The sequence below is a fragment of the Bubalus kerabau genome, chromosome 4 (genome assembly GCF_029407905.1).
Source record: "Bubalus kerabau isolate K-KA32 ecotype Philippines breed swamp buffalo chromosome 4, PCC_UOA_SB_1v2, whole genome shotgun sequence".
Lineage (NCBI taxonomy): Eukaryota > Metazoa > Chordata > Mammalia > Artiodactyla > Bovidae > Bubalus > Bubalus kerabau.
The window spans coordinates 173,411,303-173,549,809 of NC_073627.1; the positions used below are offsets into that span (position 1 = coordinate 173,411,303).

At 48.5% G+C, this 138,507-nt stretch overlaps 1 protein-coding gene and 1 non-coding gene across 3 annotated transcripts; both read right to left on the reverse strand.

Moving 5' to 3' along the window:
* Window positions 1-932: 932 nt before the first annotated feature.
* On the reverse strand, window positions 933-91,853 carry WHRN (whirlin). Of its 2 annotated transcripts, none has more exons than XM_055579447.1 (13): window positions 91,019-91,853; window positions 64,978-65,196; window positions 57,062-57,187; window positions 24,565-24,767; window positions 23,413-23,449; window positions 22,086-22,298; window positions 20,856-21,065; window positions 17,793-17,825; window positions 6,876-6,947; window positions 4,895-5,432; window positions 2,857-3,038; window positions 2,231-2,353; window positions 933-1,974 (listed from the first exon to the last, which is right to left on the reverse strand). In XM_055579447.1, exons 1-13 carry the CDS (start codon window positions 91,634-91,636, stop codon window positions 1,792-1,794), a joined length of 2,757 nt encoding a protein of 918 aa, XP_055435422.1. In that variant the 5' UTR covers window positions 91,637-91,853; the 3' UTR covers window positions 933-1,791. The 2 variants fall into 2 exon arrangements, with proteins under 2 accessions (XP_055435422.1, XP_055435423.1); XM_055579448.1 differs by lacking the exon at window positions 17,793-17,825 and adding an exon at window positions 23,987-23,990 and having other exon boundaries at window positions 24,557-24,767.
* On the reverse strand, window positions 49,805-49,938 carry LOC129651938 (small nucleolar RNA SNORA43). The gene has a single exon (XR_008714430.1). It is a non-coding gene; the product is annotated as a small nucleolar RNA SNORA43 (small nucleolar RNA).
* Window positions 91,854-138,507: the final 46,654 nt, after the last annotated feature.

Genomic DNA, 138,507 nt, shown 5'->3' on the forward strand with positions numbered 1-138,507 from the left:
GGCTGGTAGTGGGGCCTCTCTCCTCTTTGCCCCCTTCATGTGTTTTTGCTTCTAATACCCACTGCCCTTGGCTCCTGCACCAGCCTCGTGTGCACAGGTAGGAAGCGACTGGGAAGTCACTGCCTCTTCCCTCTCCCCAGACCTTGTCTAAAGACCGACAACTTGAAGGCCCTGCCTGCTTGCCCTGAGCGGAGACAACTCTAAGTGGAACTTACACTCCAGTGTCCCCTGTGGGATCAGGCTGCAGCTGTCCTCCGAGGACTCCACCTGAAATCACATCCTGCTTGCGTTCCTCACCTTTGCTTCTGATTCACCCACTGCTTTACCAGCCTCCCTGCACGCTGCTTCAATGAATCACCTGCACACACATCCTCGTCTCAGAGCCAGTTTCTGGGATCCGCCCTAAGATAGGCCACCTCTGTGTGTGCCCGTGTGTTTATAATTTTATTTATTTATTTAGTTTTGGTTGCACTGGGTCTTCATTGCCGCACAGGCTTTTCTCTAGTTTCGGCCAGCGGTGGCTACTCTTCAGGCCGTGCACAGGCTTCTCACTGTGGTGGTTTCTCTTATTGTGGAGCATGGGCTATAGGCTGCAAGGGCTCAGTAGTTGTGGTTCCTGGGCTCTAGAGCTCAGGCTCAATAGTTGCTCACAGGCTCAGTTGCTCTGAGGCATGTGGCAACTTCCTAGACCAAGGATCGAACCCTTGCTTCTTGCATTGGTGGGCAGATTCTTTACTACTGAGCCACCAGGGGAGCCCCCTCTCTGTGTTTTATAACATTCATGCCCATTGTGCATTCTGTCTCATAACATACCTGTGTATTTTAAATATTCTTATATACGTTTCAGGGGTACAGCATTATTAAAACCTATATATACCTGTGCATTTTGATCTAAAGATGTTATCTATAACCTTCAGGGAAGGTGTTCCAAGATGTGAGTGTGGGTCCAGTGCCCCTGCAACACGCTTGGTGTGACCCAGATTGATCCACGAGAGGCCAGGGAAGATGTGAAGTCTGGGTGCCTCCATCTGTCCTCCCCATCCCTCTCTCCACAGCAAGCCCAGCCACACACGCAGGCCACAGAGCACGCTGGATCCTAACCTTGTTCAGATCTCTTTATTGAAAAATTAAAGTCATAAGCTCTGTATATAAATACACTGACATCGCTGGTCACCTGCAAGGCCTCTGGGATAGGCTGGGGGAGCAGTGGGAAGCTGGGGTCTTGCGATCCCCAGGGGTGTGGGATGGAAATAAATAATAAATACCATGGGGGATGAGGAGCTAGGAGAAACAGGGGTGTGAATGGGGGTGCTCGATGCTTATTTGTGGCACTGAAGGTCCCGCAAGAGGCCCCCCGGGTTGGGGGCTGTGTCCATGAATTCTTCCGTGACTTCATTCCAGACAAAGACTCCTGCATCGGGGGATAGGCCAGGTCCTAGCTGGCCAGGGAGCACTCAACCCAGAGTTACAGGCCCTGGGAGGCTTCAGGTGAAGACACGGGTGCTCTGCCCTTCCCCTTTCTTTCTCCACTTCCTGAGGGTTCATGCTTGTATGGAGCGCCTACTGTATATCAGGCATTGCATCAGACCCTGACTTGACCTTCTGTTTGCCTCACCCAGCTCTCTTCTCCCGGTTCTGGTCCAAAGGGCCAGTACGGAATGGGGGGAGGGATGTCTTCCTGCTACCCTGGCCATGCAGCTCCAGCCCCCGAAGGAGCTCAATAGTGCCAGGAGGGAGGAGGGACCAGGGCCGGGGGCTGGGCAGCGGTGGGAGGCCCTGGGGCCTCGGCCCCTAGAGCAGCACGTTGAACTCAGTGACCAGAAAGTCGATGTAGTCACGCTCCTTGGTCTTGAAGGCCTCCGCGATGACGCGCGCGGCCTCCCGGTGCTCCTTGCCCCGAAGCGTCACCCCGTTCACTTCCAGGATCACGTGCCCCACCTTGAGCTGCCCACAGTTGTGGGCTGAGCCACCTCGCTGCAGGAGTGAGACACAGGGCATGTAACCTGGGACACCCCAGGGCTGGCCTGGACTGCCCCCCACTGCCAACCGGGGAGCCATAGTCTGTGTCCACGGCCCTGATGAGGAAAACTGAGGCTATGAGCCAAGGTGCTATGAGCCGGAGGCTGCCTGTAGTGCCGGGTTCCTCTGGGCATGGCAAACCCCTGGGGATGCTGAGAGAGGGACCCTCAGGGGTAGGGAGAGACGGTCAAGCAGGTCCCTGGGGATGTACCTGAATCGTGACGATCCTAGGCAGGGGCTGGCGGGTGTTGGCACCACCCTCGATGGCAATGCCCAGGGTGGCCGCACTTTTCTTCACGCGGATGAGGGTGGACGTGGGCTCCAAGAGCCCGGGCTGCAGGTATGAGGAAGGAAAGTAGTAGAAGCCTTCTTGGTGGGTGGGCCTGGCCTGGGGGCTGGCCTGGCCACGACAGGCCCTTGGGTCAGCAGAGCGCAGGCTCCAGCCCTTTGCTGGGAGCCTGCCGTGTGCTAGCCCTGAGCACAAAGCTTGGTGCGCCCAGCTGTCTAATTCTGAGGCTCGGGAGGGTAAGCAGCTTCCCCAAGGCTGCTAGAGGTGGCCACAGGCCTTGAATCTGGCCTGACTGCCTCACCTCCACCCTACGCTGGAAGGGAGTGTAATGATCCGTGAGAACAACCTTCAGTGCCTGGCCTGTCTGCATCAGTGGCAGAGCAGTAGCCTTCAGACTCTGAACACAGAGGTCTCTCCGGACACCCACATCCGGACAGCACCTCCCTTGCAGTCACTTGTCAAGCTGTACCCTGGTTGGGACTTCCTGTTGCTCATCCCCAACCAGACTTCCCCCCGCCTGCGCTCTGCACATCTCCCGTCTCACTTACAGGTTTGGTGGTCCCCTCGGCGGGCCTCTCGTTCCGAGGCGTCTCCTTGCTACTCCTGCTCCTGGTGGGCGCTGTCTGTCTGCCTCGGCCGGGGGCGCTGGCCTCGGCCTCGCCGGCGTCCACGCCACTGTCCTCGCTCAGGGTCTGCCCGCTATCTGAGAGCTGGGAGAGTGTGGAGGCGGCTGGGGTGGGAACAGGAGGAGAGGGGTTTGTAGAGCTGGGGTCAGTAAGGGCTTCCCGGAGGAGCTGAGGGGCAGGGGATTCCCTGGGCAGAGACTCCCTGCCACCCTCCACCTGTTGAGACCTGCCCTTCCAATAGGGTCTGGCCCCAAGGCTGCCACTTCCAGGATGTCTGCCTTGACAGCCTCTGGCAAAATGGTGAAAAAAAAAGAAAAAGTCAAGAGGCAAATCCAGCCCACAGATATGGGATTTTTTGTTTGTTTTAACTATTAGTGTTATCAATATTTAATGATGGACCAACACATTCAAATTAGGAGATTTCACATAAAAATGGAATTCTAAGCTTCTTGGGAAAAAAGGCAGGTCTGGGGAAAAAAAAAAAAAAGGAAGGTCTGCCATGTCTGGTCTGTGCCCTTGCTGACCCCACCTGGCCTGAGCTAAGGGGAGGAAACATGCCCTCTGGTGCAATAGTCAAACCCAATCCACTCCACTAGGTATGTAATGGCTTGGCCCCTGAGTTTGAGACACTCTGGGGCCTGGCAGGTGGGGTCTGAATCCCCTCTGACCAGCTGTGCAATCCTGGGTGAGTTACACAGCCTCTCTGAACCCCAGCGTTCTGATTCCAACCCAGGGGCAATGATGCCTATCCCATAAACACTAATAGACAGGACATATGGGGTGAACAGGCTTACGCTAGCCTGCCTGGCTCCACGATTACTGCGTCTCAGTCTCTTTTGCGTGTAAAATGGGGGTGATAACAGTACCAGCCTTACAGAGCTGTTGAGAGAACTGGGTGAGTTACTAACACAGGCACGTTCTCAAGAACAGTGTCCTTGGCTTACGGAGAGTGCTGTACACCTGTCAGCTTTATCATCATGTGTGTCCGGCTCAGTGCCAGGTCCAGAGCCACCTATTGGACAGCTCGGGTTTCCCTCACCACATCCTGCCTTAGCAGCCTTCCCTCAACGAGCTACTGAATGCAGGGACCCCGCCTTCCGCATCCTAGTCCGACCCTTACTTGCATACCACAGGCGCTCAGCAAATGTCCCCTGACCTGGTTGGCCACCCACCCTCCTTGGCCACGGCGGTCCTACGTGTCACCTTAGCCACGAGATGGCAGCAGAATCCAACAAAACGGACCCAACTCACGACCAGGAGGGAGGGGACGCTGGCCTCGCGGTGGGCTCAGGCTTACAGGGTGGAAACCAGCTCTCCCTTCCCGCCACCTCCCTAGTTGGACATCCTCTGAAAACCCCAGGGCTACAGCCCCGGGCCGGCCTCCCAGGTGTCTGGAAGGTGGACCCTGCACTGTGGCCCTGCAGCCCCGAGCCAGGAGACCTCCAGGGGTCCAGAGGTGACAATTTCAATGTCCACCTGTCCCTCGGCACCAGCTCTGTGGGACAGAGATCACAAAAGCCACCCCTGCCCTGAACAGGCTCAGTCTTCTTGGGGAGACTGGTAGGTGGGTGCAGGGTGACCAGGTCTGGGGGTCCTAGAGGAGAAATCCCACCCTCACAGCCAGCTGGCAGAACTGTTGCTGTTACAGCAAGAGTTAGAGAACTGTTCCAGCCCGCATGGGATGGCCCAGCAGCCCGTCCACAGTCAGCCAGCCAGTGACGGCAGATCTGGGACTCACATTCCAGCCTCTGCCTCCAAAGCCCCTCAGGGCAGGCTCGGGGCCCTGTTCCCCGGCTCCCCTGACCCTTAATGGGGGAGGACTGGGTTCAAAGGCTTCCCACTGGGTGAGCACCTGGCCCCACCTGAGCTGTGTCAATGAGCAGATCAATCCCCCAGTAGGGCACCCCTAAGGTGGCGCAGTGGCCTCCCGAGCCCAGCCCACCGGGCCTGCGGTACTCACTGCGTGTCTGGGGCAGCGCCCTCACTTCATTTACGTCCGGCTCACTGTCCGGGCGGTGCACCTCCACCATGACAAAATGCTGGTTCGTGCCCGCCTGGTCTGGGTGGCCGGAGGGGGAGGGCAGGGGAAGGCCACCACCGGCCAACGCAGCCTCTGCAGGGGGGCTTTTCAGGTGTGGGGGTGACTGGACCCGCGGGAAGGGGCCGATGGGGTGCTGGTTGACCAGGGCCAGGTGGGTGTCCAGCGGCCTCCTGGAGCCGAGGTTGCCCGGGGAGATGGAGGCATAGATGGGGGAGGAGGGTGAGTTCTGTGCTGTGGGGGCCTCCGGCACAGGAGCGGTACCCGCGGGCGGGCTGCGGTTCTGCGGAGCCGAGAAGACGATGCCCGAGTGGGAAGACGCGGAGGAAGGCGGCTGGAGGTCCTCTCTGCCCGGCTTCCTCGGCTGGATGAGGAGGTGGTCCTGGCCTTGGATCAGAGGGGGCGGGGGAGGCGGCGGCTTGTAGCTAGGCAGCCCCTTGGAGGTGGACTTGACATCATCCTGCCAAAAGACCCAACAGGAGTAGAAGGAGTCAGAGCCCATTGCAGCCATTAGAGGGGAGACCCGAGTGCCCCAGTGCGCCGGACCCCGGCTGGAATTCCGTCCTCGCTCTATCAGCTCCTGGCCACGCTGCTCTGAATAATGCAACACCTGAGTGGAAAACTTCTCCTAGCATCTGAGCAGCTGATAAGCATCGGGATCTTGTCTCTGGGGATGGCATCGTTACCTTCGGGAACTGAAGTTCTTGGCATCGGCCAGGGCTTGTCACAGGGAATGGGACTTAATTAGAGGTGGGATGCAAAGATGAAAACAGAAAAGGCCTCTCTTTGGCTTTTCTCTTTAGGGGATTATCACGGCTCCTGGAGCCTAGAGATATGACAGGACTGATGGGAGAGGATGGGTAGAAGGTGGACAGAGGTGGGCCAGGCTGCTGTGTGGCCCTGGGCAGGGCACAGCACTTCTCTGAGTGCACCTCGGGGCCATGGAGGAAACGACCTACTCAGCAGAGTCGTGGGGAGGTGAGGAGTAGCGCGTGTGCTGCACTAGCAAGGGGCCTGAGATCCAGCAGGTGCTTGGTGAGTGGCAGATTCTGTCATCACTATGCCCCCTCCCTATGCAACCATCCAACATTGGCATGGCTCTGATGGCCATGCAAGCACTGTTTCCAATGCTTTACTTAGAATAACTGATTTGCCCTTTGTTACAGGCTTATGGGGTGGTACACTATTATTGGACTTCCCTGGTGGCTCAGATGGTAAAGCGTCTGTCTACAATGTGGGAGACTTGGGTTTGATCCCTGGGTCAGGAAGATCCCCTGGAGAAGGAAATGGCAACCCACTCCAGTACTCTTGCCTAGAAAATCCCATGGACAGAGGAGCCTGGTATCCATGGGGTCACAAAGAGTCAGACACGACTGAGCAACTTCACTTTCACACTATTATTACACCCCATTTTACAGATGGGAAAACTGAGGCACAGAGAAGTTGAGAAACTTGCCCAAAGTCACACAGTCAGCGGCACAGGGTGGGATTTGGACCTGGCAGTCTGGCTTCAGAGCCCAGGTCATTCGAAAGCCACGTGAGTCAGATCACAAAGCGAGACTGCCCGGACTGCTGCTGAGTGCGCATGGGCGTGAGGTCACGTTTCACCCCCTTTCCCAGCACAGTCACGGGGCCTCCTTGAGAGGAGCTCTTGTCACACACTTCATGCTTCAGTCCTTGCTATGATAATGTTCAGATAACGTATCAAAAGTAACACCAACTCAGCAAACAGTCAAACAGCCTGACAGCCCTGCCTCAAATCCCTGGAACTCGCTAAGAGCTCTTGTCTGAGGGCCTCAGTCCTCTCCCTGTGGTCTCACCAGGGAGCCAGCCCCCAGGGGCCTCAGGCAGACCCAGGAGGGGGAAAACACAGTGAAAGGGTCTTCCCAGAGCGGGGTCTCACCAGGGAAACATCTGAGAGGGTGTTCGCATTGCCCTGGACGGCCTCCCCGGTCTCCTCCAGGTCCAGAGTGTTCTAGAACAGAGAAGAAAGACCCGTGAGCAAATACACATTGAGAGGGGAAAACCACTTTGCTCTCTAGGACACAGAACTCTGCAGGCCCTAAGACACCTTTGTGGGGCTTCCGTGTTTCCTGACAAGCCCCACTCCAGAGGAACTTATTTCCAATGAGTCAACTCTTCTCATGAGGTACTTTCCTACCTAACTTACCAGATGCCTAATGCTTCCTCAAGTGACCCTGAGCTGCTGTGAGGCCATGGCTAGACACCCCACACCAGGAGGTTGAGCAGAGTTCTTCTTTAAACTCAAGAGGGGGCTCCTGAGGGCTCTGCAATCACTTCTCTCCACCGCACAGGACCCAGGCTGGCAAACAAACTTCCCTGACCATCACCCAGCTCAAGTCTCAACTTCAGGGATTAATACTGGGCAGTCTCAGTGCTCCTGACTGGGGTCCTGGGGACTTAGAGGAAGTGAGACACCTCCCCTGCCTTCAGTAGCTTAGAGACAGTGTGCACACTCAGCTGCTCAGTCATGTACGACTCTTTGTGACCCCAGGGACTGTAACTTGCCAGGCTCCTCTGTCCATGGGATTTTGCAGGCAAGAATACTGGAGTGGGTTGCTGTCTCCTACTCCAGGAGATCTTCCCAATTCAGGGATCAAACTCGAGTCTCTTGTATCTCCTGCATTGGCAGGCAGATTCTTTACCATTGCCCCACCTGGAAAAACCTAGAGACAGCAGGGTCGACACAAATAAGCCAGGAGGAGGCTGCACAGGGTGAGGCAACACAGTTATATAATGCATCTAAGGAAGAGTCATCCAGGATGTCTTCCTGGAGGAAGGAGCACGGGTTAAAGCTGGGAAAAGGAAAGAATGATGGGTGTATCAGAGGGAGGGGTGTGCATAAAGCTAGGAGGATAGAGGATGCTTGAGAATCTTCAGCGGTTCTACAGCAGTCAAGAGCTGCTTAGACCTAAGCCTGAGGACAGTGGGTTGCCATGGAGATGTAGTCAGGTCTCCCTTCTAAGAAGATCCCCTTTGCTCACTTCCCTTTGAGTCACACTAGAGCTGTGCAGGCATGTCAGGGCTTTTATACTGGCCCTTCCGTCTGGAACATTCTTCCCCAGAACTATCCACAAAGCGAGCTCTGTTTGTTCACCTCCTTCAAGACCTTACTCAAATATCACCTCCACAAAAAGATCTACTCTGACAACCCCACCTAAAATCACAACCTTCACCCCTGCCCTGCTTTATTTTTCTCCTTTGCACTGATCACTATTCCTTACCCAGCAGCCAGGATGTAATCTTGAAACACAAGTCAGATGATGTCTCACGCCAGCTCATAACCCTCCAGGCTCCTTCCATCTTAAGTGGAGGAAATTCCAAACTGCATTCACTGGGCACAATGAATTCTGGGCCCTTTCTTGCTACTCTTGCAGCAGGATGGGATGGTTCCTGCCTCAGGGCCTTTGCACTCACTGCTCTGCCTGCATAGCACTCCTGGTTCATTCCTTCATTTTAGACCTGGGTGAGGCTTTCTTTGACCAGCCCTGTTTCAAACAGCACCACCTCCACCCCCACACCTCTGTCTAACCCTTGACCCTGCTTCATTTTTCTGTGTAAGATTTATCACCGCCTGATGGGGTACTATTGATTTGCTCATTGTATGTCTTCCTACTAGGATAACTCCTCAAAGGCAGGACTTGTGACCACCTGGTCCCTACTGTATCCTCAGTATTCAGGATAGTAACTGCTTGATAAATATTTACTGAGCAAATTAATTAACCCATGAATGAATCGATGGGTGAATGAATTAATCAATAACTCTGGCTGTCATGGGGAGGAGGCCTGAGTAGACAGAGAATTGAGCCAGGCTGCTACAGTAGGTCATGGAGAGCAGCGATGATGGTTTGAATGAAAGTGAAGGTATGATGAGAGTGAAGGTGTGGGGGGATGGGAGGAGCCCCCTGACTCCATACCCCCAGAGCAGAGGCTGCCAGGTCACTCCACTGATCCCCGTCTCAAATAAGCCTCCTGAAGCCTTGAGTATTCTGGGCAGGCACCATGGGAACCCACCGGCCAACAAGATCTCTGTCCTCCCAACCATGAGCCTTTCTCACCCAAGACGCCTCATCTGGTCTTGTGACGGCTCTGGGGCAGTGTCAGGCCAGGTCAACTGCCTTTTACCCGCAAAGCTGAGGCTTGTGCAAACATCCTGACATCTCCTGCCCTCCCCACCCTGATCTCTCACATACCGCTTCGCAGGAAGATGCTCCTGACGGCCCCGGTGATACAAAGACAGGGGCACCCTTGAGGAGGGGAGGGCTGCTCCTCCCCACCTTGATCAGAGGCACCAGTTCTGGCTTCTCTGAGATCACTCCCAGCTCTGCCACTCACAGCTGAGTGACAGTGGACAACCCACTGGACTGCTCTGTGCCGCAGTTTCCTCATCTGTAAAACAGGGAAATAGCAGTCCCTCCCTCATGGAGTGGATGCATTAACACTTGAAAAGTGCTCAAACAGAGCCTGGCACAGTATCTGAAGGGAGGTGACTGTCACACTAGAATCCTGGGATCTTATAAATCTGCCCCAGGAACTGAATGGCTGCAGGTGCCCTGGCCCAGGGGAGCACATCGATGGAAAGAAACAGTGGTCCTCCAATAACCCCCTCCCCCAAAACCGTAATGTGTCCAGTGCTCCCAGGAATCAGTCTGCCTGGGCAACACAAGCCATCTAGGGTGAAGGTGAATGGCAAGGCAGGTTACATACATGCAATGACTTCCCAAGACTGGGCAGTCACTGTCTTGGCCTCAGCAGGAGGCCCCCAGGAGGTCAGAGACCTGGGAGCTGTCGATAGCAAGGACGAGAGGGGCCTCCATCACCTGCAATGTAGCTAGCTACTGCCACCTGCCCCCAAAACTCAGCCTGCAGACACCCTGGGGGCTTAGATGACAGTCCATGGTTGGACCAAAGATATGGGATTCTGTCCTGTTCTGGTATCAGGAGCTTTGAACATTCATTTAGTTGATCAACAAGCATTTAACAGGCAGCCTTGACTTATGAGGAAAGCTAATGGGGATAAAAGATGAGCAGGTCCCGGTGTTCCCAAGACCCACCAGAGGGCCATGCACACAGGAGCTGCCCACAAACTCTTGTTCGGAATCACTGATGAAAGGTGGCGTTGTGATAGGGTCAAAGGGAGGGAGCAAGGAAAGGACCCAGAGTCTGATAACGCAAGCATGTCTTTGCCCAGCACTACAGAGCGGCTGTGACTTTCTCTTAGAAAGGGCATGGGAGAACTCCAAACTGTGGCAGGCCTTGCTGCATGCTAGGCCCCTGCTGGGCATTTTATTTATATGGTCTCACTAATTCTCCTTATGACCCTGTAAGGTAGGCACTCTGATTGTCCCGGCTCACAATTTTTACACTTAAGCTCAGAGAGAGCAGTGACTTGTCCAAGGCAACAGGACTGTTCTACAGCAGATTAGGTTTCTAACCCACATCAGGGTGACCCCAAAGCCCATGCAACCTTAGCAGGACCCCAGAATTAGATGCTGTAGGAAGCGAGGGACTCCAGGAGGAGGACCCTCTCTGAAACAAGCGAGAACACGGCCATCGCTGGCCCCTGACCTCAGTCACTCCCTGTTATTAATGGCATCCTGGAGCCAAGAGGGAAGGCAGGGATGGATGGGTGGGAGGGTGAGGGTGGAGTGTGGACAGGCATCCAGCCCTGGGAGGAAGGCCTGAAGTGGAGCAAACGGCAGACGGGTTGGAGCCCAGCCCTGCCAGACTCCATCTGCCGAATCCAGACGCTCAGGAGCCCCGAGTCCCCGAGCCATGTTCCTTGTGCGTCTGAAATAGCTGCAGACAGCAGGCTAAGAACCCGGGGGATGCGTCAGCAGAAACGCTTCCGGGACAGGCTTCGAGAAAAGGATCAAGGTCAGACCGGCCGTAGCATCTTGGCCTCCTTCCCATCCCCCTCTCAGCCCCAGCTGCTCAGTGGATGGGAGTGGGGGGCTCCTCCTGCACCCACGGAGGCCAGAGACTAGCTGAGGGTTTAGATCTGGCAGCTCAATTAAACCTGCCAGGTGGGACCCTTTTTCATCAGTTCTACAGCTGAGGTTACTGAGGTTCAGAGAGGGAAGGCCACTTGCCCAAGGTCACACAGCAAGGACAGAGCAGAAAGCTGAACCCTATTCAAGGTCTGAGTCTGTCATCCAGAGAGAGGACTTCCCACAAGAGCCGGGATGCCCTCAGGACCTGCGGCGGTGGCTCCCTCATCCCCTTCCTCCTCAAATCTGTGGCGGTTCAGGAAATCTCCTCCCTTTCAGAGAGAACTTGTTATTTTATTTTTTTGGCCCAATCAGGGTTCTAGATATTCCAGTCTGGTTCGGGGGCACTGTGGGGCGAAAATGAAGTCACGAGGGGCCATCACCGAGCTGGCCTCTGCCAGATGGACTCACGGTTCTGGAAACGGACGCCCAAAAGGCCTTGGGTGGCCCAGGTACCACCCCCAGCAGAAGGAGGCTCTCTGCTCCCCGCCCCCTCCTCCCTTCTCTCTCCCCTCCCCCCCCAGCCCATTTCCCGGGCTCTGCAACCCCGCCCTCTCATTACAAGGGGAGGGCTCTTACATAAAGGTGCTATTTTCAGCTCTTTGTTCTTCTGGCTTCTTTACTCTTAAGTCTGGACAACAGGCTCCGCATCACCTCTGCCCCCACCCCTGCCAAATGCACCAGAAGCCCGAGACTGGGAGCGCCCTCCTCTCTCTGTCTCTGGAAAACTGAGGCAGGGAGTCACAGGGGCTTCTGGAAGGTCGCATCAGGGGGCTGCTGAGCAGAACAGGGCCACAGGAGAGAGACAAACTAGAGAAGGGGGAGTGAGCATCAGAGGGGACAAGAGAAGGGAGGAGACCAGGGAGAAAAGACCAAGAAGAGGAGGACAAAGGGAGGACGAGGAGGAAAAGCCAGAGGCGGTGGCCCTGCCAGAGCCAGAGAAGAGGAGCTTGTTGGCCCAGCCACGGTGTGGGCAGTGGCAGGGGGCGGGCAGGAGTGACAGCAGCTGGGGGGAGCCGGAGAGTCCTGGCGTTCTTGGCAGGTGGTGGGGCTGCCCAGAATGAAGGGGACAGGTCTGGGGATCCAAAAGAATCAAGGGGCGGACCCCGGGGCACTGGCTGTGCTGGTGGAGGCCCATCGATCAAGCAGCCCCAGCATCTCTGAGCACCGGCTGGTGTGGAAGTCTGGATGCTGGAGGGAAGGGCGGAAGACAGGACAGGGAGAGGAGCAATCCCCGCACTCACAGAGTGCTGGGAGCCCGCGCTCGCAGACCAGGCTGGGGCGGTGGGAAGCAGCACGGGGTCTTTGAGCAGCTGGCCCACTGCTGCTACCATGTTCGGCCACCGAAGCAGAAAGGACCCAGGGAAACCAGCGCACAAAGTCCTCCTGAGACGAGGGTGTCCCTCGTCCCAGCACAGCCCAGGCTTCCTTCTACCCCTTTGCATCTCCCTCCCAACGCTCTTAAGAAAAGGATGTCATTCAGCGGGCAGAGAGCATGAGGCAGAATCTCCAGGTCAGGCCCAGAAAAGTCCTCAGGACAGGCACTGGAAAACAGGGCTTCAGGAAGGAGTCAGAGGCCCGTGAAAAACCCTGCATCCTTTATTTTCATTAACCTCTAACTGAAATGTAGCATCTCCTTCCATTGTGAGTGGAGGCAACACAGCCTTGTGCGATCAGCAGCGCCTGGGACCCTGTCACAGCTCTTTCGTATCACACTGCAGATGCCGCAAAGTCCCATTTATGCTCATCACGGCCTCATAATTGCAGCTGTTACCGACCTGCCATCAGACCTTGTTATAGGGCACGCTAAGAAAAAAGCACACCTTTCAATGTTTCTTCCTATCTTTGAAAACAGCATTTTATGATGTTTCCTTTGTCATTCTACATGTTTTCTTTTTAAACATTTAAAACTGTTACTCTGAGAAAGGTCCCCAGGGCTTTGCCAGTCTGCCAGAGGGGTCCATGGCACAGAAAAGGTGAACCCCCCTCCACCAGTTCTAAATTAGTGTTTAGTCTAGCTCTCCTAGGGGGTAGCTGGAAAAACGCAAGCTCCGAGGGGCACAGGGGCTGGCCATGTTCCAGCAGGCTCTGACCTCCATGGACTTGGTTTTGTTTTCTGGAAGCAGTTCCCACATCCCCAGTCCCCACACAGAGGGGAGGATGCTCCTCAATGAACCGGTTTGGAGGAAGGGTCCTTATTTCAGACACCGGCCCAGGGAAAGCTGCACCCGCCCAGAGGGTTACTAACATCCTCTGGTGAATCTATGGTTCTGGGGAGGTAAAGGGCATTGCTGAGGCCTCTCAGAAGGGAATGGGATGTTCTACTCAAGGGAAAAGACTAATTCCAGCTTCACCGTGTCCCTGTCTGTGCACGGGGGAGCTTCCTTGGAGAGGGGCTATAGACAGCATATCTGTGTGAATGAAAACATTGCTATCGTAGCAGTAAACAAAGGGATGCAGTGGCCATCAAGCCACCACATTAGAGCTGTGGGCCCCGAGGGAACTCAGGATGAGAAAATACGGGATACTGGCCCCAGAGCTGAGGCGCATAGCCAAGGAATGGTTTCAGTGAGCCCAGACTCTTGCATCTTCCCATATACAGAAAAGCATCAAATTCCTTGAGATACCTGGTTTTCTTTAATGAACAGTAATCTCTTGAGGGTCTGACTACCTGATTTTTGTTACAAAAACTCCTATATATCCTGGCTCCTCTGGCCCTTGTCTCTTCGGAGCAGTCTCCTGAGTTTTCTGAGATGTTATATCCTCAGTTCTGTCCACCAAATAAAACACAACTCTCAACTTCTAGGCTGTGAGTATTTTTAAAGTTGCTATCATGTAAATAAGGAGCCACAGAGTGACTGGGCTCCATAGATGGGCTCCTTCCTGCTCCCCCACTAGGGAGGGGCCTGCCCAGCAAAGGAGCTAACCCAACCAGGCTGGACCAGAGGCCGATGCAGTAGGTGGGATGTCAACCTCTCATCACTTGCTCCCTCTTTCTGGGAAGGGGTGCTTTCACAGTCAGGGGTCTCTGCAGCAGGAGGCATCTGAAACAGGCTGGAGCTTCTCCATCCACCTCTGGCCCCGCATGAGCAGGAAGGCATGGAGGCCAAGGGGAAGAGGCTGGCGCTACCAAGGGCTGCCAGCCATGCCCACACCCGCTTCTGGCCTTATTGCAGGGGAGATGGCAGTGGCCTTTAGAAGCAATGACCCCGTCCCAAGCATCCTTTGACAAGACTGGAGAGCCCCATTCTAGACACATGAGGGGCCTGGAGGGCAAATCCAGGAGGAGAAGGGCTCTAGTTAAGGCCCTCAGCAGGGCAAGTTCCACTGCACCCTCAATGACATCTACCCGGTGGGCACAAGCTTGGCCTTGGCCTCTCAACCCCTTTTCCTCTGCAGTCCTCTGCAGTGCCCTTTGCCAGCCTTAATTTCCTTCCTTCCTTCTTTTCTTTCGCTGAGCTGGGTCTTAGTTGAGGCATGTGGAATCTGACTTGCAGCATGCAAACTCTTAGTTGCAGCAATGTGGGATCTAGTTTTCTGACCAGGAGTCAAACCCAGGTCTGCTGCATTGGGAGCTTGGAGTCTTAGCCCCTGGACCACCAGGGAAGTCCCTGCTGGCCTTTCGAGTATCAGCAGAACCAACTTCTGAGTATTCCACACCTGTAAGCCCACCCTGGATCTCACTTGATCTCCATAGCAACACACAGATGGCTGATCTTATCAGCTAATTGTGCAGATGCAGAAGCTGAGGCTTCAGAAGCTTAAGTCACCTGCCCAAGGTGACACAGCTACCAGTTGGGAGAGCCAACCCTAGTGTGTGAGATTCCAGAGCCTATGCATTTAAGCCCCTCTGCCTCAGGCCTGTTTGCACCAGATGAGGAATTCAAGAAATGTCAGGCAGCCCTTTCTTCTTTTGCAAAGCTCTCCTGGCCGACATCTTTATGGGAGGGTGATGATACTGTCTGGAGGCAGCAGAAAACTGCCAGGGCTGACTCTATTAGACAAATGGAAACTAAACACAATTTGTTGAAGCGGGAGGCTGCATCTGATTTCCTCTGATCGATTGTGTCTGGTTTGAGAGAAAACGGCTGCAGAATGAGCCATGTTGAACCTGGGATGGATAACCTGTGCAGCACGACCCAGGAACTCTGGGCTAAATGGGAACTGGCTCCAACTGGCGCATCCGTCTGGGGCATCTGGGTCACGAGAGCCAGCTGCCTGCCACCCTGCCTGTCTGAGCGCCAGAGCAGCGGACAGTTTCCTATGACAGAGGAGGTAACTGTTCAGGAGGCTGGAAAGGGAGATGATGATCCTGAGTGACCAGGGAATGAGGTTTCATTCCAGTTTCTGCTTCACATTTCCTTGGCCTCCACCCTGTCCCAGGCCCTGGGCTGGCACTGGGGACACAGACAGGAAGCTGAGGTCCCTGCCGGTGGACCCCACCAGCTCTCCCTGTGTGCCGAAGAAAACTCAGCAAGAGGCTAAAGCAACGGGGTGGGCATTTTAACGGAGACATGAAAAACATGTGTGCTCCCCGGGCGAAAGAATTTTTGTACATGAGCAAGAAATGTTTTGAGTTGATGTCCATCTAGACTATGGGGCTTGTTTGTTACTCAGCATCTCTGCAGCAAAAGCTCACTGTATGAGCTTTTGTGGGTGGTTTTGTGGGCTAGTGCTGGGCACTTAGCAGGGAATAAGTGAATGTCATTTCGACCCCTTAGGAAAAGGTTCTTTAGGAGGAATGATGCAACCCTTGTTCAAAACCAGGAAAGTAGCGGGAACACAGGGCAGCCATTCCTTGCGGTGCCTCCCCTGGAATATTTTCTAGAATCTCTCGACAGAGAGGACTCTCAGGGTTGGAGGAGCTTTGGGAGCCTACCTGGGTTGTACAGATGGGAAGACAGGCCAGTGGTGGGTGAGGGGCTTTCCCGAGTGCGCCACTGCATGGCGGGGACAGGGCAGAGGAAGGGTGTGGGCTCCTACTTCCAGGATGGGTCTGGTGCCCTGCATTCCCACACAGAGGGGCTTCCAGGAAGAGGTGTCTGTCCTGTGGCTCCGCATGCAGGCAGCATGGGGCATCTAGCCTGAGACCTGCTGTGTGTGTTTGGAGGGAGGGGGTTCCCAAGAGACACTGAGGCCAGGGTTGACCAGGCAACAGGAAGAGCTGGCCCCTGCAAAGCCTGTTATCACATCTCTTAGCAGCTTGGGCTGCACAACCTCCCCAGCACCTGCCTGGGAATGAACCTGTTTTGGGTTCAAACCCACGCTCATCCACTCTCAACCACCAGCGGCATCCAGGTACAACTAAGGCAGACCAGTCAGACCATGTTGGCCCCTGTTCCAACTTTCCAACAGCTCCCATCTCGCTCAGACACAAACTCCAAGGCAGCAGCACTAATCCACCACTGCCCTTCCCCTCACTTACTGCTCCAGTCTCTGGCTTCCTGGACTTTGCTCAGACACTCCGGGTTCCACCTCAAAGCCTTTGCACTTGCTCTTCCCTCTGCTGGAAATGCTCTTCCCCCAGCTGTGGGCAGGACCGTCTTCCTTACCTCTTTCACGTCCTACTGAGGTGTCACTTCCTGACCACGTCCCTTTCCTGTTTCATATTTTCTCCTTAGCACTTTCACCACTTAACACACTGCGTATTTCAGTTCTCTATCCGGTTTAGTCTGTCACTCCTGCTCCGCTCTAAATCGTATAATGGAAAGGATTTCTTTCTTGTTCACCACTGTATTCCCAGCACTGCAACTGTGCATCGCAGGTAGCAATCACCCAATCGAAATTTGCTAATGGAACAAAAGGAAGATAAGGAGGAAGAGAGTAGAAATAGATAGATGGATCGATAGATTGATAGGTAGATGATGCTTAACAAGGATCCAGTTGAGCTTCAGGGAAGAATCACAGCCAGAGTGCAGTGTTAGCACCAGCTCAGAGGTAAGCAGGCCTGGGTTGGAATCCACACTCTACCGTTCGCTAGCTGAGCAATCTTGAGCAAGTCACTTCTCCCTGAGCCTGTTTTCTTCTCTGTAAAATGGAAATCATGGTAGTACTTGCCACAGCTAGTTACTGAGAGGCTCAAAGAAGATATACTTGGAAAGCATTATCACCGTGCCATGGAGACTCTTGACATATGCCAGCTACCATTATTATTAAGAAAGGCCCAAATTATTAATGCGGACCAGGCTCTATGCAGAGCACTAGGGAATCAATGCTGACTCCAGACACAATTGTGCCCTCAAGCAGCCCATGGTTGAGGGAGGTAACTGACCAGGCTGGTAAATATTATCAGAATATAATGACACAGGAGCCATAACGGCAGGAAGCCCAGGGGGCCGAAGGATCCAGAGACTCAAAGTCACCCCCTTTGAGAGGATCAGGGAAGTCTGCTTGGAAGAAGAGGCATGTGAGCTAAGGGCTGAAGCACACACAAGAGATAGCCATGCCATATGAAGTGGGAAGAACATTCCAGACAGACAGACTGTGTGGCACAGGCAAAGGCCAAGAGGTCTCTTGACAGCTCCATAGCACAGAACTGTCATCAACATTTTATAAAACTGAGCTCAGGGAGGTGAAATCATTTCCTGAAGTCACACAGCAAGGAACTGGCAGAACTGGGATTTGAACCACCGCAGAGCCTGAAAACCCTGATGGACTGGCAAATAGGAGAGACAGAGAACACCAAGAAGAACCTGGTCTCCCCGCTGGGCTGGGTGTAGGCACAAAGGAGTGAGGGGAAGGGCCACAGCCCCCTGTCTCCACCCCAGCTAAAGGATCCCCAGAGTCCCACTCGGCAAGAAGGACGGTACCTCCATCAGGTCTATAAGCCACAGCAGCCGCTCCTGGGGAGGAAGGGTGGGCAAAAGGCAAAAAGAAAAATACGTCAAATAAACATAAGGGATGGAGCGGGCACAGCAAACCCCCTTCCCAAACACACATACACACACAAGGCAAAACAAACAAAAATTCCCCAAACTCCTTTTCTCTTCACGTGGACTGCTTTGGGCAGGAATAAAGGAGGGATAAGGAAGACCCCACAGGGACAGTCAGCATGGCTTCATTCTAACTGCTTCCTAGAAGGAAAACAAGAAAGGACAGTGTCCTTGAGAAGGGCCATCAGGAGATGGCCATGCCCCCTGAGGGCAACCCTGGGAGTCTCCAGCAGGTGAAGCTGGGATCATTATTCCCACTTGGCAGATGGGAAAACTGAGGCTAAGCAAAGGGAAGTGGCTTGTCCAAGGTCATATCTGTGGCTGAAAGGCAGAGCCTGAAGGAGTGTCTTGTTTGGAAGCCTCCATCAGAGAAGACCCAGATTCCAGGGAAGCCCAGGCCCCATGTTGGCAGAGAACTTCAGCGCCGTGAACAGGAGCCCAGGGCTGTGCCTGTGGAAGATGCCTGGTGTGGGATGACATTTGGAGGGGGAACGGCAGAACCTCAGCCCCGTGCTTTCCAGAAGGCCTCAAGTGCCTGCAAGTCCCCGGATACAGGATGGTTACCCCAGCCAGGCTGGGAAACGGGAGAACAGATGCTTCCTCTGCCCTCCAGGTGTGGGCAGCATGTCTGGGAGGTTACTCGTCCTCTACTCTCCCAACAAGCTGGGGAAAGGAGCATTGCTGCCCCAGTGCAAGGAGGGAGAGCCAGGCGCTGCGGAGGAGGGTGCCTTTTCACACCGCCTCTCCTGCCTGCACATCGCTCTCTTAGCACCCACCTCCCAGTGCTCGTCCTGACCTTGGTCAGTCCTGATCTGACACACCTGTGCTCTCCAGGGGGTCTCAGACTCATCAGTTCAGTTCAGTGCTCAGTTGTGTCCGACTCTTTGCGACGCCATGGACTGCAGCATGCCAGGCCTCCCTGTCCATCACCAACTCCCGGAGTTTATTCAGAAGCTGGGAGACCCTTTCCATCTGTCCTACAAACTTCCTGCTCAAAATCATCCTGTAGCTTTTAAGAGCTGTGCCTTTCCCAGGGTGTTCCAATCTGGAGGGAAGGTGTCTTTGACAAGGCAGAGTCAGCTGCCACAGCGGGGCCTCAGATGGTCAGGGACAGTGCCTTCCAGGTACAGGAGAGACCCAGGCGCTGAGCTGGGGCTGGAACCCCTACCCTGAGCCCTTCCTGGGGATACACCTCCAAGTCCTGCAGCCTGGCCTGCCCTCAGGGCCTTGGGCTCCTGTGGCCAGAGTCACCAAGGACCTCAGGTCATTCTACCCACAGGGAAACCAAGGCCCAGAGAAGCTGGGCTTAAACCTAAGCCCCTTACCTCCCAGGCTAGAACATACCCCATCCCACCCACTGGATCTCTCATCCTCACTTCTAAAGGGATCACCCCAGAAGTACAGTATGCAACCCCCCAAATTTTAGAGCAGTGATTTGTGGCTCCTGAATCCCCACATGGACATACTTAAGCCAATCTCAGTGGAGCTGGACGCAGACAGAAATGAACCCTCAGGCCAGGGCTCCACAGCCTGAAGCCAGCTCATCACCCATGTGTGCCACATCAGAGCCAAACATGCAGCCCCAGGTGGGGGACAGCCTCCTCCCTGCCCCAGAAGTGGTCTGCAGCCGTGTCCAGAGCCTGGAGGAATGGGCGGCAGCTTCCTAGCCACCCCAGGAAGGATGAGGACTTGGGGGATGAAGGTGACTCCGGATGGTAGGGACAGGAGGTAGAGGAATAGAAGTTTCCCCAGAAGCTCAGATCCCCAGAGCTTTAAGAAAAAAAAAAAAAAGCCACATTGGGAGCTGAAGCCCACAAAGCGGGCATGCTGCGGGGCTCTCCTGGTGACTGTGAGCACACCTGTGCCTGCGCTGACCACCTGTATCTGCAGGTGGACATCATTGCATCCTCTGACCTCCTCCTCCAACAGGACAACCAACACTGTCTAATAGAGATTCCACCCGTAAGAGCTCCCAGTTCAGTGTCTGGGAGTAACAGTGGTTAAAGAACTAGACTTCCTCCTCCCCTTCCACAGGAGAGGTGCTGAATGACCGACAGGCAGGGAAGCAGAGGACGGAGCCGAGCCGGCTCTCCTGACCTCCAGCTCCGACTTTTTCCATGGCATCGGTCTTGGTAACTGGCTGTGTCCTGCAATGGATAAGGCACTTCCCCTGCCCTTTCCTCCCCAAGGCCTCCCAGGGTTCATCTGCCTCTGAGCATCCTGGGGGCACAGCCACACCCTGAGGCGGCCCAGATGCCTTTCTGGGGGCTGGTGAGTCTGGGAGAAAGTCAGGCTGGGTTCCGGGGCTCCAGAGAATCAGGAGTGGGTCTCTCAGGGAAGATCCCGGTCACCACGACCATTACCATGAATGAGACCACCATCGTGATGTCTCATGGGATCCTCCCACTACTGGTTCTGTTTGTCTCATTAAGAAAAATGTTAGTTGCTCAGTCGTGTCTGACTCTTTTTGACCCCATGGACTACAGCCCAGCAGGCTACTCTGTCCATGGAACTCTCCAGGCAAGAATACTGCAGTGGGATGCCATTCCCTTCTCCAGGGGCTTGAACCTGGGTTTCACACATTGAAGGGAGATTCTTTACCGTCTGAGCTACCAAGGAAGCCCATTTGTCTCATTACCTGCATTTTCCGCCTTTCTTCCCCAGCCCACCCGCCTGCATCCCATCCCACAGCCTGTGAGCCCCTAAGGCAGGGTCAATCCGTCTTGTTCCGTTGTGTCTGAGAGCCCATGCCTGGCACAGAGGAGGCACCCAGCAATCAGGAGGTTTTCACAGGCGAAGAAACCGAGGCTCTGAAAAGGAAGGCCCAGAGCTGGCCAGGAGTCACGTCCCAGCAGAGACTCCCAGGGCTGGATTCGAACCCAGATGGGTCTTAACTCCCTTGCTGGCTGTGAGATCAGGCATGGGGCAGGGGCTGCTCACCCTGGCCGAGCTGACAGTGGTGGAGGTGCCGTGGCTGCCTGTGGACGAGCCCGTGTCGCTGTAGGAGACCGTGGAGTAGGTGTCCCCGGCTGCAGGACCCGGGGGCTGCCGCGCCTTCATGGACTCAATCTCCCGTCTCAGCACCAGGTGGTCGAAGCGGTCCAGGTCTTGCGGGGAGATGGTGCCTCTCACCTCGGAGAGGAGTGAGAACTGGAGGCCGGCACAAGCCAAGCACTCAGCAGGGAGCTCCACCGGCAGGCATGACAGCCCTCTGCCACCCCAAATGCAGGCATGCGTGCTAAGTTGCTTTAGTCGCGTCTGACTCAATGGACTGTGGCCTACTAGGCTCTTCTGTCCATGGGATTCTCCAGGCATGAACACTGGAGTGGGTTGCCATGTGCTCCTCCAGGGGATCTTCTCAACCCAGGGATCGAACCCACATCTCTTGGGTCTCCTGCATTGGCAGGTGGGTTCTTTACCACTGGCACCGCCTGGGAAACCCGTTACCCCAAACAACCTTCGTGCAAACTTGGTCACTGCCCTCCCTCCTTAAGTCTCCGTGGCTCACCACTGTCCTAGGACAAATTCCAAACCCCTAGATGCCGGGCCCAGCGTCATCGACCCCTGCTCCCTGCTCACTTCTTCTTCCCTAACATCTCACCTTTCATGTCCGGCTCCAAGTCCCTGAACAGGAAGCCCTTGCCTGTACCTTCCCTTTCCTTCTTTTTAAACTGACTTCCCTCTGTTAAATCTTCCCAAAGGTAACCACTCCCAGTGGATTTAATCACTTCTTCCTTGGTGCAGCTTCTGAACCTCAAACAGGCCTCTCCACTAGAGCAGCGTACTCAAAGAGGGTAGCACGGTTTGGTCACTTGGGGGCTTGTGAAACATGCGGAGTTAGCCAGCCTGGGGTGTGGCCTGAGCATTGCTTTTTAAGAGCAATCCAGACGATTTTAATGTACACCCAGCATAAAAAGCTGCTACATTGGGACCCCAAACACAAGGCACGTGGTCTGTTCCCTTGAGAGTCTGAGGGGTTCAGGGGTGGGGGCTGGGGGTGGGGTCTGTCTCGGTCACCAGTCTCTGCCCAGGCTTCAGGCTGGGTCTGACTCTTTGTGGGTTCTCAGTAAAGGAGTGGGGTTAAGAGGGAGGCAGGGAAGGATGTAGAACCCTGAGGGAGCTGAAATCAGGCCCCTCCAGCCCCGCCTTGCCCAAGGAGGCGCGGGTCACCTTGGCGTGGGTGTTGAGCAGCTCAAACAGGGCCATGACTAGGGCCTCCACCGACACGCTGCCGCCGCGGTACTCCTCCAGGTAGTAGGCCATGGTGGCACGCTCCTGCTCGGTCAGCAGGTGCCGCGCCTGCTCCTCCAGCAGCACCCGCGTCTGGTTGCCCAGGCTGCTCAGGGTCACCTGGGAGCCGGCTGGCCCCTTGTAAAACCCCAGCTGAAAGACAGCGAGACAGAGGCCCCGGGGATGCCAGTCTGCTCTGAAAGCCGAGCCAGCTACCACCCTGCAGACAATGGGGTGGGTCCCTCTGAAGTCTCCACCCAGGGTTAAAGCCACAGGTGTTCCCGGACGTCCTCAGGGCACTGGGTCTTGGTCGCGTGTAGCTGCAAAGTGCTTTTCTGGCTCACGTGGCACTTTTACACGTGTTGTCTCATCAGAGTCCCGTGACCATTCAGGGTCAAGCAGTATTATTACGGTTCCTATTTTACTGTTTAGGTTGCTGTCTCTCTCTGGGTACATTGGGGATAACAGTAATGTTATTTCTGAAACGTGGCTCAGACCTGCACACACGGCACACCTCCCAGCATGGCCTCCACCACCATCAGCCGTGTCTAAGAGGCCACCCGGTCTCCCTGCTTGTCCCCTCTGCCTCTCCCTGTCACCTACACAGAGCTGCTGAGATGACCTCGTGAAAACATAGATCTCATGTTGCCCCCCTGGTGAAGCCTTTCAATGGCACCCCATTTGGCTTAGCAGCCACACCTCTTCCCCGGCTCACTAAGTCCTATGGGATCTGACGATCCCACCAACAAGCCATGTGTGGCGCCTGCCCCAGGGCCCTGGCGCGTGCTGTGCCCTCTGACTGCATCCTCCCCTCCGGCTCCTGCCCAGACTGATTTCACTACCACCACTTCATGTTCAGCTTACAGCCCAGACACTGTGTTGCCACCTTAGAGAGCCTTCGCCCTCTACCTCTGCCCTCCCCGCACCTAAACATCTGCCGTTCTCTCTCCTAAGACCTGGCACCTTTCTTGGAAGGCACTGAACATCTTTGCTGATGAGATACACACGCAGGTTTGCTTTACTTTGATGTGTGTCTCCTTCACTGGGTGTGACCCCCACCCGGGTGGGGACCTGATTTGTGCTGTTCGTGCCGCTAACTCTGGGGTCCAGGGTGGTGCCTAGAACCTGGTGGCCTGGAACCTTCCCACGAGTGTGGGAAGGAGGTTACGCAGGCAGTCGGCGGGCTACCCACCCTGCTGGACCCAGAGCTCCCCACTCGGGCACCAGTGAAGAAGCCAAAGACACCCGCAGACAGAGAGCAGCCTACCTTGTTGGTCCCTTCTGCTGTGAGATCCCCGGGAAACCTACGAAGAAAGACAAGCACGTTCAGCCTGATGTCTGAGCCGTTCAAACAGGCACGGGCCAGGGGATGGCTGCTTTACAGCGAGAGGAATGAAACTTTGGGAGAACCATGGGCCGTGTTCACTGGGCCCTCTCAAGGGAATATCGGGCCCTGGACAGACGGGCACTTTCTGAACTCCTGACCAAGTATGTGGATGGCACTTCTAAAACCAGGCAAGGTGGTCTGCTGAGTTGTTTCACGGCCTGTAGGGCCAAGTCAGGTAACACGCAGAGGAGAGATTAAGTAATAAGTGCCACATGGTCTCGGGGTCAGGCCAGCCCAGGGAGGGTGAGGACCGGGGCAACTGGAGATGCTGAGAAACAGCCTGCAGGTGCAGCTCTCTTCCAGTCTGTTTCCATGAAAAAAAAAAAATGTGGTCTCAAGCTTCCAGAATCCCTGATTTTCAAGAAGCAGCCAGAGGTCCAGGTGTTCCCCCTCTCCCCACCCATGGGAAACCTGATGTCTTTTTAAATGTTGGTAACTAATTTTTAAAAATTACTGTACTGGGAAGGTGAAAGGAAGAGAGGAAGGAGGGGATGAAGAAAGGGAGAGAGAGATGCCCTGGGTGTGTTCGGCTTGGGGGACACCAGTCAGTTTGGGATTTCAAATGGAAATCCAAAGGTGACACTTTACATTATTAGCAGCTATGCAGCCACCTGGAAACTATCTCTCACGTTATGACTCCCAAGACCCTTTCATGCAAGTCACTCGTGGGATCCTTATCCACACACCTGGAATGCGGGCTGCAGTTAGGATTCCCACTTTTCAGACAAAGCAACTAAGGGCCAAAAAGGAAGTTATGAGATTTGCTAAACAGCAAGTAAAGAGCGAGCAAACTGGATGCTGCGGTTCAGCTTTCCAAGGAAAACTGAGGTCAGAAGAGCAAAGGGGATGTGCCCATGGTCAGGCCCCGCAAACGGGAGGGAGCCTGGGGTGGGACTTCAGGCTCAGGGAACCGGGGCAGTCTCCACAGCTCGGGGCACAGAGCATGGTGCAGGGGTGGAAGGGGCTGTTACTGGCTTTCAGGAACGGCCCTGGGATCCTGGGGCTCAGAGTGAGAGCCCAGCACGGCCGCACCCTGCGCAGTTGGCGGCAGCGTCCCCGATCCGGGAACTGGCAAACCACTTGGTCTCGTCCACGGTGGTGCGGGCGTGGGGCAGCCTCCCGACGTCCTTCACGGTCAGGATGAGATGCTGGGATGACTTGAGCAGCCTGACTGCCTCGTCATGCAGGATGTTGAGAAAGCTCCGCCCATTCACCTCCAGAATCTGGTCCCCAACCTGCCAAGCCCACAACACAACACAGTCACCTGGGCTGTCTGCAGGATACTGACTCATGCCAGGGGCTTCAGAGTCCAGATAGCAATTTTCCTCCTGGGTAGCCTAGGAAGGAGGTCACCAAGCCTCAGACAGGCTATGTGGATGCTTGAGGGTCACACAGCAAGAGACTCAAAGAGGTTATGTGAATGCCTGTGGGTCATACAGCAAATCAATGGCAGAACCAACCATCCAATCCAGATCCTCAGCCCATGACCCTGTCACTAGAAAGGGCCACCTCCCTCAACCGAACAAGGGCTTTGAGGAGTGGGTCTGTGAAGTTCCCCAGGGTCTCCTTATCTAGAAAACAGAAGCCATTTCAGAGGCCTGGATGCAGGTGGAATTGGGGGGGAAGATGAGATGTGAAGGCACTGTTCCAATACTTTTCCTTTTACACTTCTACATCATTAAGTTTGCTACCTTAAGCATGCATTCTTACACTGCCTTAGTGTAAACATCATTTAAATTTACTTAAGAGAAATCAGTAAATGAGGAAACTAGCCTACTGATAAAGGAATAATATATTGCTTGGATTTTTAGGACAAGACGGTGGTTTTATTTGGTAATGGAAGAACATATTTTTTAATGAAAGGAAGAAAAAATAGAAGAAGAAAAAACTATAAATATGTGACAAGACCAGAAGGGTTGTCCAGCAAGCTGTTTCAGGGTCAGCTGGGGCACTTTCCAACTCAGAGGGTTTGGTGCTTTTTTTACTTTCATTGATGGGTGACCAGAGGGGGCTACCCAGGGTCACAGCCCACCGTGGTCTTGAAGGGCAGCCCTATAACACCAGTTGTTTCTGGCCCCTCTTCCTTCTTCCCTCCATCCCTGTCTGCTGATGGCACATGCTCACCCCTAGGGGAATTTTCCGGCATTTTTAAAAGTAGAATTTGGAAAGGGTGAGCCAAACACAAATTTGGAAGAAAAAGAGAAGAAAAGAAGACGTGGTGATGAGCCTGAGAACCAAAACCCTGGTCCTCAATTTCCTGTCTTTTCTTTAACCCCTCACCTGCAACCAGGGAGTTTCCAGAATAGAAAGTGGTTATAAATTCAGTCTTTCTGTCTCCCCTCTGCTCCAGTGTTGATGCGTTCAGAGAAGGCCCTTTGCCTCCACAACCCCATCCAACACTTCCCGCATACCTCCTGTGTGCCAGGCTTGCACTGAGACATGGAGCCGAGAAAGACAGACCTCCTCCTGCTCTCAGGCTGCTCAGTGGGCTCCACCTTGTGCTATGAGTGGGTTTTCCCGCCAGCCTCTCCACACCTTGTCTCCAAGGCCCAGAACACAGTGGGAATTCAATAAAAATTAATCCAATGAGTGAAGAGTCAGATACCAGTCCCCCCCAATCCTAGCTCCAGGACCATTTCTGCTGCAGCTCGGGGTGGGGGGGGCAACACATGACACCAGCCTGGAGCCCCAAATTTCGAGCCACTTCTGACCAGATGCTGACTGTATGGCAAGAACCTTGTTTGTCCCTTTACATAGTTTTCCCTATCTAATATCCTCCGCATTCTGCCAAGTAGGGATCATTTGCTCTGCATCTGACCAGAGAAAAGACAGAGACTCAAACAGGTTACGTAAACAGTTTGCGGTTACAGAGGCTAGTGAAGAGGACAGCGGGGTGGAAACCCAAGTCAGGCTCCAAGGTCCTAACGCTGTCTGCTATTGGGCTGCTGTCAGGCTTCTGCTGTTCCTCCCTAGCCCTGCCTGCAGCATCCAGCTCTGAAAACCCACCCTCATCATCAAGTCTGCCTTTGTCCCCCCAATGCCGGAGACCCGGGTTTGATCCCTGGGATGGGAAGATCCCCAGTGGCAACCCACTCCAGTATTCTTGCCTAGAGAATTCCATGGACTGAGAATCTTGGCAAGCTACAGTTCATGGGATTGCAAAGAGACGGACACAACTGAGCAACTCACACACACACACGCGCGCGCACACACACACACACACTCTCTCTCTCTCTCTCTCTTTCTCTCCCCAGGAAGTCTCACCTTCCTCCCCCTACATCCGTTCCCTAACCTGCGGCTCCACCTGCTCACTCCTGGGGTCCTGGGCTGGCATTCTCCTCCGTGCATTAACTTCTAAACTGGCCCCAGACCTGGCACCGGGTTTTACTGTTTCCTGTTTCCTTAGCTTAAAAACCTGAATGACCCCTATAACCCAGCTGGTGGCATAACCCTATGGTCAAAGGTTTCAAAGACCATCAGACTTGGGTAGACACTCTGGCTTTGCTACTTTCATGCCACATGAACTCAAGCAAATCCCCCAATAAACTTCTTTTTTTTTTTTAATCGATTAAAAGAACACATTCATTTTATTAAGGTACTTTTCTGTTACTTTAGGAGAGAAAAAAAACCTTTCAAATAGTGGCCTGGTTTCAAAATTCATTGTTTTGGGTTTTATTTCATGCTATTTCAGTCCTACTTCTTGGGAATAAATCTATAGCAAAACCTCAGAAGATCTATTACTTTGCATGAAGGCAGAAAAAAAAGAAAAACCGTAGGTCAGGTTCAAAAGGAGTTTGGGTTACACCAGCATATTATTGCTGCTGCTGCTGCTGCTGCGTCGCTTCAGTCGTGTCCGACTCTGTGTGACCCATAGACGGCAGCCCACCAGGCTCCCCGTCCCTGGGATTCTCCAGGCAGGAACACCGGAGTGGGTTGCCATTTCCTTCTCCAACGCATAAAGGTGAAAAGTGAAAGTGAAGTCGCTCAGTCATGCCGGACTCTTCCCGACCCCATGGACTGCAGCCCACCAGGCTCTTTTAGAGGCCTATTTAAATTTTTCTCAGGAAATTACTTTCCAAATTACATGTAGGAGCACATCTTCCACTGTTACTAAGAACAGGGGACAAAAATCCATTAAACTTTTGTCGCTTAGTTTTCTTGCACATAGGGAGGGAATCCTAGCCCAGGATTGCCCTCCAAATTTCTACAGTCATCAGCGTCATTGGTCATCAGCATTGGTTTTCAATGCCACCAGCAATATCCACAATTTTCTCTCTCTTTCCATATCTTTGAGCTCCCCAGTCGAAAAATCCCTGAGAACTCATGTGTCCTAAGTCACTTAAGTCATGTGCGACTCTTTACAACTCCATGGAGTGTAGCATGCTGGGCTCCTCTGTCTATGGAACTCTCCAGGCAAGAATACCATGGTGGTTGCCATTTCCTACTCCAGGGGATCTTCCCAACCCAGGGACTGAATCGGTGCCTCTTACACCTCCTGCTGGCGGGTTCTTTACCACTAGCGCCGCCTGGGAAGCTTAGGTAGCCTGAGTTGGTCTCCTTGTAAAGAGCTTAAGGGAAGACACAATGTCTGATTTTAGGCTTGGCACACAATAAGTGCTAAATAAGTGCTTATGCACAGGAGGTGTGGCTTTTGCCTCTTCCCTCTGTGCTTCTCTCCCAGCTGGTGTTTCCTGATGCTGAGAAGCAAAGCTGTGTTAAAGAAGACCTTTGCAGGGCAGGTACTAGGGCCTTACTGAGAGCGGACTGCGATGCCAGCTCCCTCCAGCCCACTGTTCTGGGTCCTCACATTTCCCTGCGTAGCGGCTGCACCTCTCCCCTCTGCCCCCAGCTCCCCCCTTCCCCACAGCTCTGAGCTGGAGCCAGGCTGTACTTTTCATCTGCTGAAGTGCTCTGTTTGCTTAAGTATCCCTCTCAATAGCTCTGGCTTTTGTTAAGCTAAGGGAATCAATTTTAATCTTTCCCACATACTTTATTTCATCTCAGCAGTTTAATTAAAGGAAGTAACATCTGAGAGACCAGATAAGTGCGAGCATCCTTTGTGAGCAAGCCCCTCCCTACAGGTCTAGGCCCTGGGGGCAAACAACTCAATTCCACAAACAGATACCTGGCCCTTTACAGTGAAGAATGTCCCAGATACTGCATGGGACTTAAGTACACTAAATCAAGTATTTGCTGTTTAACTGGAACTCAGATTTACATGGTGGCATCTGTTTTTATTAGCTAAAACTGGCTGCGCTGCGTTGGGGGTATCAGTCTCCTCTGGAGGCAATGCTTCTTGATGTGGGCAGGTGTGAGCCGATTTAGTGCTATGGTTTCCAAACTTCAGTTACCTTCCCTTGTCCTGGGCCGGGCGCGTGTCATCGGTCCTGTGAATCACCAGTGGACAGGTACTGCAGCTTCCTTGTAAGAATTAATATCTGGCAAATAGAAGGTCTGCTGTGCTAATCACATGCCTGTTGAATAAATCCCTACCCAGCCTGTGCATCAGCATGGGGATCATGTGCGATCCACCAGGGAACAGACTTGAAGCAGGAGTCACTCTCTGCTGCTGCTGCTGCTAAGTCGCTTCAGTCGTGTCCGACTCTGTGCGACCCCATAGACCGCAGCCCACCAGGCTCCCCCGTCCCTGGGATTCTCCAGGCAAGGACACTGGAGTGGGTTGCCATCTCCTTCTCCAATGCATGGAAGTGAAAAGTGAAAGTGAAGTCGCTCAGTCGTGTCCGACTCTTCGAGACCCCATGGACTGCAGCCCACCAGGCTCCTCTGCCCATGGGATCTTCCAGACAAGAGTACTGGAGTGAGTTGCCATTGCCTTCTGCAGTCACTCTCTGAAAACCCCGATTTAATGGGGGTACATGAGCCTGTCCTTCCCATCTCTTTCCTCTCTTCTCCTATCTTTCTTCTTTAGTGAGTGAAAGTCGCTCAGTCGTGTCTGACTCTTTGCAACCCCATAGAATAGTCCATGGAATTCTCTAGGCCAGAATACTGGAGTGGGGTGCCTTGCCCTCTTCCAGGGGATCTTCCCAACCCAGGGGTTGAACCCAGGTCTCCAACATTGCAGGCGGATTCTTTACCATCTGAGTCGCCAAACCAAAACTCTAGATGGGGCTGGCTCCAGACAGCCCTTCGCAGCATCTGAGTTGGTCCGAGTGACTCCCATTTCTGTGTCCAGCTCTCTTTCATTCCTTCTACTTGTTGGAAAGCTTCCCGAGGCCTGCGAGCCCTGTCAGAAGAGTCATCTGCATGTTCAATGCCATTTAAAGTCCACCAGCCAGTTTCAAATAAATCCAGCGTCTCCCTGTTGACCCCAGCAGCCCCAGGCCAGCAGGCTCTGCAGTCTTGTCCCCGCGGTGCAGCTGAAAGATAACCGTCGTCCTGAAGCCAGGCAGCCAGGACACAGTGGCCATGTGGCCCTGCCCAGTTCAAGGACACTCCGAGTCTGTCTCCTGCTCTGTACAAGGCACACGAGACTGCTTGCAATCCCCAGGTCACTGAGAAGCAAGTGGGACCACTTGGCACAGGGCCTGACATGAGAGAGGCTTTCGAGAGCTTTTCATTCGCTTTCTTTCCAAACCGCAGGGACAGGTCGACATGTCAGCTGGCTCAAGGTCACCATCACATGTGAATAGGGAGCCAGCATTTGGGCCCAGCCTCTCCTGTATTCTCCCTCAACCCCGAGGCACTTGTATCCCCGCGCAGTGTCTGGCACACGGGAGACGTTTATGGGGAAGGGATGGCAGAGACCCCTCCTCCCTATTCTCTGAGGCTTACTTCCACTCGCTTCCCCTTTTCCTTTGTTTTGTGTGATGTGAAGTACAGGTGGAGTGTTTAAAGGTCTTCACCCAGCGCTTCCCCTAAAGCCCACCCTTCCAGTCAACCCCCCGCCCAACCCCTCACTGCTGCCCCAGGCAACAAAAAACCCAGCTAAGAGTTCTATATGTTCAATCATTGGAATGTTCCTCTCCTTCCCACAAAAGACAGCTGAGTTAGACAGCCAGGGGCCGGGGTTGGGGGGGGGGGTGTGGAAGGGTGGGGTGGTAATCAAGGCAAAAGGTAAAGACAGGCAATGACTGTCAGGCCTTCCAGGGTCCCCTACAGACGGGGAGACTGCCCGGACAGGCAGCATAGGGACCTGTCCAGGGGATGCAGAGCAAGGCAACAGCCAAGCCCAGACCCTGAGGCTGATTAACCAAGGAAACAGCACCCACCCAGAGCTGTCAGGACACGACCCGCTAAAGAAGGGAGAGTGTGATCGAGTGTCTAATATTGCTCAGCTTGCAGACGGGCGCCGATGGGGAGGACGTGGAAGGATAAACGAATAAAGGAAGCTTTATTTTATTTGTCACCACGGGCGTCCTATTCATCACCAGTGACGGAGGAGCGGAGGGCGGACCACGGGAGTGCCCTTCATTTTAAGGCAGAGCAAAGACTCCTCCATCATCCACAGCCCAGCGAGTGACAGGCTCGGGTTCAGGACGCTCCGTGGAGAGCACGAAGGGACTTTAACAAGGACAGGACACTGATTTTCCCTGAACTTCGCCAGCCAACCACCAGGAAGCAGGAATTCATTTCCCCTGGGTCTGAAGCTCTTGGAGCAGCGGAAAGTGCTCAGGCTCGGGAGTGAGCCAGCCTTGGTAAACGGTTCCCTGTAACTCCCTGAGAGACCTGGGGAAAATACTGTTACATCTCCAAGCCTTTCTTCCCTCAAAACAAGAATAAGACCACCACTCACTAGAGTGTTACATCGTCTAAATGAGATGCCATCTGCTGTGTGGTTATTGAACACAGATTCAGGAGTCTTTTCCTCCAGGTCTAATTCCAGCTGCCACTTCCTAGCTGTGTGACCTTGGGTGATTTCCCTACCCTCTCAGTGACTCAGTTACCTTCTCTGGAAAACGGGTTAAGCATCAGTGCCTACCTCATTGTCTGAGGATTAAAAATGAGGTCATGCATTCTCCGCTGTAGCCCCAGCACCTAAGATAGCACTTGGCACATGCAAGGTACCCAGTGAATATTCATGGAATGAACAACTACAAAGCAGGTAACACAGTATCCAGGATACAGTAAGTGCTCAATAAATGTTAGCTGCATTCTTGAAAACCATGCTTACCCTTAAGGGATCCCTTGGTCACTCACCAACCAAATCTTGTGATTCTGCCTCCTCAGAGCCTCTTAAAGCCACACCACCTGCCTTTCCACCTGCCCCCTCTCTGGCCCTGCCCTCCATTTCCACTCACACGGACTGACCACACCCATGAGGCACATACTCATATCCCCATCTTACAGGTGAGGAGACTGAGGTCAGGAAGTGAAGTGAGAAGAGCTGGCATTTGGCCAACGTTCTGCCAGCCTGCCAAGCCTTGCTCTGACCAGTACTGGCTCCTCCTTGAAGAAAAGCCAGCCTACCCTTCCACCTCTGATATGACCCTCAGCCCCGGGGCATCCTGCCATGCACAGTCTGTGCTCTGTTCATGCTTGGTGAAGGGAACAAATGAGCCCAAAGAACGCAGGGCAGGATGGCAGTGGGGCTACGCTCCTGCATCAGAAGGAGTCAGGGGAGACACCTGCCAACAACTTGATCCCTGTGCTGAGCTGGGTGGGCAGGAATCTTCCCTCTCCAGACACGCACAGCAGTGGAACCCTCGCTGTGCCAGGGCCCCAGAGGAAGCTGACTTCAGCCCCTTTTTCCCCACCTTCCCAAGATTTTATTGAAATTTATTGGATTTTGTGGCTTCCAATGAGGACTCTGCTGATTGTACCATCACAGCAGTGAAAATTCAAATTCCACTGGAGAGTTTTATTGCAATTATGAATCTTTAATGGTCTACCATATCAGGTATGAAACTTTAATGGGCTTGTTTTCTTTTTTTTCGGTACAAGTGAGCAATGCAGTTTTAATGAGACACCAGTAGTTTTTCCCAACAGTTCAGAAGTCAGTAAACCTTGTCTGTATTTAATAAAAAAGATCAAGGTAAATGCTCAGAAGATGCCTGCATGAACCAAGCTGGGGGTAAGAGCTGGGTTTGGGTGAGCTCAGCACACACCCTCTCTGGTTCAGGGTTAGGGTTAGGGCTCTCACAAGGCAGAACTCACTCGAGACGCCACGGATGGAATTGGCAGATGGTGCATCCTCACCTCCTTGTGGTTCCTCCTTCTCACCCGGTGCATCCATTGTCAGTCCTTGCTCATTATTTTCAGGACATGAAATGAAATGTAAGATGCGCTGTGCTCAGTCATGTCCAGCTCTCTGTGACCCCATGGTCTGCAGCCTGCCATGGGATTTTCCAACCCTTGCATACCCTGCATTGGCAGCGGATCCCTTACCACTGCGTCACCTGGGCTTCCCCTTTCAGAACACGAGCAGTCCTCAAGGAAGGCCTGCTCTAACCCCAGGTCATCCATCAGTGGAAAAACTGAGGCCCAGAGAGGGGAAAGGACATGCCCAAGGTCACGCTCTGAGTCCATGTTGGAGCAAGGGCAGAGAAGTCACTCCTGAGTCCTTCTCACAGAAGAGTCTGGCTTCCAAATAAACACATCAGAGCAATGACAAAGGTCAAACTCAGGAGAAAGAACAGCTACCAAAACCCCCTGAGCACCTCGCTTAGGCCAGCTACCTCGTACAATTTGACTCAACACTTAGAAAGCACCACTTGAGGCATGCATGGGTATAGCCTGTTCCAAACCAGGGCCATGAAACTCAGAGTAATGAAGTCACTTGTCCAGGGACACCCATCAGGATTTGAGTCCAGAGCAGGATTTGAACCCAGTCCAACTGGTAGGCTGAGCCCCAGACTTGTATTCGCCTATGCAACATTTCAACTCAGACGACGCAAAGGCACCGGAAACCAGCTCCGCCCAAAAGTGCTTTGTGGAATAACAGCTCCACAGCCCTCATCGCGGTTTGAGGCCACGCTGGGCTGTGAGCACTGAGCTCCGGGCCAGAGTACTGCGTTCCCCGTGCACGGCACGCGGGAGGCACCGTTCCAAGGCCTGACAGCATCAGTGAACTTGTGAATAAACAATCAAATAAATGGACAAGCAAATAAACAAACAGGAAAGCTAGTCCCCTTGCCCCTTCTGGCTTCTGCAAATGGGCAGGAGACATTTTCCATTTATGTAAAGGTCTAGTTTGACAAGGCCAGATGATGTAGGGAGGCTGGGTACCTGCAGCTCAGCTCTGTGCACTGCAGCGGGGAACAAATGTCCAATTTTTTCAATCACAAGGAAGGCAAAGAAGTAAAAACACAAGTCGCAATTTACTTTTGGCTGGAGTTTCACTCTGGGAAATAGTGCACGTCTATCCAGCCCTTCATTTTGGAAGAGTGAAAACTGGGATGATGGAAAAAGGAAAGATGTTAGGAGTTGGAGGCTTTCTGGTAAATCAGGGTAAAGCTGGCCTGGGCTAGCTCCCCCATCTGCTTTGGGCTGCTCCACAGACCTGTAAGAATCAGTGAGTTCTCAAGTTCAAGAGCACAGCCTTCGCACACAGAGTGGCCAATCAGGAGATGAAATCCCATTTAAAATGGTGACAGAAGAGAGAAAATATTTAGGAAGAAACTTAACAGGAAATGTGCAACACATATGTGAAGAAAATGACTCAACAAACAGGAAAAAAAAAGATGCCCTGTTGTTGGAAAGGATTCAGCATCATTAAGATGTCAATTCTGTCTCATTTGAAAATTTAACATTATCCCCTTAAAAACACCAACCGGCTTTTGTGAGATAAGCTGACACAAAGGTTCATGTGGAAAAATAAAACCACACATAGAGGAACCCTCAGTGTATATTGCTAAGTGGAGGAAGCCAATCTGAAAAGACTACATATTATATGATTCCAGCTGCATGACATTCGGGAGAAGGTGAAACTATGGAGACAGTAGAAAGATCAGTGGTTGCCATGGGTTTGGCGAAGGAGGGAGGGCTGAGCAGGCAGAATGCAGAGCATGAAAGTATCCCATATGATACTGTAACGGTGGGTACATTTCATTAACATTTGTCCAAACTCATAGAATGTACAAAACCCATGGTGAGACCTAATATAAACTATGGATTTTAGTTAATAATTATGTGGCTCATCAATGCAGTAAATGCAATTTATGAACACTAACGAAAGATGTTAATAATAACAGGAAACTGTGTGGAAAGGGTGAAGGGAGAGGGGATATATGAGAACTCTATATTTTCTGCCTGATTTTTTTATGAACCTAAAATCACTCTAAAATGAATCTATTAACTTTTTAATAATAGTTTTTAATTAAAATCAAATGGCAAGAATAGTTATGAAAACCCTGAGATCGAACTGCTGCAGGGAGAAATATTAGATACTAAATCCTGTTCTAAAGCCTTTATGTGAACAATGGGGGACCGACCCATCAAAAAACAGATGGACATACAGGGGAGCAGGCTAGAAATCAGTCCCAGGACACACAGAAATGCAGCATATGAGAGAGAAGCCACCACAAATCAGTGTGGTAAAGATACACTTTGTGATACACAGCGCTGGGATAACTACGTAGCCATTTGGAAAGACAGAAGATTGAATCCATACCATATACAGCACACAAGAATAAATCAGATCCACACTCGGTTCGGGGCCAACATGTTGATGAGAGATTTAAAAAGAAAAAATGTATTTACAAGTATTCAAAGAAAAAATGGATAAACTAACTGCTCTATATCTAAAAAAGTTTTTCTAAGGAGAACTCAGATTCAATAGAAGGAAGAATTGGTAACCAAACTAAATGATAATCAAAAACTTGGACATAGGGAGAAAAATAGCCTGGTGGGCTGCCGTCTATGGGGTCGCAGAGTCGGGCACGACTGAAACGACTTAGCAGCAGCAGCAGCAGCAAGCAGTGTTGAAAGAAAATGACAATCAAGGAGAAAACATTTGCAATATTTATCACTGATAAAGGGCTAGCAAGTCCTGATATATAAAGAATTGTTAAGTTTAGGGGAAAAATCCAAAATCTTGACAACAGAAGGATAATAAAAGATACAACCACAAAACCATTTTTATGTTACAAAAAGACATAAAATGGCCCATAAACCTACTAAAAGATGTTCCGTTTCACGCATAATAAGAAAACCGCAGATTAAGCTACATCAAGATACACTCTCACCTGTCAGATTGGAAACAATAATCAACTGGACGGCAGCTGTCGGTCGTGCTTGGACACGTCTGCCGGGAACTCGGGAGGGAGCAACAGTTGCGTCCACTTCTACAGTGAATGCGATTTCGCAATATTGAGCAAACTGTGTGTTTATTTACCTGCTGACACAGAAATCTCACTTCTAGAAATTTACCCTGAAGATACACTTCCCAAAGGGATAAAATACATACACAGAGGCACTCATTGAATCATTGTTTGCAACTGTAAGATGCTGAAAGCAGCCTGAGTGCTCAGAGGACAGCGGGTAAATTAAAGTACAGCAGAGCCACAGAAACGGAGTCCTACACAGCTGTCTAAGAAAATGACAAAGACTTCTGTGCACTGACATGTAGTGATTTCCAGGATACTAAAACTTTATAAATTAAGTGAAAAAGAATATCTATTGCACACTACCTTCTCTATAAGAAAGGCAAAAGAATGTATCCATGTGCTTATTCTTACAAAAAGAAACAGAAATAGGTCAGAAACTAGCTCATTAAGTTGTCTTGCAAGGAGTGGCGGGGCGGGGGCGGGCAGAAGGGATACCACGGAGAAGTAATACTTTGAGTATGCTTTTTTGGTAAAGTTTTGATGTTTTTGTTACTCAAAAAGTAAAATTAAATCAGTCAAGATGCCAGTATCTTCGGTCCAAATCCTTCTCATAGAGCCATCTTTCTGGTTCTCTCCTATGATTCTCTCCCCCACTTTTAGGGCCTCTTGTGATTACACTGGGCCCCCCCACCCCAGATAATCTAGAAATCTCCCCATGTCAAAGTCAGCTGATTAGCAACCTTAATTCCATCTGTAATTTTAACTCCCCTTTGTTATGGAACCTAACATATTCACAGGTCCTGGGGATTAGGATGTAGACCTCTTTGGAACTCACCATCCTGCCTACCAGATGTTGTTCAGTCGCTCAGTTGTGTCTGACTCTTTGCGACCCCATGGACTGTAGCCCACCAGGCTTCCCTGTCCTTCACCACCTCCCGGAGCTTGCTCAAACTCATGTCCATTGAGTTGGTCATACCATCCAACCATCTCTTCCTCTGTCACCCGCTTCTCCTCCTGCCTTCAATCTTTCTCAGCATCAGGGTCTTTTCTAATGAGTTGGCTCCTTGCATCAGGTACCCAAAGTATTGGAGCTTCAGCTTCAGCATCAGTCCTTCCAATGAATATTCAGAACTGATTTCCTTTAGGATTGGTTGATTTGATCTCCTTGCAGTCCAAGGGACTCTCAAGAATCTTCTCCAACGCCACAGTTCAAAAGCATCAATTCTTCGGTACTCAGCCTTTTCTATAGTCCAACTCTCACATCCATACATGGCCACTGGAGAAACCATAGCCTTGACTAGACGGACCTTTGCCTACCACACGGGTGGCCCCAAACCTGGCGGCAGTCACGGCTGTCCAGAAAGAACCACAGCATGCTACCTGTGAGCAAAACACTCGGGAGGACAGACACCATAGCTGTCGCTTGAGTTTTCCCCTTAGTGTGGATCTCCCGGCTTTTTCTATGGTGGACATGCTTTACTTTCAAATTCACGTTTTTAAATGATATCTTAAAACTGCCCATCTTACATGTCTTCCAGTGTGTTAAAGAGACTGGGAAGGAATATGCCAAAATGTTCACAGAAGCTGCCTCTGCATGGTGAATTCCAAGCAATTTTAATTTCAAGCTCTTTAGGAATTTCCTGTGCCTTCTGGATTGCATGTGAAGACTATATTGGTGAGGCTAAAGAAAAAATATTCTAAAAAGAAATGTAAAAATTTGCTGGGAGACATGATATAATGCTAACATCTCACTCAACATTTGGCGGCTTGGGGAGGAACAGGCCTGGGCCCTTGGCAGATCTGCTGTGCCCCCTGGAGAAGAATCTTTTTTATACCAGCCAGTCCAATCCTTGTCTCTTAGTAATTCGGGATAAGTCATTCCTGTCCCCCGCTGGGCTTGGCAGCTTGCTGGCACTGATGGGCTGAGAGATGATTTAAGCTCTTTCTGGAGGGATCCTCGGAGGTTTTTCTCCATTGATGCTCCTTTTAAACATTATTTCAACTGGAAACAACTAAATGCGTGACTTCAAGGGAATGGTTAGGTAAATTATAATTCAGCCAGAAGATGGAGTATTATCATGCAGCTATTACAAACTGCACTTATGAGAAGTTTTTGATTATGTGGAAAAACACAAGTGAAAATGGGGGATGCAAAATAGTATATATGGTATAATATCAATTGTGTAAAAGCGTACAGAGGAAGGGATGAAAGAAGCTACGTCAAGGTGCTAACAGATGGAGACGACCCACACGTCTATCAACTCACAAGTGGGCAAACAAAATATGGTATAGCCACACAGCCGAATATTTCACTATAAAAGGAATTTACTGCTACACGCCACAGCATTGTGCCAAGTGAAGTGAGCAAGACACCATGGCCTCATATGCTACAATTCTATGAGGTGCCCCAAACAGGCAAATCTAGAGAGACAGAAGTGGGGAGTGGCTGTTTAAAGGGTGTAGGATGGGGCCGGTGGGGGGAGTGTGAAGACATGTTTTGAAATAGATGGGGATGACAGTTGTGCAATCTCACGAATATACTTCACTGATTTGTACACTTTAAAAGGCAAATTTTATGATACATAAATTAGATGTAAAAAAAAAAAGATGTTAACAAAGGTTGTCTTTGGAAGGTAGGATGTCTGAGTCCTTTTGAGTGTATATTATGGATTGAATCTATTACTTTAATAGCTGGAAAAAAATAAAAAGAAACAAACTCCCCCAAACAGTGTGAGTTAACAGCCCTAGGGCACAGTCCCACCCAGGCCGCTGGACTCCCCAGCCTCTGAAAGCTTTGGCCTCCCTCTGTCTGCCTTGACAGCAAACAGCTCCTTGATTCTGGAGTTAATGCAGTCAGTCCAGGGCCTACGGGTGCCTCTGGGTCCGTCAGCCACCAGCGCGGTCTGGGAAAAGCCAGGGCGTCCTTCCCCGCCCAGGCCCCCTCACCCTGCCTCTCCTCTTGATCAGTCCCCAGGTCCTCCTCTGCAGATCTGTGTCCCCCAGCCCAAGCCTCTGTGTGCTGGCTTCTGCTCGGCCTGCCCTGAAGTTCTACGTCTGGTGTAACTGCCCACAGTCAACACCCCAGCCAGACCACACAAGGGCCGAAAGCGCGTGTCTTTTGGTCCCTGCTTCCTGGTCAGGCACCCACGCACGTGGGTAGCAAATCTCCAGTGAAGGCTCAGCTTAGGGAGCGACTTCCTCTCTGCAGCCACACTGACCCTCCTCCCCTGGGCTGATGGCTCCCTTCAGAGGTCCCAGCCCAGGCAGGGTGGTACAGTGGTTGCTGCAAGGATTCCGAACCAGCCCTGTCTGGATTCAAGTCCTGGCTCCACCACTTCCTGGCTGCGTGACCTTGGCCAAGTCATTTAACCTCTCTGAGCCTCAAATCTGAGACCAAGGACAAAAACCCTTATTACAAAGCTTAAATCCGATCACTGGTATCCATAGAAGAGAAGAGAGATGGAGACGTGCAGGGAAGAAGACCAAGTGAGCATGGAGGGAGACACTGGAGCAATGCTGCCACAAGCCAGGGAATGCTAGGGACACCAGGAGCTGGCACAGGCAGGGAGAGATTTTCCCCTAGGGCCTTCAGAAGAAGCATGACCCTGCCGACACCTTGATTTGAGTTGTTTTAAGCCGCTAAATGATCAGGGCTTCCCTCATAGCTCAGTTGGTAAAGAATCTGCCTGCAATGCAGGAGACTCAGGTTCTGTTCCTGGGTCAGGAAGATCTGCTGGAGAAGGGATAGGCTACTCACTCCAGTATTCTTGGTCTTCCCCTGTGGCTCAGCTGGAAAAGAATCTGCCTGCAATGTGGGAGACCTGGGTTCGAACCCTGGGTTGGGAAGATCCCCTGGAGAAGGAAAAAGCTACCCACTCCAGTATTCTGGCCTGGAGACTTCCAAGGACTGTATAGTCCATGGGCACACAAAGAGTCAGACACGACTGAGGGACTTTCAGTAATCACTGATGAAGCCACTGAAGTTATGACAATCATTCGCTACCACAGCCCTAGGAAATGAAAACAGGAAGTAAGTTATTCGCCCTCCCTTGAACCTACCTTCTGTTGTTGTTCAATCGCTAAGTGTGTCTGGCTCTTTGTGACTCCCAGGGACTGCAGCACGCCACGCTTCCCTGTCCATCATTATCTCCTGGAGTTTGCTCAAACTCATGTCCATTGAGTCAGTGATGCCACCCAACCATCTCATCCTCTGTTGTCCCCTTTTCCTCCTGAGACTGGGTCATAAAAAGAATACAGCTCTACCTGCCTCTCTCTGGGACCCATGACTTCAGAATCCCCTTCTAAGTTGCCATGCTTAGATGAAGCCTGAGCTAGCCCTGTGAGAAGATGGCCCCAGCCAGCAGCCAATGTCAGTCTCCAGACACGAGACAAAATGAGCCTCCCAGCAGCTCCAGCTGCAGCCTGAAGGGTCATGGAGCCAAGACAAGCCGCCCTGCTTTGCCCCGTCTGCTTCTTGACTTAGTAGACCCACAGCAAGGCAGAGGAGAATCCAGGGCTATTGCATATGTCTCGGTTTGGGAGTTGTTATGCTGCCATAATCGGAGAAGGCGATGGCACCCCACTCCAGTACTCTTGCCTGGAAAATCTCATGGACCAAGGAGCCTGGTAGGCTGCAGTCCACTGGATCTCGAAGAGTTGGACACGACTGAGCGACTTCACTTTCACTTTTCACTTTCATACATTGGAGAAGGAAATGGCAACCCACTCCAGTGTTCTTGCCTGGAGAATCCCAGGGACGGGGCAGCCTAGTTGGCTGCCATCTATGGAGTCGCACAGAGTCGGACACGACTGAAGCGACTTAGCAGCATGCAGCCATAATAATGGTATTAATAGCACTTTTGGAATCATTATCTGCATTTGACAAGGTCCCTGACCATTCATATGCACGGTCAAGGGCCGGAAGCACTACCCAGCCGTGTTTACTGACCTCTCTCAAGGTGTGTGTGCCCTATCCTACAGCAGGGAAATGCTGCTGAAACGCTCATTGATTACTGCTTCCCCTGCAAAAAGGGAGAGTAGGTTGACCTTCGATCCGGCAACCCATGCACATCCTGGATTGTTGTTTAGCTGCTAAGTCGTGGCGTCTGACTCTTTGTGACCCCATGGACTGTAGCCTGCCAGGCTCCTCTGTCCACGGGATTCCCCAGGCAAGAATACTGGAGTGGGTTGCCATTTCCTTCTCCAGGTGATCTGCCCAACCCAGGGAGCGAACCTGCATCTCCTGCATTGGCAGCAGATTCTTTACCACTGAGTCACCAGGGAAGCCCACACATCCTCAATATGCAGGCACTGAACTTGGCATAGCCATAGGTGGAGCCAGAGGGCAACTGCTGACCCCCCTGTGCTGGTTAGTGGCCACTCAGCATCTCAGGCTCTTCCCTTGGCCACTTGGGATGAAGGATGAGAAGGAAAGCCAGCCCTTGCTGACCGTCTCCCTCCTGTGGACAGCATGGTTCACAGGGCCATGGGAGCCTCAATGAATGCTATCACCTTTTCCTGTGACCGGGGTAAATGACAGCTGGGCTCCTGCTCCAAGTGGCCTCCCTGTAGAAACTGTTACTCTTTTTGGCAGTAGACTGCCTGGCAGCAATTACTACCCTGGCAGGGGCCCCTTTAAAAATCAGGCAGACCTACCTGAGTAGCAATAAGTACTGGCCAACCCTCAGCAGAGAAGGAAATGGCAACCCACTCCAGTGTTCTTGCCTGGAGAATCCCAGGGACGGGGGAGCCTGGTGGGCTGCTGTCTCTGGGGTCACACAGAGTCGGACACGACTGAAGTGATGCAGCAGCAGCAGCAGCAGGACTAAGCAACTTGAACACTTGCAATTTACTGAACCTCCACTCAGAGGCCAGTTCACAAACTCGGCTAAGAGAACAACTACGGAAGGACTGAGAATGTGGTCCAGCCGGCAGGGGTTGGGGCAAGTATGGTTGGGGTGGGGAGACGCTTAAACCGGGCCCAGCCTGTGCTGGGATTCTCAGGAAAGAAACCATCTTCTGGCTCCTCGGAAAGGTGTTCATCATCAGGGCAGGTTCATCAGCTACCGGAGAGTTTCAGATGGCATCAGGGACCAGTCTCGCCCACCAGCATACATACTCATGTGGATACTGACGATCACTCACAACCAGAGCCATCGTTTGGGGAGGGCTTTTCCTGTGCCGGGTACTGGACTTTCTTGCACTAGCTCATTGTCCTGACAATATAGGACCTAGGGCACAGGTGGTGGCGGTATAGGTATCATTATTTAAAAAAAATTATTTTTAGAGAACCTGGAATCGGTCGAAAGCACAACTCCTCTCCCACAGTCCTTGGAAGGGAAGCAAGATGCCAATTCGGAAGTTCATGGCTCATGGACTCCTGGGCAGGGAGAGAGGTGGCCACTCCACCCCAGGGAGGGGCAGCCCCCAGGGACACAGAAGGCCCTGCTCCAGCAAGGGGCTCTGGAAAGGAGGCACAGCCAGTCTTCTAAGGCAGAGCTTGGCAGTGATGTGAAAGTGTGATCCCCCCTTTTGCTGAAAGAGCAGGGGAATGTCAAAGACCTCCAGCAACCAGGGGCTGCTCTGCCATAATTCCTCGCAAGCAGGCTCCGTGTGGGGCCAGGGCTGGCAGGTGAACGAGGAACCAAAGGAACTGCCTGAGCTTATTTCATCCTGGAGGGGCAACACCAGATTGACCCTTCACCCAGGAGACAGGCCCCACAGTGGAAACCCCACGGATGGACATTAGATCTGAGAGCCAGGCCTGTGACCTTGGCCGGCCCCTTCTGGACATACGACCTTGGGCAAATCACTCCCACTTTCTGATTCTCATTTTCTCATCCATATACAGAATCAATGCTATTTACATTAAACAGTCGTATACTGAAACCAGACAGACTTTTTTTAAAAAGCCAGCACATTGTGAATACCTTTATCTGTATTAAGTGTTTCTATAGAGATTCTCTGGCTACATCCTCGCAAGTTCCTAGAGGTACTATTTTCCCAGTTTTACAGATGGGGAAACTGAGTCCAGGCAGATACAGCTGGTAATTCTGACTCCAAAATGTGTGCATTTAACCACCATGTGACACTGCCTGCCAACGACTCACAGTGCCTGGCACAGTGGGTATGAGGAGCGGTAGGCATCATTATTAGCTTTCTCCAAATAATGCTTTCTTGCCGGAGTACAGCTTTAGTCATAAATTCTTATTTAAAATCATCTTAAAAGTTGAGCTGGGCATGTGCTCTCACATGGAGGTGGCACATGTCCAATCATCCGGGTCCCAGGGCCCCCTTCCGCCCACAGCAGATGCTACTGCGAGAGCCTTAGCTAAGTCCTGTCTCTGGCACAGCCCGGTTGCTAATACACAAGCACAAGCGCTTTTGCAACCACACTAAATTAGTGGCGCTGGCATACACAATGGAGATTATCTGCTGCCCTTGGGAGTGGAAAAAGCACTGAATGCAGAGGCACAGAAACACGGACAAAGCCTTTCTCAACATACAATTTTAAAAACCACGTTACCAATCGGAGACATTCGTCCAGTTGGCAGCCGAGGTGAACATGTGACCTTAGAGAGCCCTGCATTTGAACTGCCAACTCTCTGCCAGCCAAGAACACACTTTGGGGCAAGCTGTTTAAACTCACTGAGCCTTAGTCTCTTCATCCACAAAATAGGGATGATGACAATCAATACCTCTGCGTGGGGCTGAGATGAGGATAGAACAAGATGATTCTCGCCGCCCCCTTCCCCTCCCTCCCTCCGCCCCGGCTCCCAGACAGGACTGGGCTGGGAGAGGTCAGTGACTACTAGGGCTTTTGTGCTGCTGCTATTATGTAGATTTCAGGAATATCACTGGGAGTGTGTGGACATGAGCACACACACCACATATACAGAGAAATAACCCAAAGTTGTGGGGCTTCCCTGGAGGCTCAGCTGGTAAAGAATCTGCCTGCAAGGTAGGAGACCTAGGTTCAATCCCTGGGTTGGGAAGATCCCCTGGAGGACGGCATGGCAACCCACTCAAGTATTCTTGCCTGGAAAATCCAATGGACAGAGGAGCCTGGCAGACAGCAGTCCAAGGGGTCGCAGAGTCAGATACAACCGAGCAACTAAACACACTAATGACTCACCTCCAGGGGGCAGTAAGCTCAAGATGCCCCGTTGTGAGAACCATTTTGCAAGGGGATGAAATTCTGTCTTGTAAGAGCCACTGGAACTGGCCAGAGGAGGAGTTGTGAGCGGAGGAAGCGATGAGAACTGCATTTCTGTGACTAAGCTCCAGACCCACCTGAGTTTTCAACCCCAGCTCCTCCACCTACCCAGCTGTGTGACCTTGGGCATATTGCTTAACCTCTCTGGGTCTTGGGTGCCCATCTCTAAAATGAGGATGATTCTGCTCCCTCCTCACAGGGTTGCTGGGAGAATGAAACGACTCAGAGCAGGAGCAGCCTTCACTGAGCACCCTGGTTGACACAGAGGGAGCACTCCCCGGATGCTCATGATTCCTATGAGTATTACGGTCAATCAGAAACAGTAGATGACTCCTCTGCCCTAACTTATTTCCTTCTATTATTATTTTCCCCTATCATTATCATTACTACCCTCACACTGCCATACCTTCTGCTATTTCTACCACACTGTTACTTTAACATATTCTGAACAGCCAGGAGAATCCTCCAGGCCCCAAATTCAAAAGCAGAGTGTGCAGAAACCCCCAGCAGGTGTCACAACTGTGCTGACGGTGGAGAACCCGAGCAGAAGCAGGGAAGACTGAGGCCCGGCCGCCAAGGACTGTCAGGTCGCTTGTTTTTCCCATCACATAAGCTCAGGGGTTTAGCATCTTGTGGCTAACGGGGGAGGCCTTAGGGCCAATCTCCACCCAGTTTCACCACTTCCTTGCTGTGTGATCGTGAGCAAGTGATGACCTCCCTGAGCCTCAGTTTGCTCATCTTCAATTAATGGTACAGCGTCTATGTCAAGAACTGTTCAGGGATTCATTAAGGTGGAAACCTAAAAAAGCACTTAGCAGGGTCCAGCCTGGAATGTCACTCAGTGGACACTCGCTGTCACCATTTCTGTCACCGATGCTCAGCCAGCTCATCACCTGGGGCACCAGGAGTCTTCACTGACCTCTGTAGCCCACTCCCACCTCCCCCCACCCCCATTCAACACGAGTTCCACGCAGACCACACAGGGGACACAGATCCAGGCTCTGCATCGCACACACCTCGTTCTGGCCCCCAGATCACCAGTGCCTGATGCCCACCGAGCTCTCACCACAAGAAAGACTCTGAGGGCCCTGGGGTGCCCGGGGAGGGACACGGCTGCCCACCCTCCCTGCCACTCAGCCAGCAAGCCTCTCTCCAAACCCCGCTCAAGGTGAGAAAACGGACACGCTCAGGAGACATCCTGCCGTTTCTCCTTTGTTTTGGCTCTCTCTAGCCGGCAGCAGGAGAACACTGTAGATACTAAATGGCAGCAGTAAAAAATGATCACGAGATGGCTAAGACACATTTTTTTTTTTTGCTACATTTTGTGCTTCGACTTTTGAGGAGGGCCTTCTATGACACTCTGAAGTGGCAACAACTTAGTCCAAATCTTATTAATCAGAAAGGAAAGGTTTTGAACTGAGAAAGGAAGCACTTTTCTAAAAAGCCGGTGGTTGGATCATCAAAGGAACAGAATGAACAAGGGCCCCCAAGTCACTGTGTGCATCGCAGGTCAGGGAGAAAGGGGTCTGGAAGGGCGTGCCAGCTGCTGACAGCTGCCACACCCTGGGCCGGCAGGTGCGGGGGAAGGACGGTCACTGCACACCCTAGTGCTGCCTATGATCGGACTCCTTCACAACCAGCAAGCGTTACATTTACAATTGGAAACAAGTTAAGATTTTTTTCTTAATACTTATTACACTTGGCTAACTTGATACCTGCCAGGATTCTCCACTGTGAACTTAACAGTTTTCCCCTTTATTATTACAAAATATATTGATAGAGGTACTTTGAAATTATGCAAAACATCCTGTTTCTGCTATTTAGCATCCTTTGGTGCTCCTTGCCTATAGCAATGTAATATAATGCTCTAACTGTGATTTTCTCTTCCTTTATTCCTTCTATGCTTTTTCATGGCAATGTTTCTTTAAGCAGGAGTTGCTGCTTCTCCCCCATTGATTTATTTATCCTGTTCTTTATGTAATTACGTTAGTATGGATCCCTGGATATTTACTTCTCCTTTGGCCATGGCCGACTCTGGACACATATGATAGGCTGATTGATTGATTGGGTAGTACATCTTTATTTTCTGGTCCTAAAAGATACCCCAGGGTCCTCTGCCCTAGATCTGGAATCAATGATTCCTACAAAGAGCCGTGGTTCCTTTCATTTGGAGAATAGTATTTAGAAACTAAGATCTCAGTACTAGCTGTTCCCATTTTTATTGGGTACAACCCCCATCAACGGATCGAGTAAGGAATTATATGTACATGTACTAACTCATGCATACATACACAGCTGAATTGATTTCTGCATCTATTTGTGTATATACGTACACAGATTTTTTCTCTTTTTTGTGAATGAGTCCATATTGACATCTCCGATGAGTCCAGCACCACAGGGTTTTTTCTATTCCCAACCCTTTCTTTCCTTGTGACTTTCTTTGAAAGTAACAACCTGGCTCTCACTATCTAAAATGTACTTATTTTTTCAACCTGTACAAACGAAGTAGTTTCAGAATTCCTAATCCATTCCCCTTCGAGGCAAAGAAATTTGCCAACTGGAATACAGTTTCTGAGGGCAGTTCTTCTTGTCTTTGCCTTATAGCATCAGTTGAAACCATGTTTTTCAAAATCACTTAGGTCAGCTTCCTCCTTTTCCACTCCCTTTCAGTGTGGCTACAGGAATCATTTGTAATACAGTTAGATTCCTTTGTCTTCATTTGTCTCAGTCTGCACTCCATCTATCCTCCAACAACCAGGCTGAGTTTTTAAAAATATTATATATAGCAACATCCCTCTGTGTACAGTTCTGTGGGTGTTGACAAGTGCCCAGATTCATGCGTCCATCACTACATACAACCAACTTTCCATACAGAACCATTTCCCAGGTCTTCTGCCCATTTTGAGAGTTCTTTATACATTCTCAGTACAAGTCCTTTGTCAGAAATGTAATTAGAAAATACTGACTTCTCCAAGTCTTTTCATTCTCTTAAGAGTGTGTCTTTTGCAGAGCAATGTTTTTAACTTTCATAAAGCCCATTTTATCAGTTTTTTTCCCTTATGGGCCATGCTTTTGGTGTCTCATCTGCAAACTCTTTGCCCAATGCGAGGCCCCACAGATTTTCTCCTAGGCATTCCTGTAGCAGCAGTGCGGTGTTATTTTACCTTTAGGGCTATGGTGTATTTTGAGTTCATTTTCATAGAAGGTGTGAGGTTGAGGTTGAGGCTCATTTGTTGGCATGTAAATGTCCAACTGTTCCAGCACCATGTTGAAAGGACCATCATCCTTCCGTTCTCCACTGACTTACCTCTTCACTTTTGCCAAGCACCGGTTCAGTATGCAGAGGGGGGTTTGCTTCTGAACACTCTGCTCCGTCCCCCCGGCTGACACGCCCGTCCTGTCACGAGCACCGCACCGTCCTGTTTATTGCGGTTTTATAGCAAGTCTTGACATCGGGTACTAAGTCCTCTAACTACTCGTCGGCTTCAGGATTATTTGAGCTCCTCTAGTTTCTTTGCCTTTCCAGTACAAAATTTACAGTCAGTGTGTAAATATCTATAAACATTCCTGCTGGGATTGGAACTGGGATTGAATCAAGATTCAATTGATTCGTTGAATCAAGATCAAACTAGGGAGACCTGGCTTGATAATACTGAGTCTTTGTATTCCATGAACACAGTATATACCCATTTATTTAGGTCTTTTTCGGAGTTTTCAGCATACAAATAACTGTACATATTTTATTATTTATTTCTACCCTAAACTGTTTTTTTAAATTGATGCTGAATTTCACTTGTTCATTGCTACCATATTGAAATGGAGGTGACTTGTGGAAACAGTGTCAGACTTTTATTTTTGGGGGCTCCTAAATCACTGCAGATGGTGATTGCAGCCATGAAATTAAAAGACACTTACTCCTTGGAAGGAAAGTTATGCCCAACCTAGATAGCATATTCAAAAGCAGAGACATTACTTTGTCAACAAAGGTCCATCTAGTCAAGGCTATGGTTTTTCCTGTGGTCATGTATGGATGTGAGAGTTGGACTGTGAAGAAAGCTGAGCACCGAAGAATTGATGCTTTTGAACTGTGGTGTTGGAGAAGACTCTTGAGAGTCCCTTGGACTGCAAGGAGATCCAACCAGTCCATTCTGAAGGAGATCAGCCCTGGGATTTCTTTGGAAGGACTGATGTTGAAGCTGAAACTTCAATACTTTGGCCACCTCATGCTAAGAGTTGACTCATTGGAAAAGACTCTGATGTTGGGAGGGACTGGGGGCAGGAGGAGAAGGGGACAACAGAGCATGAGATAGCTGGATGGCATCACCAACTCGATGGACATGAGTTTGAGTGAACTCCGGGAGTTGGTGATGGACAGGGAAGCCTGGTGTGCTGTAATTCATGGGGTCACAAAGAGTCGGACACAACTGAACAACTGAATTGAACTGAACTGAACTGTGTATATTAACTTTGTATCCCTCCATCTTGCTAAACTCATTATTTCTTGGAGTTTTTTTGTAGATTCTTTGGAATTTTCTATGCAGACGAGCAGTCTCTGTAAATAGAGTTTTATTTCTTCTTTTCAGCTATGTATGCCTTTTCTTTCTTTCTATTGACTTCTGCACTGACTACAGCTTCTAGTATGATACTGAATAGGAGTGGTGAGGGAAGATATTTTTGCCTTATTTCAATCTTAGAAGAAACTGTATAGTTTTCACCATTAAATATATTATCTATTGCTTTGTGAAGATGCTCTTCATCAGGTTAAGGAAGTCCCTTTTGACTCCTAATTTAATTAGAGTTTTTAAAAATCATAAATGGATATTGTGCTGTGCTTAGACTCTTTGTGACCTCATGGACAGTAGCCTGCCAGGCTCCTCTGTCCATGGGGATTCCCCAGGCAGGAATACTGAAGTGGGTTGCCATGCCCTCCTTCAGGGGCATGGTGGATACTGAATACTGTTAAATGCCTTTTCTGATTATATGGTTTTTCTCAGTAACACTAATTTTCAAATGTCGAACTAGCCTTGCGTTCCTTGGATAAAACTCATTTGGTCATGGTATATATATTTTTAATAGATTGTTGGGGTTGTTAAATTTCGTTGGGGGTTTTCACATCTAAGTTCGTGAAGAATAGTGATCTGTAATTTTCTTTTCCTGAAATGTGTTTGTTCTTGCTGTTATATTATACTGGTTTCATAAAATGAGTTGGGAAGTATTCCCTCACTTTTTATTTTCAGAGAGAGACTGTGTAATAGTTCTTCCTTAACTATTTGCAAGAGATCATTAGTGAAAGCAACTGGGCTTGCGTTTTCTTTTTTTGGATGGTTTTTAACTACAAATTCAGTTTCTTTGACACACATATAGAATTTTCAGGTTATCTATTTTTCTTTCTTAAGTGTTAGTGGTTTATGTCTTTCAAGAAATTGGTTCATTCATTTAAGTTGTAAAATTTACAGGCAGAGAGTTGCTTGTAACACACCCTTATTTTTTTTTTTTTTTTTTTTTGAATCTAATCAGCGAATCCTCCCAAACCCTGTTTTCCTGCAGCAGCGCTGTCAACCGGATTCTCTGGCCTTCCCTCGAGGGACTCCTTACGTCAGGCGTTCGTAGGCCGGGTGGTGCAGGACGCCAGCTCAGCAGCCCCCAGCCAGGGAGGCACGTCACAGGTGCTCAAGGATGCCTAAATGTCCTCCCACACAGAACCATCATTTCCAGCAGACCCTCTCCTGGTCAGTCCCACCGGACCCAAGCTTGCCGTGTGCTGTCCACTCCCTCTGTCCTCTCCAGCCTTCTGTGCACGTGGGAACAAGGGGCTCCCTCATGCAGTGCCCACTGATGTTCGGCTACAAACCATTCTTAGTGCCCACGGTTCTGAGCACTGAGCGTAGAAACAGCCGCTTCCTCTCTGCCCCAACGGCACGGGCGCAGCAGGGCGGCCGCACCCGTGGTGCCGGCAAATCCGGCATCTGCAGGGCAGTTAACACACCCTTATTATCTAAGGTTTTTTCTTATTGTTAGAAATATTAAGAGGTAATTTTTATCATCTTCATTAGGGCTGCTATAAAATCAGTCATCAGATCAGATCAGATCAGTCGCTCAGTCGTGTCCAACTCTTTGCGACCCCATGAATCGCAGCACGCCAGGCCTCCCTGTCCATCACCAAATCACAAATAAAAATACTTTTAAAATATCTTTACTAAACAAGTATTATGTAGCAGCCACACCCTTTTTCCCCACTGAGAATATGCAGACTGCATCCTTGGAGAGTATGCCAGGCTCATTCTCTCCCAGCAGGACTATTTCAGGGACTCACGGAGACAGAGTCAGCAGGCAAAGGAGCTGCCTGATGATGAAGAGGCTCTGTCCAGGACTCTGTGCTGGGGATTCATACACCTGGACCTACTTCTCCATGATCCTCAGCCAGTCCTTCCCCTCCCTCTGGTCTTCAGTCTCCCCAGGTGGGAAATGGGAAGCTTGGAGGCTGAGATCTATGCATATAGATGGGTTCCTGCCACCACCTACCCTCCATCAGGGAAGAGCTGAAGGTGGTCCTGAATGTCCACTGGTACCTTTGATGAGCAAACCTCACTGTGGGCCATGGCGCTATTCAGCTTTTTCATCATGAAGGCACGTGTCTCTAAAGGAAAGGGTCTGATTGCTCAGGTCCATCCCAGGTGGTTATAAAAACCACTAAGGCCTCTTAGCAGGATTCATTCCTCAACAGAAGTCCAGCTCTGTGCTGTGTTCAGACCAGGATGCACATGAAGCAGTGGTCAAGATTGGAGCTTTGGAGTCAAAAAGACCTGGCCTGGGGCCTGCCTCAGCTGTAGCCACTCTCCTTCATTCAGGACATCCACCGTGTGCCAGGCACTGTCTGCACAGTGCGTAGCTAGCATGCAGTCTCTGCTCCACGCTGCTGGGATCTCAGAGGAGAGACAGTCATTAACGTCATGTCTAACTCTGTGTGACCCCATGGGCTGTAGCCCGCCAGCCTCTTCTGTCTATGGAATTTTCCAAGCAAGAACACTGGAATGGGTTGCCATTTCCTCCTCCAGGGGATCTGCCAGACCCAGGGATCGAATCTGAGTCTTCTGCATCTCCTGCATTGGCAGGCGAATTCTTGACCCATGAGCCACCTGGGAAGCCATTATCCGTTTAGTTCAATTGCTCAGTCGTGTCCGACTCTTTGCAACCCCATGAATCGCAGCATGCCAGGCCTCCCTGTCCATCAAGTCGGTGATGCCATCCAGCCATCTCATCCTCTGTTGTCCCCTTTTTCTCCTGCCCCCAATCCCTCCCAGCATCAGAGTCTTTTCCAATGAGTCAACTCTTCGCATGAGGTGGCCAAAGTACTGGAGTTTCAGCTTTAGCATCATTCCTTCCAAAGAAATCCCAGGGCTGATCTCCTTCAGAATGGACTGGTTGGATCTCCTTGCAGTCCAAGGGACTCTCAAGAGCCTTCTCCAACACCACAGTTCAAAAGCACCAATTCTTCGGTGCTCAGCTTTCTTCACAGTCCAACTCTCACATCCATACATGACCACTGGAAAAACCATAGCCTTGACTAGATGGAAGCCATTATAAATAAGCCCGAATTATGATGAGATTATAAGTTTCTATCTCACAGAGCTGCAGTGAGGGTCAGAGCTGACACGTGGAGATCACCAGCTCCTGGGTGAGTGCTCCATGAAGGATGCCATCCCAGATTCAGGCCAGAGAGGACCAGTCAGCAGAACAGACCCTGGTAAAAGCCAGTCCATAGAGAGGTCAGCCCAACCCAGTTGAGACACAGCACACACGACAGATCTGGAACTAGTGGTTCATCCCCTTAGTTACCGAGACACCAAATCAGCAACAGATGCTCCATGGCCAGCCCCAAGGCCACAGGCAGCACAGTGGTGACCCCAAGAGTGGGGCATTCATGGGAACAGAGTTCCTGCCCCCCAAAAACCCCATCCAGGATGGAAGCCTGGCTCCCACCGGCAGAAACCAAATAAGTCTTCCACCCTGGAATGACCTCAAGGGTGAAGGCCATGAAGCCTGGCAGGATAAGGTACAAGCACCCTGGGCTTCACAAACTCAGTGATTCATAAGAAGACTAAATGGCCTTTGTTTCCTCTTTCTGCATTCTTTTGATATTTGACCAATACAGGGTCCTAGGGAGGTGGTGGAACAAAGTCCATAGCTTTTAGAGGGCCTGAAGGGCTAGGGCTGGATCCCTGTGTGAGCCCAAGCAAGGACTACGCCTCTCTGAGCCTCAGTGACGCATCTATGAAGTGTCCACTTATTAAATGTCATCTATTAATGCCCACCAAAGGGCTACTGGGAGGATTAAATAAGCACGAATCTAAAGTGTTTAGCACAATGCCTGGTTCATAATAACTGGTTGGTAAATAGCATTATTATTATTAAATGCCAGTCAACTCTGGCTGTCCTTAAAGGAACAAACAAGGTTTTATGGCCCCTTCTCTGGTGGGGTTTGCTGGGGGCAGGTGTAAAGGCATAAGAGAGGCCTAAAGGTAAATTCAGAGGCAGGAGTCACCCCTGCCGGGAGGGCGGGACAGTTCCAAGTTCCAGGCGCTGCGCCCTGGGTGAAGGCTGGCAAGTGCAGGGCCGCCTCCTCTGAGCTCTCCTCCCAGCAGCGTTCGCGGGACTCATAGGGCCCCTCAGGAGCGAAGGGAGCGGCTGGAAGCCAGGCGCAAGGTGCTCTATCACCCCAGGAAAGCTCTGCACGGTGGCAAGGAGCCCTATTTACAAATAAAGTTTGTTCTTGGCTCCACCACCCACACAGCCAAGCCCCTTTATTCCATTTCAATATGCTTAATTACATGGAAAGTGCACTGGCAATAAAACAGAATTAATCAGTCCCGGACGCCTGAATGAGTGTAGGCAGGTGTTAGCATATGCGAGGGCCCTGGGAGGGGAAAGTCCAAGAGTGGCAGGGAATATACTGATGAAATGTTTTACTACGGTGGGGATGGAAGATGGAAGGGCCTTTACTGAAGGGAGGCATTTTAGGAGCAAATAAAGCTTCTGATCGCCTGCAACTGAGAAGCAGACTAAAGTAAATGAACAACTTCTACGGAATATTTTTCTTCTGCCTTGTTTCAAAATGGAAATCACTTTCTTGTTGCTGCTTCCATGATTATAAAAGTAGCATTTGCTCCATTGAGACACTGTATAAGGATGTAAAGAATAAAATGAAAATCATCCAAAATCTTACCACCTCAGGATAACCACTATTGACATCTTGGTGTGTGCTGCTGTAGATGGTTCTCTGGATATGTTTTTGCATAAGTATTCAATATGCATGAGATCCTGTAGACACGTGGTTTGGCAGCCTGGTTTCCATCGAATAACACACCGCGGACATCCCTCCGTAGAAATAACAGAAGATCTCGAGCATCATCTTTTTACGGCTGCAGAGTCCTGTGTGCATTATATGACCTGTGTGATCTGGCTATTTGCCTCCTCAGCATGGTCTGGCACCTTCTCCCCGCCTGGCTTTCTGCATTCAGCCAACACCAGTCTTCCTTTGCATCCTAGAACACTTCAGGGACTCAGCGTTAGGTGTCCTTTCTGCGCAAAATTCTCCTTTCTCCTTCACATAATTCATCTTTTTCCTTTCAAATTTCCACTGAAATGTTTCTTTCTTCAGGAAGTCTTCCTGGATATCTACCCCCAGACACTCAGAGTTCCATGCGCCTTGCCGTCTTGGTATTTATCACATCTTGGTATTTATGGCAATTAAATACATAGTCGTGAAACTTATTCCCCCTCCCCCTTGTCTTTCCACTAGAAAATAAGCTCTCGGAGGGCAGGGACTGTGTCTGTCTTTCTCAGCTCAGAAGCCACAGGGCAAGTACAGTGTCTGGCGTGCAGGAGTCCTCAGTATATATGCGCTGATCACGTGGAAGGAAGCAAAGGAGAGGCAGCCAGGGATTCCCGCTTCCTGCATTAATGCCTACTTCCTGCCTGCCTGCCAAAGGATCTGCCAGCAGGTCACCTACTTTGGCACCTCTCTGTGGGTACAGGAGCCTCCAGGTAAAGGAGAATAGATCACGGTCCTGTGCCTGGGCACCCACTGGTGCTCCCCGGCCAGAGACGGTCCCAGAGATCTGCCTGCCCAACTGTTCAACTGCTCACAGCCCAAGCTGGGAAACCAAGGCCCAGAGATGGTGACTGCAACTAAAAGATGCTTGCTCCTTGGAAGAAAAGCTATGACAAACCTAGACGGCATATTCAAAAGCAGAGACATCACTTTGCTGACAAAGGTCTGTTTAGTCAAAGCTATGGTAGTCATGTAAAGGATGTGAGAGTTGGACCATAAAGAAGGCTGAGTGCTGAAGAATTAGTGCTTTCGAATTGTAGTGCTAAAGACTCTTGAGAGTCCCTTGGACTGCAAGGAGATCAAACCAGTCAATCCTAAAGGAAATCAGTCCTGAATATTCATTGGAAGGACTGATGCTGAAGCTGAAGCTCCAATACTTTGGCCACCTGATGCGAAGAGCTGACTCATTGGAAAAGACACTGATGCCAGGAAAGACTGAGGGCAGGGGGAGAAGGGGGTGACAGAGGATGAGATGGTTGGCGGGCATCACTGATTCAGTGGACATGAGTTTGAGCAAATTCTGGGAGATAGTGAAGGACAGGGAAGCCTGGCGTGCTGCAGACCATGGGGTCACAAAGAGTCAGACACGACTTAGCAACTGAACAACAACAAATAATTGCTTTGTTAATGTTGTGTTAGTTTCTGTTGTACAACAGCATGAATCAACTATACGTATACATATATCCCTCCCTCTTGAACCTCCCTCCCACCCACCTGCTTCCTGCCCCTCTAGGTCATCACAAAGCACCAAGCTGTTTCCTGTGCTATACAGCAGCTTCCCACTAGCTATCTGTTTTACACATCAGTTCAGTTTAGTCTTCTCCAACACCACAGTTCAAAAGCATCAATTCTTTGGTGCTCAGCTTTCTCTATAGTCCAACTCTCACATTCATACATGACTACTCGAAAAACCATAGCTTTGACGAGATGGACCTTTGTCGGCAAAGTAATGTCTCTGCTTTTTAGGTATGAGAAGGAAATGGCAACCCATTCCAGTGTTCTTGCCTGGAGAATCCCAGGGACGGGGGAGCCTGGTGGGCTGCCGTCTATGGAGTCGCACAGAGTCGGACACTACTGAAGCAACTTAGCAGCAGCAGCAACAGCAGCAGCATATCTATGGGAGAAGGCAATGGCACCCCACTCCAGTACTCTTGCCTGGAAAATCCTATGGACGGAGGAGCCTGGTAGGCTGCAGTCCAAGGGGTCGCTAAGAGTCGGACATGACTGAGCGACTTCACTTTCACTTTTCACTTTCATGCATTGGAGAAGGAAATGGCAACCCACTCCAGTGTTCTTGCCTGGAGAATCGCAGGGACGGGGGAGCCTGGTGGGCTGCGGTCTATGGGGTCACACAGAGTCAGACACGACTGAAGCGACTTAGCAGCAGCAGCAGCAGCAGCAGCAGCATATGTATGTTGATGCTACTCTAAATCCATTCATGGGGCTACACCTTTATAACCTAATCACCTTCCAAAGACCTCACCTTCTAGTATCATCACTTTGGGAGTTAGAGTTTCAAGGTATGAATTTGGGAGGAACACATTCAGTCCGTAACACAGACACACAATAATTTTAACCTTTATCATTAATGCCATCGAGTGTATTACTCATTTTCTTCTGAGAAAGAGATGCTGTATATTATCATTATCTAGGAAGGGGAAGGGGAACAGTGAGGTGGAGGGATTCTCCAAGGTCACAAAGCTTCGACAACAAAAGCAGCAATGCTGGGATCCGGCCTCCAGACCCAGAGCTTGCCTCATCGTGTTGTGTTTCCTAGGGGAATCCCCCTGAGCCACGTCACGGAGCAGGAGGTGGGGGCAGCCTCCTGACCCCCACTCTGCCCCGCCATGACCCTTCTTCTCATCCACATGGAGAACCAGCTTCCCCGGGTCAGTAGAGCACGCAGGCCCTTTGTTACGAAGACACAATCTCATCTCCTGCCTTCTTCCCCAGCCTCACACATGGCTAGTCGCCCATCGGGTCACACCTGGTCAAACCACATGGCTCCTTCAGCCAGAAAGCCCTGCAGCCCAGCCCCTTCACCCATATCCTCTCGTCCACCGGACTTGGCTCAAATGCCACCTGTACCCAGGGTCACTGCCGCCACAGCACCTTTGGCCATAGGATTTAGCCACAAAGCATGCTGCTACTTACCGAAGGGATCTGTGTCCGGGGGGAGGGGGGGGGGGGTCCAGTGTAACACAGTCTCCACCTCACCCACTGTACCTCCCCCAAAGCCCTGGGGCAGTTCCCAGCCCTCCCCAACGGGGGATACAGTGTAGCGGTTAAGCCCATGGGCTTTGGAGCTAAGGCTGCTGGGCTCAAACCCTGCTCTGCACGCCATCCGCTGCATGACCTTGGACAAGTCTGTTTAACCTCTACAGCCTCAGTTTCCCCAACTGGACAATGTGGGTAAGAACATCTCACCCCACAGGGCAGGATAATGTTCAGGGAGATGATATGTGTGACATTAAGGACCAATGTCGGGCATGCAGCTGGCCCTCTTCAAGATGAGAGGTAACTTGCTGGTTGCCCTGGATTGAATGCCAGCCCTGAAGCTGCCCAATGCAACCCCATCCCAGCCCACAGCTGCCTCTCCTCTTCCCTCTCCAAGCGTCACAATAAACCCCAAAGTCAGGGCCATCGCCGGTGTTTACAAAACAGCAGCCTCAAAGAGCTCAGGCTGGCCCGCTGCCCTCAGCGTGTGGGAGGGTGCCCTGTGGGACGATCACTAGGAGAACTCGAGGCCTGGGAGTGGGGGGTTGAGGTGTTGTGAGCTGTGAGCTGTGAAGGAGAGTCGTGGAGCCAGGGGAGGGCTCCCGGCTGGGACAGGTCCTTGAGGCGGGGTGCTGACCGCTCTGCCGGACATCCCATTGCAATCAGCTGCCCAGAGTTCCACACATAGGAACCTTCCCTCCCTCTCTCCCAGGCCTGCAGCCCGGCACCCCATCCCTCTCCCTGGAGTCAGGGGTCTCTCACCTTGAGCCCGCTGCTCTCTGCTTCGGAGCCCGGGTCCACGCCGGTGACGTAAATGCCCAGGCCGTACTCTGCTCCCCCACGGATGGTGAGGCCCAGAGACCGGCCGTCCCCCAGCACCAGGTTCACCTGCAGAGGGGGAGAGGAGACAGCATCGGAGGAGGGCCTGGAGGGCACCGGGAACTTCGGGGGGCGGGGGGCGGCGGCCTGAAGAGCCGCCTCCCGTACTCTGAAGGGCACACCTACTCGGGCTTGCAAGGTGCCCTGGAACGTTCCGGTTTCTGCCCCAGCTCTGCCCCCGACTCACTGAGTGACGCGGGGAAATCCCTCTCCCTTCCTGGGTCACAGGCACAAGTGAAGTAAAGGGAAGGCCCCGAGGAAATGACCTCTAGGGACCCCCTGGTATTGACACCCCAGGTTTTCATGTTTCCCTCACACCACGGGGGCCCGGACTCTCTCGGCCCCCACTGGCCACCCTTGACTTCACACCCTTCTGTCGAGGAGTGCCTGTCAGGCCCAAGGCCTCCACCCAGTTCCCCTACCTCCCATCCTCTGATCTGAGGATCCAGGCTGAGTCCAGGATCAGGGCCCACCACCAGGCAGGCCACCCGCAGCGTCCCCCGCCTCCCAGGGGCCTGGTCTCCTGCCTCCCTGAGGGTACCCTGCTCTGCCATCCGTCCTCCCAGGCCACGGCAGTGTCACTTCAGCAGCCCTTCATCTCACAAACACGGGGAGTGCCCACTGAGTGCAGACCCAGTGCCAGGCCAGGGATGTGGAGATGACCCAGGCACAGGTCTGCCCCCCAGGGTGCCGAGTCCTGGGGGCAGAGAGACCAGCAAACAAACCTTCAGGGTGCCGTGTGATCAGAGCCGGATGGGGTGACCTGGGGGCCATGTGGGTGCAGAGAAGGAGCAATGGCCCTGCCTGGAGATGGGGGGTTGGATAGGGGGAGCTTCCTGGAGAAGTGACATCCTTCACGAAGAACCGGAGAAGGGAGGCATGGTGGCTGGAGCAGGAAGCGCTGCGGGTGGTGGGGGAGGCTGAGGGGGGTTGTCAAGAGGCTGGCACAGAAGCCTCAGTATCCATGAGGGAGACTAGTGTGCTTGGCCACTTACAAAAAGAAGTGGCCAAACAGTTGAAAGTGCTAGTTGCTCAGTCATGTCTGACTCTGCAACCCCATGGACTGTAGCCTGCCAGGCTCCGCTGTCCATGGGATGCTCCAGGCAGGAATACTGGAGTGGGTTGCTATTCCCTTCTCCAGGGGATCTTCCTGACCCAGGGATAGAACCCAGGTCTCCCTCATTGCAGGCAGATTCTTTACTGTCTGAGCCACCGGACAAGCAGAACAGCTGAAAACTTACCCCAAAAAAGGGCAGAAAACACCCCGAAACAAGTTAAGACCCAGTGGCATGTAAGGGACCCAAACAGAGCACAGTGTGACCGCTCACAGGAGACGGGGGCAGAGGTCGCGGCAGGCATTGGGGAGGGCAAATGTCATGGAGTCAGTTAGGAAGCCATTCACCTAGCTATCTCTTTCTGAAAAGTCATCCACCTGACAGTTATCAGGGGCTCTGCACCCATCAGGCGTCCCTTACATCTATTATCTCACTTCATTCTTCAATCCTCCCCTCTGGAGATCAGGAGGCAAGTAACTTGCCCAGGGTCACATAACCAGTCCCCTACTGGTCAGGGGGAGGTCCTGGAGAAGACAGACTCAAGTCCAAACTGACCACGAAGATTGTGGGGGGAGAGAGCAGAAAGGAACCCGGGAGCACACAGATGGCTGTGTTCCCCCTTCAAATACTAAAGATGAAAACAAACCCCACGGCTTGCCAGTCACTTCCCCATAAATCCTTTACATGGGAATAAAAGGGAGTCTTCATCACAGGACTATAATAACAGACCTACCCATAGCAGGGTATCTGCTTCAATCACCTGCAGGCAGCTCCACCAGCACTTGGCAGGAAACAAAACTCATCTAAGGGAAAGGGCACTCACTATGTGAGAGGCATCCTGGCACAGTGAAAAGAAGACCATTCAGGCTAATAATAAGAATATAAAAATAATAACTCATTAAAGCAATTGGTTACTGAATGTACTGTGTCTTTCCTAAATCCCTGCTCAACACTTCACATGCCTTACCCCCTTTAGTTCTCTTTCCTCTTCTGTGGTTTCTCTTATCATCCCCAGTTTCCAGATAAGGAAACTGAGGCTGGAGACATGAAATGGCCTGGCCAAGATCATAGAGCTGGCAGCTGGCAGAGCCCACCGTTTAACCAGCTCGCCGCATTGCCTCCCAGAGGACTGAGTTCACATCCTGCTTCTGCCCTTTACTCCTGGGCAACTCTGGGGCAAGGCCCAATGCTTTTCTGATCTTCAGTTTCCCCATCAGTGAAATGAGAGCCACACAGCCTAGCTGGGGCAGGCACTGCCATCCTTCTTCCCGCCCCCGCTTAGAACCCCAAGGAAGCAATGTGAACAGCCCTGGGAGATGACGTCCATAAATATTTGGGGGCAAAAAAAAGATATGAAAGGTACCTAGCACGTAGGCAGTAATGGATAAATGATGGTTGTTGCTGCCATGAATTACTGTGTCCCAGGTACCATCCTCTGTGCACACGATTTATTGATTCTTGAAACAGCCCCGTGTGGCTCCTGTGATCACCCCCAAATCTCGCCTAGGGAAGCTTAAGTGACACACCCAAGGTCAGGTGACTCACCCAAGGTCACACAGTCCGGGAGTTCTGAAACCAGGGGTGATACTGTGATTTATACTAAGAAATACATATTTTTTGTCTTTGTCCTCCTTCCTGGCAATAAGCTCCAGAAACTTTGTAGATTCCTAAGTGATAAGACCACTAGGGGCATCTTTTGTTCTCATAAGGCGACTCTGGGTGCCTGGAAGGCATCTGGTCACCAGAAAGACCCAGCCATGATCAGAAGCTTGGAATTTTCAACACCACCCCCATCTGCTTCAATGACCTGCTGGAAACTCCACCTTCCCCACTCTCCAGAGATGGAAGAAGCACTAGAAATGGAGTTAATAACTGGTCATGCCTATATGATGAAGGCTCCATAAAAATCCCAATTGTATGGGGTTCAGAGAGCTTCCAGCTCAGTGGACAGGTGGAGGTATGGGGAGTGTGGTACATCCATAAGGGGTGTGGAAGCTCTGAAACCCTCCCACACACCCTGCCCTACGCACCCCTTCCGTCTGGATGTTCATCTTTATCCTTTATCATGTCCTTTATGATAAACTGGTAAACAGTAAGTAAACTATCTACCTGAGTCCCATGAGTCATTTTAGCAAATTAATCAAGCCGAGACAGGGTCATGGGAACCTCTGAGTTATGCCAATTGGTCAGAAGCACAGGTGACAAGCTAAACTTGAAACTGGCATCTGGAGTGGGGCAGTTGGGGGGGTGTTCCATCGGACTGAGTCTTTAACCTGTGCGACTGGACACTTTCCAGGACGAGCGTGTCAGAATTATAAGACACCCAGCTGGTGTTCCAGAGAATTACTTAGTGGAGAAAACCTGCACACATCTGGTGTCAGAGCACCGGGAGTGTGATGGTAAAGGAGAAACACAGGAGGAGCACTGTAGGATTTCCTTATACGGACTTCAGACCCAGTTCCAAACCCTCCTCACCTTCCATAACCAGCTGGTTCCCAGCCTGAACCAAAGGGGCAGGTCCCACCTTGTCTCTGCAGTTGCTGAAGGCATGAGCTTGGGGGAGGGAACAGCTGCTGCTTCAGAGGATCTGCCTGCTTAGCCCAGATTGGGGCCGTGGCTCTGAGAAACCACTGAGACTTGCCCACTTGCTCAGTGACCCTGGTCAGAGGTGGGCAGTAGGGGACATTTGAGTCCTACATTTTAAAACAGTCACTCATGCAATTAATACTTCTGCCTAGTCAAGGCTATGGTTTTTCCAGTGGTCATGTATGGATGTGAGAGTTGGACTGTGAAGAAAGCTGAGCACCGAAGAATTGATGCTTTTGAACTGTGGTGTTGGAGAAGACTCTTGAGAGTCCCTTGGACTGCAAGGAGATCCAACCAGTCCATCCTAGAGGAGATCAGTCCTGGGTGTTCATTGGAAGGACTGATGTTGAAGCTGAAACTCCAATACTTTGGCCACCTCATGCAAAGAGTTGACTCATTTGAAAAGACCCTGATGCTGGGAAAGATTGAGGGCAGGAGGAGAAGGGGGCAACAGAGGATGAGGTGGTTGGATGGCATCACCAACTCGATAGTCATGGGTTTGAGTGGACTCCGGGAGTTGGTGATGGACAGGGAGGCCTGGTGCGCTCTGGTTCATGGGGTCGCAAAGAGTCGAATACGACTGAACGACTGAACTGAACTGAACTGAAGCATGTACACTGTGCCAGGCCCTGATTCAGGCCCTGTGAGTGCACCAAAGCACAGCACCAGTGGTGGGAAGAGGAGGCCCTACCATTGTCTCCATTTTATAGAAGAGGAGGTTTAAGCTCAGAGAGGTTATGTAACTTCTCCAAGGTCACACAGCTGGCAAGTGGTGGGGTCAGGATTTGAAGCCAGGCAGTCTGGATCCAGTGTCTTACTCTTCCTGTCATGCTGACAAGATCCCGTCTAACCCCCACAGCAGATCTGTCCTAGGTTTTTTTATACAGAGACCACATCTGTACCACATCTGTACCATAGAGACTACGGGCCAGCATAGAATGGGAAGCTGGAATGATGAATAACTCTGCACCCTATTCACCTCTGAGCATGTGATCGTGACTTGAGAGCAGACAGGCCTGATTCTCGCAGGAGTTACCTGTGTTCCTCCCTTCTGTTTCGTCCTGCAGCCTCTGGGATGGTTCTCACACTCCAGTGTAGAGAAGAGCCTTACTAGCAAGGGCTGCAAAATCAGAACTAGCTTGGGACAGTTGAGCGGCTTTCAAGGACAATATCACTACCGGGGATTTTTACACCACTATTGCTTTGAGAACTCATTTGCCTAGAAGGTGTGTCCCCACGAGGGTTGAGGTTAGGCTTTTTGAAGTTTGGCATGGGAAGTCCAGAGTCTGGGGTGGCTTTTTGGAATACTGGATGAGACCAGGCAGCTGGAGAGAAGAGAATCGGGCCAAGGAGCCAAAAGTGAGGGCTCCGGAAACATTTCCCCTATGCCCGTCCTCAGTGGGAAAACAGGGGCTACACACTGTATCAGCAGGAGGAGGAAGGGGACAATGGAGAAGCTTCTCTGGTGTGGATCAGGGCATTTCCTTCCTCCCGAACTATCTGTGTTCCCCCTGGAGCCTGACTGTCTCAGCTTCTGCCTTCTGCACACTCGCGTTCGTGCATGCTCAGTCACTTCAGTTGTGTTCGACTCTTTGCAACCCTATGGACTATAGTCTGCCAGGCTCCTCTTCTCTCGACAAGAATGCTGGAGTAGGTTGCCATTTCCTCCTCCAGGGGATCTTCCTGACACAGGGATCAAACCCGTGACACTAACATCTACTGCACTGGCCACTAGCGCCACCTGGGAAGCCCTTCTGCCTTCTACATTCCTATATACGTTACTCCAAGACACCACAGGGCACCTGACATCCTCTCAACCTTCCCACCCATTCAATTCCAGTGCCAGGGCCCTTTTCTCTAAGCCTTGAAGATGCCACATTTATTCCCACTTCAGGGCCTTTGCACATGGTGTCCTAGCTGCCTGGCATTTTCAATGCTCAGAATGATACACAGCAGCTCCATCTTCCTCTCAGTCTCAGCTCAGAAGTCACCTCCTCAGGGAGAGCCTCCCAGCCCACCTCATCTGAAGCAGGGGCTCCCTCCCCATCACTCTCCATCACCCTTCCTGATTTTATTTCCTTCCATCAAGCCTCACCATCTTAATTATCTTGTTCAAATATGCTCATTTCTGGACTATCGTCTCATTCCTCCTGTGACGTCCAAACTCACCAGTAGCTTCCCCAGAGCAGGGCTTCATGTCTTCTGGCCATTTCTCCATTCCCACCTCCTATGACAGCACCAGGTATACCACAGGTGCTCATAAGCATGGGCTGACTCACTCAGTGGATCCTAGTTGCTGCGGCACCTGAGTCTTGGATTTTGCATCTTCAAAATGTTGCTAAGGGCACCTACCCCATAGAGCAACCACAAGGATACGGGAAGATGCTGTAAGCAAAAGCCAGCACATGGCGAGCTCTTCCCTGATCATAATTACTACCCTAAGATCATGCCCTCCAGAGGGAAGGCTTGAGAAAAAGATACAAGTTCTCTGCCCAGCCCTGGAAGGCTGGCCTTGAAAATGACTCAATGCCACAGGCTGTGCTGCTTTCTCGAGATGGCCAGAGAGCACCTGGCGAGAGGCGGGCATGAGCCCCTTTCTGCGGCCAACCAGCCCTGGCCCCCTTGAAGAAGCCCAGGCAGGCGCTGGTGGTGCGCACGAACTGGCTACCCCACTGCCTCTCTGCCGGCAGAAAACCCCGCCACCTCTGCTGGATCCAGCATACTGATATTTGAGCAAAGAACACAAAACACATTAAATAAATGTTATGGTCTTATCGACAGGAAAGGAGAGCTAAGAAAGAGTCTCCGGAGGGAAGGCGCTTGGCTCAGAGCCCCAAGCTGTGTCAAGGTCTTAAAACGTCAGAGAGCTGCTTACAGGAAAGACTTTCTTGGTTCCAGGAGCAACGAAATGGTGCAAGGCAAACAGCACCCCGAGTTAACCTTAAAATATCAGGGGGGACCATCTCTCAGTCCTTTCTCAATTTTATTAAAGAAACATGGTCTTGGGGAAGGAAGGCTCTGTAGGGGGCATTGAGGCCCCTGCCCTCTTCTTCGGGTTACAGCATCCCATGGTGCTTTGGACTACAACCCATCCCCCACCAGCCACAATACTGGTGTTTCTGTCAATCAAAGGCACCTCCCTGCCAGCCAATCAGGTGCTCCCTTCCCGATACACGACTCTGGAGCGAAAGGATGCAGAGAAGGGAAACCGTGGGGACCCCTTTTTTCCTGGGGGCTGCATCTTGAGTTCCTCAGCTTCAGTTCTGGGCTTGCCCACACACTGCCAGTCAATTCTGACTTTGTGGAAGGTGACCAGGACCAGTTTCCGTTCCTTACAACCCGAGACCCACACTGCAAAAGGTGCCCCGTGAGGCTTGGAGTCCTGGCAGCTGCATGCGGCCATGAGCCTGGATCTGGGGCACTGAGGAGTTAAATCATCGTGCGTGTAAATCATCTGAGCATCTTCTCTTCCTCTGTCCACTCTCGGGGCTACATGAAGACTAGGCTTCACCCATAAGGGGCAAAATATCACAGAAGACAGCAGAGGGAGAACGGAGCTGCCCCCCAAGCCTAGAGGGTCCCCTCTACTCTTCTATGGAGAACTGATGCTTTCCAACTGTGGTTCGGGACTCTTCAGAGTCCCTTGGACTGCAAGGAGATCAAACCAGTCAACCCTAAAGGAAATCAACCCTGAATATACATTGGAAGGACTGATGCTGAAGCTGAAACTCCAATACTTTGGCCACTTGATGCGAATAGCTGACTCATTAGAAAAGACCCTGATGCTGGGAAAGATTGAAGGCAGAAGGAGAAGGGGACAACAGAGGATGAGGTAGTGGGATGGCATCACTGACTCAATGGACATGAATCTGAGCAAACTCCGGGAGATGGTGAAGGACAGGGAAGCCTGGCATGCTGCAGTCCATGGAGTCACAAAGAGCTGGACACGACTGAGCAACTGAACAAATAACCAGGGAATTGAGGGAGATGAAGACCAGAGCCCCTACAAAACCAGGGCCTTGCCTCCAGGCTCTAAGAAGTTTCCCTGTTCTGGGTTTGGCAAGGAGAATGGCATCTCAGTGGCCAGCTCCCCCACCCCGACTCCCACCAGCCCTCCATCTCCAGGAGGCCCTGCGAGGCCAAGGCCAGGACGCTCACCTTTTTCTCATCCCCGCCTTGCAGGAGGTGTAGGGTGCTCCTCCGGTCACTTTCATGCTGCCGCAGGGCGCTGCCGTGGGGCTGGGGCAGGCCTGAAGGTGGGGAGATGCTGCGGCCCTGGGGGTCCACCCAGGTGTAGATGTGGTTGGTGACGTAGCCACCGGGGATGCGCCCCGCTGAGTACACCGACAGCACCAGCTTCTTGGAGCCCTTGAGGGCCTAGAGAGACAGAGACACCTGTTAGCAGGAAAGGGGATGGCGAGAGATTGTCCGGAACTTGCTTGCTCTTAGGACCCTGCACACGGAGGAGGCAGCCAGCCCCTACGTCTCTTCCCTTTCCCAGCCCTCAGTTTTGTCTTAGGGAAATGAGGACATCTGTCCCACCCCACCCCATCCCTCACCTTGAAGTGGTCCAAACACAAGAAATAGGACCTCTCAGCAAATCTTTGCTGAAGAGTCGATGGAACAGGCCTACAACTGCATCCTTACAAAGGCCTGCTGGGCTGCCCTCTGGGAACATGGAATCTGAATGTTCCCACCAGTCCTTACTTGGTATGGGAGGCTCACCGTGCCGGGACTATTGATGCAAACAACGTAGTGGTCTGGAAGGTGGGTACAGGCAGAGGTGCCTACATGACCAGCCCCCAAATCAAAGCCCCCTGGTGTGAGTCTGTAAAGAGCGTCCCTGGAAGGCATTTCACACATCAACATGACTCAGTGCCGGCGGAATCAAGTGCATCCTGTGTGACTGCACAGGGAGAGGACTCAGGAGCTCACGCCTGGTCTCCTGCCATTCAGCCCTGTGCGCTGCTCTCCACGCTCACTGTGCTGTGCACCCTTTCTCTGTAACAAATCTTAGCCACTAGCACAACCATATGCTGAACCCACGAGCCCTTACGGGAACTAGGGAAGATCTCGACGACCCCAGTAGAGAGTTAAGAGATAAAAATACTGATAATAATGGCCATCACTTTATGGCAAATAGAAGGGGAAAAAATGGAAACAGTGGCAGATTTTATTTTCTTGGGCTCCAAAATCACTGTGGATGGTAATTGCAGCCATGAAATTAAAAGACACTTGCTCCTTGGAAGAAAAGCTATGACAAACCTAGACAGAGTGTTCAAAAGCAGAGACATCACTTTGCTAACAAAGGTGCATATAGTCAGAGGTATGGTTTTCCCAGTAGTCATGTTTGGATGTAAGAGTTGGACCATAAAGAAGGCTGAGCACCGAAGAATTGATGCTTTCAAACTGTGGTGTGGAAGAAGACTCTTGAGAGTCCCTTGGACACCAAAGAGATCAAACCAGTCAACCCTAAAGGAAATCAACCCTGAATGTTCATTAGGACTGATGCTGAAGCGGAAGCTCCAATACTTTGGCCACCTGATGTGAAGAGCTGACTCACTGGAAAAGACCCTGATGCTGGGAAAGATTGAGGGCAAGAGGAGAAGGGGGCAGTAGAGGATGAGATGGTTGGATGGCATCATCGACACAATGGACATGAGTTTGAGCAAGCTCAGGGAGATAGTGAAGGACAGGGAAGCCTGGCGTGCTGCAGTCCATGGAGTTGCAAAGACTCACACATGACTTAGTGATGGAACAACAGCAACGATGGTAGCTTAACAATGATAAAAGGCTTGTATGTGTGAGACATTCTGCTGTGTACCTGACGTGCTTTATCTCCTAAAATCCTTATGGAATCCAATCTTGGTGAGGAGGGATTCCATGACTCAGTTGAAGTAAAGGAGGAGAAATGACCTGCCCACACAGCTAGTAAGGGATTTCTTTCCCACAGCAACTAATGTTGAGTGTAGGTACCACCTTGACTTGACACTTTCTAGTCCGGGGATGGAAGGACCACAGGGAGAGGTGAACCCAAACTCTGCCCCCTGGGAGCAGCCATACTGCTTTCCCATGATGCACCTGTACTGACATGAAGCCCTTTATTCTGGGAGGTGGTCACTCAGCACTGGGATGAGCAAGCAAACACACCCCAGAACCTGGGATTTTGTATCAGTGGTAGTACCTACACATGGATAAGCTCATGCTGCCATTAAAATCACATTTACAATCATTACAAAGCATTTTAATGTGATAGATCTTACAATCATTACAAAGCATTTTAATGTGACAGATTTTAATGTTAAGTGGGGTCAGAGGATATAAATCCTGTCTCACAGTGTGATCTCAGTTAAGAGAAAAATTACACAGGGAAAAAAAATGGAAACCGAGGAGTAATGTGTGCCAAGATGCCAGCAGTCCTTCTCTCTGGGGGGCAGGATTATGGGTGGTTATTATTTTGTTCTTCCTGTTTCTCTATATTTTCCAAATGTTCCAGAAGGAAGGTGTAGTGCTTTCAATATCAGAAAATAGCAATATGCATAAAAGGGGAGGGCGGCACTTAACTCTCTGAACCTGCAGAGCACTGTGTAATACTGACCCCCAGTTCTCTCCATGGACAAAAGGGGTCAAGGGCAGGGCTTTCAGAGACAGTGGAGAGCCCTGCTTGGGTAGAGTTTCCGGACAAGGACACTGGACCACAGGCCTGGACACTCTGACACCTGAACCTCTTCCAGAGGAGGAAGGTCGGGCTGGGAGGGCCCCTCGATCCCACAGTTAAATGCCAGTCCCAGGGCGGTGGGATAACGAGCAGATGGCAGCTCTCCAAAATTCCGCTTGTAAAAAAGATTTCTGAGAAGATGAGCAAAGAAAGATTTACAGTGTTCCTTTCCCATTCCCCGGGACTCCCCTGACAGAGCAATTGGGAAAATAAAATCTCTGTGAAGTTTAAGATGCAGGATGGAGGAAGCCTGAAACCAAGTAAGCTTTTGCTGGAATTTAGTGCACAGCATCCGCAGAAGCCACTGTGGCCTTTGAGGGGTCTTCCTGACCCCTCTGCCCCGCCTCTGGCTCCCTCCTCCATGAAGGCGTCGCTGAAGCTCTGAGGCTGCTTCGACGGGCTTGCCTCTTCTCTGCTTCCTCCCTGGAACAGACAGTGAGTCTGAGCCCTCACTCATTCCACAAGGACTGGCCAAGAGCCTACTGTGTGCCGGGCCTGGAGAGAGCAACGTGAGCATATCTTCAGGGCACCTGCAGCCTGAAGAGAGACAAGGCTTCGCTGGGCCCAGAGTGCGTGCCTGCCCGCGAAGCAGCTTCAGCCATGTCTGACTCTTTGTGACTCTGTGAACTGTAGCCCCCCAGGCTCCCCTGTCCATGGGATTCTCCAGGCAAGAATACTGGAGTGGGTTGCATGTCCTCCTCCAAGGGATCCTCCTGACCCAGGGATAGAACTCGAATCTCCTGTGACTCCAGCGTTGCAGGTGGATTCTTTACCTGCGGAGCCACTGGGAAGCCCAGGCCCAGAGTAGGTCCTCAGAAAAACCTGCTTGGCCTGGCTGGGTGAGAAAGCAGATTTTTGGCCTCCTAAGGAACCCTAACATGCACGGGCATCACCCTGCAGCCACCTTCCTCGTTGGATCTGGAAGGCTGCGCTGGAATTTGGGACAGGGGAAGGCAAGTGGAAAGAACGGGACCTTGTGGATCTGGGCAGAACTGGATTTAAGTTGCCTCTGTCACTTGTGAGTCCAGGGTCACTGAGGCCAGCTGCTTCTGCTCTCAAAGCAGCACAAGTTGGTGGGGGGGAGGCACGGACAATGCCCACCTCTCAGAATCCTCTGGGTAAAATGGAACACATAGAGGGTGGGCGTCTGCACAGTGTGGGGTCAGCACGTGGCAGAGCCCACTCCCCTCTCCTAGTAGTGACTCCACATTGAGAAGGCAAACCAGGTGTAGAAAAGCGTTATCCAAGGAGTTGGAAAAAAAAAAAAAGAAGGTGTCTGAGAGAATGAAAATCAACGCACAGTGCATGATTTGTATTCTGTATCACTGGCAATAGTGGCTTTTTCTTGGTCAGTTCTATAAATAGGCGAGCAGCAACCTTGAGAATGGAGAGGAGGTTAATGCCTTTGATGAGAACAAGAGGGAAGGCTGGCACCGGAGAGGGCCTGGCAGGTCACTGAGTCTCCCATGCACCACCAGCCCCCAGCGTGCTGCAGAGGGGGACCCTGGCAACCCGAAATGGGAAGGGACACAGAAGCACAGCCCAGACACAGGAAACCAGCCCTGGGCAAGCGGCTTCCCCTGTGCACCTCGGTCTCCACATCACCAGCCTGTGGGACCAGAAAATCTGAAGGCCACTCCAGCCTGGACCATTCCAGAACCTCTAATATTGGCTCTTTAGGGGCAGGGGGTAAATGTGGGCTTTCACTGGGTCTTGGAGAGCTTGAATATCATCATCCACTGCTGCTTTATTTTTCTGGCAAAACTGCAGAAAAACAGGATTCCTGAGACAGCACTTTCCATACCTAAACAGGCTCTGGGAACACGGCCCTGGTGCCGGGGCCATGAGAATGCAGTGAGGAGGGCTCCATCCATGGCACTTTGACCAAACTGTGTGTGTCATGCAGGGAAGGTGGGAGGAGGGGAAGGTCTAGGAGTGCAGTTTCTGCTTTTTCCTGGCTGTCTTATGTCTCTCTCTCCTTTTTTTTAAAAAACAAAAAAACCATTTGCTTATTTTTAAAAGGTGTCCCTGGCAGGAGGCGAAGGGGACAACAGAGGATGAGATGGTTGGATGGCATCACTGATTTGGTGGACATGAGTCTGAGCAAACTCTGGGAGCTGGTGAAGGACAGGGAAGCCTGGCACGCTGCAGTCCATGGGGTCGCAAAGAGTTGGACACAACTGAGCAAATGAACTGACTGAATGGAAGGATTAATTCATAAAGAGAGCTGGCTGGCACTTTCTTGCCCCGAAAGCCCTTCCACCTGCCTACCTCACTCACTCACCATTGCCACCTTGATCCCTGAGGCTCAGGCCATCTGGAGGATAATGTGGTTCTCATTCCTGGTTAGGTGCCCAGAACTAGTGGCTTCTCTCACTGGCATGCCTCAGTAGCAAGCAGCCTTATACAGCAAGGCAAACTAGAAAGGACTCTGCTTGTGAAACAGACACTCAGGCATATCTCCATTATGTTCTGCTGGGTGGTCGAGGGCTATGCCCTCCTCTTGCTGGCCTCGGTTTTGCTAACTGGCAATGAGCGGGTTCCTAGGTGGCGCTAGTGGTAAAGAAACCACCTGCCAATGCAGGAGACATAAGAGACGCGGGTTCCATCCCTGGGTAAGGAAGATCCCCTGGAGGAGGGCATGGCAACCCACTCCAGTATTCTTACTTGGAGAATCCCATGGACAGAGGAGCCGGGCGGGCTACAGTCCATGCGGTCACAAAGAGTCAGGCACGACCAAAGTGACTTAGCAGCAGCAATGAGCAGAAGGGAATCTCTGATTGCTAAGGTCCTGCCCCAAGTTAAATTTGAATGTCCTCTGGTTCATTGCTATATTTAGGAGAAATGACGTTGCTACCAGGTCCTTGAACCAGATCTTGAATCTCGGGGCTCTGAGGTTCCACATCAGTTGGGAGGGACCAAAAGGGTTTAAGAAAACACCAGAAGGGCAGATGGAGCATCTCAGGTGTGGCAGGATATGCACCCCAACTCGGCATTATCACAGCAGCAGGGACCTTCAAAGGGACCCGACGGCTGGGGAGACAGCCTCCAATGGGACTGCAACCATGCGTCTTTGTTCTTCACAGACAGCAGCCTGTGTGTGGTAGACAACATCCAAAAGCTACCTAAAAGCAGTGTACCAGTGCCTGCTGGCGACTGGCGACCACACCCCTCTCCTGCTGCAGCAGCCGGCAGAACGAGCCAGTCTCCTGAATCAAATGCTTATAAGCTGTGCCGCCTCATGCAAGTGACCAAACCTCTCTGTTCATCTGCTTCCCTCCTGGAAAATTCAGATCTCTTTTCCCCAGTCTCTAGGTAGAAGAAGCCTATTAGCACAGTGCCTCGTACTTAAGAATTCAATGAGCTAAGGCTAAACAAATCCCATGAGATGTGGGGAAAGTCCACTGCAAGCAAGAGCCGTCATCAGAGCCCCCTGTTCCCTTGCTTGCTATCACATGTTTACTGGTGAAACTCCATCGGGGGGTTTGCCAGCATGCCACCAGGTCATATCACAGAGGAATCTCGATCTGCCCAGGCAGATGGCACGGCTGAGATATTACCCATCACCAGATGATGACGCAGGCAGCATGCTATGATTGCGGGAATGTAAATTATATGTGGATGTCTTCAAACTTAATAACTGGCTAGTTGGATTAATGCTCTCAGAAGGCACATCTACCTCACTCAGCTCTTCAGAGCTGACTCTAACACCCTAAAATCACAGACCAGGCGACAGAATTCTCTGCTCAGCAGAAGACTGAGAAATAGACTGGAGATAGTTACAGTACGAAGGGACTGGGGAGTGGGGAGGAATTGTGTTAACACAGCAGGTGCACACATGTTCCCGTGTTTAAAAACATGCACCAAAATGCAAACACAAGGTCACAAGACCATGAGACTACTGCCTGGAGAGGCAGGTACGAAAGAAGCGTTCCGGAAAAGTCTTGAGTGAGGACACAAAATGGTGAGTCATCCAGCTTATTTCACGGCAAGGTCTTCTCTTCTGGGGAACAGATCACTCAGAACAGAAACTCAGGAGGGAGGGCTGGTCTAAGACCTGGGTTAGTGATGGGGAAGAGAGGGAAGGATCGTGCTGGCCTGCTCTTCCTGATTCTACCTTGCCTAGCTGGGTTTTGGATTCCGAGTCTCTGGGCTCCCATCCTGGCTCTGCTGTTGACTTACTGCGTGACACAGAGCAAATGACTTAAGGTCTCTGTACCTGTGTCTGCATTCAAAATGCCACTGTTTTAAGGATGATCAAGATAATATAAACAACCTATACAGTATATATAGCCGCACAGCAGTAAAGAATCCACCTGGCAATTTCAGGAGATAAGGGTTCGATTCCTGGGTCGGGAAGATCCCCTGGAGGAGGAAGTGGCAACCCACTCCATTATTTTTGTCTGAGAAATCCCCTGGACAGAGGAGCCTAGCAGGCTATAGTCCACTGGGTTGCAAGGAGTGGGACAGTACAGAGCGACTGAGGAACAACATTGTACGCGGCACAGAGTAGGTACTAAAGGCACGTGAATTCCTTTCCTGGGCCTGCCAGCTTCTTCTCTAAACAGAAGCCCTAGAAAACCTCTAAAACTCTCATCTGCGTGGACACCAATACCTGAGCAACTCTAGCCTCTCCCTCCCAACTTTCCTCCTCTTCAGAAACGTCCTCTCTTTTGATCGCTACTTCCTCATATCAGCTCTGACTGACACTCAGCCCCTTTCTCACCACCTCCAGGAAGCCTTCTTAGACAGTGACTGACTTCCCTTTTCTGAGAGCAGCTGGCACACTTGTATGTTTTTGTTGCCATCTATACTACAGCTTCTGTATCACCTTCATGCATTCTGTCTCTAAGACTGCAAGAGCAGCTCCTTGAGGCACACTGCCTATTCTGTTTTCTTTATCCCCTCTCCCGGCTCCTTCTCCTCCACTCACTACCTGTTCATTCATTTCATTCATGCTCATTCATTCAAGATATCCGTTGGGCTTTCAAGATGCTAGGCAGCCCCGGAATCTGTTAAAAGAGGCCACAGAAAGAGCCGTGCACTGGCCCGGGGCCCAAATGCCTGGATCACCATCCCATGCTTGTTCACACGCATGTGAGCATGTCTCAGACACACGTGGAATTCAGAGAAGCAGAAGGAGTAGTGCTTTAGAGCCACAGCTCTGCAGCAAGACTTCAAGGATTCCGTTCCTGGCTCTGCCATTCACCAGAGGCAACCGCAGGCAAGTTACCTAGCCAGCCTGTGTTCCAGTTTCCCAGGCATGAGATGGGATAATGGTAGTATTATCTCACAGGGCCGTGGGGAGGATTAAATTAGTTAACATGCATAAAGTGGTTAGTGTCTGGAAGATAGGTAAGAGGTACAGAAGGGTGAGGTGTTGTTATTACTATGGAGACCCCAGAGCAGAAGTCGCAACCTGCTACCCACGGCAACCACGGCTGCATTCTGGTGTCTGTCCATCTCGGTTTGTTCTGTATATTTTACAAACACACGGATGTTCACACACAAAACTATTGTTGTCTGAGGATGACTCATGCTTAACATTTCATTGACATCTTTTTTTCAGCTAAAAAAAATGTATTTTGAGGATCTTTCCTTAAAAAGATCATCTCTTCCCATAATACATGGCATTCCCTGGCTGAGACGCACCACCATTGAATTCCAGCTCCCCTATTGCTGGAAATTTATGTTGCTTCTAAATTTTTGCCAGCACGAACAATGCTGCGATAACATATTTATACTTGCATCCAATTTTCTACACCAAAGAAAAGTGGAATCCCAGAGACTGTTTTTTCATATGCAAACCTGTCCATCTTTGTGTAGTTCCTCTAACTACCTGCAGGGGGCAGCACTATGACACCTTAGTCTGTAAAAGGCATGAATTTCCCCTATCTAACAATGGCACCCCACTCTCAGTACTCTTGCCTGGAAAATCCTATGGACAGAGGAGCCTGGTAGGCTGCAGTCTATGGGGTCGCTAAGAGTCGGACACAACTGAGCGACTTCACTTTCACTTATCACTTTCATACACTGGAGAAGGAAATGGCAACCCACTCCAGTGTTCTTGCCTGGAGAATCCCAGGGACGGGGAAGCCTGGTGGGCTGCCGTCTAAGGGGTCGCACAGAGTCGGACACGACTGAAGTGACTTAGCAGCAGTAGCAGCATGGGCACTGCGGATGGGACTGAGTGAGGGCTTTCCAGTGATTTTTTCCTGAAGCAGAGTTCACTCTGATGCAGGGATCCAGCCTACTACGTGCCTTCTTCCATAGGATCCAGAAATCTCCTAGTGTATGCAAATCTTTGCTCTATCTTCCAATTTCTCCTAGAGACGAAGTATTGTATTGCAAAACACCAAAATAAAAAGGGGGCTTAGGGGGAAGACCCCTCAAGAGTTTTAAAGTAATAGATGTACTCACTAGAAAACTATTCCCAGACAGAGGACCACGTCATCCTAGCTGCGAGACTTCAGGCAAGTTCCTTAAGCCCTCCGGGCTGCACCCTTCTCACCTGTTTTGTTGTTGCTGTTTAGTCACTAAGTCGTGTCCAAACTCTTTTGTGACCCCAAGTACTGTAGCTGGGCTCCTCTGTCCATGGGATTTCCCAGACAAGAATACTAGAGTGGGTTGCCATTTCCTTCTCCAGGGCACCTTCCTGACCCAGGGTTCGAACACACATCTCCTGCACGCATCTCTGGCATTGCAGGCAAATTCTTTCACTGCTGAGCCACCAGGGAAGGCCTCTCACTTGTTAAGTGGGGTTATTCATGCCTACCATCACGGAGTTGAGTGGACAAAAGGAGGACAGACAAGATACTGGACACAAGACATCTTGCACTGGGCATGGTGCATAGCAAGTGCCCAGTAAACGATGCTTAACATTATTGATCACAGCAAATTACAGTGATGACTAAGAGTTATATTCTTCCCACTGCACCTATGAAGAAAGACTTCTGGGTGGTCAAGTGTCTTATGCAAGGTCAGAAAGAGGAAGAGAGGCAAGGCTTGAACTTGAATCTTGGATTCTTCAAACTCATGTATCTTTTACCAGTAGTTCAAGAGGGTTCAAATAGGGACTTCCCTGGTGGTCCCGTGGTTAAGACTACAGGCTCCCAGTGCAGAGGGCCCAGGTTCGATCCCTGGTCAGGGAAGTAGATCCCACATTCCACAACTAAAAGATTCTGCTTGCTGCAATTAAGACCCAGCACAGCCAGATAAATTTTTTTTTTTTTAAGTAAGTTCAGATAACACAAGGCCAACCATATGTCAAAGCCACATAAGATGGACAAGGAGAGGGCCTGAAAAGGGGGCTTGGACTTACAGGTTGCAAGTAAATGAGACACCTTGGCCTCTTGAACCCTGAGCTGGTCCCAGGTGCAGCCACAGACACTGGAAAGACCCTCTCTGCTCAGCTCCACTTGGAGGGAGGGCGGAAACTGGCGTGTGGACTCCGTCTCTCTGTGGCATATTTTAATGTCATGAGAAAGTAAAGCCCTAATTAACACTCTGTCTTCAGAGCTCCTTCCTCTGCACCACGTTTTATCTGTGTTAATTATCACCTCTCACAGGGACCACTAACTGCAACAGCTTTCCAGCCTCCTCTCCCAGCCTCCAAAATTAGTCTGTGCAGGGCAATCTGGACATCCTTTTAAAATGAAGTGGGCCCTGTCCCTGCCCTGCCCCAAACCCTCCCAGTGCCTCTCCAGCCTGCACAACCAACCCTGCTGCCCAGCTGGCCTCCTCTCCTGCCCTGCCACCTGGCCTTTTTATAGTATCAAGAGCTCCAAGCTACTTACATGTTCTGCTTCCTGTCCCTGAATGTTCATATCTCTACGTGCATGCATGCTCCATTGCGTCAGTCGTGTCTCACTCTTTGAGACCCTATGGACTATAGCCCACCAGACTCTTCTGTCCATGGGATTCTCCAGGCAAGAATACTGGAGTGGGTTGCCATGCCCTACCCAGGGGATCTTCCTGATCCAGGGATTGAACCCGAGTCTCCGGCATCTCCTGCACTCCAGGCAGATTCTTTACTGCTGAGCCACTGGTGAAGCCCTACCTCAACATACTCAACTTACCTATAAGTGATTATTTTATCAACATCTTTCACAACAGAGAAGACAGGAGATTCTGGTTTGGTCATAGATGTGACCAAATGTATCAGTGATCAGATGTAACAGTAAATATGTAAATCAGTAAATATGAAAGATAGGAGACTGTGGGTGATCCCACGTAAAATGAGAGACACTGAAAAATACAACTAAAATTGCTTTCCTCCTGAAATTGACCTCCTTCCTCTTGAAATTGAGTGCCAGTGAGGAGTTTTTACCTCTGCCAAGGTACCAGTGAGTTTTCTATAGAACCTGAAAGAATGTATTAATTTCTCTTTTTGCCTTGGTTTTACTAGGAATTTCAGAATTCCATTTGAATATGTAATATCAATCCTATAAAGGCAACACCTTGCACATGCCTATGTGTGTTAACACACACACACAATACACTTTCCAATATTGTTTCTGATCTCTCTGCCTCTTTCACAATAAGCTTTTTAGGTTAATTCACTCAGTTATTTTTGAAACAGGACGTAATATTAATTACAAATATATTAACAAATAAGTAAATGGGATACATGGCTTCCCAAGTGGCTCAGCAGTAAAGAACCCTCCTGCCAACGTAGGAGATGCAGTTTCGATCCCTGGGTCAGGGAATGGAACCCACTCCAGTATTCTTGCCTGGAAAATCCCCTGGACAGAGGAGCCTGGCGGACTACAGTCCACAGAGTCTCAAGGAGTCAGACATGACTGAGTGCACACACGCACACAAATGGGATTCAAAGAGTTAAAAGAAAGTGTTAACCATTTCTTTGCTCACTTCTACTTCTTGCATCCCCAACCTCACTCCTGGAAATTTATCTTCTATTATTCTTTCATGAAGATAATAGATTCTCTCGATTTTTAAAAATAAATGAACAGGGAGTTTGGAGGAGAATGGATACATGTATATGTCTGGCTGATGTCTGGCTGATGTCTGGCTGAGTCCCTTCGCTGGTCACTTGAAATTCCCACAACGTTGTTAACTGGCTAGACCCCAATACAAAATAAAAAGTTTAAAATAAATAAAGAGGATGTTCAATCACACCAATCACATAGGAGGTGCTCAATAAAACAACTGCCAAGCGGATGAATGAATGCTAAAGGCCATCTCGACGATTAGATCTCCTCCACATGCAGTTGGAAGCAGAGATACTTTTCACAGACACTTGGGCAGTAACTGGGCTTTCTCATCCAACCTCTATCTTCCTCCACCTCTCAGAAATCCTTTGCTGCTGCTGACTTTGGTCTAAGAATGCACGTCATTTACAAACAGAAGTCCAAACATCGTCATTCTAAATTCTTGTGGAATGTTGACATCAATTGGGTGGCAGTGTGGTAAGATTTCACTCTGTCTCCAAGAAGGTCAGCTTCATTGTCATGTACCTGAGGTCTGCATGCCCACTGGGGGCTAGATCGAGACCAAGACGAGCCCTGACATGGCCCATCCGTTCTGGCTCTTTGAGGCCACTTCACCACCTTGAGCTGCTGCATCCAGGGAAAAGCAACTGAACTGCAGAGCAGCTGTGTGAGCCCAACCGAACGACCTCCCAGAAACGTAGCTCCACATAAAGGTCAGGAGGTGCCATGACAACATACGTAGGAAGCAAACATGAAAGGAGGAAGGTAACTAAACCATTGGGAAAATGTGAATGCATACAGATACAGGCCAGGGGAGAGGGTAGAGAAGTGATGACTAGCTGACATCTTCTTCCCCCCTTTGCAGTTTTCTTAATGATGTTTAGATTTGCCTTGGAACCTAACTAGATTTTCCAAAATCAACTGTGCATCCCCTCCTCTTTCTCTTTTCTTTATAAGTTTGACCTTCTCCAAAGGCTCCAGTGTGAAGATACAGAAGCAAATCTTTGCTCCAGTGCTGAGAATGCCAGGATCCCAAAGGCTGGAACAGGCACCTGACATTTCAAAGCCTCTGCTCTCCAGCGTCTTTACTCCTAAATGTCTGAGTGAGCTAAGGCTGGGGAAAAAAGGAAAAACATGGAGGATCAAAGAGAGGGAAAAAAGTGCTGTCTTTGGGGATAATGCCATGAGAAATTTACAAGAAGATAGTGACGGAGTGACCCTCCCTTTGCAAAACATCTCACAAGATGAGGACAGAGCCAATTCCAGAAAATATTGATTCCTTTTTAATGCAATTCTTCAATTATCCACTAAGCCTGGCTTTTAGTCTCTTATAATTTAAGTGAATTGCTTTACAAATGTTCTCTTAAATTTTGTCTCTTTATTCTTTTCTTTTTTTCCTTTAAGGAGGAACTAACAAGATTCTAGGAGTCATAGATATAATCATGAGATGCACCTCGATGGGTTTGCAATGGACTGTCTGCTGTCCAGAATCAATGTCCATAGCACATCCATCCATCAGGAAAATCAGTTTCTATCAATATCATTTTCTCGGTGTACAAGTGGATACACGGATGGGGAGTGGTAAAGAATCTTCCTGACAATGCAGGAGATGCAGGTTCAATCCCTGGGTCTGGAATATTCCCCTGGAGGAGGAAATGGCAAACTACTCCAATATTCTTGCCTGGGAAATCCCACGGACAGAGGAGCCTGGTGGACTACAGTCCATGGGGTCACAAGGAGTCCAACAAGACTAGCAACTAAACAAACAGCAATTATCTATGTATATATGTATTTAATATATGATATATTCTATATACCATTTATATGTACGTGTGTGTGCTCGGTGGCTCAGTTGCATTTGACTCTGCGACTCCATAGACTGTAGCCCACCAGGCTCCTCTGTCCACAAACTTTTTCAGGAAAGAATACTGGAGTGGGTTGACATTTCCTTCTCAAGGGGATCTTCCCGACCCAAGGATGGAACCCACATCTCCTGCATTGGCAGGCAGATTCTTTACCACTGAACCACTTTGGAAACCCCTATGTATGTATATACAGCTATACAAACACTAAATATGCAAAGGGGTTCAACTTCATTATATAAATTAGAGTAGGATATTATATAAATTAGAGGAGGATACATTTTGTCTATCAGATTGGCAAAAATGGAAAAGGAATATGATATCCAGTGTTGGCAAGGCTGGGGGAAAATGAGGCATCTCATACACTGCTAATGTTGGAGGAGGGACTGTAAAAAAACAAACTCTTCCCCAAGAGCACTTTGGCAACAGTTAAGAAGCCTGAAAAATCTGCCTATTCCCGGAGCCAATGCCACCTCCAGAAAGACAGTCCAAAGAATTATTAGAGATGCGCTTCAATATTAATGTACAAGGATGTTTAAAGCAGAAATAAAGATAAAGCTTTAAAAAAAAAAACAGTCCACAAGAAGAAATTGGTTAAATAAATCATGTATCTCTTTGTCGTGATATATTATGCAAGCATTAAAAATCATTTTGAAGAAATATTTATCAAGGTGGGAAAAAAAAACGTTTGTGATACATTGTCTGGTGAAAGAGGCAGGCTTCATGACTATGTTCAGAATGGCAGTTTTCTAGGAGGTTCCCAGGGCAAATTTACAGGCACAGACACACAGGGGACTGGAAAGACAGGAATCAATTGTCCACAGTGATGGTTTAAGGGGGGATTATCAAGATTTGGGGTTTCTTCCTTTGTGTTTTTCTGAGTTTCTAAGTTTTCTAAATGGAACCTATCTCTCTTAGGTAATTAAAACACACACACTTGTGCACACACATACACATTGGTATTTTAAAAGCTCAGACAGACTCCTCTGCTCCTGTTTCCTATGAGCTAAAGAAAATGGCCTTTGACGCACCCAGTCTGCGATGGGGCTGGCAGCCACCAGTCTTCTACGCAAGGCCCGGCAGACTCTGTCCTCATCCTCCCCAGAGGGCAGACAGCAAGACAGATTCAAGCCTCCACCAGTCAGTGAGAGGATTTCATAAGTTACGGGTTTATCCTAATGGGGGTGGAGTTGAGGTCACAGTTATCTATTTAAGGAATTTCCATAGACAATGCACAAAATAAAATCCTGACAAAGACCAGGGCATAGTGAGAGGGATGAGAGAAGGGACAAGGAAAGAAGCAGCGTGGCCGTGCCACCTCTGTAGCTGCCATCTAGTAAATGACACGCATAAAGACTTCCTGGGAAGGGGTAGGGCGGCCACGGCCTGGGTTGTCTGGCTCCTTGTGGCTTTTCTTGCTAAGTGGAAAAAACTGGGGGAAAGACGTACATTTACTGACCCAGCTCTGACCAGCACCATAGCTCATGCACCCCGCTTCTCAGTTATTAATAGAAGCTGTCGAGGGCAGTGGCTGTGAGCAATGCTTTGGAGGCAGAAAGACCTGGGTTCAGATCTTAGGCCTGCCACCTCCCATCTGTATGCAGGCAGTCGATCACTTCCTATTCCAGATGCTGTTTCCTCTCCCTGGGGACTGTGTGAAAAGTCAATATGCGAAGCCCCGGCAGAGTTTCTGGAGCCACACGGAAGACCCTCCATGTGGCCATACGTATTAGTGTGCTCAGTATTGCAAGCTTGTAAGCATCTTGTGTTACATGTTTTATACCAAGTAGAACATCATTTGGCAGGAAAACAGACCCCAACCCAGTGGGTAATCATACAGTGTTCGAATGAATAGATACGGGCGGTGCTTCAATACATTACCTGTACGGCCATCAATATGGAGGAAATTGAACAGAGAAGGAACACAGAAGCTTAGTAACTTGTCTGCCATTTGACTACTCTTTTCATCACAATTTTATGGAAAAGGAATCTGAAAATCAGAAAGGTTAAGAAGTTTGTTCAAGACCCTACAGGTCCAAAGTGGCAGAGTTGAGCTTGGAACCCAGAATGTCTGACTCCAGAGCCCAGATTCAAGCACAGTAGGCTGCTCCCTCTCTCTGGTGTTGGGGTGATGGTCACAGTCCCTCAAATGGACAAAACCTGGGTTTAAATCCTGGCTTTGCCATTTTCCATCTTGGTGACAACAGGCAAGTGACAAATTCTTGGCAGTTTTGCAAAATTAAGTGAAAAACATGGTGCCTATTAATAAGGCTGTTGTGATGGTCAATGAATTTTATATATACAAAGGTTATTACTGTTCACAGAGCAACACTAGGAAATACATACTCTGTAATGATGAGAGAAAAGGAGGCCACCACCCAGAGGAAGCAGAGGGGAGAAGAGAAGGTTTCCCATAGATGGAGTAGCTGCCTGTGGCCGGCAGGTCTTCTAGGGGGAGGCACAGGGGCCATAGGACCATGGGAGGAGAGAAACGGAGCCTTGCTGCTTGTCTGACCCAGTGTGAACTACACTCTGGCACAGCTGGGGAAAAGGACTGTCTGTGGGTAAGAAAGGATCGGATCATGAGCAGCCCAAACGTCAGGGTCAGGAGCTCAGCCTCTGCCCCACAGGTTCCCAGCTCCACTGTGAGGCGCTAGGCAGACCCAAGTTTCTAAAGTTCACTTTGCGTCCAGGACGTGGAATGGACTGGCGAGTAGATGAGCAAGATGGGAGACAGACAGGCGGACAGCAGGGAGGCCTCTGCCGTTTGGCAGTGGTGATAGGGGTCGGGGGGAGTGGTCTGAGACCTGCTGGAGAGAGGTCAGGCCGGAGAGTCGAACTCACCACGAGCAGGCGCAATCCACGACAGGGATCATGGAGAAGCTTTCGAACTGTGGTGTCAGAGAAGATGCTTGAGACTGCAAGGAGATCAGATTAGTCCATCCTAAAGGAAATCAACCCTGTATATTCATTGGAAGGACTGATGCTGAAGCTGAAGCTCCAATACTTTGGCCACCTGATGCAAAGAGCCGACTCACTGGAAAAGACCCTGAGGCTGGGAAAGACTGAGGGCAGGAGGAGAAGGAGATGACAGGATGAGATGGTTGGATGGCATCACCGACTTGGTGGACATGAGTTTGAGCAAGCTCCTGGAGATGGTGAAGGACAGGGAAGCCTGGCATGCTGCAGTCCACGGGGTCACAAAGAGTCGGACACGACTGAGTGACTGAACAACAGCAGAGAGGTGCCATCAGAGGGTCAGAGATAAGCCAGGGCTTCCAGGCCAATAATACAGAAGAGCTGAAAACGTAAGTAAAAATAAATACACTAAAGGGAGGAACAGATCCTGTTCAGAGACGACACAGGTAGAAGATGGGTGAAGAGACAGACATTTGGGGAGAAAGAGGAAGGAATCTGTGGGTGACCTAAACATTCTGATATGCCCCGTTGACTTAAAAAATGTCAGGATTTGGAGGAACTCTTGGAAGGGGGAGATGGTTCAGGAGAGTTGGGGAAAAAATCTGGGAGAGGGCTGGGGAACCCAAGAAGAAACAGGAAGGAGGAAGAAGAGAGAAGAAGAAAAGGATAAAGATGATGCTGAGTCCAGACACACCAAAGGACCCCACACCCTCTATCTGGGTCTGGCAGGACAGAAATGGAAGAAGGAAAACCCATCCCCAGGGACTTATGAGCAAAGTTTCTGATAGCTGGATCACTTTTCTATTCTCTTATTAATCAGAAACCTCTTAGTGAAGCCTAGAACACCATTTCAGAAGTGGTTCAAATAAACTGCAGAGGGTTTTTTTTATTAAGAGTGGATGCCCTTGTTGTCAAATTACCACTTTCACCTGTATTAACTGCTTAAATGGGTTCTGCAAACAGCTTTATCTCCTCCACCTACTCATCAGGGCCCCTGGGGAGCCCATCAGGGAAGGATGCTGGGGAACAAGGCTGGGGATGCAGCTGACCAGGGGGGCTGTCACACACTGGCCTCTGGGCCACGCATCTATCTTGCCTCCTCACATTTTTAAGGGAGGTCGAGACATACAATTCCACTCAACACCTGGGCCTGATGACTGCTGCAAAATGAAAACGCAGATGCTGACATCCAGATAGGAGCAAATACATTTTTAAAGAAACTCTGTCTATGTGGGAACATTGATTACATTTAGTAAATGACCCTGCAATTCAAACAGTTACGATGGAACACGAGAGCCTCAAGTTCCAAAATTTTCTGCCAAGTATATTTTTGCTTTAAAAAAAAAAAAAAAAACAGGCACAACAAAAAACTGTCAAAGCCAAGCAAATTCAGTCGATAACATTTTCCATTTCACTTCTTGCAGTGGGACCTCCACGGCCTTATTTCTCAAACTTTTGATGTGCAACAGTGTCAGTAACCTGTTCGTGAGGGCAGTGAGCCGGGCTCACCGGTGGGGGAGTCTGAGTCACAGAGAGGCAAAGGGAGTTAGCTGCCCAAGGTCACAACCAAGTACACTCTCAGATGAACCCAGGTCCATCTCCAAAAGCTGCCTCTTGGGTACAGACCTCCCTTCCCTTGATTTTCCAATTTATCAGCTGACCTTGCACATCTGGGATTGTGCTCTGAAATAGTTAAAGATGGGGACAGGGTGGATCCAAGTCTCTGATCAAATCTTTGTGTGGATAAATGGGGGTAGGGAGGGGAGGAGGGGTGGAATCCAAAAGAAAGACAGGCTTTCCAAACTTCAGAGTGGTTAAGAATTGCCTAGGGGGCTTGCTGGGCTTCCCTGGTGGCTCAGTGGTAAAGAATCTGTCTGCCAATGCAGAAGATATGGGTTCGATCCCTGGCCAGGGAAGCTCCCCTGGAGAAGGAAATGGCAACTCACTCCAGTATACTTGCTTGGAGAATTCCAAGGACAGAGGAGCTTGATGGGGCTACAGTCTATGGGGTCGCAAAAAAGTCAGACACAAATTAGCAACTGAACAATGGGGGCTTGTTAATTTGTGAATCACCTCTTCTAAGGCCCCAACTCCTGGGTGTTTGAAAACTCCCTTTGATGTCACTGTACTCTCTTCTTCCCTGTAGCCTGCATCTTTAAAGTCCTGTAAAGAGGACATCTTGGGACCTGTTTATGGGAGGCTGATGTATTTGCTTTGCACTCAAAGTTGAGAGGATGCTGATATTATGAAAACTCAGGTAGAGAGGAAAAATAACTATGAAACTGGCTGCCAGCTGAAGCAAAGCCACAGCCAATTTAGCAGCAGGAACACAAAGTCTCAAAGGGGGAAGGAGGCAAAGGGGCTGGGACTGGAAAAGAAGAAGAAGGGAAAAAAAAAGAAATTATGCATTCTCAGATAAAGCAGCTTTGAAACACACATGTGATTAACAGAAACTTGCCCTTCACCTAAAATGCTGAGGTTTCTTGAAACCCACCAGAACAGTGTTTCTTTTTTTTTTTTTAATAACAAAAAACCAGAAGATACAGAAGATATATCTCACCCGAAATTGGTTCATTGATTGCTTCAGAATGCATAAATGGTTCTATTTTGGAAGCTCACACAGTCAGGCTGTGGAAATAACCCACTTTTGGGGAATGTGATTTTAAAATTAAGAGCAAAGTGACAAATGAAATAACCGAAGGGGTCTCATAGGGTAGACTTGGGAGGGTAGAGGACAGGAAAAGCTACTGCCCACCAAGTCAGACTACACTTTTTTAAAGACTTTTCATTGAAACAGTTTCCTACTTACCAATGTTTTCACACTTGTTCAGTCATTTGATCCCTACAGCCCTGGGAAGGAGGCAGGTGGGAGATTGCTGTTGTTGTTTAGTGGCTAAGGTACGTTCAACTCGTTCGCGGTAGCTATGCCCATTTCACAGTTGCAAAGCTGAGGTTCAGAGAGACACATGACCTGCCTGCAGCCACACAGCTGATTTCCTGGCACACAACACTAGAGTCGATGGCTTTCCTTGAGTTTTCTATTCAGCACCCACTACACTGCAACCCCCAGACTTTCTTAAGCTATTACACTCAAGAACCAAGGTGTCCTGAACTCTCCAGCATGGCATTCGTAGTAAGAACATTCCATTCATTCAGCAAATATTTATTTATGTATTAAAACACCTACTCTGCACCAGTCACCGTGGAGGTATTGGGGTATGTGAGTGAGCAATGCAGATCAAATTTCGGTTCTCACAGAGCTTACGCACAGTGGGGAAAGCAGATGATAAACAGTTAAAATGTCCTTCTAGTAGTGACAAGTGTGCTGAAGGAAATTGAAGCAGGTTATGAGGATGGATGCGGGGGAGTGTGGAAGCCGGCGATGCCTTTGGAGAGGGTGGCAGGGAGGCAGAGGCAGGCCGGTATCACAGCTCTTAAAACACTTGGTGTCTTGTGCCTATGAGTAGTTCCAAGTCTCCCTCATGACTCCCTGAGGGCAAAGGCTGTATACATTCATCTCTGATTTCCAAGTACCAGCCTGGGTGCAGTAAGTGCTGTTCAGAGCACCTGTGGACAAAAGACTGTGCCTGAAACAGGAGGACTAAAACATGCTGCTTTCTCTAGATGTGTGAGCATCAGACTCCCCACTTGGTCGAATGAAGCCTTTGAAAGACCCCCTGAATGTCAGGCACAAAATGTGCCTTTTGCCTGCCTTCCAGCAGAGGGCTGGCACTGCCTTCTTTGTGGATGGCTGTTTAACCCTAGGGCTGAGTTCCAGGGTAGGGAGGTAAGGCAAAAGGGCCACTGAAGTCCTGATCCCATTGGTGACTCCAGCCTAGTCAGTTTTACCTCCTTGAGCACCAGGCTCCCGACTTCCCTGCCTCCCCTGGGGGGCAGAAAGCATGAAGCAAACAGTACAGGCACACTAAGCCTCTTCTCTTCCCAACAGTGTTCTGGTGATGCAAAGTTAAAATACAAGCCCCAAGGGGCTGCCTCCTGCAGTGATGCCAGGAGTGCACAGGAGCGGAATGCAGAGTCTGTTTCCTGCTCTTTGCACCCTTTCCATCCGCCCTGCTGGAAAAGTAAAATGGCAACGTCTGCAGCCCAGGAATCTTGAAAAGGTGGCCCCCACCCTGGGGGGTGCAATTAGAACTCCTTGTGAGCTCTATGTTAACATCAGATTCTTGCTTGGGGTTTTTTAAAGAAACAGAAAGAAAAAGAATTGGCTTTGAAAGATCTGTATTGCAGCCTCCAGCTACCTCTAGCCATGAAATGCCATTCTTCCCATCAGAGCCTCTGGTCTGGAGTCCCTAAACGGTGGAGACCAGACGCTGTCCTTCCAGGTCATCAAAGAACCTTGCGGGAAAGCCAGTTGGAGCCTAATCCCCATGGATGACTGCTTCAGTGCAAAGCCCTCTGAAGGACGGCGAGGGGATTACGACTCGGAGAAGCATGTGTGCGGTGAGCACGAGCAGACAGGCAGGCGAGGGGCTGCGTGCGTTTGACAGGTGCATACAGGCTGTGTGCCCTGTGGCTGGAGGCAGGCGGATGTGGGAGGCAACAACACGGACAGAATCCAATTGGTCGAGGGTTAAAGGATCATACTTATCTTGGCAGCTCCATCCACATGATGAATCTGTGGCAGGTAATAAACATTGCCGTTGGTCGGGAGGGGGTGGGGTGGCAGAGAAACAAGAAGCTAGCACTGGAGTGATTACTATCTGTTTCCTGTCCAGCTTAAGTCAGGAGGCAGGAATCGTCTACTATAAAAATAACAATTCTGAAAAAAAAAAAAAGTGTTCTCTTCTACCTTGCAAAATGCTCCTTTGATTTGAACAGTAAATAACCAGTTGAAAGGCACCATCATTTTCTAAAGCCTTCAGGATCTACTTGAGCCAAATAAATACACAAGGTTAAATTAAAGAAATGGACTCTCTCAAGGTACTGCATCACACTCTGGATCCAGCAAGCAAACATCTATTCAATAAAGGTTTTATTAATAGTAAGCTTTCACATGTCATGGCTGGCAGGACTCAGAGGACCCAAGAATGAATGCAGGGCCAAAGGAAAGTCTGTGTGTCCTCATGAACACATTAGCCAGGGTTTTCCAAACTGGAAGACAGGAATGAGATAGGGAAGGAGGAGCTGCGTTTCAGACACCAAGTTGGAAGCGGCAATAATTTGTCATGGCTTCAGCTAACCGTGTACAATGTGAAAATGACAAATGTGTCGTTTAGAATGTGCCGGACCAAATACAATAACATATTATTATGGGCAGATTCTCCCTGGGTTATTATGCAAAGGAAGGGAGGGTGGGATAACTCTAATTAAATGAAAGGGCCAGCCCCTGCTTTAAACTTCTGGAACATTTCAAATTCTAATATGCTCCTTGGATGTACCCAGCGGTGGTGGGGGGTGGAAAATCAGAGACTGTAATAAAGCTGTTTAATTTTTATCGAGATGCAACTCAAGCATTCATAGACACATCCCAGTAACACATAGATACCCCTCCATTTCTACTACCCGATGAATCAGGGACTCAGAAAGCAAGCCAAGCGGGTGAGTGAATTTGATTTTGAATACTCGCAGGGTGGTGCTGTGCATGCCACAATCTAACTGTCGCTTTCTCATGTACCCTGGAATGTCACAAGGGCTAATGTTCCTGGGCTGAGGGGAGCAGTCAAGTTCCTATCAGCACAATGTGTAACCCACCATTTTTTTAATTTCGTAGCAGGCTACCCAAAAGTGCCAAGATACTTGTCTTCCAATCCTTAGCCAACTTCCTTTACTCTGCCTTAAACGAAAGCAATTCCAAAAGAACAAAGAAACCCCCACCGAGTTAGACTTCTAAATGCCTTCTGGGTGGTACATATGAAGCAAACCACAGATTGTCTGAGCTGGAAGGGACCTTGGGCAGTCCCTGGCTCATCCACCCAGGACCCAGAGAGGGTCCGTGACTGGCCCAAGGTCACACAGCAAATGTGCAGCAGAGTCCAATACAGCATCCTTGGCCTGGGGACTTCATGGCCAATTTATCAAGCATTTTTGGCTGAAAATCTTTGAAAGGTCTTCTTTTTTGTTAGTGTTGGCTTGGCTCCTGTTCGTTCAAGATAGACTTTTCAAAAATCCAACGTTTCAACATAATTGCAAATAGTAAATGGCTTGCCTTATCTGCGCCTGTCACTGCTGATTTAGCAAATAGGCTTCAAGAGAGGGCTGGGAGCTTCAGCAGACAGAGGATAAAGTCCTCCCTAAATTCGCTGTAACGGTGGATACTTGATTTGTCAGACAGAGAAGTGGAAGAACCTTTGTATATTCAATCTCCTCTGTTCACTGAAAGGAGGTGACCCTCTCTGATTCATAAACTATTAAGTAACCTGATTTCTAAAATTTAATTTTATTTTGACACACACACACACACACAGGTGTGCACGCGCACATTCTCTCCTTTGAGAAGCTCAGAGGATCTTTTCCCCCTTTCTACCTGCAGAAGAAAAATAAAGATTTAAAACTGAAGCCATATTGCCTCAATAGGCAAGTGTCTACTGACAGTGAACAGAGAAGGTAAAGGTGGCATATATTTACACACAGTGGAATATTATTCAGCCACTAAAAAAGGAAATCTTGCATTTGTGACAACACAGATGAACCTGGAGGGCATACTAAGTAAAACAAGCCAGACACAGAAAAATATTGTATGATTTCAATTATAAATGGAATATAAAAACGTTGAGCTCACGAAAGCAGAGAGGAGGATGGTGGTTACCAGGGTCTAGGGTTGGTGGAAAACGGGAGATATTGGTAGAAACTTCCAGTTATGAGTAGCTTCTGGGGATCTAATGCACAGCAAGGTGACCACATTTATTAATAATAATTCTAAATTGTATTCTTAAAGTTTTCTAAGTGTTTACATCTTAAGTGTTCTTACCACAGAAATAAAATAACATGTAAAGTGATGGATATGTGAATTAGCTTAATTGTGGTCATCATTTTGCAATATAAAGGTGATCAAATATCCCACATTCCATTGTATACCTTAAATAACCCACTCCAGTATTCTTTCCTGGAGAATCCCATTGACTGAGGAGCGGGGCAGGCTACAGTCCATAGGGTCGCAAAGAGTCAGGACATGACTGAAGCAACTTAGCATGCAACAACACACCTTAAATATATATAGTTTTTACTTGCCAGTTAGTTACACTTCAATAAAACTGTGGGAGGAAGCAAAAAATAAATGAATACAATTGAAGAGGAAAAAGGAAAACATATCTCCTACTAAAGGCAATGTGGTATCCTGGAACAGGAAAAGGACAGAAGCAGAAACACTGATGCCATTTGAATAAAACCCGAAGTTAAAAAATCCCTACACCATAGCTTTTAAAGAGGGGCTGGCAGTGCAGAAATCCTGATTAAGGGCAGCAAAGTGGGGCCTCCCAATTTGGAGAAGCTGGGGCCTCCTTGGACTTTCAGTTAAGGGGACTCTGCACCCTGAATTTTGTGGAAATGTGTCAATAGCTGCACGTGTTCTAAACTGTCCCTGAAATCCCCGCCCATCCTGCATGCCTAGGGCTCCTGAGGCCTCTGAGATGAGGTTCCGCCTCCTCCGTTTTAAATTCCACCCATGGAAAGTCCGTCCCCCTCTCGTCCCTGGAGTTAAGGTGACACAGAGCTGCTCATTTGCCTGTTGCTTCTGAAGGGTCTAAAGGGGTGTGTTCCAGGCAGGTTAAACGTCTGGCGTTGGTCGGGAGGAAGCGGGTCACCCAAGAGGATGGTGTTCCCCCAGCCTGTGCAGGGAAAGTTTCAGGGACAAGGAACTGCCTGGCTCCCACTGGCTCCCACCTGTCCAAGGGCTGTTCCGCTCTGATCAACCCCTCCCTTCGGCAAGGGAGTTCTGGAGCTTCAAAAGCTATGCCCAGTGAGTTTAAGTCTGACTCCGGAGGCAACAAGAGTAAGTTTACACAAGCGAAGGCCTGGTGCCCGGGGGCAGCAGCACTTTGGTGTAGTGGAGGGAGGTTGGGGAGAAGATGCAGGGCGCCATCGACAGATGGGGAGGGCACAACGGAAACTCTGGAGCGTCTCCAGTCTCAGAGGTGTGGCTGAGTCTGGGGTAGGAACTGAAGGGGCACTTGGTGTTTTTAACGCCCAGGTTTCCTGAGGCCTTTCCGAAGTCTATCACCTCCTGACGATTAAGCTACCCGAGTCCTTTTAAACTGCCACTAAAATTGAATCCACGTTTATAAATGACCATTTGGATCAAATATCTTTCAAGTAAAAATTTGTCATCTGGGAACTCCAGACCTTTCAGGATCAAAGGCTAATGGACTATTTCTTTTTTTAAAATATGTGGAATGTCAGATAATGGGAAGAGATGAACTGTTGGGGGGTGGGGAGGAGACAGAGAGGAGGATGTTTGCCTGGAAACCCAGAGGGAGCTTTATCCTCAGTACCCCCAAGCAGTGTGAACTCGTCAGTCTTTTTTCTGGGAGCAGCAGGGAAGTTTCTAAAATCCTCAGGGGCCTCCCTGAGGGGCAGATAGGTCAGGAAGCAGAGGGAAGCCAAGGTCAGAGGATGGTTGTGCCCTGGGTGAACAGTCAGGAAATGAGCTCTAGAGGCACCTAGAGCAGGTCACAGGTCATTAACAGACACGGGAAACAGCCCAGGGACCTCTGCTGCCTGAGTGTTTCCCAGCAGCCTGCGTTCCCTCCGCTGGAGTCCAAACACCTGCATGGAGGGGACCAGAGACTTGGATGAGGGATGGGTGGTGAGAAGCTGGGTCAGAAGCCTGCCCAATCCCCTGGGAAGCATTTTCCTTGCAGAAGCAAACTGTGCCACTGTTCCTTTTCCCCAAAACTCTTCACTTCTTGACACAAAGGTGGTGTGTGCGTGTGTGTGTATGTGTGTGTGTTTGCGCGCATGCGCAGGGCATGTACCTGCAAAGCACTGCTGAATCCACACATAAACCAAACACTGTCCCATCTCTTACTTCAACTGATTTTCAACAGCCCTGGGCATGAGATTAGCAAACACATACATTCCTTTAAAGAGCATGTTAAATTCCTAAGAGTTAGTTGTAATGAGGTTATTTTTCTCAATTAACAGACACAAAAAGCACAACTACTCTCCGGGGGTGGGAGATTTATTCTTGACATTCAGGCAAACACCCCCTTTCCATCAAGGTTAGGGACACTTATGGTCCAAATGGAGAACCAGAGGTTCTGAGGGACCTGTCCCAGGATACACAGCCTGGTCCATAAATAGCAAGGTCAGGCCAGACCTCTGTGGGTCACCAGCACAGCCTCCTTGGACCACTCTGGAGTTAACAAAACTTTCAGGAGCAAAAGCCTCCAGAATAATGAGAATAACAACAGCAGAAGGGGAGCTCGCCCACTGATTACTAACCATATGCCAAGCAGACACAGTACCTCTTTTAATGCTCATAAGAATCCTTTTCCCACTTTGTGGGAATCATACCTTTGCAGGAGCGTTTGATAATGCCTGTCTCCCGCACACTAACCTTTATGCCCCATGAAGGCAGGGTCCATGTCTTTTCACCCATCACTATGTCCCAAGTGCCTGGTATCTATTTGCTCAAAAAACCCTAGATGTTCGTGTTTTAAGGAAATACTTATAAGAAAAACGGGGCCCAGAAAGGTCAAGCGATTTGGCTAAGGACACACAGCATGGAGTTACTACTAATATGAGGTGCTTCGCCACTCTGCCCCGAAGTCAACCCCAAATCAGAGCCCTACCTTGACGGCTTCAGCGTGGGTCACTCGGGCCAGGGATTTGTCGTTGACACGCAGAATCTGGTCCCCGACTCTCAGCCCCTCCTTCTCGGCCAGAGAGCCCGGCTCCACCAGCGACACATAGATGCCCACGCCATGCTCTGAGCCCCCGCGGATGCTGAAGCCCAAGCCCTCGTGGGCCTTGGCGCGCCGCAGGCTCACCAGGCGCACCTCCCCGGGCCCCGCGCCGTCGGGGCCGCCCCAGACGGGTTGCCTGTAGGGGGTGGTGGCGGGCAGGTAGAGGCCCTCCGCCGTATACTGGTCGAAGAGCAGCTGGTCGGAGCGCGGGATGACCAGCCGCAGCATCGGCAGCAGGCGCCGCTTGACCGGGCTGTCCAGCAGCACGCGCAGGGTGCGCACCAAGTCGAAGACGTTGCGGCGCGCGTGGTAGGCGTTCAAGCAGTGCGTGAACTGCTCCCGCTCCGCCTCGCTCAGCAGCGCGGTCAGCGCCTGGTGCAGCTGGCGCACGTTGGCAGACAGCAGTCGCAGCCCCGCGCCCCCGCTGCCGCCCGCCCCGGCCGCCGAGCCCAGCGAGCCGGTGGAGGACGAGCCCACCGACAGGCCGTCCAGCTGCGCGTTCATCTCCCCGCCGAGGCCCGGACGAAATCGGGGCGCGCGGTGGGACACCCGCGGCACTCGCCGGCACTGGCGCGACAGCTGGATCCCGGGAGCGCGGAGATCGCGGCTGGAGTCTGGGTCTGGGAGCTGAGGATGGCGGGGTGGGGGGGCGCCGGGGGATTGCCGAGACAGGGGCTGGATCCGGGAAGACCTGGAGAAGGCTGGAGTCTAGGTTTGGAGGGCACGGAAAAGGTGCCTTAATCCTGGGGCGGGATCGCGGAGACCAATGCTAGATTCCCGGGCGCGCGAAGACCGAGGGGGTCGCGAAACTGGAGTCCAGAGGACGCGGAGACAGCGGCTGGAGTCACGGCAAGGCGGAGACGGCGGCGGGGTCCCCAGGGACAAGGAGTTGGCGGCTGGAGCCCGGAGGTCGCGGAGACTGCGGCTGGAGTCCGAGGGGACGAGGAGAGAGCAGCTACATTCTGAGGGGCACAGAGACCACGAGTGGCCAGAGCCGGGAGGAGGGGTGCAGCAAAGCCGACCGCCCCGTCACACCATACCCGGGGCTCCCCCAGCCGGGACGCCTGTTCCTCTCGGGCTGGGGGACCCCGAAGTCATAAATTGGGGTGGGGGCGCTCTAGACCCGGAGTCTCCAGGATCGCAGCCGGTGGAGCCGCGCGGACGTCCGGCAGGGGGTGCGAGGCATGTCCAAGGCAGCCCCGGGATGCAAACAGCCCGGGGACCCCTGCGCCCCTGCACCGCCCGCGCGCAGACGGAGCCGCGCGGCCGCGAGCCGGGACTTTGAGAACTGTTGAGCCGCCCGGGGCCGATCTTCCAGTGAGTTCCGACGCCGTCGCTGTCGCCGTCGCCAGCCCAGTCTAGGCCCCGCCCCTTGCCCCTCCCCCTCCCTCCCCTCCCCCCCGTGCGGGCTCTTCAGGAAATGACGTCCCGCCTCGCGCCTGGCGGTTGCCTGGAGACGAGGTGAAACAGTCTAGCCCCAGGGAAGAAAGGGGTGAAAGTGGGGGTTAGGGGTGGGAGGAGCTCCAGGGTTGATGAGAGTTACCCCCACTTCTCCAGCAGGTGGCCGGGGGGGAGGGGTATACCTCAAAAACTGTTCTCTTCCACGATCGAGGCATGGTCATCTGGATCGCTTTGGAGCAACTGGCCAGTAAGCTAATTCACAACTCGGGGAAAATAACCAACGTCTTGCCCCTAAAATGTTAAATGTCTTAGGCTCAGTTTTCTACCTTAAAACCTTGAGGTCCCTTCTTGCACGCACTAGCATTCAAGTTCATGTGTTTATACGGACGATTGTTGAGCACCTACTGTGTGCAAGAGATCTGTCTATTCAAGCATATTTGGTATCTGTGGGGTCTAACTCCAGTGCAAGGCTAGATCAGACTGGACCCCTGCTCTGTATTCAGTAGGTAGGAAAAATGTTTTCACAAAAATAATGTGGACAACACACACACACATGGGCATATGAAATATAAAAGTATAAAACATAAAATATTAAAGTTTTATACAAAATATTTCAAGTTCCAAATAAGGTGGGCGGATTTTATCAATGTCAAGATCAGAGCTGTGATCTTGTCAGCATTAGGGGAAACTAGGGGAAGGGCGCATGGGATGCCTGTGTATTATTCCTTACAACTGCGTGTGAATCTACAATTATCTCAAACACTTTAAAAAATGTGTTTTAAGAGTGTTGGGGAAAAACTATTCAGTTCCTTTCCATCCCAAGACAAATGGGAAGATTCTCCAAGGTACCCCCTCCCTCAAATATAATCTAAGGGGACTCATTCTGTCCTGACTCTTGTGCTGAGTGCTGGAGACTCCAGTTAAAAAGATGAAATCTTTTACCTCAAGGAGGTTATCGTCTAGCAGGGGAGAAAGCCCACATAAATAAATAAAGTTAAAAATCAGAATGATAAGTTGTTGCAACGGCTGAGAGAGCCCAGGTTTAGGGGAAGAGAAAATGGCCAGGACTTAATCAGTCAAAGAGCTGACACCTGAATGAAGGGAACGGATTTTCTTTTCTGGACCACGGGGAACCATGGAGGGATTTTTCAGCCCTGTAGGTCTAGTGCATTTCTGAAACCAAGGCTAGGAACTGAAGCTATATTCAGTTCAGTTCAGTTCAGTCGCTCAGTCATGTCCGACTCTTTGCAGACCCATGGATTGCAGCATGCCAGGCTTCCCTGTCCATCACCAACTTCCAGAGCTTACTCAAACTCATGTCCATCGAGTTGGTGATGTCATCCAACAATCTCATCCTCTGTTGTCCCCTTCTCCTCTCGCCTTCAATCTTTCCCAGCATCGGGGTCTTTTTCCAATGAGTCAGTTCGCATCAGGTGTCCATAGTATTGGAGTTTCAGCATCAGTCCTTCCAATGAACATCCAGGACTGATCTCCTTTAGGATGGACTGGTTGGATCTCCTTGTAGTCCAAGGGACTCTTAAGAGTCTTCTCCAACACCACAGTTCAAAAGCGTCAATTCTTTGGCATTCAGCTTTCTTTATACATTATCCCCCTCAAATTGCCAATTCTCTTATTCATTTCCCTAAAACAGGCCTCGATTAAATTAATGCCCAAAGAACATATGTGAAAGGGTGTCTGTTTAAAGATTTGTGTGTTTCTTTTGTGTCTGGCTGTGCTGGGTCTTTGCTGCTGCGCGAGTCCTTCTTCGGCTGCGAAGGGCAGGGCTACTCTCCACTTGTGGTGCGCAGTCTTCTCAGTGCAGCGGTTTCTCTTGCTGTAGATCACAGGCTCTAGGTGTGTGGTCTTCAGCAGTTTCCGCTCATGGGCTCTAGAGTTCTGACTCAGTAGTTGTGGCACACAGGTTTAATCGCTCTGCGGCATGTGGGATCTTCATACACCAGGGATTGAACCCATGTCCCCTGCACTGGCAGGCAGATTCTTTATCACCAAGCCACCAGGGAAGCCAGACAGGGTGTCTTAAACAGCCAGTTAAGCTACCTTGGACATCCATCTGACAGCTCTGTTAGAGCAGTTCATAATGTGCATTCTTCTTTCTCATTGAAGGCTCTGATATAACTAGCCAAAAATAGTTTTTAAAAAATCAATCTCGCTCACCCCTAAAATATATTAATGGCAAACCTCAAAATGCCACCAAGCAGGGCTTAATTGTATGCAGTTCAGGTTTTCTGCAAATGTATTTCATGCTAGGCTTTCACTTAGTTTGTGTTCTAATTATAATTACTGTGATTGGCTTGATAAATGCATCCCAGGAGCTAAGATCCCCATTCCCAACATTTTATTTCTGTGCAAAGGATATTTGCAAGAAGGTATTTTGCTTTAGGCAGCAGAAACTACTGTTGCACACACGTTTGAGTAGGAAAAGCAACACCTTCTTCTGCAAACATCAGAAACCCATCTGGGATGCTGGGCTATTGCTTAGTCATAGAGGCTGATTTGGGGGGGCAGACAAGTTCAAGGACATGGAAAAAGAGCTCACTGGGTCTTCTTCCATCCATCTTGCAAAACCTCCTTTGTATCAGTTTGCACTGTGTACTCTCGGATACAAGGCAGTGTGTAACTGTGCTCAAACCTCAAGAATCCTATTTCATGTCTGAAGATGCGTTTGTCGTTCAGAAATAAGTTCTTGGAAACCCAAGATGCCTGGGCTCCTGAGGGCTGCCTGGGCTCCTGAGGGCTGCCCAGCCTCCGGCCTTGAAGACCTGGAAGGAAATCCTGAGTACTTGAGCAGACCTGGCCTTGGTTGCATACTGCCCTCTTCAGAAGGAAAATAAAATTTTCCGGTATCCACTGCAGGCTTCCTTTGGCTGTCTTCACCAAAGCACCTTTTTGTATAGTCCACTGTCATTCCCCAACTCTGGCAAATCACTGCCCTTCTCCTGTGGATGTTTCTGGAAATTCGGACACACTGGTGTGGTTGAAAAGGCAGAGGGAAGAAGACTGACTTGTCTTCAACTGAGAAGTTGTTTGTGTGGAACTGAATTTTTGGTTGTTTATTTCTCATGTGTTTGTTTTAACCAAGAGACAACATATTAAATTGCACCCTAAATATTGGGCAGAAAACGTGATTTCAACTTCATAATGTCCCTTTACTAGTTGAGTGACCCATGGCAAATGGCTTCCCTGCTCAATTGCAAAATGAAGTTTCTAAGCCTTCCCTGTCTCTCCTGAGGACAGCTGTAAATACCACATCCTGTGCGGTAAGTGAGAATGTGGCACAGTGCATAGGGAGGCCTGACGTTGTCAGTTTCTCCTCTTTTCAATAGCAATTTAAAAATTCTTTTTCTATTTTATAGTCATTTGGCACTTCCCTGCCCCCACTTCCCTCTTATCTACTGAAACATATCCTTAGAAGTCAATAGAGATTAATTTCATTTGAGATGCATTTCCCATGGGACATATAAAAAAATAGAGCAAATGTTTATTGAGTGCCAGACACTGTTTTAAACACTTGTAAACATTTTAACTCACTGAATCTCCCAATTATTCTGAAAAAAAAAAAAAAAAGATACCACCATCATCCTTATAAAACAGACAGAAAACTGAGACGTAGGGACATAGCTATCCCCAAGGTTACAGAGGTAGCTAATGAAAGAGTTGGGATTTGAACCCAGGCTATTTGACTCTAGAGTTCTTACTCAATCACTGTGCCATGCAGCCTGTCACCTGTCCAGTTCAAAGATGCTAAAAGGCCCCCAATGGGAATGGCATAAAGACTGCATCTTCTTGAAAGTAGGGCTGGGAATGTCAGAAGTTTAAAAATAAGGCACATCCTAATGATTCTTGGTTGGTAAGCTGACATTTTGTGGTGGAGAAAATAAGTGGGGGGTTGATAAAAAGATATCCTTGAGAGGACTTCCCTGGTGGCGCAGCAGATAAGAATCCACCTGCCAGTGCAGGGGACATGGGTTCAATCTCTGGTTTGGCAGGATTCCACATGCCTCGGAGCAACTAAACCTCTGTGCCACAACTACTGAGCCTGGACTCTAGAGCCAGTGCTCTGCAACAGGAGAAGCTATGCAATGAGAATTCTGGGCACCGTGATGCAAAGTAACCCCTGCTTGCCTGCCGCATCTAGAGAAAGCCCATGCAAAGCAACGAAGACCCAATACAGCCAAAAATAAATAAATATTTTTTAAAAGTATCATTCAGAGAGATGGAGATGGAGAGGTTTGGGGGACCCCCGGGGCTCTTAGCCTGGACACAGGAGGAGGATATTCAAAGCCATTCAGTTCAGGGTGTCCTAGGGAGCCTCTCCCAGCTCTGGGATCTGTAAAAAAAAAGGAGAGTAGCAACCCAAGTCATGACTTCTGCTCCAAGACCTCAGCCTGTCTCTTCCCTGCAGTGAGTATGGAATCAGCAGAGAAAAGGGACACGGTCACCTCTGTGACTGGGAGGTAATATAGACAATGTTGGTGGAAGTGCCAGGAGATAAGAGAGAGGTGAGAAAAAGAGAAAGAACGAAAGCGTCAGGAAAAGAAAAGAGATATAAGTCTTTATCTTAGCCTGGATATAATCTCCAGAGTCTGTCTCATGGTAACAGAGAATCATGTGATGTTTGTGCTGGAAAGGCATTAGAGCACAGAGCTGATCTCCAGGTTCAAAGCCCATCTCTGATATCTGTTACCTGTGTGACCTTGGGCAAGTCACTGGAGGGCTTTTGCCCCTGGGTGCCCTTTCCTGTAACAGGGGGTCAGTGCCACTGCCATCAGTGTTACAGTGAATACCCATGGAACCCAGGTATGCAAAGTACTTACCACCCTGCCAGGCATGTAATAGGCACTCCCACAAGGCTTGGCATGCATCTTGGGTAAAGCTCTTACCCCACAGGAGGCGCTCAAGAATAGGACCAGAGCTCGTTTACCTGTGTGTGCAGCGCTCAGCTAAAGGACAAGCACATGGGAGGTGCTCAGTAATCACTGCTGAATGCATCCTCAGTTCTCTCCCTCTGCCGCCGTTGGTTACAGATAGGACAACCAAGGTCAGAGAAGGTCATTGTCTTGTCCACAGTCCCAGTGGCAGCTAGAGCCATCTGTCCCAGGCTTTCTTATTTGTAACTAAAAGGAAAATTTACTGAGTGCTTCCAGAGAGCAAAGCCCTTTCTTTACAGGCATCTCTTTCAATCCTCACGACGGATTCTGTGACATGGATAATATTATTGTCCCCAGTTAACAGATGAGGAAAACTGAGTGTCTGAGCTATGAAGTGGTTTCTCCAAGGTCTGGGCAGTTAGCCACGCACCATGCTAGCCCACTACCTACTCTCACTGTACCTCGTATTAAGACAGATGAAATTGAGACTCACTTTTCTCACACAGCTTTGGGGAAACAGAGAACTGTGATGGCAATAATAAACGGCAGGGAGCTGATCTGTCAGCTGGAAAGAGGCAGAACAGTGGAAGTGACCTTATCAGGAGTGCTGTGTGTAATCCGATTGCTATGAGGTCTGGAAGAGCTTCTTTAATCAGAGGATTATATATTGGTTAACACAGGGACACTCACTCCAAACATCAGCATGGTTCAGATTGGAGGAGCCCCCAGTGAAAACATCCTCGATATACACACGTCTCGTGTTAACTGGAGCATCCAGTTCATGCCTTCACTCTGTCCATCATTCATCATTCAAACAACTGTTCTTAGCTCGTCCTCTGTTCTGCCAGGGAACTGTTCTGGGGGACCCAGTAGGAACAAGATCACCATGGTTCCTGCCCTCCTGGAGCAGTCGAGAGCTGTTGTGTATCGTGCATTAAATATACTATTAGGTGGCTGGAGGGGGAGCCTGATGAGCCCTGGCATGAGGGTCCCACACCAGACTCCCCAGCTGGAAGCCCCTTCTCTGTACCTTCTTTTGGCATTATAGCAAAGGATCAGTACTACAGACAGACTTTGTTCAGTTATTTCTGCTTATGTAACCCTGGAGGAATCACGTCACCTCTAGGAGCCTCAGTTTCTTCATTTATTAAAAAATAAAGAAAGAGCTATAAAAACAGCTTAAAAAAAAAAGGAATAGTTGGAAGGCTGGTGGAGATAATGCAAGTAAAGCAGGTAGCTTGGTGCCTGGGACCAGGGCAGTTTGGGGCGACTATAAGAATTGCTTTGAGAAAGTAACTCCTTAGCTTGCCTTATCTGTATTGATCTCCTAAAGCTTTTTGTTTTTTAAAAGCTAGGTGCTTTGAATTTCTGGTTAACTGACTCAGTTCCTCACTGTTCCTCAAGGAAACTTTTTGTTTCCTGTGTTTCTATTTTTAACTCCACAGTCTTCTGCGAATTCTGAAACAGCACACTGTTTTTAGGACCCTCAGTACCTTGTTGATCAAATCCTTTCTCTCCGTGCCTCAGTCTTTCCATCTGTACAATGAGGAGCTTGGAGGCAGGGATCAGCCGGCTTTTCTAGTTCTAAGAATTGAGTTTTTCTTTCTAGGGCAGAAGAAGAGAAAGGGAGGGGAAGACAAGGACAAGGGGGAGACTTGAAGAGTTTTCTGGAGGATCTGAGCAGATTTAGATTTAGAATTCTGTCTCCATGACTGACTGATGACTCTTCCTCTGACTGGTTTGAGGCTCATAATGTCACCTTGCCTCCAGGTGTCAAATAGCAGCTAATGGTCTTAGCTGCCTTTCAGCAAGTTCTGTGATTTTTTGCCTTTGACTTTGACCATCTTCAAAGACACTTGACAGGCATCGTTATTACATTTACAGGGCCCAGTGCGCCCAACTGCTTGGCAAATTGTGTCAGAGAATCTGTAACTGTTACAGAAGAATGCTTGCTGTCTGCATTCTTCTTTGTTCTTTGGAAATGTGGTATTCTTATTGACCTTCTATAAAGATAACAGTACATGGAATTCCAACATCCCAGAATTATAATGATGTTTTAAAAATAAAGTGGATCCTTAAAGATCACACTTATTCATTCATTCAACAAACATATATCAGGTACCTACTATGTGCCAAGCACCGAGGGGGGCTGAAAGACCTGAGCTCTAATCCTTGCTTGCATGGCTCCCATCTACTTGGGAATAATACATAAAGAATAATACTGGCCATGTGTTGTAACAGTGTATTAGTTATTATCTATTGCTCGACTGAAGCGACTTAGCATGCATGCATGCACTGCAGAAGAAAATGGCAACCCACTCCAGTGTTCTTGCCTGGAGAATCTCAGGGACTGCAGAGCCTGGTGGGCTGCTGTCTACAGGGTTGCACAGAGTCGGACAGGACTGAAGTGACTTAGCAGCAGCAACATGTAGCAAATTATAACAAACTTGGGAGTTTAAACAATACACATTTATTATCTCATAGTTTCCACGGATCAGGAGTCTGGTTTAGCTGGTTCCTCTGCTCAGTATCTTTAAAGACTGCAACCAAAGTGTCGTCAGGGCTGTGTTCTCATTCAAAGGCTTGATTAGGGAAGGATCCACTTCCAAACTCACTCAGCTGATGACAGAGTTTATCTTTTGTGACCGTGCCTTTTTGCTAGGGTCAAAAGGCCCCGCCTTTTTGCTAGGGTCAAAATGCCCCACCTTTTTGCTAACTGTTGGCTGGGGATTGCTCTCTGATTCTAGACGTCAGTCACAGCTCCTTTGCCATGTGGCCCACTAGGGCAGCTGACATCTGCAAAGCTAGCAGAGAAATCTCTGTCTCTAGTCCACTAAGACTAGGATAGAGTCTAGACTAAAATCAAGGCTTTTACAGTGTCAGGTAATCTCAGGACTGCCAAACCATTATCTTTGTCATAAAAGGTAACCTAATCAAGAGAATGGTTCACTGTCACTTTCGCCATATATCGTTGGTTAGAAAAGCCAGTCAGTGCTTCTGAGCATACTGATGGGGCGAGGAACGTAAAAGGGTGTGACTCACTGCGGGAGTCACCTCAGGAGGTGTCTGTCACAAAGAAAATGGACAAAGTGTAGCAAGTGCCCAGAGGAGGAAGCCCTGATTCTTCCAGGTGAAGTCACGAAGGCTTCCTGAAAGAGGGGAGATGTGACAGGCGACACTGGGAGAATGAGTAAGGGGTCACCAGGTAGCCTTGCTGGGAAGGAGACTCTAAGAAGGAACAGCATGAAAAACGACACGGAGGCAGGAATGAGTGCAGACTGTTCAGGAAACGACAAGGAAGTTCTGTATAGTTGGGTTCAGCAAGCATGTGGCCAGAGATTTGGCTGGAGACAGGGTGGGCAAGGGCGAATCATGACAAACAGGGAAGGCTAAGTTTGGTGAGTTTGACAATATCCTAAAAGCAATAGAGAGCCATCAATTTGCAGGTGCGGATTCTGAATCTTCCTAGAGGAGCATCCCATATCTTCTCCAACAGCTCTCGAAGATTTATAGCAGCACTTGTATTTCATAAAGAATTCTCAGCGAAGGTGGCACTCTTTCAAGAGTATGATAGACAGTGGAGCTGGCTAAAAATATGTCTGCGCACAAAACCATAGACTGTTTACCTTGGAAGGGACTTTTAAAATTCATGCAGGCTAGTGATTGCCTTGTCTCCTCATCTCAAAATTTGATGCAGCAGTGGGTGGCAGGCAGCAAAGTCGGACTGGGCTGGATTCAAATCCTGGTTCTGCCACTCGCCTGCTGAGAAGACCTTGAGCAAGTGACTAACCTCTCTGGTCTGTTTCCTTGTCCATTCAATGCCGATAGTAAAGAATGCAATGAGGATTCAATGTAATCATATTTGCCAGGCACTCATCTGCCATATGACACGTATATTAGTTTGCTGGGGCTGCCATAACAGAATGCCACAGCCTGAGCAGCTTAAACAGCAGAACTTTCTTTTCTTACAATTCTACAGGTTACACATCTGAAATCAAGGTGTCAGCAGCATTGCTTCTTCTGTGGTCTCTCTCTGTGGCATGTAGATAGCTATTTTCTCCCTATATCTTCACAGTGTCTTCCCTCTGTGTCTATCGGCATGTCTCTATTCAAATTTCCTCTTCTTGTTGTTCAGTTGCGAAGCCATGTCAGATTCTTTGCGACTCCATGAACTGCAGCACACCAGGCTTCCCTGTCCTTCACCATCTCCCGGAGTTTGCTCCAATTCGTGTCCATTGAGTTGGTATGCTATCTAACTGTAACCGTTTCATCCTCTGCCACCCCCTTCTCCTTTTGTCTTCAATCTTTATCAGCATCAGTGTCTTCTCCAGTGAGTTGGCTCTTCACATCAGGTGGCCAAAGTATTGGAGCTTCAGCTTTAGCATTAGTCCTTCCAATGAATATTCAAGGTTGATTTCCTCTTCTTGTAAGGGCACAAAGCATATTAGATTCGGGATTACCCTAAAGATCTCCTCTTATTCACTTTTTCAATGACCTTGTCTCCAAATATAGTCATGTTCTGAAGTTATGTTACCTCCTGGGGTTAAGACATCAGGGTATGAATTTGGGGGTATACATTTCAGTGCACAAGAGTATACTCTCAATTCATGTTAGCTACTTCTTCCTCTACCTCTGATTGGTGAAAACCCTTATCTTCCAATTTCAGACATGATTTCTCAGCCTCTCCTAACTATTCCATGAGAATTAGTTTGTCTCATCAATAATCTTTCAGAAGGATGTGTGTTCATGCCTCACTCTGTAAATAAAGTAACAGCCAGACAGTCCGTGATGCTATCCAACCACCGCGGAGATATGCCTAACGAATCAGTTGAATAACCTTTCTTTAATTTAACTCGATGGCAGTCATTTTCTGGAACACACCATTACAAGGGAGCAGTATGATCTCCAGGGCTTTTTGATGCCTAATTAAAAGGCAGTGTAGCAAGGAGACTGCAGTTACATCTCAGAATCACTTTGTCCTGATTTGGGAGTTGGAGGGAAGGAGTTTTTTACCGAATTGTAAAGAGGTTGGGCAGGGTGGCTGAGGGAGACTGTGGCGGGGGGTGGCTCTGCTGGTCTCGTGGAGAAGGCCCTGTGCTATTGTTTTTGCTTGTCAGAGTAAGCCAAGGTCATTCCTCATTCCTTACGGGTGATGGGCCTGGAAGACCTTCTCATGGGCTGAGATGGTCGTTGACTAAAATATTTCAGGAGAGTTGATCCATTTTTAATACTAGCTCATTCAGCAGCACCTCCTTATGGAGCATTTATTAGGTACTCCTTGGAAGGAAAGTTATGACCAACCTAGATAGCATATTCAAAAGCAGAGACATTACTTTGCCATCAAAGGTCCATCTAGTCAAGGCTATGGTTTTTCCAGTGGTCATGTATGGAGGTGAGAGTTGGACTGTGAAGAAAGCTGAGCACCGAAGAATTGATGCTTTTGAACTGTGGTGTTGGAGAAGACTCTTGAGAGTCCCTTGGACTGCAAGGAGGTCCAGCCAGTCCATCCTAAAGGAGATCAGTCCTGGGTGTTCTTTGGAAGGACTGATGCTGAGGCTGAAACTCCAATACTTTGGCCACCTCATGCGAAGAGTTGACTCACTGGAAAAGACCCTGATGCTGGGAGGGATTGGGGGCAGGAGGAGAAAGGAACGACAGAGGATGCGATGGTTGGATGGCATCACCGACTTGATGGACATGGGTTTGGGTAAACTCCGGGAGTTGGTGATGGACAGGGAAGCCTGGCGTGCTGCGATTCATGGGGTCGCAGAGGGTCGGACACGACTGAGCAACTGAACTGAACTGATAGTGGACATAATAAAAAAGACAACTAATAATTTCTGAAAGTCACTCAGTCGTATCTGACTCTTTGTGACCCCATGGACTATACAGTCCATGGAATTTTCCAGGCCAGAATACTGGAGTGGGTAGCCTTTCCCTTCTCCAGGGGATCTTCCCAATCCAGGGCTCGAACTCAGGTCTTCCGCATTGCAGGCAGATTCTTTACCAGCTGAGACACCAGGGAAGCCAAATAATTTATAAATACCTCTAAATTATGGTCTGTTAACCTCGGGCTGGTGCTTCAGTGCATCTGTTAAATCCTTGGAACTGTGCACATATTTTTCCACATGTGTGTATTAATCTTTTGTCTCTCTAAATTCTGCGGTCCATGACCCCCAAAGATTAAGACCTCCCTATTCCAAATAATGGGCTTCCTGGGTGGCTCACTGGTAAAGAAATTGCCTGTCAATGCAGGAGACAAAGGAGACTCAAGTTCTATCCTTGGGTCACAAACATCCCCTGGAGTAGGAAATGGCAACTCACTCCAGTATTCTTGCCTGGAGAATTCCATGGACAGAGGAGCCTGGTGGGACACAGTCCATGGAGTCACAGGAGTCAGACACAACTGAGCAACTGAGCTTGCATGCATGTGCACGTATGTATTCCAAATAATACTTCCTTCTCTTTAGAGCTTACTCTGTATCAGGTACGTTATGTTGCTTTCTTCATTTAAAACTCAAGTCAGCTCTCCCATCTTTCTGCATTATCCCTGTTTAATAGACAAGAAAACTGAGGCCAGGAATCTAAACCTTCAAGAGGCAGAGCCTGGATTTTGTCCATCCATGCAACAAATACTAAGTACCATGCATTATTCTAAGAAGAGGGGATGTAGTGGAAAATAAAATAGAAAAAGTCTTAGTTCTCCTGAAATTTGCATAGTAGGGAGATTTGAATAATCTATTGAGATTACAACTACTGGACTGAAACTTGCTGTTATACTATTTTACTTGTAAAATTTATATGATGTCATATAACAGTTATCAATTACCACGATAATATTGCATAACAAACAACCACAAAGTTTCAGTGGCATACAATAATAAATACTCATGGGGGTTGGGCTGAGTGTTCTGCTGATCTGAGCCTGCTTGGCCACTTTTGGCTAGGCTCGCATATGCATCTCTGGCCAGCTGGCAAATCAGCTAGAATCTGGCTGGCTGTGCTGACCTCAGCCAAGATGCCTCTTCTCTGCACCATGTGGACTGCTCATCCTCCAGTCAGCTAACTTGACCTGACTCTTATGTTGGAGACAGCAATCCAAGAGAGAGAGAACGGAACCACATTTCCACCACATTCTGTCGGCAAAGCAAGTCACAAGGCCTGTCTATGTTGCAAGGGGCACGGATCCAGGGATGGGAACAACTGGGACTCTTTTGGCAATTCATCTACACATAACAAGCTGCAGTGTGTTGAATGGTGTCCCCCATCCACAAATTCATGTGTACCCAGAACTTCAGAATACGACCGTATTTGGAATAAGGGTCTTTGAAGGAAATCGCAGCCCACTCCAGCATTCCTGCCTGGAGAATCCCATGGTCGGAGGAGCCTGATAGGTTACAATCCATGGGGTTGCAAAGAGTTGGACATGACTAAGCGACTTCACTTTCACTTTCCAGTGTGAGAATCTACCTGCCAAAGCAGGAGACACAAAAGACGCAAGTTTAAGCCCTGGGTCAGGAAGATCCCCTGGAGAAGGAGATGGACACCCACTCCAATACTCTTGCCTGGAAAATCCCACGGACAGAGGTGCCTGGTGGGCTGTGCAGTCCACAGGGCTGCAGAGAGTCAGACAGGACTGAGCAACCAACACACAATCAAGTTAAAGATCCTGAGATGAGATCAACCTGAAGGGGAGCCCTAAACCCAATGACTGGCGTCCTAATAAGAGAGAAAAGAGGGAGACTTGACTCACAGGACATGAAAGGAGACCCAATGAGGGCTAAAGCAGAGGCTGAATGTAAGCTGCCAGCAGCCAAGGATACCGCGGGTCGCCAGCAGCCACCAGAGCCGGAAGACGGGATGGAATGGATCCTCTCTCAGAGCATCTAGCAGGAGCCCACCCAGTCAGTGGCTTGATTTGGAGCTTCTGGCCTCCAGACTGGGAAAGAATACATTTATGTCCTCTTAAGCCACTCGTCTGTCATTGTCATTGTGGTCTTCTGTTACAGCAGGCCTGGGAAACGGATACCCGTGGTTAGTAACGATTGTTTAAAGTTGCTGTGTTTGAAGTGTTACAGTATTTGACTCTCCCCATTTTAGGGATGGGCCTCCGAAGTTGAAAGAGTATGATGACTTGCTCAGGGTCCTTCCCTCAGACGGGTGGCGGAGGGACTCAAATTCAAGCAGCCTGGTTGGGCAGGGCTTCCCACACACACGCACAGGAATCTCCCAGGTACCTGTTACAATGTAGACCCCAGATGGAGATCTGAGATGGGACCCGGCGCTCTGAGCTTCTCACAGGCTCCGGGTGATTCCAGTGCTGTGGTGCCTGGAACCTCACCTGGGTCTTCACCTGGACCATTTGCAAAGAGGTAGTGGTGGACAGGTCCCAAGCACTGAAGATCCAGATTCAGGATTCCAGTCTTGAGTCCTAGCTTCCCCATCACTTCAGCGTGCAACCAGGGGCAAGTGACTGAATCACTTTCCAGTGGGAGTAAACTAAGGGTAATCAATCCCACCTCCCTCAGCTTAAACGAGACGAGGGGACGATGAAGGGTGAGCAGTGGAAACTCATAGAAGGTTTGCAGGGCTAACTTCCCTTTTTTGTGCATCTTGATCTCAGGTTCATAGATGCAATACGGCTCCATGACTAAGAGCAAAACACAGGCTGTAGAGTCAGACTGACCTTGGATTAAACCCATATTCAGCGACCTCTGAGAGCCTCATTTTCTGGGCCTATAAAAGGGACATAAACATTGTACCTGTCTTCCTTGTGTGGTCTCTGAGAATTCAGTCATAAAATGAGTGTAATATGCTAAGCGCAGTGCCCCTCACATGGCTAGTCTTCATTAAATGCCATAAACATAATAACAATTAATTTATTTAGCAATATTATTATTGCTAAGTCAAAGTGAGATGAACTTGCAACCCCTCTATAAACCATCAAGACAACAAACAAAGGTTAAGATATGGTCTCAGGGTTTGTGAGGTTCATTCAAATTTGCCCTTTTGAGCCCTCCCCACGGAGAGCTGTTTGGGACAGAGCCCGCCCAGGGCTCCGCGCTGAGCTGAGAGGGCAGGTCCTGGAAAGAACACTGATTCCCTGGTTCTCTGACCTCTGCTGAAGGAGGGGAGTTAGTTACACAGCAGTGAGGTGGGTGCTTAGAGGCAAGGAGCCGAGCCTGGCACAGAAGGGCCTGATCAAATGGAGGGGCTGGAAGTCAGGAAAGGCTTCCTAGAGAGACAGTGCCTGAGCTGAATTTTAAGGGAGAAGGGAGTGGAAGAGAGTTGGTTGGAGAAGGTACTCAGGAATTGAAGCCTTACTTCTTCATGCGTCTTAAGGAATGAGTGGGGATCTTTTCCATAGCAGGTGGAAAAATGCAGAAACCCCATCCAACCAATAAATGTCAGGGAAGACATTCCAGCTCATTTGTGAGCAGGAAATTGCAGATTAAAACAACAATAAGACATTATTTCACACCTATAAGATTGGCAAAAATCAAAATATCTAACATTATTGAGTATTAGCAAGAGGATGGTACAAGAGGTACCACCTACAGGGCTGGTGGGAGTGTAAATTGGCACAACGACTGTGGAAAACTACTTGGCAATCTCTAATAGGCTTGAAGATATGCCCAAGCTGTAACCCAGCAGCTCCACAGCTTGATACATTCTCCAAAGGAACTCTCGGACTTCTGTATGAAAAGTGTGTCGGTTAGTTTCTGCTGCATAACAAACTACCCTTAGACAGCAATCATTTATTTAGCTCATACTTCTGTGGGTCAGCTGGGCAATTCTTCTGGTATGGTTCAGCTTAACTGATCTCTGCTGGGCTCTGTCATTAGGAGGATTGGCAGCTGGAAGAACTAGGGTGGCTTCGCTCACATACCTGCGGACTGTTGGCTGGGGTAAAAGGAGTGACTGGGCAACATGTCTCTTGTCCTCCAGCTCCATGCGTGATTAACACCCTTGCCTGGTACAGGGGTGTCCTTAAGAAATAGGAGCTGTCATCACACTTGCCTAAAGGATAAACTGATAAACTAGTTTGGGGAAGACTCTTGAGAGTCCCTTGGACTGCAAGGAGATCCAACCAGTCCATCCTAAAGGAGATCAGTCCTGGGTGTTCACTGGAAGGTCTGATGTTGAAGCTGAAACTCCAGTACTTTGGCCACCTGATGCAAAGAGCTGACTCATTTGAAAAGACCCTGATGCTGGGAAAGATTGAGGGCAGGAGGAGAAGGGGATGACAGAGGATGAGATGGTTGGATGGCATCACCAACTCAATGGACATGAATTTGGGTGGGATCCGGGAGTTGGTGTTGGACAGGTAGGCCTGGCGGGCTGCAGCTCATGGGGTTGCAGTCGGACACAACTGAGCGACTGAACTGAACTGAACTAATTTGGGGAAAGGCAGCCTTAGAGGTTTTATTCTTTTTCTTTCTTACTTTAGCAACAGCTTTATTAAAGTATTATTCATGTACCATACAATATACCCATTTAAACAATTCAATAGTTTAGAATATTTTCCCAGAATTGTGAAAGCATCACCATAATCAATTTTAGAACATATTCAATCACCCTAAAAAGAAGCTCCATACCCTTTGGCTCCCAGACCTTCCAGTACACTATCCCCCTGATCCCTAGGCAACCACCAATCTGCTTTCTCTAGAGATTTGCTTATTCTAGACAGTTCACATAAATACCACCAAACCATATGTGGCACTTTGTGACTGGCTTCTTTCACTTAGCACAAAGTTTTCAGGGCTCCTCCATGTGATAGCATATAGTAGTACTGCATTCCTTTTTAAAATTTTGTTTAAAACTTTTTATTTTATAGTGGGGTATAGTCAATTAACAATATTGTGATAATTTCAGGAGGGCAGCAAAGTGACTCAGCCATGTATATACTTGTATCCATTCTCCCCAAAACACCCCTCCTATCCAGGCTGCCAAATAACATTGAGCAGAGTTCCCTGTGCTCTATTATACAGTAGGTCCTTGTTGGTTATTCATTTTATATATTTACTTTATCTTTTAATTAGAGGATAATTGTTTTACGATGTTGTGTTGGTTTCTGCCATTCGACAGCGTGAGTCAGCCCCAAGTATGCATCTATCCCCCTCTCTTGAAACTCCCTCCCACCCCCACCCCATCCCGCTGCTCTAAGTCATCACATTGTAAGGACAGACTGTTTTGTTTATCCATGCATCCACTGAGGTACGTTTGGATTGTTTCTACCTTTTGGCTATTACAAATAGTGCTGTTTGGCGCATTCATGTACAGGTTTTTGTGTGAATATACATTTTCATTTCTCTTAGGAGAAGAGCTCCTGGGTGTTACGGAAGCTCCACATTTAATCATTTGAAGAATTACTAGGGTTTTTGTTTTTTTTTTTTTCCAGAATGGCTGCAGTAAGCCTTACAGAGATCTATAGCTCTCGAGAGTCAGTCTTTTGGGTTCTCCTAAGCCAACCTCTGTTGGTGTAACTTTCAGTTCCTATCCTTGTTTGTTTGGCTTCTCTGCTGGCTTTTTACAAACCAGGATTCAGGTGTGATGTGACTTCAGGCCCAGTTAAGCTGACAGTGTTTGGGCAGCTCTGACGTGCCTCGTGCTGGTCTCTGAGGCCCCAGCAGGATTCAGTCAGAGGTTCCCTCACCCACGTGCTTTCACTGAGCTCCTGAGGGATCTTTCTGTTCCCAGTTCTGTTTCATTCCTGTTCCCTCTTCTACAGAGCCTTCCACACCCGACTCCCTCCACCAGACCACCGAAAGGGCGTGGAGGTCATCGAACCAACCCTCACTTCTTTCTGGGAACAGAGGCAGGGTGAGGGGAAAAGGGAAGTTATGATTTTAAAAAATAAGTTGATAGCAGAATGGAAATAGACACCCAAGGGTTCGTTTTCTTTTTTCTTCTTTCTTCTTTCTTTTCCTCTTAGTATAGATGTAACACATGCTTATCATGTAGAAATGAGGAAATAGATATAATTTAAAAACAATAAAAGCACATTTAAAAAAAGATTACCCATAGTTTCACCACCCACAGAAAACTAGTTTTAGTTTATAATTCTTTTTTTTTTAGTCTTTTTTTTTTTTTTAGTTTTTAACTCTTATTCATGATTCATTGGTTTATTCAGTACATGTTTATTGAGTATCTACTAATTGCCAAGGGCTTCCCAGGTGGCGCTAGTGATAAAGAACCCGCCTGCCAATGCAGGGCAGGTAAGAGATGTGGGTTCAATCCCTGGGTTGGGAAGATCCCCTGGAGAAGGAAGGGGCAACCCAGTCCAGTATTCTCGCCTGGAGAACCCTGTGGACAGAGGAACCTGGCAGGCTACAGTCCATAGTGTCGCACAGAGTCAGACATGACTGAAGTGACTTAGCACGCACACACACTAATTGCCAAGTACTTTACTAAACCCTGGAGACATTTTTCTTTGCACATGTATATGTGTAAATATATATGTCTTTTCTTACAAAAAACACTATCATCCTGTATATGTACTTCATCATTTAAATTTCTCTAGCATTTCTACAATATGTTATAAAGCCTTTTCTGGGGCAATATATTATATTATATTATTTTAATGGGTGCATAGAATATGCTATGATTTATTTAAGCAATCCCTTATTTTGTACATATAGATTATTTTATAACTTCCCCTATTATCAGTGTAGCTATAATCATCTTTTTATTTTCTTAGTTCTCCAGATAAATTTGTAGAAATATACCTGCTGGATCAAAAGGTATATGTGTATTTTAAGGCTGTTAAATTGATACACTTTACAATTCATTCATCAAAAAAAACTGCCCAAGCACAGTCTCTCATCAGCAGTGCAGAAGAGTGCGTATTCCTCACCCCTTGGGAACAGTCTAGTAAACCCTGGGGAACTTACTCTTCTCCAGTGTGAGAAGTGAGAAGTGGTTTTCTTAGTTTCCTAGGGTTGTTCTTACCACAAACCACGTGACTGAAAATACCAGAAGCTTATTGTCTTACGGTTCTGGAGGCTAATGTCCAAAATCAAGGTGTTGGCAGGACCACGCTCCTTCTGAAAACTGCAGGGGAATCCTTCCTGCTTTTCCTAGCTTCTGGTGGTTTGCTGGTAATCTCTGGTGTTCCTTGACTTGTACTGCCTAACTCCAGTCTCTGCCCTCATCATCAAGGGGCTTTCTCCACCCGTCTCTGTCTTCACATGGCCATCTTATTGTAAGGACACCCATCATATTGAATTAGGAACCTCCCTGCTCCATTGTGACCTCAACTTAACTGCCTGCAGCTGCAAAGACCTTATTTCCAAATAAGATCACATTCTGAATACTAGGGGTTAAGACTTTCCAGTTTTTCATTTTACATGATTTCTTTTTTAAATTGAAGTGTAGTTAATTTACAATGCTGCGTTAGTTTCAAGCATACAGCAAAGGGATTCGATTAAACAGACACACACATACATGTACACACATATAAATGAATCTCTCAGATTCTTTCTAAGATATCCAGTACAGTTCCCTGTGCTATGCAATAAGTCCTTGTTGGTTACCTATTTTATATATAGTAGTGTGTGTATATTAATCCTAATTTATCTAATTTATCTCTCCTTCATCACATACAAAATTATGTGTTGGGTTGCTGTTTTTTAATTACTGGTAAAATTGAGCGTTTTTTCATGTATACCTTAGATCGTTTTTCTACAAAGATGTTTGTCTTTTTCTTATCTATAAAACTTTTTATAGAACTATGAAACTTTTATTTATACAATTAAAATATTAATACGTAAATCACAGGTTTTTCTTTTTTACCCAATTTGAAACACAGGAAGATCTATCCAGACTCTGGAGTATTTGTAAAGCAGCTAGAGGATGTGTCTGGCTCTGGGTGCAGCTCTCTGCCCACAGCACGGTGCAACAATTCTCTGGACATAGTTCCAGCTGGAAGACAGTGAGACTTTATGGCTTCTGTATTAATCAAGATAACTTAGATTGTGCCCCATCCAAAAAACTAACCTCAGGAAACTTGCTGGGTCACAGCACAAACGTGTGTGTGTGTTTCTTGCTCAGACTATGTGTCCACTACTGAAGCCTGCGTGCCTAAGCCACCGCAACGAACAGCCTGCACACTGCAGGAAAGAGCAGCCACTGCTCATGGCGATTCAAGAAAGCCCGCACAAAACAACGAAGACCCAGCGCAGCCATAAATAAATAATTTTTTTAAGGAACTATTTTCATGTAAAGTCACATTCTGAGGTTCCAGGTAGACATGGATTTAGGGGGAATCTATTTAACACACGTGTGTGCTGCGGGAGCAGGTCTCTGGGACATACTCCAAGTGTAAAATCCCTTTGTGGGCTCCATGATTTCTTTTCGGAATGCTTCAGAGCACTCTGGCCTCATACCTCACCTACAGCGAGGCACTGTGATGACAAGGGACAAATGTCTTTCCTGCAGGTGAGATTGTACTAAACCTCAAATGCAAATACTGTAAGATAATTGAGAACACATCTCTTTGTCTTTACAGCATGCAAATCCATGGATGTCTTCTGCAATTGACTGTTCAGTTCTGTTGCTCAGTCGAGTCCATCTCTGCGTGACCCTATGACTGCAACACCCCAGGCCTCCCTGTCCATCACTAACTGCCAGAGCTTGCTGAAACTCATGTCCATCAAGTTGGTGATGCCATCAAACCATCTCATCCTCTGTCACCCCCTTCTCCTGTCTTCAAACTTTCCCAGCATCAGGGTTTTTTCCAATGAGTCAGTTCTTCACATCAGGTGGCCAAAGTATTGGGGTTTCAGCTTCAGCATCAGTCCTCCCAATGAATATTCAGGACTGATTTCCTTTAGGATGGACTGGTTGGATCTCCTTGCAGTTCAAGGGACTCTCAAGAGTCTCCTCCAAACCACAGTTCAAAAGTGTCAATGCTTCGGTGCTCAGCTTTTTTTATAGTCCAACTCTCGCATGCATACATGACTACTGGGAAAATCACAGCTTTGACTAGACAGACCTTTGTCAGCAAAGTAATGTCTGCAAAGACAATTATTTTTAAAACTCCTCTTAATTTTCCATGTATTGTGGATTCTCCTCAAAGTGGCAGTCTTGGGCAGCTTTGAGGAACAAGGCAGTTCAGGCGGGTCAGTTGAGCACTTGGGTAGCTGCTCTGTTGCCCAAGCTACGAGGGAGCATGGTTATTTGCAGAGAGAGGGCCCAGGACTATGTAGTCCCACCAGACTGTAAGCTCTCAAAAGGTAGAGGATATGTCTTAATCCTTTCTGTGTTCACAAGACAGTTTCCGACACGAGGCACTTACTCAATTGATGTCGATCAGATCTCCCATAAACAGACCTTGAGATGAAGATTTGTGGGCACGTGGGTAGTTCTGGAAGAACTGCCAGGAGAACCCTGTAAAAGAGCAGGGGAAGGAGATAGGAAAGAGGAGGAAGGCCAGCAAGCAGGCTGCAGGGCTGGGGGAGCCGAGTGAGGCCCCAGGGTGCAAGACACATGGAGGTTTGTGCACGAACCTGGGAATAAATGTCCCCGTAAATTTTGCAGCCCATTGCCTCACCTGCCTCACCCTAGTCCCAGCCCTCTGGGCCCAAGTGCAATTTCAGACAAAATCCCTCAGAGGGCAGCTTCAGCCTGATCCTTTGGGGGACCCTAGAGTGTAAACTGCACCTCAGTTTTCCTGAGTAGAGGTTTCCCTTGTGGTTCAGCTGGTAAAGAATCCACCTGCACTGTGGGAGATCTGGATTCGATCCCTGGGTTGGGAAGATCCCCTGGAGAAGGGGAAGGCTACCCCTCCAGTATTCTGACCTGGAGAATTCCATGGACTGTATAGTGGGCACGACTATATGGACACGACTGAGCCGCTTTCACTTTTCCTGATTAGAGGCCAGCAGTCTGGGACTTTCTGAATCCTGCACTCCACAGTCATTGGTAAAGTCACCCTGGGGGTTTCCAGGATGTAAATTCCCCAAAAGAGCCACAGATGTTTGCTGTTGGAAGAGAACACACAGCTAAGGAGAGGGAATGGGCACAGAAACAGTAAGAAGGTATCTGGGCAGGTAATTAACCATATGGCTTGCCTATGTTTGTTGAATGAATGAATGAAAGAAGGAGATCATTTATGAGTGAATTAACACTTGAGCAAATGAATGAATGCACTGTAAGTTGAGAATGCTCATAAAAATCCTGTCCTTCAACCACCTCTGAGCTCCTACCTGACTCAGCCTGTGGACTGCATGGAGCTAGTGTCTATTTAAAGCGAGTGGCAAGCATGGGGGTTGGGGGGTGGACATTTTTACAGCAAAGACCAGGACATTTCCTGTCGCTGGTGGAAACACAGAGGGCCCGGTGACATGATCCAAATGCTGTGGCCATAACAGCCCCAAAGAGAGCGGGTTAGGGTGTCCTTCCTTTCCCTGGGAGATTCCCCTGAGGGAGAGGAAGGGAACAAGGAATGTAGTCACTGGCTGATTAGTGTCCTGGATGCTGGCCTCTTGTTCTCCCAGTTTCTCCATCCTGCTCATTACTAGGCCTCCCCAAAGCAGCCCAGTATATGTGTCACTGTTTAAATGCCATCACATCTCCCTGATGACTCTCATTCCTAAATATTTATTCATCTGATGGCTCAGAATAATTGCCTGAGTCCCCAGCCTCTGAGACAGGCAGTGCAAAGCGGCAGATAATTCCCATCTTTACCTGGCTATCTTGCTGCCAGGGGATCAGTGATGGCACCAAGAGCGCTGGGGCAACATGAGATACTCAAGACATCTGCCCAGCACAGCCCCTTCTCTCTAGAACCCCTTTTCCTATCCACACTCTCACTTTTTGTCAGGGGCATCCTCATTGTTCTATTGACCCAGACTTAAGACTGAGGGTCATCTATTAATTCACTCAAACACATATTCAGTACCTAGTTTGGACCAAGCCCTGATCCTGCCTTTTAGCTATATGATAGGTGATCTATACATGAGTGTCTGTATAGTGCCAAGCACAGAAAAAGCTTTAACTAAATGCTTGTTAGATAGAAAAGTAGATAGATGATGGGTAGCTGGATGGAAGGGTAGATAGATGGATGGATGCATGGAAGGGTTAAATGGTAGGATCTGTTTACTATGTCTCTTCAATATACTGTACACATTCCTTGTGATTAGATGGGGCTGAACTTGACCACTCATACTCTCCAACATGGCCCTGTGTCCCAGGCCAAACTAATCAGACTATTCCCAACCTCCAGCTACATAAATTGGTTTTAGGCAAGCACATGTAACAGGAGCCACATCGGAGTTTTCCTTGGGATTTTTCAGCTGGGGTGAGCAATAGACAATCTCTTCCCTGGATTGCTAAGCTGCTAAGATGTTTACTTAGGGCTCCTGGAGCCTCTTTTACTTGCTGTAAGGAGAGGACCTGACTAAAGGAGGGGAAGGTGAGAGGTGGGAGAAGGTGAAAAGGAAAGGAGAGAAAGAGGAGGAAGAAGACAGACACTTGGGGACATAATTTAAGTCCCCAGTGTGGGAAGCCAGTTGAACTCTTGGACTTTCCAGGTACGTGAGCCAATGAATTCCTTTTCTCTGGCTAAGACAGCTTGAGTTGTGTTTTTTTTACTTGTAACCAAGAGAATCTTGCCAGTGCAGAGCAAGGAAGTGAATAAATGAATGAACACTTGGTTGAATGACTGAATGAACTCCATAAATATCCAACTAGATAATATTATTTTTGTCCCTTGAGAACTAGACCTGAAAATGTAGAGATTTAATTAGATGTTCCTGGTTTCCATGGGGCCTGTTTGATTGTTTCTATTATGCATGGTGTTGATGCTAACTCTTGAAATGTAAATGAAAAGTGAAAAGAGAAAACAGCCCACTAAAATTAATGAAGTTCTGGGGTGGACTTTCAGCTCTGGCCTCAGATCCCAGACTCTAGAAATCATTATAAAAGGAGGAAAGTAAAAGGGTTAGTTGCTCAATCACGTCTGACTCTTTGCAACTCTATGGACTATAGCCTGCCAGGCTCCTCTGTCCATGGAATTCTCCAGGCAAGAGTACTGGAGTGGGTAGCCATTCCCTCCTCCAGGAGATCTTCCCAACCCGGGACTGAACCTGGGTCTCCTGCATTGCAGGCAGATTCTTTCCCATCTGAGCCACCAGGGAAGCCCATAAAAAGAGAACTGAAACTAAACCAAAAAAATTAAAAATTCCTCCCAAATCTTCTTCCCTATCCTCCCACCTCTGTTCAAACCAAAGAAGTGGGAACAGGTGGGCAGGCAGATCTGCCCATACATACATTTTGTTCTTCCTTCCCTGCCCCCATCTTCTAGAACTTTATCTCCATCCAGAACTTCTCAAGGGCTCCTCAATGACTGACAACAAGCACAGCCTGAGGGTTCATGGAAGCTTTCCAGGTTGAGAGGATGACTGAGCTGCATCTTGGGGGCTGGGAAGGATCCAGGTCCAGAAAGGTGGAAAGAGCTTCATAGAAATGGAAACAGCACAAGTCAAGTCACCAAATGGTAAGTAACGGTAGTGAGAGAGGCCAGAGATGATACTGGAGAAGCGGCAGAGGCCAACTCACAAAATCCCTCATAAATTCAGAATTTGCATGCTTCCTTAACCAATTGTAATTTTTAGAATTTGGTGTTTCTCTAATTCTCTTACACGGAATATCTATAATAGGAGCTCCTGGGAGCTTCTAGGATTCTTTTATATAAAACTGGTCCCAGGGCCCCACTGCAGATCTACTTAGGAGAGAGTCCATCGGGGCGAAGTCCCCACTGTGAATTTGTGTCAAGCACCCCACTGGTTTGGACACTTACTGAAGTTTACAAACTGCTTCTGTAGTCGATGGGAGAGTCTATCAGTTAAGACTGAATCTGACTTCAGTAACAGAAACCAAGATTCAATTACTTAACCTAATAGAGATTTATCTTCCTTGTGTAGGAATGGAAGTCTGGAGCTTGACGGTCCTAGGTTACCACTCCTGCTCCAAGAAGTCATCAAGAAAAACAGGCTTTTGTAGCTTCCTGCTTCACCAAATTGATTTATAACATTCATCCCCCTGGTGTCAAGATGATTCCTTCTCCAGTCATCAATCTGTGTGTCAGACAAAAACAGGGAAGAGAAAAAGGTGATGTGTACCACTTGAAGCCATCTCTTTTTAATCAAGAAAATCACAGATTCCCTAGAAACGCCACTCCATAGACTTCTGCTTACATCTTTTGGACCAGAACATGCCAGAACCTGGTTGTAGCTGGATGTCAATCATCCTCTCTGCAGAGTAGAGATTGAGTTGACAATGGACAAGGCAGAAGCAGGGGGCTCAAAATGGAGGTGGAGCAGGGGGCAGGTGGAGGACGTGGAGAGGCGCTGCTGCAGCCCATCAGGCGAAAGCTGACAGTGATCTACATGGGGTCATGCCTGTGGTTGAATTCAGGAAATAGCAGATAAGACTTGATTGTACAAGATCGGAATGAGGGGATGGGCAGAATGGCAGATGATACAAGGTAAAGGAAAGGAGGAAAAGGAAATATCAAGGATGTCAATAAGGTTTTTGGCTTCAATCCCTGAGAGGATGATGTCATTTATAAACAAGTTTGCAACCACAGAGAGGGGAATATTTCGTCTGAGACAAACTGCATTGTCCAGAAATGCAAAATCTTAGCATCTTGGGTGGGAGTTCAAACTCCTGGGGTTTATGTGATTGTCAAGGAACACAAGCTAAGAAAAGCAGTGGAGGAAGACTTCCCTGGTGGCTCAGTGGATGAGAATCTGCCTGCCAATGCAGGGGACATAGGTTCGATCCCTGGCCTGGGAAGATTCCACATGCCACCAGGCAACCAGGCCCGAGTGCCTAGAGCCTGCGCTCCACAACCAAGAGAAGCCACCACTGGTGAGAGTCTGAAAACTGGAGCAAAGAGTAGCCTCCACTCACTGCAGTGAAAGCCCATGTGTAGCGACGAAGACCCAGTGCAGCCAAAAATAAAGGAAATAAAATTATTTTTTAAATATTTTAAAATAATTTGAGGTTTTTTTGAACCCTTGGGCCAATGACGAACAGAAATATTTGAGGTTTTTTGAAACCTTGGGCCAACAGGGAGCAGAAATATTTGAGTTTTTTGAAACCTTGGGCCAACAGGGAGCAGAAGTAGAATGCTACAGCTTCCACCCTCTCCCAGGTCCAGGGAGCCACCAAGTAGCTGCTACTGCTTATGGGGAACCATCTAAGATCCTTTCCTCTGGACTGGAAAAAAAAAAAAAAACCCAATGAATAGTAATAGCTGACTTGGAGTGATGTACTAAGTACATTACTTATCTTGTTTAAGTCACACAACTGCTCTCTCTCCATTTTAAAAAACAGAAAACAAACGAGGAATAAAATGGCTCAGGTAATCAAATGACTTGCCCAAAGACACACAGTCAGTCAAGGTCAAAACAAGTCTGACTCTAAAGTTCAAAATCTTAACCACTATGCCATCCAACTTTTTAACATGAAGTATTTTCTACAGTGAGTTTCAATAATTTTCGTCCTTGTTTTATATTCCTATTGAACTACAGCCATCTGAGACTATGAGGTTATCTTAGACCTTTTCTTTCTAACTGTTGAGTAAAGGAATCAAAGCAGGTTCCCAGTGATGGCCCAAGTTTAAGTGCAGACATGCTCCCTGAACATCATGGATTCTTTTGTATCCCATCAACCCTAAAACAGCCCTCGGGACCAAACTTAACCCTTTTTTACAGATAATTGTGAAAATTCTGTGTGTGATTATCTTGCTTTCAGAGATGAAAATAGGGAAAATGACTTTTTATTAATGAACTGCAGGTACCATTATGCAAAACCATTGTACTAGTGGTCACTGCTGATTTGAGCATAAGAATTTTAGTTCTTAATGACAAAATGACTTTTCTTAAACGATATAAAGCAGGACAAGGGCTCCTGCTTCTTAAGAAATTGTGTGGGGCATTATAAGCCCCTGAAGCGTAAGTCTCTGTACCACTAGGGCAGGATGAGACATGGGGAACAGACCCTGTTTCTGATGACTGAACCAGGTGGGAAGAGTCTTACAGGAAGACTGAAATGAGGGCTGTCTGAGGCTGTCATAGAATACATCCTACTTGTTCAGGTGACACATTTGTGTCTTGCCTCAGAACTGGCTTTCCTCAGGCCTCCTGAAGGATGCAGGCAGATGTCTGGTCCATAAAGAGTTATAAATATTGCATTTGACAGCACCCGCATCAACACTGATGGAAGATGTCTGAAGGTTAGGAGCTGGAAATAAGGAGATTGAGGAGCTGAGCCACTATTTCCTTCATTTCCACTGCATATCTCAAATAGGTTTCTCTCTTTTTTTCCTTTGTTTTAAATATTTATTTAGCTGCGCTGGGTCTTAGTCGCAGCATGTGGGATTTTCCATCTTCATTGCAGAATGTGGGATATAATTCCCTGATCAGGGATTGAACCCAGGCCCCCTGCATTAGGAGCACAGAGTCTCAGCCAGTGGACCACCAGGGAAATCCTGCTCTCTTTTTTAAAGAGCCGAGTTCTCTATCTTATTTGCCCATACGACTAGCTTGGGAAGGATTGGAATAAGCTTTTTCTTTCCTGCCCTGAATTCCTCTTGCTAACTCAGAGACTGACCTCTAGACTCATATGAATTAAACTCTGGTTTGCTCTTCTGAATACCCTTGTTACATTAACTTAGGGGGCATAATAAATCTGGAGTGAAATATGTTTGCTGCAAATACTAATTTGCTCCATGAGAATATCAATTAGATCTCTGAGGCATAGAAATGATGGCTGTTAAAGATCTCAAAGGTCATTCTTAGCCTGCTCCAAAGTAAGAGGCTCAGTAGCTATCTACTACAGAGGTCTGGGATAGAGCAGTAAAGGTACAAATATTTAATACCTCGGAAGTGTCAGGGACTGTGTTTGGAATTGAAAATTCAGGAGGTTTACAGATCCTAGAAACCCATCCATAGATAATAATAACAATAACAGTACAACAGCAATAACAATTAAAACAAAAATGATAACTTCCACTTATTGAGCAATTAACTGGTGTTAGATTCAAGTATTAAAGCATTTCATTGTTGCAACAATTAAATGTTGCAAAGCTCTGTGACATTGCCACTATTTTTATTTGCATTTTATAGGTAAGGAAATGGAGTCTTAGAGAGTTTTAAAATTTTTCCTGGCTTCTGCTTCTGGCCAAACTGGATAAACAGGTATCAGATGTACTTTCCTCCTTGAATAACTGAAAAACCAAACAACATTCTCAATAAAGGGGCTTCCCTGGTGGCTCAGATGGTAAAGAATCCACCTGCAGTGCAGGAGACTCTGGATTGATTCCTGGCTCAGGAAGATCCCCTGCAGAAGGGAATGGCTTTCCATTCCAGTGTTCTTGCCTGGAGAATTCCATGCACGGAGGAGTCTGGCAGGCTATAGTCGATGGGCTCACAGAGTTAGACACAACTGAGCAACTAATGGCACCCCACTCCAGTACTCTTGCCTGGAAAATCCCATGGATGGAGGAGCCTGGTAGGCTGCAGTCCATGGGGTTGCTAGGAGTCGGACACGACTGAGAGACTTCACTTTCCCTTTTCACTTTCATGTATTGGAGAGGGAAATGGCAACCCGCTCCAGTGTTCTTGCCTGGAGAATCCCAGGGACAAGGGAGCCTGGTGGGCTGCCATCTATGGGGTCGCACAGGGTCGGACACGACTGAAGCGACTTAACAGCGGCAGCAGCAGAGCAACTAATACTTTCACTTTCAACAAAGGACAGTAATCCCTGAGAGATGGGAAATGAATGAATTGTCTCAACCCACGCTCCAGCTTTCCACCTGGAGAAAGTTTCCAGTCTATAGGGCTGATGGGAAAATCAGGTCAAGCCAAGTAGGCTCCTTGAGTTGAGGATACAGACCTAGGAGTTTGAGAAAGTCAAGGTGGCTTGTGTTTGTAGGGCAGAGTACCAGAGAGAAGAGAGCTGAACAAGACAGAGTTCTGGCTGTCAGCAAAGGGTGACTCACAAGTATCCCATTTACTGACACCTGCCTGTGTGTGTGGAAATCACCAAGACTGAGGAAAGAGAAACCCGAGAGAACTAAAGGGAATATTGCTGAGCATTCACACAGCATTGGAAGCAGCCAGAGCAGAAAACTCTCATAATACATGAAGCATCAGCAAGAAGACTGAAAAGGGGACTGCCTCATTAGTAAAGAAAATTAACACTAGACTAAATATTTCTCTGGTCACGCTTAATAAAATATAGAGTAAAGCCATGAAAGGATGAAACTGCTGCCAAATAACTGAACCACATCTCAGAAAAACAGCTGAAAATATTTTATAGAAATAAGTGACTGTGACCTGGCTAGATAAAATGCTAAGTGGATGGGCTAAATGTGTACAAAGTTTAAAAGTAATGCATTTTTTCATTTCTAATTTCAAGTGTACTAAATGAAAATGGTCACGATTCAAATTTGCTTGTTTAATAAAACAATGTCTAGTACCCAACATGGTAAAATTTACAATGTCTGGCATTCAATAAAAAGTGACGAGGTGGGCTACCCAGGGGGAGGTAGTGGTAAATAACCTATCTGCAAATGCAGGAGATGTAAGAAATGGGAGTTTGATCCCTGGGTCGGGAAGATCCTCTGGAGGACAGCATGGCAACCCACTCCAGTATTCTTGCCTGGAGAATCCCATGGACAGTGGAGCCTGGTGGGCTACAGTCTCAAGAGTCGGGTCTCTTGATAGGGTCTCAAAGAGTCAGACACGACTGAAGTGACTTAGCACGCACACATGCAAAAGCAGTAAAATAGGGAGAAAAATCAATTAAACCTGACCCAAAATTAGTGAACTTAAAGATTAGCAGTAGAAACTATACAAAAGTAAACAGAGAAAATGCAAATCAATCTATTATGACAGAAATCAGGTCGGTGGTTTTCTGGGAATGGGGGTGACTGGGAGGGTGGGTAGGGCAGGAGGGAACGTCCAGAGGTGGAGGATATGTTCACTGTCTTGGTGGTGGTGATGGTTTCACACGTGTTAACGTGTGTTGAAATGTAAAATTGCATGCTTTGAACATATGCAGTTTATTTTATGTCAATCATGCCTTCATAAATCTACTTCACAAAACAGGTTTACAAAGGCCATACAGCTAATAAATTGCAGTCTGGCTCCAGATGCTACACACTTAAACACTACTTTATACCTCAAGGTAGATAATATTATTCCCATTTTATAGACGAAAGAGTAAGACTCAGAAATGATATGACTTCTCCAGGGTCACACAGCTGGTAACTGAGCTGGAAGTCAGCCCCCTGTCTGTTTTAGCCCAAATCAGTGCTCTCTGTGTCCCATCCTCTGTTTCTGCTGTTTGACGTCTGTAGACACCATACACACAGCCTCTGCACTCCCCTGAGACTCTGGGTCACCTCCTCCTCACTCTATGCCTCTTCCTGCAGATACAAAGCCCCTCCCCCTCCCCCCCATGGACTCCTAGTCCTCACCTGTGGATCATTACTCAGCTGCTTACCTTCTCCACCTGGAAACATGGGAACAAATCAATTTGTAAATGCCTAGAAGAGAACAGACTCTGAGTAATTGCCAATGCATCTTTGTGAAAGCGAGAGCTTGCTGGGCACTTGGAAAGCAGCCCCTGCCTGTTTTAAAGAAATAGGCACTTTGAATCGAGACAAATAGACCAGCATGTATGCAGCACTTAGCATCAAGAGAATCTTTTCTCCTCTCTCGTGTCTTTACAACAGCTCAGTAAGCTCTGTTTTCTCACTCCCCTTTTCTTTTTTTCAAAATGAGGCAACGGATGGTAAAATTGCTTATAAGGCATAGAAAAACATAAGTAGCTAAGCTTGCTCTGAAATTCATCCTTGTTATGGGAGGGAGTTTGCTTTAAATCCTAAATCTTATTTAGGTCAGACCAGAGTGAACATCTGACCACTTTTTTCAGTGTAAGCATGCAACTTATATAGTCAGCGTTAAAAACAAAAACAAAACAAAACAGAAAAAAGGAAACCTCTAACCACCTGGTTCCTGGAGTGCGAGTGTGTGCGTGCTCAGTCGTGTCTGACTCTTTGTGAGCCCATGGACTGCCCGCCAGGCTCCTCTGTCCATGGGAATTTTCCAGACAAGAGTACTGGAGTGGGTTGCCATTTCCTTCTCAAGGGGATCTTCTCGATCCAAGGACCAAACCCATGTCTCTTGTGTCTCCTGCATTGGAAGGCGGATTCTTTACCTGCCAAGTCACCAGAGAAGCTGTTGGAGTGGGAGAGAACTTTCTATTCCAAGTGGGGATTTCCAATGTACGGCTCCTATCAAGAAGTATACTAAGGAGACCCCTGCACAGAGTGGGTCCAGTCCTGAAAACTTCTGAGGTCCCTTCCTTAGCTGGTGGTCTCTGAATAACAAGGGTGCTAAGCTCACACTTTCTTTGTGACCCCATGGACTGTAGCCTACCAGGCTTCTCTGTCCATGGGATTCTCCAGGCAAGAATATTGGAGTGGGTTACCATTTCCTTCTCCAGGGGATCTTCCCGACCCAGGGATCGAACCCAGGTCTCCCGCATTGGAGGCAGATGCTTTAACCTCTGAGCCACCAGGGAAGCCCACTTAAAACACTAGTACTGTTTATATATGAGATTAGGGGTTAAAGAAAAATGTCTGCCTGTCTTCTATCCTCTTCCCTGTTCCTGACTCATTCAGCATTTCTCAACACCAGACTGTCTCTGCATGTGTAATGCAAAGCTTTAATCATTACATTAAAACTATTTGTAATAACTAAGAAAAGATACCATTGCATACTGTCTGTTGGATGTAATGTTGGGTGGTTACGAGAGGCAGGGCAGAGCAGGGCAAGCCTCACCCCTCCAAGGACACATCTTATGTACATCTGAATTTTATGAACTACAAATGTCGTAATGTAAAATGTGTAATCAAGCTTTCATTCTGTAGGCAAAATGGAAATAATGGAAATTCCTCTAAATTGGAAAAAAAAAAGTTCATCATGTAAAGAGTGATTTTCAAACTGGAAAGAGGTTGGGATGATATATCCTGGGTCTATGCTATTGATTCATGGCTGTACCTTTTTGGCAGGTAAAGATTCTGAGCACTTCCCTTGACCAGGATCTGTCTTCAATCAGGTGTCACTTTCAGGAACTATGTTCCTTGCCCTGTCCTGTTAAAAAGTGAGAAGCAACACCAAGCCGGCTCTGACGTGGTGGTGTAAATTTTCTGGAACATGAGGGAACTTGGTCTCCAGAGCAGCTTGGTCCAATGGAAAGACAATGCTAACTGCATACATAATTTAAACTTTTCTAGAGGCCACATTAAAAGACGTTAAGACAAACAGATGAAATTAATTTTAATGATTTTTATTTAACCCAATAGTCCCAGATTGTTATCTTAACATGGAGTCAATAGAAAAAATTAATTTTGACATATTTTGCATTCTCTTTCATATAAATTTTCAAATCATGTGTATATTTTACAATGACAGTGCATCTGAGTTCAGAACGACCACATTTCAGAAGCTCAGATGTCCCGCGTGAACAATGACTGCTGTATTGGGCTAGAATATGTGAGGGTGGGGTCGGAGCGCTAAAGAAGCTTACTTGGTGAGGGGACTAGTTGTGGGTATGGCTCCTTTCGGAATGCAGTATGGTACGTGCCTCCCTTCTGCTGCTGCTGCTGCTAAGTCACTTCAGTCGTGTCCGACTCTGTGCGACCGCATAGACCGCAGCCCACCAGGCCCCGCCGTCCCTGGGATTCTCCAGGCAAGAATACTGGAGTGCGTTGCCATTTCCTTCTCCAATGCGTGCAAGTGAAAAGTGAAAGTGAAGTCGCTCAGTCGTGTCCGACTCTTAGCGACCCCATGGACTGCAGCCTACCAGGCTCCTCCGTCCATGGGATTTTCCAGGCAAGAGTACTGGAGTGGGGTGCCATCGCCTTCTCCGACCTGCCTCCCTTAGTGATGCTCTAAAACGTTCTCTGGCTCTGGCTGCCATTGTACCATGATTACTGCTCCCTTTATCTTGCGTGTGTGCGTGCTAAGTCACTTCAGTCGTGTCCTACTCCGTGCGATTACGAGTGCTATGGACTGTAGCACACCAGGCTTCTCTCTCCATGGGGATTCGCCAGGCAAGAAAACCGGAGTGGGTTGCCATGCCCTCCTCCAGGGGATCTTCCCAATGCAGGGATCAAACCCGTGACTCTTATGTCTCCTGCATTGACAGGGGGGTTCTTTAAAACTAGTACCACCTGGGAAGCCCCCCACCCCCACTGCTTTATCTTAGTATGTCTAATAATCCTGCCAAGTGACCTGCTCCAAACTCTGGTATTCAAAGGAATCTTCTCACTCAAGAAGACTGAGAACCACTGGATATGATATTGGACAAACCAGAAGTCAATTAACTACTTTTTACGATAAACTCCCCGTCTGTAGAATAATGATAGACAAGAATACAAGAGGATAAAATGAGGCAGCTGATATGAGTGTATAATTTAATTTTTATTATGGATGGTTAAAGTTATACTCCTTGGCCATATTGCTGTGTTCATGTCCCTGTATAATTTCATATTTCACCCTACCTTCAAAGCAGGTATTTGAACTTAAAGCAAGCAAAAACAAATCTAAACAAATAAAAACCAAATGAATTGCATGTGTTTGTTGAATCTCTAACAAACCAAATCCAATTTCTAAAAAAAATTTGAGGACTTCCCTGGTGGTACAGTGGATATGAATCTGCCTGCCAATGCAGGGGACATGGGTTCAGTCTCTGATTTGGAAAGATCCCACATGCTACCGAGCAACCAAGCCACGTGCCGCAAGTACTGAGCTGGTGCTCTAGAGCCGGCGAGCTGCAACTACTGAGCCCATGAGCCACAACTTCTGAAGCCTTCGCCCTAGAGCCTGTGCCCCACAGCAGGGGAAGCCACTGCAACGAGAAGGCACAACCAGGAAACAGTCCATGTGCAGCAGCAAATACTCAGTGCAATCAAAGATAAAACAAATAGAAGTTTTAAAAATACATATTTTTTTTTAAAAGTTTGAGAACTGAACCAATCTCCCCCAAACAATAACAACAATAAAACTAACAAGACCTAGTGAGTCACTTCTAAGTGGTCTGATGTACTTTTGGTCTTTCCTGTTGCTGCCCAACCTGTGTCATAGAGCCCGGTCCAGGCCCGAGACAGCAATACATGCAGCTCTGGGAAGGCACAGAGGCATTATCAAGATAGTCATTCTTTTCTTACGATGTGATGCAAATGCAACGAGGCTTATCTGCTGATTTTATAGAATGTGTAAAAAAATTTAAAAAAGGATCATTTCCTTTTAGAGGAACTTCCATGCTGCCAGGACAGGGCACTCTGTTCCAAGTCAATTATTCCAACATGTCTGGGTATCCTGATTGAGTACTCACTGAAAGGAAATTGCCCTGAGTGAGAATCCATTCAGGAGCCCATTCCACTCTGCCCCACTCAGAATCAGATTATTTTCCTTCCATTTGAATGATAGGTTGTTATTATGTACCCAAGAAAAGATTTGAAGCTACTGAATGTGGGTGTTGTACAATATTTCACTCAATGCAGTTTAATGAAGAACAACCAGAATAAATGTGTTTAGTCTTCTTTGCTTAAACAACCAGTGGCACGTCCGAGTGCTAAGTCGTAAAGAACTCACCTACCATGCTCCAGTGGAAAATCAATGGGTTTTAGAGGGGGGCATACCTGGTACGTATTGTTATTTTCCTCCTTACACTGCATTTTAGTCTTTTCCATGAGTAAACTAGAGATAATGCTGGCTACCCATCAAGAGATAAAATGAGGTCATAGAAGTAACTTCTTGGCACACAGAAGGTGCTCAGTAAATACTTTCCTTTCCAGTTACCAAACCCAGAATTCCCCTCCCAAACTGATCTTTCAAGTAATCGTTGGATGTCTTTCAACAAGAACAGCAGGTGATGAATTTGTGGACCCTGTATAAATCCTGATCAGTTTTATTACAGCAACTTACTAAAGGCTTCCCACTGGCTAGTAACCAATAATCAAACCACTACCCAACTAGAGGATTTTTCTGCTCTTGTCCCTAAATTAGTGGTTAGACACTATCAGCTCCATGATTGTAGTATTGGTCTGTTCTTAGAGGTAGAGTGATCAATCAAAAAGTTGTGAGAAACTAATGGGAGCTCTATGTGTAGACGTGTGTGTATTACCGTTTAATTCCTTGGAATAAAAATTCTAGAAGTGGAATAGTTGGTTAACAGAGCCTGCACATTTAGAAGACTTTTAGAACATATTGTCAAAATACGAGCTCAGGAGGGACTTCACTGGTTGTCCAGTGGTCAAGACTTCTCTCCTCCCAATGCAGGGGATATGGTTTGATCCCTGGGCAAGAAGCTAAGACCCCACATGCCTCCAAGGCCAAAAAACTACAACATAAAACAGAAGCAATATTGTAACAAATTTAATAAAGACTTTATCAACCCACTCTAATATTCTTGCCTGGAAAATTCCATGTACAGAGGAACCTGGCAGGCTACAGTCCATGGGGTTGCAAAGAGTCAGACATGCCTGAACACACGGCACATAAAAAAAAAAATGAGCTTGGGAATATTCTGCCAGCAGTGGAAGAGAGTCTTCATTTTCTTTCAACCTCATTAAAAACTAAGTATTGCCATTTTTCACATTTACCAGTATGAAACATGAAATGGTATAGTGCTTAATGTATAAGGCTTTATTGGACTTTTTTCCCCCAAATGTTTATTGGCCATTTGTGTTTATTTTATGTTCATGTTTTTAGCCTCATGCTCTTTGGAGGTTAAGTTTTCCTTATTGGTTCATAAAAGATCTTTGTAATATAGATATATTAACTATTTATCATATGTAAAACAACTGTTTTTCCCCAGTGTGTTATTTGACTTTTAAGATTTATTATTCTACTTTTCAAAATTGTCTACAAAGTAATGAGCAAGCCATTTATCCATCCAATAAACATTTTCTGTGCCAGGCATTGGTGTTATAAGAGAAAAAAAGCTCAAATCTCTGCCCTCTAAAAGATCATAGTCTAGAGGGGGACAGACATTTTTGTTTAAGTGCCGTCAGCCCAGTGTAATGTCTGCTGTGGCCAAGAGAAGCACTAGGCTCCACAGGAGTGGAGTAAGGGCATTCTAACCCACTTGGGAGAGGAGGAAGGGAATGAGGGAAGGCTTCATGGAGGTGGTGACATTAGAGCCTAGACTCAATTAGGCACAGCAAAGAGGACATTCCAGGAAGAGGAAAGAGCACAGACAAAGGGCCCAAGACATTGAAGAGGTTTGATCTTTTCAGAGATTTCAAGTGCTTCAGAGTGACATGATACAATGGGATAAGGGAATGCTCATTTATGGAGACAGATTTGACAGCAGTGAAGCTGGACAAGTATGCAAGAGCCAGATTATGAAGTTCCCTGGACATCAGGGCAAGAAGCTTAAATGTGATTCCAAGCAACATGGGTTGCCACTGAAGGGTTCTGGGCTGGGAAGGGACCAGGTCAGAGTTATGTATAAATGTTAAGGCACAGACCAGAAGCAAAAATCCAGTTAGCTGGGGAAGCAAACCAAGTCAAGAAGGAGACTTGATTTCTTTTTTTTTTTATTTTATTTTTAAACTTTACATAATTGTATTAGTTTTGCCAAATATCAAAATGAATCTGCCACAGGTATACATGTGTTCCCCATCCTAAACCCTCCTCCCTCCTCCCTCCCCATTCCATCCCTCTGGGTCGTCCCAGTGCACCAGCCCCAAGCATCCAGTATCGTGCATCGAACCTGGACTGGCACTCGTTTCATACATGATATTTTACATGTTTCAGTGCCATTCTCCCAAATCTTCCCACCCTCTCCCTCTCTCACAGAGTCCATAAGACTGTTCTATACATCTGTGTCTCTTTTGCTGTCTCGTACACAGGGTTATTGTTACCATCGTTCTAAATTCCATATATATGCGTTAGTATACTGTATTGGTGTTTTTCTTTCTGGCTTACTTCACTCTGTATAATAGGCTCCAGTTTCATCCACCTCATTAGAACTGATTCAAATGTATTCTTTTTAATGGCCGAGTAATACTCCATTGTGTATATGTACCACAGCTTTCTTATCCATTCATCTGCTGATGGACATCTAGGTTGCTTCCATGTCCTGGCTGTTATAAACAGTGCTGCGATGAACATTGGGGTACACGTGTCTCTTTCCCTTCTGGTTTCCTCAGTGTGTATGCCCAGCAGTGGGATTGAGAATATAAAAGCAACTCCTACAGCTCAACTCCAGAAAAGTAAATGACCCAATCAAAAAATGGGCCAAAGAACTAAATAGACATTTCTCCAGAGAAGACATACAGATGGCTAATAAACACATGAAAAGATGCTCAACATCACTCATTATCAGAGAAATGCAAATCAAAAGCACTATGAGGTACCATTTCACACCAGTCAGAATGGCTGCGATCCAAAAGTCTACAAGTAATAAATGCTGGAGAGGGTGTGGAGAAAAGGGAACCCTCTTACACTGTTGGTGGGAATGCAAACTAGTACAGCCACTATGGAGAACAGTGTGGAGATTCCTTAAAAAACTGGAAATAGAACTGCCTTATGATCCGGAAACTTGATTTCTAATGGGGCGGGCAATTCTTCAGTTTCCTCTGGGATAAGCTGAAGTTGGACCCTGTTTACATGCATAAGCCTTTCCTGGAAAGATTAGCTGCTTTTGCTAATAGCCTGACATCAGAATCAAGAGACACAAGAGGAAGACTCCTAAGCCAGGGAAGTTGCAGTCCTAGTTCCTGGGATTGCTCATACTGTGGAAGCAAGACAGAGGGGTGAGAAGGAGGTGGAAGTTCATATTTCTGTTGGTTTCCATTCACCAGGCTCTTTCTAAGCACTCTCTTGGAAGCCAAGAGATCAAGCCATGGAGGGACCATAAGTTATGGTCCCTGAAAGCAGGAATAGAGACGAGAAGGGACTTGTGGACACAGGGTGGGAAAGGGCAGGTGGGATGAACTGGGAGAGCGGCACTGCCATATACACTATCATGTGTGAAATCAGGAGCTAGTGGGAAGCTGCTGTATAGCACAGGGAGCTCAGCTTCATGCTCTGTGCTGACCTAGAGGGGTGGGATGTGGGGCAGGAAGGGAGGTCAAGAGGGAAGGGGTATATGTATACACATAGCTGATTCACTTTGTTTACAGCAGAAACTAACACAACATTGTAAAGCAATGATACTCCAATAATAAAATAAAAAATAAAATTATGGTCCCTGTATATAGTCCAGGGATAAGAAAAGCACATAGGAGAAGATCTAAGTTGGCCTAAGCTTCCCACCGGGTAATAAAAGCCATACAATTAGAGTCTAAGCCACCTGATGCTAAGAACTGAGTCATTTGAAAAGACCCTAATGCTGGGAAAGATTGAAGGCAGGAAGAGAAGGGGACGACAGAGGATGAGCTGGTTGGATGGCATCATTGACTCAATGGACATGAGTTTGAGTAAACTCTGGGAGTTGCTGATGGACAGGGAGGCCTGGCATGCTGCAGTCCATGGGGTCACAAAGAGTCGGACACGACTGAGTGACTGAATGGAACTGAACTGAGAGTCTAAGAATTAGGAAAAGCATCAAGGGGCTTTTGGAGGCTGGCCCTAAATGCCTTGATTACATTTCATTGTAAGAGAGATCAGATCAGATCAGATCAGATCAGTCGCTCAGTCATGTCCGACTCTTTGTGACCCCATGAATCGCAGCACGCCAGGCCTCCCTGTCCCTCACCAACTCCCGCAGTTCACTCAGACTCACATCCATCGAGCCAGCGATGCCATCCAGCCATCTCGTCCTCTGTCGTCCCCTTCTCCTCCTGCCCCCAATCCCTCCCAGCATCAGAGTCTTTTCCAATGAGTCAACCCTTCGCATGAGGTAGCCAAAGTACTGGAGTTTCAGCTTTAGCATCATTCCTTCCATAGAAATCCCAGGGCTGATCTCCTTCAGAATGGACTGATTGGATGTCCTTGCAGTCCAAGGGACTCTCAAGAGTCTTCTCCAACACCACAGTTCAAAAGTATCAATTCTTTGGTGCTCAGCCTTCTTCACAGTCCAACTCTCACATCCATACATGACCACAGGAAAAACCATAGCCTTGACTAGACCTTTGTTGGCAAAGTAATGTCTCTGCTTTTTAAGATGTTATCTAGGTTGGTCATAACTTTCCTTCCAAGGAGTAAGCGTCTTTTAATTTCATGGCTGCAGTCACCATATGTAGTGATTCTGGAGCCCAGAAAAATAAAGTCTGACACTGTTTCCACTGTTTCCCCATCTATTTCCCATGAAGTGGTGGGACCGGATGCCATGATCTTCGTTTTCTGAATGTTGAGCTTTAAGCCAACTTTTTTACTCTCCACTTTCACTTTCATCAAGAGGCTTTTGAGTTCCTCTTAAGAGAGATAGGAGAGATAATTAAACATTTCAGACAGACGATGTTCCTTTTCAGCCTGAAAGAAGTATTCCAAAGTCAGAAAGAAAAAGAAAAAAAAAAAAAAATCAGAAAGTGGAGCCAATCTGGCAGCGGGAAGTCACTGACGATTTTGCCTAGGGAGCATTAGAGAGGTGTTTAGGAGGATGACTTTGGAAGCATATGTGGATAGAATGGGAGCCAAGAGACTGGGTAAGAGGCCACTGTGACATTCAGGCCGCTCTACTCGGTGGTGGTGGGCACGGAGAATGGGAGAAATTATAGGACACTATAAAGGTCGAGGGACCTGAGGGATTCAGATACATGTTACCTGAGGTTCTCTTACAGGGTCAGTTTAAGGAATTAGACAATTGCTCCTGGAATCCAAGGCCAGACTGTTGAGTTTTTGAACCAGGAGACATCTGAACTAGCGGAGCCCTTGGAGGTCATTGTGATAGACTGTATGTGGCTGCAAATTCTTTGACATTCCTTCTATTGCGAGGTGGAAACTTTGTCTCCTCTGCTTGGATCTGAGTGGGCTCTGTGACTGCTTGACGAGTAATAGCAGAGAGTGGAAGTTGCCTTGTCCCAATTTTTAGACTCAGACCTTGAGACACTGGCCATTTCCACTTCTCATCTGTTGGAATACCCTTAGAACACAGCTACCATACTGTGAGGAAGCACAAGCAGCCCTGTGCAAAAGTTCACATGAAGACGTATTTTTTTTTCTCTTCTTTTCTTTTTTTAAAAGATATGTGTATGAGATGACAGGTGTTATAATAATTAATCTTATTGCAGTAATCATTTCATGATATCTATGTTGTTTTTTTGTTAAGTCTCTATGTCATGTCTGACTCTTTGAGACCCCATGGACTGTAGCCCCCCAGGCTCCTCTGTCCATGGTATTTCCCAGGCAAGAATACTGGAGTGGGTTGCCATTTCCTTCTCTACAGGACATCTATAACTCAACCATTATGCTCTACACCTTAAATTTATGCAAGGCTATAAATCACTGCAGATGGTGACTGCAGCCATGAAATTAAAAGACGCTTACTCCTTGGAAGGAAAGTTATGACCAACCTAGATAGCATATTCAAAAGCAGAGACATTACTTTGCCAACAAATGTCCATCTAGTCAAGGCTATGGTTTTTCCAGTGGTCATGTATGGATGTGAGAGTTGGACTGTGTAGAAAGCTGAGCTCCAAAGAATTGATGCTTTTGAACTGTGGTATTGGAGAAGACTCTTGAGAGTCCCTTGGACTGCAAGGAGATCCAACCAGTCCCTTCTGAATGAGATCAGCCCTGGGATTTCTTTGGAGGGAATGATGCTGAAGCTGAAACTCCAGTACTTTGGCTACCTCATGCGAAGGGTTGACTCATTGGAAAAGACTCTGATGCTGGGAGGGATTGGGGGCAGGAGGAGAAGGGGACGACAGAGGATGCGATAGCTGGATGGCATCATTGACTCGATGGACGTGAGTCTGAGTGAACTCCGGGTGTTGGTGAGGGACAGGGAGGCCTGGTGTGCTGCGATTCATGGGGTCGCAAAGAGTCGGACATGACTGAGCAACTCAACTGAACTGAACTGAATATGTCAATTATATGTCAATAAACCTGGGGGAAAAAAGGATCAAGCCTCTTGCTGGCAGCCCCAGAGGAGTTCCCAGCTGATGGTGAGCACCAGCTTGCCCACCAGGTTAGTGAAATATCTTGAAAGTAGATCATCCCATCTCAGTTATGCTTCCCCCACTGACATTGCCTGGAGCAGAGATAAGCCATATTTGACAAGTCTCTTAAATTGCAGATTCACAGGCAAAATAACTGCTTCCTGTGGTTTTAGGCTGCTCCAGTTCTGAGGGTGACCTGTCACACAGCAGTAGATAAAGGAATGATCATCTACTAGAGGAGTGGCAAACACTGGCTACACTGACAAATTTGGGCCATCATGCATTAAAAAAAATTTTTTTTTTATGATGGTAAAAGTCACATAATATAAGACAGACTGTTTTAACCGTAGTTAACTGTACAGTTCAGTGGTACAAAGTACATTCACATTGTCCTGCAACTCTCACCATCATCCATCTCCTGAATTCTTCACCTTCCTAAACTGAAACTCGGTCCGCATTGAATACTATCCCCTCATCGCCCACACTCCCCCTCCCCCACCCAGCCCCTGGCATCTATCAGTGCAATTTCTGACTCTATGAATTTGACTATACTAGCTACCTTGTAGCATCACTTGTTTTTGTAAATAAAATGTTATTGAAACACAGCAATGCCCACTTGGTTCACAGATTATCTGTCTGCTTTCATGCTGCCGCTGCACAGCTGAGTAATTCTGACAGAGACCCACGGCTCTAGAAGCCTAAAGTGTTTACTGTCTGACCCTCAATGGACAAAGTTTGCAGACCCCTCATCTAGTATATTAGAAAGAGGCCCAAAGGGAAGAAGGCATTGCTCAAAGTTAACATACAAGTTAGGGACAGAAATCAAGACCAAAACTCAGGATTCTCTAATCCCACTTCTTTGCTAGTTACATCATTCCACTCAGATTTAATAAGCACCTACTATATACAAGGGCAGCAGTGAGGAAATACCCCTCATCCAAGGTAAGGAGCAATGGCTGCGCTTTGCTGGAGCAGCTGTGAAGAGATACCCCATGCCCAAGGTAAGAGAAACCCAAGTAAGACGGTAGGTGTTGCAAGAGGGCATCAGAGGGCAAACACACTGAAACCATACTCACAGAAAACTAGTCAATCTAATCACACTAGGACCACAGCCTTGTCTAACTCAATGAAACTAAGCCATGCCAGTGGGGCAACCCAAGACGGGCGGGTCATGGTGGAGAGATCTGACAGAATGTGGTCCACTGGAGAAGAGAATGGCAAACCACTTCAGTATTCTTGCCTTGAGAACCCCATGAACAGTATGAAAAGGCAAAATGATAGGATACTGAAAGAGGAACTCCCCAGCTTGGTAGGTGCCCAATATGCTACTTGGAGATCAGTGGAGAAATAACTCCAGAAAGAAGGAAGGGATGGAGCCAAAGCAAAGAGAATACCCAGCTGTGGATGTGACTGGTGATAGAAGCAAGGTCTGATGCTGTAAAGAGCAATATTGCATAGGAACCTGGAATGTCAGTCCATGAATCAAGGCAAATTGGAAGTGGTCAAACAAGAGATGGCAAGAGTGAATGTCGACATTCTAGGAATCAGCGAACTGAAATGGACTGAAATGGGTGAATTTAACTCAGATGACCATTATATCTACTACTGTGGGCAGGAATCCCTTAGAAGAAATGGAGTAGCCATCATGGTCAACAAAAGAGTCCGAAATGCAGTACTTGGATGCAGTCTCAAAAATGACAGAATGATCTCGGTTCATTTCCAAGGCAAACCATTCAATATCACAGTAATCCAAGTCTGTGCCCCAACCAGTAACACTGAAGAAGCTGAAGTTGAACGGTTCTCTGAAGACCTACAAGACCTTTTAGAACTAACACCCAAAAAAGATGTCCTTTTCATTATAGGGGACTGGAATGCAAAAGTAGGAAGTCAAGAAACACCTGGAGTAACAGGCAAATTTGGCCTTGGAATACAGAATGAAGCAGGGCAAAGACTAATAGAGTTTTGCCAAGAAAATGCACTGGTCATAACAAACACCCTCTTCCAACAACACAAGAGAAGACTCTATACATGGACATCACCAGAAGGTCAACACCGAAATCAGATTGATTATATTCTTTTCAGCCAAAGATGGAGAAGCTCTATACACTCAGCAAAAACAAGACCAGGAGCTGAATGTGGCTCAGACCATGAACTCCTTATTGCCAAATTCAGACTTAAATTGAAGAGAGCAGGGAAAACCACTAGGCCATTCAGGTATGACCTAAATCAAATCCCTTATGATTATACAGTGGAAGTGAGAAATAGATTTAAGGGCCTAGATCTGATAGATAGAGTGCCTGATGAACTATGGAATGAGGTTCGTGACATTGTACAGGAGACAGGGATCAAGACCATCCCCATGGAAAAGAAATGCAAAAAAGCAAAATGGCTGTCTGGGGAGGTCTTACAAATGGCTGTGAAAAGAAGAGAAGCAAAAAGCAAAGGAGAAAAGGAAAGGAAAGATATAAACATCTGAATGCAGAGTTCCAAAGAATAGCAAGAAGAGATAAGAAAGCCTTCCTCAGCGATCAATGCAAAGAAATAGAGGAAAACAACCGAATGGGAAAGACTAGAGATCTCTTCAAGAAAATTAGAGATACCAAAGGAACATTTCATGCAAAGATGGGCTCGATAAAGGACAGAAATGGTATGGACCTAACAGAAGCAGAAGATATTAAGAAGAGATGGCAAGAATACACAGAAGAACTGTACAAAAAAGATCTTCACGACCCAGATAATCACGATGGTGTAATCACTGACCTAGAGCCAGACATCCTGGAATGTGAAGTCAAGTGGGCCTTGGAAAGCATCACTATGAACAAAGCTAGTGGAGGTGATGGAATTCCAGTTGAGCTATTGCAAATCCTGAAAGATGATGCTGTGAAAGTGCTGCACTCAATATGCCCGCAAATTTGGAAAACTCAGCAGTGGCCACAGGACTGAAAAAGGTCAGTTTTCCTTCCAATCCCAAAGAAAGGCAATGGCAAAGAATGCTCAAACTACCGCCCAATTGCACTCATCTCACACGCTAGTAAAGTAATGCTCAAAATTCTCCAAGCCAGGCTTCAGCAATATGCGAACAGTGAACTTCCTGATGTTCAAGCTGGTTTTAGAAAAGGCAGAGGAACCAGAGATCAAATTGCCAAAATCCGCTGGATCATGGAAAAAGCAAGAGAGTTCCAGAAAAACATCTATTTCTGCCTTATTGACTATGCCAAAGCCTTTGGCTGTGTGGATCACAATAAACTGTGGAAAATTCTGAAAGAGATGGGAATACCAGACCACCTGACCCACCTCTTAAGAAATCTGTATGCAGGTCAGGAAGCAACAGTTAGAACTGGACATGGAACAACAGACTTGTTCCAAATAGGAAAAGGAGTTCATCAAGGCTGTATATTGTCACCCTGTTTATTTAACTTCTATGCAGAGTACATCATGAGAAACGCTGGGCTGGAAGAAACACAAGCTGGAATCAAGATTGCTGGGAGAAATATCAATCACCTCAGATATGCAGATGACACCACCCTTATGGCAGAAAGTGAAGAGGAACTCAAAAGCCTCTTGATGAAAGTGAAAGTGGAGAGTGAAAAAGTTGGCTTAAAGCTCAACATTCAGAAAACTAAGATCATGGCATCCGGTCCCATCACTTCATGGGAAATAGATGGGGAAACAGTGGAAACAGTGTCAGACTTTATTTTTCTGGGCTCCAAAATCACTGCAGATGGTGACTGCAGCCATGAAATTAAAAGACGCTTACTCCTTGGAAGGAAAGTTATGACCAACCTAGATAGCATATTCAAAAGCAGAGACGTTACTTTGCCAACAAAGGTTCGTCTAGTCAAGGCTATGGTTTTTCCTGTGGTCATGTATGGATGTTAGAGTTGAACTGTGAAGAAGGCTGAGCGCCAAAGAATTGATGCTTCTGAACTGTGGCGTTGGAGAAGACTCTTGAGAGTCCCTTGGACTGCAAGGAGATCCAACCAGTCCATTCTGAAGGAGATCAGCCTTGGGATTTCTTTGGAAGGAATGATGCTAAAGCTGAAACTCCAGTACTTTGCTCACCTCATGCGAAGTGTTGACTCATTGGAAAAGACTCTGATGCTGGGAGGGATTGGGGGCAGGAGGAAAAGGGAATGACAGAGGATGCGATGGCTGGATGGCATCACTGACTCAATGGACGTGAGTCTGAGTGAACTCCGGGAGTTGGTGATGGACAGGCAGGCCTGGCATGCTGCGATTCATGGGGTCGCAAAGAGTCAGTCAGGACTGAGCGACTGATCTGATCTGATCTGATCTGATATAGTGGGCTTTAAGATGCTAGTGTCCAGATGATAAGGATCATGGCTGTACCCTTAAAGCGTATGAGCAGGTAAAGAAATAACTACCTAGAAAAACCTATGGTAGGTGAGCACAACATAGGCAGAACAAGCACTTTTCATTCCTGCTGTGGGTACAGGACTGAATGGATTTAGCGTGCACGTGGTGACTAGAAAGAGCTCCTGGGTTCCTCCCCAGCATCTGGTCCCCCTTCTTCCAACAGCAGCACCCTAATTTTCCCTTAAAATGGCATTGTCATCCTGTCAGTTCGCATGGTTTGGAGTTGGGGGTGGGTTTCTGACCTTGCCTTTTGCCTCCAGGCCTGGCTACTGTGCTTTGCTCTGCTCTGGGAATCCAGATGACACCCCTGTCAATAAAATTCTACCCTCAGACTTTGGCTGCAGCTTTCAGACAAAGAGGAATTCTTTCCCTGCTGTGGATAAGCTGGTGGCCTGGAGCCACTGGTGACCATCTCTGCCACCACAGTGGGAAGATCTGGCCAAGACTGAAGCCCCCATAAGACGAAAGCAGAACCAGAAGCTAAAGAAAGGTTCCTTATGACACTGAATCAGATATAACTCAGGGCTCTTCCGCAGATGATAATAAGTTTCCTTTTTTCTTAAACCACATAGAATCTGTCATTGTAACTAAACAATTCCAGCCACTATCGGTTTTTTCCCTAGGCAACCACCACCCGGCACACGTCTAAATGCTTCCCTTCCCCACCCCTTCTCAGCACCGGCTATCGACATCCCCATCTTCCATCTAGGAATGCAAATTTCAGAAACGAATGGTGCCAAGGGCACATCGGACAGGAGCGGGGCCAAGTCTGATAATGAATTCCCATGTACTCTGTGAGCCATTTGGTGGTTATTCAAAAACCCATTCAATGTTTTTCTCCAGTGATGATAAGTACACTGTTCTTGGTATTGTGTCTGTCACCAGCTGAATGATAGTGATATTTCCACTTAGGATCTTAGTAGACTCATGGCTCTGAAAATGATGTTTCTCAGAGGAGACTGGCAGCGCAACAGATGTGTGTGAGCAGAATGCCCCCAGCCCCACCCAGCTGAGCCGCTGGCTGCCCGAGATTCGCTGCCCTCTGATTCCCTGAGGTCTGGACCCTATTATTTTCAGAGATTCCTGGCTTCAGAAGGCTTTTTCTTTCCCTTTGAAATGGGGGCTGCCTCCTGAAATTGGTGTCTCCCATGTGGGCAGTATGCAGCTGGGAAGGAAGTGGCTAGCAGTGCAATGGGGGACTTTCCTTGTAGCCCAGTGGCTAAGACTCCACGGCCCCAATGCAGAGGGCCTAGGTTCAATTCCTGATCAGGGAACTAAGATCCCACGTGCCACAACTAAGAATTTGCATGCCTGAACAAAGATGGGAGATCCCATATGCTGCAACTAAGACCTGGTGTAGCCAATAAGTAAAGAAATCCAGTATTCTTGTCCGAAAAATACCATGGACTGAAGAGCCTGATGGGCTACAGTCCAAATGGTCACAGAGTCCAACACAACTGAGCGACTAAGCGCACACATGCGCGCGCGCACACACACACACACAAATATTAAGCAACATGATGGGTTGGCTCAGATCTTGGATCTCTACACCTGCTGCTTCAGAATTTCCT

Bases quoted from the DNA above. Each gene is read 5' to 3' on its own strand.
- WHRN (XM_055579447.1), bottom strand. From the start codon at position 91,636: ATGAACGCGCAGCTGGACGGCCTGTCGGTGGGCTCGTCCTCCACCGGC. The intron at 65,197-91,018 runs GTAGGGCTCTGA...CTGTCTCTCTAG, and splicing joins CCCACGCTGAAGCCGTCAAG to GCCCTCAAGGGCTCCAAGAA. The intron at 6,948-17,792 runs GTACCGTCCTTC...TCTCTGTTCTAG, and splicing joins GGCTTATAGACCTGATGGAG to AACACTCTGGACCTGGAGGA.